We start from the raw sequence: 144,179 nt of genomic DNA, 5'->3' as shown, positions 1-144,179 counted from the left end.
ACACCAGCACATTCTCAATGTTGCAAGAGCTCTCCGGTTCCAAGCTCATCTTCCACTTGAGTTTTGGGGGCATTGTGTCATGCACGCTGTCTATATAATCAACAGGCTCCCCTCTCCTATTATTGAAGGATCAAGTCCGTTTCAAAAACTTTATGGGGCAGATCCGAATCTGAGTAGGCTCAATGTATTTGGGTGCATCTGCTATGCAGCCACTCTATCGACTGCTAGACATAAAATGGCTCCACGAGGAAGGAAGTGTGTGTTCATTGGTTTACCGGCAGATGTGAAAGGGTATTTACTGTACGACATTGGTGAGAAATTCACTTTTATATCCCATGATGTCAGTTTCTATGAAAATGAGTTTCCCTTTGCAGATAACAGTGAAGGTTTGAGTATATCACAACCAAGTCAATTCCAGCTAACTCTTCCTCTTGTTCCAGTGAATAGTGGCATGCAGAATGACCAGGAACAATACCTTATGGATAATGGAGTTCCTTTGTAGACTCATATGGATAATAGTTCCTCTTGGCAGCAAAACCCTGTGGATAATAGAACTTCTTTGCAGCAAAGTCATATGGATAATAGTTCTCCCTTGCAGCAGAACTCACTGGATCATGGCTCCCCTTGGCAACAGAACCTTGCGGATCATACACTGCCACTATCTCTGGACACCATTTCACATATAGAATGCAACAATGATGATGCCCACACACAAGAGGTACCTGTTGATACTGATGTTCCCACACATCCTCTTATGCGGTCATCTAGAAACAGACATGTGCCAAGCAAACTCCAAGATTATTATTGCCAAGCTGCCATGACCAAAGGTTCTTCTCCTCACCACAAGATCTTCTCCATGGCTGTAACTTCTGTTGATGAGCCACAAAACTACAAACAAGCCATACATCATGATTGTTTGAAGGATGCCATGAACGCTGAAATAAAAGCCTTGCAAAAAAATCACACATGGAAACTTACAGATTTGCCTCCCGGGAAGAAACCTATAGGGTGCAAGTGGGTATACAAGGTTAAACTCAAAGCGGATGGATCTGTAGAATGCTACAAGGCAAGATTGGTGGCCAAAGGTTTCACCCAACAACTAGGAGTTGATTACTTGGAAACCTTTTCCCCTGTAGCAAGGCTAACTACAATTCGTTCTTTTCTGGTTGTTGCTGCATCTCGAGATTGGCATATTCACCAACTTGATATCAACAATGTGTTTTTGCATGGCGATTTGGACGAGGAAGTTTATATGGTGTTGCCTCCTGGATTTCAAGGAGACAAACCAAATCAATTCTGCAAGCTCCTTCGATATCTCTACGGGCTCAAGCAGGCCAGCCATCAATGGAATGCAAAGCTCAACGCTGCTTTGTTGAAGGTGGGATTCCAGCGGTCTAAATCGGATCCATCTCTATTTACAAGAGGTCATGACACTACTTTCATTGCTCTCCTAGTTTACGTGGATGACATCCTTGTTACCAGCGCTAGCATATCTCTAATCCATGAGCTCAAAGCTTTTCTTCACAGTGCCTTCAAGATCAAAGATTTAGGCAACCTGGGCGATTTATAAAGCCGGATTCACTCACAGCAAGCCCGTGAGCACACCAATGGTGCCGAGCCAACATCTCACTCGTGATGGCAGTCCTGTCCTTAATGATATTAGCAGTTACAGACGCTTGGTAGGCAGACTTCTATATCTAATCGCAACACGACCGGACATTGCCTATATAGTTCAGCAGCTAAGCCAATTTGTTGATGCTCCTACTGAGGCACATATGTCCGCTGCTCATCGTCTTCTACGTTACATCAAGAGTGCCCCGGGCCAGGGATTACACTATCCAAAGAATGGAAACATGAAGCTTACAGTTTTCTCCGACTCGGATTGGGGAACTTGTACTGATACAAGAAAATCTATCACTGGTTTTTGTGTGTTCCTTGGATCAGCACCCATTTCCTGGAAATCTAAGAAACAGGCTACGATTTCTAGGTCTTCTTCCGAGGCAGAGTATCGTGCCCTTGCCACGACCGTTTGTGAAATACAATGGATTACCTCTCTTCTCCGTGATCTCCAAGTAGAACTAAGCAAACCGGCAGCCCTTTTCTGCGACAACAAATCAGCCATTGCTATCTCCGAGAATCATGTGTTTCACGAGAGAACTAAACACATAGAAATCGACTGTCATGTTGTCCGAGAGAGAGTAACGCAAGGCCTAGTCAAGATCCTTATGTTCCATCCTCAGGCCAAATAGCGGACAGTTTTACGAAGCCTTTGCCTACTGTTCAGTATCAACTCTTTACTTCTAAGCTGGGCACAAAGGACTTGCATACTCCAGCTTACGGGGGGGGGGGGGGGTGTTGAAGGATGATGCTCCAAGTCAACATACAGCTGCCAGCTAGGGATGGTTAGGGGTGCTTTAGTCTTTCTTCCTTTCCATAAACGGTTGTAACCGTAGGTCCATCCCCTTCCCGCTTTTATCCAATGTATATAAACTCTTCTTGTTGTATGTTCTGGTTAAGATTTTTAACCATCAGTATCAATGAAAGTAAAACTCCATTTTTCTCTGCTTCGATCGTGAACTCCAACAATAGCAGAAACATAGAAGTTTGCAAATAGCAATCCACAATACCACTTTTGCAATAATTCATGTCTAGTACGTAGCCCTCGATCTCATTGACAGAGACTGCGCAACAAGTCAATTTCAATAGCAACAACCCAATCAACGGGTTATTACTCTTCTAGGTTGTAGCAGCAAAATTTAGATGCACTGCATGCGCATGTTGGTAGCGATGATAACCCCATAAATCCTCCTTGTAGTGACAACGTCTTTTCGGCATAAATCTGTGACAGAAACATCTTCCACCTTTCCCGAATTTTTTTCTCTCTTTGTCATTCACTATTATCAACATGAGTTCGCTTCTATTTGTTGGAAAATGTAAGCTGATAATGTGAAAATAAGAAATGTTGTGTCGTGGTATAACCACTGCCATAGAAGCGAATTCGTCGCTACCGGTGCAGGCTCATGTCGCCCCCGAAGGTTAACACAACAATCCCCGTCTCCGTGCACCCGGAGCAGGGATTGGAACATATACAACATTCTCAGAGTAAAAAGGGGACACAAGAGTTAATAAGACAATTTTTGTCTGTGTGTTCTAACTCAATAACACCCCACTTTAAATAGTAAAAGGCAAAATAATTAGGACCATAACTACCTAACAAATCTTAGCCATTCACCACCTTGTGGTGAGTAGTGGACCAAGACTAAGTTATCAGTAAAATACTGGCCAAACACTTGCATTTTTCCAACACTAGAAACACACTCAATCAATGAAAATCTTTTTTTTTTTAATCTAGAAATCCATTTTTACATGCATTTGACGTGCAACAAATGTGCTTCCGATGCCATCTTCCTCCGGCAATTTTGACCGCCGCAACTATGGGTGGCTTCGACGATGATGGCGAGTCGCCCTTCTTCTGCCATCATAACCGGTACAACCTCAACAATAAGATCATGCTCACCGCCGCCATAATTTCTATTCAGGTTGTCCAGTTAGACAACACGCAATACATCTTGACTTGATGCCTTTCTCCCTCACTTCACTCTCTGGTCGAGTTGAACCGCAGTTGTCCGGCCAGACACTTGGCCGTACGACCTGGGCAACTTCTTTCCCTTGTGCATTTGTCCTTCTTTTGCTCCAAAGTGTCTAGAAATCTCTCATTTTTTACTTGGATCACCAAATTGGTCCCTACATGTGTAAACCAAGCAAATAAGATGCTTTTGGAACAAAATAACTACCATTGATGCACAATTTGAGTGTGAAAATGGAGGTAAAATGTGGTCAAATATGCATTTATCAATTACGAACCATCTATGGAAATATAGATATAAATTGAATGTTTACCCATTTGCAAAATGTTATTTATTTTGGCAAAGAATTCACAGAACTTAATGCAATTGAACCTTGAACTCTATGTGTTTCTTATAGTATAGGGTTAGGTAGTTATGTTGCCTATCAATTAGGTGTGGTGTTTGTCATCACTCTTAAGATTGGTTTTATAATTTAATTATAATTTTTAATAGAGTCTAAGATTGGTTTTATAATTGAATTATAATTTTTAAATTTTCTACATTTAGCGTATATAAGGTTTTAGGTGTCTCTTTCTTAAATGTCGTTTTCAACTTTCCACCTTCTTCATTCTTCAAATCAAATTTATTCTTCTTCTTGGCATCACATCACAGATTCAACATTGCGGTGAAGATGAATGAAGACTAGTAATTTAAATTTTTCTGAAATTTAAATTAATTATTTGTATTTTTATAAAATGTGATATTTTGTTGTTTTATTTAATGGGATTCTTAAAAATTTGTGATTATGATTTTTGAATTCTTGAAAAATTGTATTATACTTTATTTTATTTTTAAAACTTCAAATCTGTCGTCCTATATATCCACATCCAATCCGTCAAATCCGTCATTAGCATATCGGATTCGATTAGACCCAATTAAACTCCTATTAGATGATATGGTTCAAATTCACCTTTAACGGATTAATTGGATGCGGGTTCATTCCAAATCTGCTCCAATCCCTTTGGCGCTCACCCCTAAGCTGTAGTTAGTAGTAAGGATGCTAGACTCTACTCTCCAGGTCACTACACATTTAAAAATATGTATAAATACTAATACATAAAATATTAAAAATTTTTGTTGTAAATTGTCAGGATGGCCGAGTGGTCTAAGACGCTAGACTCAAGTTTTGGTCCTTGTAAAAGGGCGTGGGTTCAAATCCCACTTCTGACAACCATTTAATGTTACTCTTTAAAATGTAATAGTTCCAAAAATGAATGGAATTCTCAAGAAAAAAAATACTTCACTTTTGGTATTATTTAATACATTATAAACAATCTATATAAAAAGTCTTCAAATAAATTAAAAATTTGTAATCATATGTCACACTTATAGAATGTATTAGTCTTTATATATAGGTCCGTGACATAGCAACAAAAATTGGTTTTACATGGAGTTAACATATATTTTCATAATTAAATTATAAATTACATAAATAAAAATAATATTGTCAAATAACTTGAAATAAAATGCACAAGTTTTTAACAATTTTACATACATAATAATTATCGTGAAAAAAAAAAGTGTTAGGTACTTTTCTAAATGTAAAATAATCAATAACCGCATCAATTGTCTAGGTATGATATGCTATATGTACGTGTCGAGAACAAAGTAACCGTATAAGCATAATAAATGGAATTTAATACGGAGTATATCAAGAAACCATAGTGTATATAAAATTCTTATAATAGAGTCTAAGATTGGTTTTATAATTTAATTATAATTTTTAAATTTTCTACATTTAGCATATATAAGGTTTTAGGTGTCTCTTTCTTAAATGCCGTTTTCAACTTTCCACCTTCTTCATTCTTCAAATCAAATTTATTCTTCTTCATGGCATCACATCACAGATTCAACATTGCGGTGAAGATGAATGAAGACTAGTAATTTAAATTTTTTTGAAATTTAAATTAATTATTTGTATTTTTATAAAATGTGATATTTTGTTGTTTTATTTAATGGGATTCTAAAAAATTTGTGATTATGATTTTTGAATTCTTGAAAAATTGTATTATACTTTATTTTATTTTTAAAACTTCAAATCTGTCGTCCTATATATCCACATCCAATCCGTCTGTTAGTAATATTGTTAGTTTATTATTATAATTATTATTGAGCTTAGTAATTATGTAATAGTTGGCTTAGTCTTCTAAGGCTAACCACTTAGATAGGAGTTCTTTACGTTTGTTATTTCCTTTAGTATTGTAACATCTTATCCTATCAGAATTGAATTTGATTTTCCCTATCTCATCTGGTATCAGCTAGGTACGTTCCTAACCAACCTATTCTTTCTCCCCAAACGCCGATCATGTCAACCAACTCTTCTGAGCGAACTGTGACGGCAACCCCTGTTACCTCTCCGGCCTCCACCCAAAACCCGCTCTCCGGAGCTCACCATTTTGTTTCCATCAAGCTCACCTCCCGAAATTTCCTCTTCTGGCGAACACAGTTAGTCCCTTTTCTCCGCGGGCAAGGCCTCCTGGGCTTTGTGGACGGCAGTACTCCATGTCCTCCGCCCATGGTTGAGACTGCCGCAACTGGCGACTCGGGCTCCGGTGTCGCGACCGCGGTCTCCACCCCAAATCCGGCACATGCCGCATGGTTGCAACAAGACCAATCTATACTGTCACTACTTATCTCCTCTCTTTCAGATGAGGTAATGTACTTGGCAGTGGGGCGTTCGTCTTCTCGGGAGGTCTGGGAATCGGTGACGGCGGCTCTTGGTTCCTCCACACGGGCGCGATGCCTAAATCTCTTAGGCCAATTCCAGACTCTCCGCCAAGGAAACAGCACTCCGGCCGAGTATCTCGGTCGTGCCCAGCTCATCGTGGAAGCCCTTGCACTCGCCGGCCGGCCACTCTCCCTCGATGAACAAAATATGTACATGTTCAGAGGCCTTCGACCGGAGTTCCGTGCGATGGCTGCTTCCCTCACGGTTACAGGTACTCCGGTGTCCATACCCCAGTTATCCGATTATTTACAGGCGCAAGAGTTTATCTTCGCCGATGATTTTGCGGTGGGCAACGACGTGGGAGGCTCTGCAACAGCCATGTACGCCGGACAGAGTCACGGCCGCCAGTCGCATACGAACGGTGGCTCCGGCGGCAATTCCAGAGGCGGACAGGGTCGCGGCAGGCAAGGCCGTGGCCGAGGTGGATCCGGTCGTGGTCGCGGTGGTGGTCCGAGATGCCGAATATGCCAGGCTCAAGGGCTTACTGCTGTATACTGTTTCAAAAGATACACCACACAGCCGCCCAACCAACCGGCGCAAGCCAATCTTGTGGTAGCCGGCGACGAGGCGGCATCGGCGCATTCAGCGTGGTTTCCCGACACCGGAGCAACAGCCCACGCGACGCCGGATCAATCCATGATGACGCAGTCCGATGACTATGCTGGAAGCGACGTTCTTCGGGTTGGTAATGGCGCAGGTTTGACAATCTCACGAGTTGGTCATGCACTTATTCCTGTTAATTCTGGTTCAAAGTCTCTTTCTCTGTCCAATATTTTGCACGTCCCTAATTTATTTGTTCCTCTATTATCAGTACATCGGTTCACTAATGAAAACGATGTATATTTTGAATTTCACAAAAATTATTTTGTTGTGAAGGACTCCGTAACCAGGGCGACACTGCTTAAGGGTCCCGCCACGGGTGGCCTATATCAACTTCCGGTGGCTCGGTCACATTTTGCTTTCATTTCCTCCCGGGCCACTCCCGTGGTGTGGCATCGCAGGTTGGGTCATCCACACGAACAAGTTCAAAATCGAGTCTTACAAAATTGCCCAGTCACAACAAATAAATCCAAATCTATGGGGTCGTGCACGGCGTGTCAGCTTGGGAAATCCTCGCGTTTTGCTTTAGAACAAGTAGTTTCATCTAGCAATAATGTCTTAGATTTATTGTACACAGATATATGGGGCTCATCACCTGAAATATCTTCTAGTGGTTTTCGCTATTTTATATTGTTTGTAGATGACTACTCGAGATTTTGCTGGTTTTATCCCTTACGGGTAAAATCAGACGTTTATAAAATTTTTGACTCTTTTCGCGTGATGGTAGAACGCCAATTTTCGCGTTCTATCAAATCCATCCAATCAAATTTAGGGGGTGAATATAGAGCCCTACATAATACTTTTCAAAAACTTGGCATTATTCACCGGCAATCATGTGCCTACACCCACGAACAGAACGGTAGGGTTGAGCGCCGGAATCGACACATTGTTGAAACCGGATTGACCCTACTTGCAGAAGGTTCAGTACCCCTTCAATATTGGGACTATGCCTTCGAAACAGCCACTTGTTTAATCAACTATCTACCCTCGTCAGCACTACAGTTTGAAAGCCCGTATCACCGATTACATAAAACCCTACCACCTTACAACTTCCTACGTGTCTTTGGGTGCCGATGTTATCCTTATCTAAGGCCATATAACAGGCACAAGATAGAGTATCGGTCTGCACCCTGTGTCTTCTTAGGTTACCCCCCGTCTTTTAGGGGATATAGGTGCATGGATCTAACAAGTGGGAAAGTTTTTATCTGTCGTCATGTCCGATTTGACGAATCGGTCTTTCCTTTTGCTGACTCACATTCACAGGTTGCTACGGAGCCACATGAGTCCACCATGCCATGGGCAGCCGGGGCTATTGTCCCATATGACCCGCCAGCTGCAACACCGCCTGAGTCCACCATCGTGGTCCATGGCACGGCACCGTCAGATCCGGAGCCAGTACCGCTAGCCATTGCACGCCCACCTCGGAGGCGTAAACGGCAGGTCCCACAAGACAGGCAACATGTCATGAGACTACGTCACATGACACGTGGCACAAGTGAGCCCTTACAGGCATTAAATATCAGTACTGACCCAACATGTTATTCACAGGCTGTGGGGCATCCACAGTGGCGTGATGCGATGGACCAAGAGTTCAATGCTCTTCTTCATAACAGTACTTGGAAACTTGTACCACCGCACCCGAGTATGAACATCATTGGATGTAAATGGGTGTTTCGTACAAAACGCACAGCAGATGGCACCGTAGAGCGCTACAAGGCGCGTCTCGTGGCAAAAGGATTTAATCAAGTGGTCGGGGAAGATTTTTTTGATACTTTTAGTCCCGTAGTCAAACCGACTACGGTACGCATGTTGTTCTCGATTGCCGTGTCGAGAGGATGGACTCTACGCCAGTTAGATGTCCACAATGCCTTCCTCAACGGTCACTTAGCAGAAACTGTTTATATGAAGCAACCGCCTGGCTACGAGGATCCAACACATCCAGAATATGTGTGTCATCTTCAGCGCTCCCTGTATGGCCTGAAGCAGGCCCCACGGGCTTGGTTCAAAAGGCTCCATGACTTTTTAGTTTCTGCAGGTTTCTCCCCATCGAAAACGGATGTCTCCCTCTTTCATTATTCCGCGGGGGCGTCACGTGTATTCCTGCTGGTCTACGTGGATGGCATTATTATGATGGGCGATGATGCTACTTTGATTGACAAGCTGTTACACCGGTTATCTACTACTTTTAAAATCCGTGACCTGGGTACTCCGAGTTTTTTCTTAGGGATCGAGACACTCAACCAGGATGGTAGCTTAATGTTGTCACAACGCCGCTACATGATGGACCTATTGAACCGAGCCGGTATGACATACTGTAAACCACTAGCTACTCCGACGTCAGTCACTCAAAGTGTCACACCCTCCACGCAGCCAAATGAAAATCCAACACAGTACAGGCGGCTAGTCGGGGCCTTACAATATCTGACTATCACCAGGCCTGACTTATCCTTTGCAGTCAACCGTCTCTGCCAGTTCATGCACTCCCCTACTGATGATCATTGGGTTTTGCTTAAACGTGTCCTACGGTACATCAAAGGGACACTCAACTACGGGTTACGATTATCACCTTATGTCGACTTCGGTACATGCCTTCTCCGACTCCGATTGGGCAGGATGTCCGGTAGACAGGAAGAGCACTAGCGGGTATGCCGTTTTTCTAGGCTCTAACCTAATTTCGTGGCTTTCCAGGAAACAACGAACTGTTGCGCGCTCTTCGACTGAAGCCGAATATAAGACTCTTGCAGATGTCTCGGCGGAAGTTACGTGGATTGTTTCTTTACTCCGTGAACTTGGTTTACATTCAGGGGATCCTGCAACGCTATGGTGTGATAACTTAGGAGCAACATATCTATGCGCCAACCCAGTTTTTCATGCCAGAACCAAACACGTCGAAATCGATTTCCACTTCGTCCGGGACAAAGTTGCATCCGGAGAATTTATTGTCAACTTTGTGTCTACCAAGGATCAGCTGGCAGATATTCTCACCAAACCGCTACCGGGGCCCAGATTTGCAGCTCTTCGAGACAAGCTCAACGTTGTTTCACATCCTTGTGCTTGAGGGGGTGTGTTAGTAATATTGTTAGTTTATTATTATAATTATTATTGAGCTTAGTAATTATGTAATAGTTGGCTTAGTCTTCTATGGCTAACCACTTAGATAGGAGTTCTTTACGTTTGTTATTTCCTTTAGTATTGTAACATCTTATCCTATCAGAATTGAATTTGATTTTCCCTATCTCATCCCGTCAAATCCGTCATTAACATATCGGATTCGATTAGACCCAATTAAACTCCTATTAGATGATATGGTTCAAATTCACCTTTATCAGATTAATTGGATGCAGGTTCATTCCAAATCTGCTCCAAACCCTTTGGCGCTCACCCCTAAGCTGTAGTTAGTAGTAAGGATGCTAGACTCTACTCTCCAGGTCACTACACATTTAAAAATATGTATAAATACTAATACATAAAATATTAAAAATTTTTGTTGTAAATTGTCAGGATGGCCGAGTGGTCTAAGGTACTAGACTCAAGTTCAGGTCCTTGTAAAAGGGCGTGGGTTCAAATCCCACTTCTGACAACCATTTATTGTTACTCTTTAAAATGTAATAGTACAAAAAATGAAAGGAATTCTCAAGAAAAAAAATACTTCACTTTTACATTATAAACAATCTATATAAAAAGTCTTCAAATAAATTAAAAATTTGTAATCATATGTCACACTTATAGAATGTATTAGTCTTTATATATAGGTCCGTGACATAGCAACAAAAATTGGTTTTACATGGAGTTAACATATATTTTCATAATTAAATTATAAGTTACATTAATAAAACTAACATTGTCAAATAACTTGAAATAAAATGCACAAGTTTTTAACAATTTTACATACATAATAATTATCGTGAAAAAAAAGTGTTAGGTACTTTTCTAAATGTAAAATAATCAATAACCGCATCAATTATCTAGGTATGATATGCTATAAGTACGTGTCGAGAACAAAGTAACCGTATAAGCATAATAAATGGAATTTAATACGAAGTATATCAAGAAACCATAGTGTATATAAAATTCTTATAATAGAGTCTAAGATTGGGTTTTATAATTTAATTATAATTTTTAAATCTTCTACATTTAGCATATATAAGGTTTTCGGTGTCTCATTCTTAAATGCCGTTTTCAACTTTCCACCTTCTACATTCATCAAATCAAATTTATTCTTCTTCATGGCATCACATCACAGATTCAACATTGCGATGAAGATGAATGATGACTAGTAATTTAAATTTTTCTGAAATTTAAATTAATTATTTGTATTTTTTAAAATGTGATATTTTGTTGTTTTATTTAATGGGATTCTTAAAAATTTGTGATTATGATTTTTGAATTCTTGAAAAATTGTATTATACTTTATTTTATTTTAAAGCTTCAAATCTGTCGTCCTATATATCCACATCCAATCCGTCAAATCCGTCATTAGCATATCGGATTCGATTAGACCCAATTAAACTACTATTAGATGATATGGTTCAAATTTTGGTCTAAGGCTGAGGACCAAAGTCAAGTTCTGGTCCTTGTAAAAGGGCGTGGGTTCAAATCCCACTTCTGACAACCATTTAATGCTACTCTTTAAAATGAAAGGAATTCTTAAGAAAAAAATACTTCACTTTTAGTATTATATAATACATTATAAACAATCTATATAAAAAGTCTTCAAATAAATTAAAAATTTGTAATCATATGTCACACTTATAGAATGTATTAGTCTTTATATATAGGTCCGTGACATAGCAACAAAAATTGGTTTTACATGGAGTTAACATATATTTTCATAATTAAATTATAAGTTACATTAATAAAACTAACATTGTCAAATAACTTGAAATAAAATGCACAAGTTTTTAACAATTTTACATACATAATAATTATCGTGAAAAAAAAGTGTTAGGTACTTTTCTAAATGTAAAATAATCAATAACCGCATCAATTATCTAGGTATGATATGCTATAAGTACGTGTCGAGAACAAAGTAACCGTATAAGCATAATAAATGGAATTTAATACGAAGTATATCAAGAAACCATAGTGTATATAAAATTCTTATAATAGAGTCTAAGATTGGGTTTTATAATTTAATTATAATTTTTAAATCTTCTACATTTAGCATATATAAGGTTTTCGGTGTCTCATTCTTAAATGCCGTTTTCAACTTTCCACCTTCTACATTCATCAAATCAAATTTATTCTTCTTCATGGCATCACATCACAGATTCAACATTGCGATGAAGATGAATGAAGACTTGTAATTTAAATTTTTCTGAATTTTAAATTATTTATTTGTATTTTTTAAAATGTGATATTTTGTTGTTTTATTTAATGGGATTCTTAAAAATTTGTGATTATGATTTTTGAATTCTTGAAAAATTGTATTATACTTTATTTTATTTTTAAAGCTTCAAATCTGTCGTCCTATATATCCACATCCAATCCGTCAAATCCGTCATTAGCATATCGGATTCGATTAGACCCAATTAAACTACTATTAGATGATATGGTTCAAATTCTGGTCTAAGGCTGAGGACCAAAGTCAAGTTCTGGTCCTTGTAAAAGGGCGTGGGTTCAAATCCCACTTCTGACAACCATTTAATGCTACTCTTTAAAATGAAAGGAATTCTTAAGAAAAAAAATACTTCACTTTTAGTATTATATAATACATTATAAACAATCTATATAAAAAGTCTTCAAATAAATTAAAAATTTGTAATCATATGTCACACTTATAGAATGTATTAGTCTTTATATATAGGTCCGTGACATAGCAACAAAAATTGGTTTTACATGGAGTTAACATATATTTTCATAATTAAATTATAAATTACATAAATAAAAATAATATTGTCAAATAACTTGAAATAAAATGCACAAGTTTTTAACAATTTTACATACATAATAATTATCGTGAAAAAAAAGTGTTAGATACTTTTCTAAATGTAAACTAATCAATAACCGCATTAATTGTCTAGGTATGATATGCTATATGTACGTGTCGAGAACAAAGTAACCGTATAAGCATAATAAATGGAATTTAATACGGAGTATATCAAGAAACCATAGTGTATATAAAATTCTTATAATAGAGTCTAAGATTGGGTTTTATAATTTAATTATAATTTTTAAATCTTCTACATTTAGCATATATAAGGTTTTACGTCTCTCTTTCTTAAATGCCGTTTTCAACTTTCCACCTTCATCATTCTTCAAATCAAATTTATTCTTCTTCATGGCATCACATCACAGATTCAACATTGCGATGAAGATGAATGAAGACTTGTAATTTAAATTTTTCTGAATTTTAAATTATTTATTAGTATTTTTTAAAATGTGATATTTTGTTGTTTTATTTAATGGGATTCTTAAAAATTTGTGATTATGATTTTTGAAATCTTAAAAAATTGTATTATACTTTATTTTATTTTTAAAGCTTCAAATCTATCGTCCTATATATCCACATCCAATCCGTCAAATCCGTCATTAGCATATCGGATTCGATTAGACCCAATTAAACTCCTATTAGATGATATGGTTCAAATTCACCTTTAGCGGATTAATTGGATGCGGGTTCATTCCAAATCTGCTCCAATCCCTTTAACGCTCACCACTAAGCTGTAGTTAGTAGTAAGGATGTTAGACTCTACTCTCCAGGTCACTACACACTTAAAAATATGTATAAATATTAATACATAAAATATTAAAAATTTTTGTTGTAAATTGTCAGGATGGCCGAGTGGTCTAAGGCGCCAGACTCAAGTTCTGGTCCTTGTAAAAGGGCGTGGGTTCAAATCCCACTTCTGACAACCATTTAATGTTACTCTTTAAAACGTAATAGTACAAAAAACGAAAGGAATTCTCAAGAAAAAAAATACTTCACTTTTACATTATAAACAATCTATATAAAAAGTCTTCAAATAAATTAAAAATTTGTAATCATATGTCACACTTATAGAATGTATTAGTCTTTATATATAGGTCCGTGACATAGCAACAAAAATTGGTTTTACATGGAGTTAACATATATTTTCATAATTAAATTATAAATTACATAAATAAAAATAATATTGTCAAATAACTTGAAATAAAATGCACAAGTTTTTAACAATTTTACATACATAATAATTATCGTGAAAAAAAAGTGTTAGGTACTTTTCTAAATGTAAACTAATCAATAACCGCATTAATTGTCTAGGTATGATATGCTATATGTACGTGTCGAGAATAAAGTAACCGTATAAGCATAATAAATGGAATTTAATACGGAGTATATCAAGAAACCATAGTGTATATAAAATTCTTATAATAGAGTCAAAGATTGGGTTTTATAATTTAATTATAATTTTTAAATCTTCTACATTTAACATATATAAGGTTTTAGGTCTCTCTTTCTTAAATGCCATTTTCAACTTTCCACCTTCTACATTCTTCAAATCAAATTTATTCTTCTTCATGGCATCACATCACAGATTCAACATTGCGATGAAGATGAATGAAGACTTGTAATTTAAATTTCTCTGAATTTTAAATTATTTATTTGTATTTTTTAAAATGTGATATTTTGTTGTTTTATTTAATGGGATTCTTAAAAATTTGTGATTATGATTTTTGAATTCTTGAAAAATTGTATTATACTTTATTTTATTTTTAAAGCTTCAAATCTGTCGTCCTATATATCCACATCCAATCCGTCAAATCCGTCATTAGCATATCGGATTCGATTAGACCCAATTAAACTACTATTAGATGATATGGTTCAAATTCTGGTCTAAGGCTGAGGACCAAAGTCAAGTTCTGGTCCTTGTAAAAGGGCGTGGGTTCAAATCCCACTTCTGACAACCATTTAATGCTACTCTTTAAAATGAAAGGAATTCTTAAGAAAAAAAATACTTCACTTTTAGTATTATATAATACATTATAAACAATCTATATAAAAAGTCTTCAAATAAATTAAAAATTTGTAATCATATGTCACACTTATAGAATGTATTAGTCTTTATATATAGGTCCGTGACATAGCAACAAAAATTGGTTTTACATGGAGTTAACATATATTTTCATAATTAAATTATAAATTACATAAATAAAAATAATATTGTCAAATAACTTGAAATAAAATGCACAAATTTTTAACAATTTTACATACATAATAATTATCGTGAAAAAAAAGTGTTAGATACTTTTCTAAATGTAAACTAATCAATAACCGCATTAATTGTCTAGGTATGATATGCTATATGTACGTGTCGAGAACAAAGTAACCGTATAAGCATAATAAATGGAATTTAATACGGAGTATATCAAGAAACCATAGTGTATATAAAATTCTTATAATAGAGTCTAAGATTGGGTTTTATAATTTAATTATAATTTTTAAATCTTCTACATTTAGCATATATAAGGTTTTACGTCTCTCTTTCTTAAATGCCGTTTTCAACTTTCCACCTTCATCATTCTTCAAATCAAATTTATTCTTCTTCATGGCATCACATCACAGATTCAACATTGCGATGAAGATGAATGAAGACTTGTAATTTAAATTTTTCTGAATTTTAAATTATTTATTAGTATTTTTTAAAATGTGATATTTTGTTGTTTTATTTAATGGGATTCTTAAAAATTTGTGATTATGATTTTTGAAATCTTAAAAAATTGTATTATACTTTATTTTATTTTTAAAGCTTCAAATCTATCGTCCTATATATCCACATCCAATCCGTCAAATCCGTCATTAGCATATCGGATTCGATTAGACCCAATTAAACTCCTATTAGATGATATGGTTCAAATTCACCTTTAGCGGATTAATTGGATGCGGGTTCATTCCAAATCTGCTCCAATCCCTTTAACGCTCACCACTAAGCTGTAGTTAGTAGTAAGGATGTTAGACTCTACTCTCCAGGTCACTACACACTTAAAAATATGTATAAATATTAATACATAAAATATTAAAAATTTTTGTTGTAAATTGTCAGGATGGCCGAGTGGTCTAAGGCGCTAGACTCAAGTTCTGGTCCTTGTAAAAGGGCGTGGGTTCAAATCCCACTTCTGACAACCATTTAATGTTACTCTTTAAAACGTAATAGTACAAAAAACGAAAGGAATTCTCAAGAAAAAAAATACTTCACTTTTACATTATAAACAATCTATATAAAAAGTCTTCAAATAAATTAAAAATTTGTAATCATATGTCACACTTATAGAATGTATTAGTCTTTATATATAGGTCCGTGACATAGCAACAAAAATTGGTTTTACATGGAGTTAACATATATTTTCATAATTAAATTATAAATTACATAAATAAAAATAATATTGTCAAATAACTTGAAATAAAATGCACAAGTTTTTAACAATTTTACATACATAATAATTATCGTGAAAAAAAAGTGTTAGGTACTTTTCTAAATGTAAACTAATCAATAACCGCATTAATTGTCTAGGTATGATATGCTATATGTACGTGTCGAGAATAAAGTAACCGTATAAGCATAATAAATGGAATTTAATACGGAGTATATCAAGAAACCATAGTGTATATAAAATTCTTATAATAGAGTCAAAGATTGGGTTTTATAATTTAATTATAATTTTTAAATCTTCTACATTTAACATATATAAGGTTTTAGGTCTCTCTTTCTTAAATGCCATTTTCAACTTTCCACCTTCTACATTCTTCAAATCAAATTTATTCTTCTTCATGGCATCACATCACAGATTCAACATTGCGATGAAGATGAATGAAGACTTGTAATTTAAATTTCTCTGAATTTTAAATTATTTATTTGTATTTTTTAAAATGTGATATTTTGTTGTTTTATTTAATGGGATTCTTAAAAATTTGTGATTATGATTTTTGAATTCTTGAAAAATTGTATTATACTTTATTTTATTTTTAAAGCTTCAAATCTGTCGTCCTATATATCCACATCCAATCCGTCAAATCCGTCATTAGCATATCGGATTCGATTAGACCCAATTAAACTACTATTAGATGATATGGTTCAAATTCTGGTCTAAGGCTGAGGACCAAAGTCAAGTTCTGGTCCTTGTAAAAGGGCGTGGGTTCAAATCCCACTTCTGACAACCATTTAATGCTACTCTTTAAAATGAAAGGAATTCTTAAGAAAAAAAATACTTCACTTTTAGTATTATATAATACATTATAAACAATCTATATAAAAAGTCTTCAAATAAATTAAAAATTTGTAATCATATGTCACACTTATAGAATGTATTAGTCTTTATATATAGGTCCGTGACATAGCAACAAAAATTGGTTTTACATGGAGTTAACATATATTTTCATAATTAAATTATAAATTACATAAATAAAAATAATATTGTCAAATAACTTGAAATAAAATGCACAAGTTTTTAACAATTTTACATACATAATAATTATCGTGAAAAAAAAGTGTTAGATACTTTTCTAAATGTAAACTAATCAATAACCGCATTAATTGTCTAGGTATGATATGCTATATGTACGTGTCGAGAACAAAGTAACCGTATAAGCATAATAAATGGAATTTAATACGGAGTATATCAAGAAACCATAGTGTATATAAAATTCTTATAATAGAGTCTAAGATTGGGTTTTATAATTTAATTATAATTTTTAAATCTTCTACATTTAGCATATATAAGGTTTTAGGTCTCTCTTTCTTAAATGCCGTTTTCAACTTTCCACCTTCATCATTCTTCAAATCAAATTTATTCTTCTTCATGGCATCACATCACAGATTGAACATTGCGATGAAGATGAATGAAGACTTGTAATTTAAATTTTTCTGAATTTTAAATTATTTATTTGTATTTTTTAAAATGTGATATTTTGTTGTTTTATTTAATGGGATTCTTAAAAATTTGTGATTATGATTTTTGAAATCTTAAAAAATTGTATTATACTTTTTTTTATTTTTAAAGCTTCAAATCTATCGTCCTATATATCCACATCCAATCCGTCAAATCCGTCATTAGCATATCGGATTCGATTAGACCCAATTAAACTCCTATTAGATGATATGGTTCAAATTCACCTTTAGCGGATTAATTGGATGCGGGTTCATTCCAAATCTGCTCCAATCCCTTTGGCGCTCACCCCTAAGCTGTAGCTAGTAGTAAGGATGCTAGACTCTACTCTCTAGGTCACTACATATTTAAAAATGTATAAATACTAATACATAAAATATTAAAATTTTTTGTTGTAAATTGTTAGGATGGCCAAGTGGTTTAAGGTGCTAGATTCAACTTATTGTCCTTGTAAAAGGGTGTGGGTTCAAATCCTACTTTTGACAACCATTTTAATGCTCTTTAAAATGTAATAGTACCAAAAACGAAAGGAATTCTCAAGAAATAAATACTTCACTTTTGGTATTATATAATACATTATAAACAATCTATATAAAAAGTCTTCAAATAAATTAAAAATTTGTAATCATATGTCTCACTTATAAAATGTATTAGTCTTTATATATAGATCCGTGACATAGCAACAAAAATTGGTTTTACATGGAGTTAACATATATATATATATATATATATATATTTTTTTTTTTTTTTTTTTTTTTTTTTTTTTTGTAGCAACTTTTTTTTTTTTTTTATTTCAACTTCCCTTTTATATTTTCAATTTTCTTTTTGTTCCATTTCAATAAATCATTTTTTTTTTTAAAGCAAAATGGCCATTTGGCCTTACAACAAAATAAAGCTACAGAGGCTACAAGCCAAGACTAGACACAAACCATTTACCAAGGCCGCAACCCTGATCTACTTCCGGATTGCTTACCAAGTATGGCTTCCCCCACCTCCATTCATAGCACCCTCCATTCTTGTCTTTCATGTCTGTGCATCATTGGTTCATCCCTTCCTATCATCTTGCCATTGGTCTAGTGTTTCTTGCCTCATTCCAGCAAACCCATCATGCTTATAAGAAGGTCATGAGCAATGCCCCTAGATGAGTCACCCTATGCGAACCCTACGCCCCCACCCCTAAAGCGCGAGGTCAACCCCCCCGCACGGCAAACCGTGTTTTAGCCGGAGGGGTCACTTATGCCCCCACTAAAGGCAATGGGACCCACCCTTAGTCCACAAGATGATACCCCTTATTGATACCAAAGTACTTGCATAAGGGGATCATTTGACCTTGTGAGCTAAGCAATGGTAGCCTAGAGCCTCTACCCTTAGGGTGCGAGCCAGCTCAACCCCGTACAGATCTCTGCATTTTTACCGGGGCAAGCTTATGTAGTTCAACACCCTAAGCAATAGAGAAGCTCCACCACCAAACCATCAATCCATCACCCTAAGCAAGCACTCATTTTCCTTTTCATTCTCATTTTCATTTTCATTCCAGCAATTCTATGCCTTCTTTTTCCTTTTTCCTGTTTTAAATCCAACCAAACTGCCATACCCAGCATCCACACAGAGATCACATCTATGGGCATTGCAGTCCTCTTATTTTACAATCATAGAACAACCAACAGACTTCAAACCCCCAAAAGACATAGCCAGGAACCCCCATCCTTGGCTCACAAGATGGAACCCCTTGTTGGTACAGCTGCACTTTCACAAGGGGACCATTTAGTCCCATGAACCAAGCAATGGAGCCCAAGGATGAACCAATGATGTCTAGACCTGCAAGCCAAGTAAAACCAACAAACATTCCACAAACCAAAGGGGAAGCCACACTTACCAAGCAAGCCTTGGCAGATCAGGGCTTTAACTTCAGCATCAGGTCAGTCTGTAGCCTTCCTCAAGCTTCTGCAACTCCAGCTCTAGTTCATATCCTGTAGAAACCCTCAGGTCCAGCACTTTAACATATATTTTCATAATTAAATTATAAATTACATAAATAAAAATAATATTGTCAAATAACTTGAAATAAAATTCACAAGTTTTTAACAATTTTACATACATAATAATTATCATGAAAAAAAATGTTAGGTACTTTTCTGATTTTAAATTAATCAATAATTGCATTAGTGTCTTAAAAAATAAACAAATATAATTTATAAAAATGAATAAATAATTTAAAATCGAAATGAATAAACACTCGTAATCAACTTACTAAAAATGATAATCAAGTTACTATAAACATCTCAAAGAATCTTGTGTTTGATGACCGGACTAAGCATATTGAGGTGAATTGTCAGTGTGGGACAATTCCAGATTCAACAAGGTAGGGTTGCTCTCTACGATGTATGTTCGAAGTGGCGATCAACTAGCAGATCTATTTACAAATGAGCTTAGTGGGATCTGAGAGTGGAGTATATTTGTAACAAGTTGGGTATGGTCAATATTTTTTTATGCACCCCTGTGGAGTATATTTAGGAATTGTAATTTCAGTTTTCTAAGTATATTTGCATTTTCTAGTCTAGTCAATAAATGAGTTTTGTTTTCACCAAAGCATACTCTATTGTAGCAAATTAAAGATTCAAGCATATAATGTAGTGTTATCGTTTTACCATCTAATTATGGGTATTTACCAACTTCATGTAACTGATGAACTCATTTTGTACCTTTGCTTGCTTATGAATAATCTTATATATATTGCATTGTTTCTTGATAAAATCAAGGGCTGTTGTGTTGATTTAGGAGTTGTATGTCTTTGTAATAGGAGTTACCTCTCATTACTTATGAAGCATTTACACTTGGCCACTTGCAAACGTAATGGTATAATTTGTTACTTTATTCAGCATTTATGTTCATCTGTTCCACTGTTTTTTCTTTGACATGTAATGCTGTGCAACATGGTGAGAAACTCTGATTATTATGGTTGAATTTTTATATTTTGAGGTCTTATTATTTCTCGAAAAACTATTACTCAAAGGTGTATATATAATAGTTGGATCTGGTTTGGGTTTCTGTTTATTGGTTTCAGTCTTATTACTGCAAACTTGCTGGTAGTTAGTTTCTTTAGTTTATGGGATAACTTGATTAAAATAGACAATGGTGAGTGTTGGTTTCGTGACTTGGGGTAGTACCAACATAACCGATCGAATCGATAAAATATATAAGTAATTTGAGAGAAAAAAGGAAGAGACACAACAATTTGAACGTATAAACCGTATTGTAAAAATCACAGGTGGTCTTTTTGGGCGGTGCCAAACTTGAAATTCATTATTTTGTAGTTGATTTTGTACATGTATCATCGTCTCCAGAGAGATGGAGCCCTCTTCAACTTGTTTTTGACTTCCGCTTTTATAGTAGAAGAAATGGGTAATAAATGGTAATAATGGGCAATAATGGAATTTTATGGGTGATAAATGGGAAATAATGGGGTTTAATGGGTGTAAATGAGAAATAATGGGTAATAATTAGAATAGTTATGAGTAATTAATTGGAGGTTATGAAAGGATAATTAGGGAGCCGCAAATTATGCTTCGCAACCGAATGCACCTTGCAAGGTGCATACGGTTGCAAAACGGCGCCGTTTTGGTTAAAAAAACGCGCGTCCCACTTAAAGAAGAAATCAGGTTCGATTCTCGGCAATAGTATTTTAATATATCCAGAAATTCATAACTATATAACCACAATTTCATAACTATATATCCACAATTTCATAACTATATATCCACAGTGAATGACTGAAGTAAAAATCCACAATGAATTAATGAATGAAGTAAAAATCCACAATGAATGAACTAAATATCCACAATATATGATTGAACTAAATATCCACAATGAATGAACTAAATACCCATAAATTCAAAACTATATAACCACAATTTCATAACTATATATCCACAATTTCATAACTATATATCCACAGTGAATGAATGAAGTAAAAATCCACAATGAATGAACTAAATATCCACAATATATGATTGAACTAAATATCCACAATGAATGAACTAAATATCCATAAATTCATAACTATATAACCACAATTTCTTAACTATATATCCACAATTTCATAATTATATATCCACAATAATGCTATTGCTGAGAATCGAACCTGATTTTTTTTTTTTAAGTGGGACGCGCGTTTTTAATCAAAACGACGTCGTTTTGAACCATATGCACCATGCGCATGGTACATTCGGTTGCACAGCATAACTATTGTTAGGGAGCTAAGGTTGACTGATCATGTCCCGAGATTGTCGAGCTCGACTACTTGCTAGCTAGGTGGTACCGATCGGGTACCCATGCTGGGCATCCATCAGTGAGCTTAAATTTTCTAACCAAGACATGCATGCTGTCATGGTCAAATTTTGGTGATCGAATTTCCAGACTGTAAACTCTTTTGATTGATAGCTTTCTGAATTATTGAAGGTGAAATTGGATCTTTTCCATACAAGAAGCCAATGAAGGGTGGAGAGGTTTATTAGAACCTTAGCTTGCCAATCATAACCCTTTCTGAAGCACCCTGTAATGTTCAATGGAAACAGTGGCGGATCCAGAAATCTTTTTTAGTGGGGGTGAAAGATTAAAGCTAACAATATATTTTGAAAAGAAAATAAAACACTTAAAGACCGAGTCATAAATATTGTTGACTAGAGATGAAAAAATTAAAATACATTAAGATAAAAAAATATTTAAAACAAAATTATTTAGATAAATAGTTTGAATGAAAAACACGTTATAAATCACTCATCTCACTATTAATATTAAAAAATAAAAATAAAAAAAGAAGAAGAAGAAGAAGTCACAATGTTACAAATAAAAAGTCCAATTAGAATTCTCACTATCTAAAAACATAATAAGTCTCAATCAAAGTTATGTCCCTAATTTATGTCCATGTTTTTAATACTAATCATTTTGTACATTGTGTTTTTAGAGTTGTACTATATAATTCTTTGGACAAAAATACCACTACTGTTATAACTTCTCTTATCTTTTTCATTATTGTTACCATGCACATGTATCCACCATATATTTTCTTATATTCTTTATGATAATAATATTTGTAGATATTATTAGGGGTGCGCAAACTTCGGATAATTTTCGGTTAACCAATCGAACTGACAAAGTTTGGTTAACCGTTTTCGAACCAAACTTTTTCGGTTTGGTAAATGGTTAAAGGAATTTTAAAACTTCGGTCAACGGTTAATTCGGTTCGAAAGGTAGGTTAACCGAAGTTTTTGATATATATATATATATATATATATATATATATATATATATATATATATATATATATATATATATATAATATAAATATAAATACTAAATTGAAGTTATGGATGTTTGGAGTTTATAATTCATGTTTTTTTATATTTTGTTATGAATTTATTATGATATGTATTTTATTTTAATTGGATTTATTATTTTAGATGTTATTTTTAGAATTTTAAATTTTAGCTTTAAAAAGTTCGGTTAATCGGTTAACCGAAAAAAAATTCGATTCGGTGAATTCGGTAGAGCAAACTTCGGTTCGGTTAACGGTTAAAGAAAAAAACTTCGGTTAAAATGGTTCGGTTAACCGATTGAACACCCAAAAATATTATATATTGAATTATTATAATAAATAAATTTGATTTCATATAATTTTAATTAGTATTTTTTTTTTTGAAAGGAAACTCGTAAAATTACTCTAAAGCATAACCACAATACAAGGTGGTGGGATAGCCTCCCACACGGCAAGACCAGAGTGTGAACCTGTCGCTCGAGCTAACACATGAGCTACACGGTTCGCTGACCTCCTGACATGGCGAATCCGCACATTCCCAATGTCAGTTGCAATGACTCTACATTGCTTAACTACCATACCAACATAAGACAAATCGAGACAATTTGAACTAAAACTAAGGCACAAATTCAAACAATCTAACTCAACAAAATAGACATTCATGGGACGATTCTTCAACCAAGATAGAGCCTCCTTGAATGCTAGGGCCTCGGCAAGATAAGCTTGTGTCACACCCGGTAACCTCCCGGCATAAGCTGCAATAAAACCACCGTTATGATCTCTTAGCACCACCCTGAACGTCGCAAAACCCCCATGCACTGCAGCATCTATATTACATTTTATTGCACCCTCTGGTGGCGCCACCCAAGCATGAGCAGTAACGTGTTGTTGATTCAAAGAAGAGGTTGCCAAACAATCTCATGCTCCTACCTCACTTGCAACATAATTATGAAGCTGTGACATAGTCCATTGAATCCCGTTCCACACCACATCATTTCTAACCTTCCACATAACCCACAGCCTTGCAGCCATGAGTACTGCCTGCGCTTCATCTTGATCATTCAAAAACAAGTCCACAAACTGTGCCACACTCCTACCATTCAATAAAGTAGTGACACCCCACAGTTGAAGAGCCATAGGACAATCACATAAAATATGAGAAATGGTTTCCTCCCCAGCTGAACACAGCGGACAACCACCCCCAATAAACACCCTTTTCTCTTTCAGAACCTCTTTCACAGGCAAGATCCCCCTTATGCACCGCCACAAGAATACCCTAACCTTCGGTGGCACCTTTAGCCGCCACAACTTATGCCAAGAGACAAGACTAGGCACATGCGTTAACACACTGCTCTCGGTTAGGAGCCTGTACCCATGCTTCACCGTATATTGGCCCCGTAGATCGTTTCTCCAGTACCATACATCACATTGATCCAATGCCACCGGCGTAGCCAAGACCCTATCAACATCTGTTTGCAGCAAAAGATCCCTCAACAAGTCTTGGTCCCATGCACCGTCATTAGACATGAGGTTAGACACCATGGCATATCTCAACTCCTCATAACATTCCGTGTCCAGCTTTGGATTCTCCACATCCGCCAACCAACAATCACCCCAAACGAATGTGTCCCTTCCATTCCCAATCCTTCTACCTACCCCATCCCTCAGCAGATTCTGTGCAGCCACAATGCTTCTCCATAAGTAGCTGGGATTATGACCCAATGAAGCCGAAAGAAAACCCCCATTAAGGAAGTACTTTGCTTTGAAAATCCTGCATACAAGAGAATTTGGAGAGGTGAGAATACGCCAACCCTGCTTAGCCAACAAAGCCACATTAAACTCATGCATTCTCTTGAACCCCATCCCCCCTAAGTGTTTCGGCTTGGCCAACCGTGCCCAACTTAACCAATGAATCCCCCTCCTATCGGACTCCCCATTCCCCCACCAAAAGTTACTCATAGTACTCTCAATAGCATTACATGTCGCTCTGGGCAATAGAAAGACAGACATGGCAAAAAATATAAATATTGGTTTGTTAGTTATTTCAAAAAATATAAATATTGGGCATATGTTTTTGCGCATCGCGCATAGAAAAGACTAGTTAATATTAAAAAATGCCAAAAACAAAATTTCACTCATCTCACTATTAATATTTAAAAATAAATAAATAAAACCACAATGTTAGAAATAAAAAATCCAATTAAAATTCTCACTATTGGTTTTAAAAAAATTCGAAATCAAATTTTTTTGCTAGGATTCAAACTGCGGACCATCTTATCTTCTTATCTCATATTACATATAATTAATAGTTTTACCATCTAAGTCAAATTAACCTTTGCATAAATTTTGATATATTTAATATATATACATAAATATGGGTGGGGGAGTGGGGGGCAGCTGCCCCCATTGTGGCTCCGCCACTAATCGCGATATTGGTCATTTTAAAATATGTTGAGTCAAGACGTACTCATCCTATATTCCTATCAATTTATAGGCCCGGGGTAAAGTAAAACACCATTAATATATGAAATTAACGTATATGAAATGCAGATGAATCATTGAGAGAGATAGAGAGTTGCTAGGAGTTAACCTGCACACATAAGGAAACATGTTGAGCATAGATTAGAATAAATATACATAAATATGTAGTCTCTTTTTCCTCCAAAACATGAAACAAGCACCCGTTATCTATATATTTCCAAAGATGCATTCAACTTGTATTTGGGCATATTTCACCACCACCGTATTCTGGGTATATTTACCCCCTTTTGGATATAAAACTAATTTTATATGAAATGCGTATTCCATTGATTTATATAGAGCCCACAACCGCTATTAATCTAGGTTGTTCATAATATGACATTAGTACAGTCACTTCCAGCATTGAGTCATGAGCAATGATCCGGTGGTTCCACGCTTGCCCTTGCCCATGGTCGAGCATATGTTAAGTGTGCTATGCAACATTATTCACAAGTATTTAATGATTCTTTAAACAATAAATTTTTCTTTTAAGTTTACAACTTTTTAAATTAAATGAACTAAGTTAGTCAAAATCTATATATCTATATCTATATCTATATATATATATATATATATAAAAGTAAAATCCTCCTAACAAATTTTCCCCCCAAAACTTTTGTAGTAAAATTTATTTGGTAAGTAAATGTCAAATGGAAATTAAATAAATAAATAAATAATAATAATAATGTTATTACCTTAAATAAATAAATTATTATACTTTCCCTTAAATAAATAAATTATTATACTTTCCTTTTGAATTATTATTTTTCTACCCATAAATACAAGAGCTTCTTCAACCAAAGAATCTCAGAGTCATCTTTCTGCTTTCTTTTTGTATGAATTCTCTACATTTTTCTAACTATATTCTCACGTACTTCAATATGTTTTGCAGTTTGGACATCATAAATAGCTTCATCAACGATATCTTCTTGAAGCTCGCCCAAGAGGTGACTCGCTTGGCCCACTACAACAAGAAGCCGATAATCACTTCCCGCGAGATCCAGGCCGGCATGAGATTGGTTCTTCCTGGCAAATTGGTAAAGCACGTTGTCTCTCTAAAAACACTAAAGCAGTCACCATATTTACAAGCTCTTAGATGAAATCATTTAAATCTATGTTTCCTTTTTATATAATCTCAATTAGGAATTAATAGATGTAAAGTAACTTGGATTTGAGTTTAATTTCATATTATTCTTCCAAAAGGTTTAATTTCATATTATAAGTATTGTTATCTACCTTCAACTATCAGTGAATCGATTAACATTCTCAAAAAAAAAAAAAAAAATTGAATGTCTATATCTACGTGCATTTAAGATGCGACATGTGTATGATTCATTAGGCTTTGAGGCAGGAGAACACATCTGGGTACATTGCATATTAGTGGATCTGTATCTCACTGCAAAAAAATATCCATACAATTAATTAATTAATATAATTACAATTATCATTATTCTAATTCAAAAAAAAAAAACTAAAGAATTAAGTGTAATAATGAAATTTGTTATTAATATTATGTTACTAATTGACACAGAAATCAGACTAAAAGAAAAACAAAATTAATATTAAAAATGGACTTGAATTAAAAAAATGTGCTTAATAAGTAAATAACTAATTTGCTAGACAGAAAATTAGGGTAAAGGAAAAAGAAAATGATTATTAAACATTGTACCAGATTGTTTTTATGATTGAAAATGAATATTACAAACGTGCCAGATTGTTTTTATGACCAGAAATAAGAATGAATTTTACACACGAGAATCTATTATTAATATTCTGTTATACTAATAGGCATGGGAATCATGTCAAATGAAAAAAGGATTTAATATTAAAAATTTATTGGAAATATAACACAGTTTTCCCTACGAAAAAATTAGTAACCACCAAATGAAATATTAGGAAAATATTATGAAGAAAAAAGAAATGGAAACAAATATTAACTCTTTCTATGAATGAAAAAATGAAACGAATATATCCATATTTCACTTAAAATATAATCAGTAATTATATTATTATAATTATATTAATTATTTATGAAGAAAAAAGGAAATGAATATGAAAGGATAAAAATAAAATTTAGACACGAAAATCTATTATTAATATTCTGTTATACTAATAGACACGAGAATTAGGCCAAATGAAAAAAAAAAAAGATTTAATATTAAAAATTTATTGAAAATATAACACCGCTTTCCCTACGAAAAAATTAGTAACCACCACGTGAAATATTAGAAAAAATTATGAGGGAAAAAAAAAAATGGAAATGAATATTAACTCTTTCTATGAGTGAAAAAGGAAATGAATATATTCATATTTCACTTAAAATATAATCAGTAATTATATGATTATAATTATTATAATTATATTAATATTAATTATTTATGAAGAAAAAATGAAATGAATATATTAATAGTTTACTGGAAATATAATTAGTAATTATATTTTTTTTTAATTATATTACTTTTTAATTATGTGGAAATGAATATTAATTCTTTTTATGAACCAGAAAGGAAATGAATATTTCACAAAGAAATCTGTTATTAATATCATGTTACTAATCGACATGGAAATCATGTCAATTAATCGACAATTATTAGAAAAATGAATAAAAATCAATATTAATTCTTTTTATGAAGGAAAAAAAAAGAAATATATATATATATATATATATATATATATATATATATATATATATATATATATATATATATATATATATATATATATTCAAAAGGAAATGAAATATGAAGAAAAACGAATGAATATGTTTATATTTCACTAAAAATATAACATAGCTTTTGGCACAGAAATCAGACCAAAAGAAAAAAGAAATTAATATTAAAAATGGACTCGAATTAAAAAAAAATGTGCTTAATAAGTAAATAACTAATTTGCTACACAGAAAATTAGGGTAAAGGAAAAAGAAAATGATTATTAAACACGTACCAAATTATTTTTGTGATTGAAAATGAATATTACAAACGTACCAGATTGTTTTTATTACCAGAAATAGGAATGAATTTTACACACGAAAATCTATTATTAATATTATGTTACTAATAGGCATGGGAATCATGCCAAATCAAAAAAGGATTTAATATTAAAAATTTATTGGAAATATAACACAATTTTCCCTACAAAAAAAAATTAGTAACCACCAAATGTAATATTAGGAAAAAATTATGAAGGAAAAAGAAATGGAAACAAATGTTAACTCTTTCTATGAATGAAAAAGGAAATGAATATATCCATATTTCACTTAAAATATAATCAGTAATTATATTATTATAATTATATTAATTATTTATGAAGGAAAAAGGAAATGAATATGAACAGAAAAAAATGAATTTTACACACGAGAATCTATTATTAATATTTTGTTACTAATAGACACAGGAATCAGGCCAAATGAAAAAAAGATTTAATATTAAAAATTTATTGAAACTATAACACCGCTTTCCCTACGAAAAAATTAGTAACCACCACATGAAATATTAAGAAAAAATTACTAAGTAAAAAGAAATGAAAATGAATATTAACTCTTTCTATGAGTGAAGAAGGAAATGAATATACTCATATTTCATTTAAAATATAATCAGTAATTATATGATTATAATTATTATACTTATATTAATTATTTATGAAGGAAAAATGAAATGAATATATTAATATTTTATTGGAAATATAATCAGTAATTATATTTTTATAATTATATTATTTTTTAATCATAAAGGAAATAAATATTTCACACAGAAATCCGTTATTAATATCCTAATGACATGGAAATCAGGCCAATTAATCGATAATTATTAGGAAAAATGAATCGAAATCAATATTAATTCTTTTTATGAAGGAAAAAAAAAAGAAATGAATATATTCGAAAGGAAATGAAATATTAAGAAAAACGAATGAATATGTTTATATTTTACTGAAGATTGTGAAGATGCGATCGAGGATATAACGATGGTAAATTTGATAATTTTGTAAGATTTTCTTAAACTTAGAGTTAGTATGTTGACTTCGAGATTTGTACATGTTATATCAAGTTTACCAGTATGTAATATATACAGATCAAAGACAACATGTGTCCAATACTGTTTACAATCAAGAAAATGTAATTTTCTTTAAAAAGAATAAGCAAGGTCTCTAACTTGCATACAATCTTACAAAGCTAACAGATGTGATTCACTCAGCAGAATATCTACTAATCAACTGAATTACAAAAAATGCACATATCATATTTATATGGGAAAAAAATACTGTAGCTCCCAAACATTGTGCTATGTGTTCAAACTGCAATGCTCCTCATATTTCAGACTATCTATTATCAAGCCACGTGATGATGATGATAAGAGCATTACCTTTTTAGCCCAATCAACCAATGCTTCTTTGACCTTTTCAATTGAGAGTGACTTTCCAGTCCCTCGACACCCAAAAACATACAAACTTCCCGCCTTCCCCTGCTCAACACATTGTTTGCAAAATTCCAGAGCACGATTTTGCTCAGCATCTCAACACATTATGGTTGATGGAGCAATAGATACATGCAATGCCTCCTTCATAGCATTTAATTGCTCGGGATCTATTTTTACAGAAGATAAAAATAGTAAATCACACATCACTAGAGAGCTACAGTGATATTATATCCTTCAGAACACATAACTAAACAAAATTCAAACTAAATTTTTTTTAAAAAAAAAACCCTGTATACGCAGATTCGGGTCCGATTCTTCTATAACGAATGGTCTGGTTTCTTCAACTCCTCTGTCGGTGGAAAGGTCTCCGGCGAAATTGAAGTCGCCTCGGCAATGCCTTATTGACAGTCCGGCGATGCCTCATTCCATAGTAATATTATACCTTAATTATAAAAATTCTACCTAATAATTTTAGTATTAAATGTCATACAATAATTACCATAAACAATGTTTAATAATTGACAAATTCAATTAGGCAATAAAAATTACTATTATAAAATCTTTGGTAATATGTACACATTATTTTTTTTATTTCGGTTTAATAATATTATATCTTATTTATAAAAATTCAAAATAATACATTTAGTACTATTGAATATTGATTGACTAAAAATTATCTTAATTATTAAAGCAATTAATATGTATTTAACTTTAAAAAGTTTTCAAATATATGAATTATTATACATAGCAGCATGGAATTAATTAGTAGGACAATTATAAGGTAATCTAATTAATAATTTACTTTTTAAATTATATTCCCTTTTTAATAATGAATATTTTCTTAAAGTATATACACAGATTATGCTTATCAATATAGAATTAAAAGTGTATAGATGTATAATATTATTAGTACAAAATCAATTATACTTGCCTTAATAATTAATTAATAATATTATTGCCTAATAATTATGTGTTGTCACCTTTTTTGGAGTAATTATTATGGTAATTTATATACATATATATTTTTATACTTAATGTATAATATTATTGGGCACAAAATAAATATACGTACCTTAATATATATAGATTATTTTTAATATAATTTCCTAATTTATTAAAGGTAATTATTCTCATAATTTTTCTTTCCTTCTTTTGTGTAATTATTATGGTAATGTATTTAAATATTGGAAGAGAAAAAATGTTATAATTAATATAATTAATGAAATTATTATTGTAATTGTCACAATGTTTGGTAATTATAAATAATATAATTAAGAAATTTGAGAAATATAAGATTTCTTCCGTAGAAATATTTGTGACAATTTCATTAAACTATAATTAATAAAATATAAAATATAATTAAAGAAATGAAATTATAAAATTAACAAAACATGAATATTTATAATTTTTTTTAAATATACATACATACACTTTTTAAATTTCTAAATATAATTTTTTTAAGTATAAATCTATCAATATAAATTAAAATTAATGAAATTATATTATAATTTTCCTATATACATATTAATAAATATTATGTGTATATACAATGTATTATACAATCATATAAGGATATGCGTCCGATTAGAGTTTATATTTATTCATACAAAATTTAGAATTTACATTTTTATTGATTTCTAAATACAATTCTCTTAGTTATTATTATTCATATTTTTAGATATAATATATATATATATATATATATATATATATATATATATATATATATATATATATATATATATATATATATATATAATACAATTTGGAATAAATCAACTTAATTATATGAATTTTTTCTATAAATTTATCTAAATATGTACATGATTAGAGATTTTCCAGATTATATTAACCATACAAAATTTAAATTTAAATTTTGTATGTTATGAAAATAGATACTTGACCAAATATATAAAAGTCCAACTATATTATTATATTGTATATTTTAACATTTTTTTATTTTTTATTTTAATTTTAAATTCATAAAAACAAAAAAAAAAAAAACAAAAAAAAAAAAACAAAAAAAAATCCGTGCAACACACAGGTAAAACACTACATTTAAAAAAAAATACAATTTCATAAATATCATAAATTAATTGGTACAATATCATTTATATTTATAACAATTAAAGAAAAAAATAAATAATTTCAAATATATGAACCAATGATTTCAAAATGAAACTAATATACAGTTACAAATAAATATAGCATGATTAGATTTACTTTAATTAGTTTTAATTTCCTTAATGATATGACTTTTCTTTATCAGCTTTTTGTGGGAGACTAACAGGGCGTTTGGTTGGAGGGGAAATTATGTGGGAAAGGAATTGTAATTCCATGGGAGTTGAATTACTGGGAATAAAGTGGGAATATAAATTCCAGTGTTTGGTTGACAGGAATAGAATTACTTGGAATTTTCATTCCAATGTTTGGTATACATGGGAATTGAAAGGGAATAAGTAGTATAAAGTCAAAAATGTCCATTATTATTGTTAGACATTAATTTTAGGTTAAAAAATGAATGGGTAATTTTGACTCATCACTATCTTTTTTTTTCCCGGGAATTAAAATCCCAGGGGGGACATGGGATTTTAATTCCATGAAAATGGGAGAATTGCAATTCCCTCAAACCAAACTACGGAATTTAATGACATTTGGAATTAGGTGGGAATTAAGTGGGAAGGAAATATAAAATCCCTCCAACCAAACGCCCTGTAAGGGAGTGTTTGAGTTGCTGGAAATTATTATTATTTTTTGAATACTTACTAATAAAAAAATTAAAATATGTTTTACCCCCCCCCCCCCCCCCCCCCCCCAATAACATGTGTAAATCTTATATTTTTTAAAATTACAATTTGATAAATATTATAAATTAATTAGTAGAATATCATTTCTGTTTATAAATTATAATAATTAAAAAAAATTCATATATGTGAACCAATGATTTCAAAATGAAATTAATATACAGTTACAAATAAATATAGCATGATTTGATTTACTTTAATTAATTTTAATTTCCTTAATGAAATGGCTTTTCTTTTATCAGTTTTTTTATCGGAGACTAATGTAGTGTTTGGATTGCTATAAATATTTTAAAATAAAAATTCATACTAATAAAAAATCATTTTAAAATATTTTTTTAACCCCTCATAACATGTGTAAATCTTATATTTTTAAAAAATATAATTTGATAAATATCATAAATTAATTAGTACAATATCATTTCTGTTTATAATAATTAAAGAAAAAATAAATAATTGAAATATGTGAACCAATTATATCACAATAAATCTTTTAAAATTTAAAACAAAAGAACGGAAATTAAAAATAGAACGAAAATATTTCAATAATAATATTCTACATCATCAAGTAAAAGTAAATTAAAAATGAAAAGATAATATTTCAATAATAATATTCTACATCATCAATAGTAAAGGCATATTTTAAACAATAGTAAAAGTAAATTAAAAATGGAACGGAAATATTTCAATAATAATATTCTACATCACCAATTAAAAATAAAACTGAAATTAGGTAAAAATACCATTGCATATGATATTCTAATTGATTAATTGACGGAAAATAAAAAGAATAATTGGTTGAAAATGAATATGATATTACTAATTGACTGATATTTTACGATGATATATTTTCACCCGAGTCACCCATTCTAATGGACTGAAGATGTTAGCTATAAACGAGGACGGACAAGATTATGTTGTTACTACCAATGTCGTCTACCGTATGAGGTTTTAATAATGTGTAAATACAATTGGTGATATTATGTTTTTTTTTTAATGACAAAATTGCTATATATCTACACACAAAAAAAAAATTAAAAAAATTTTAAAGCAATTTAGTCAAAAAATATATATATATTTTTCATACAAATGAATTAGGATAGCAATTCATTCCTATAACTGAGTTGCTAAAGAATGAGCACGTTTGCCTAATTTATAAAAATACTAAACAATGATAAATAAAAGCTTCAAAGTTACAACACTGCATGCGTATATCTACACATTAGCTATTAATTTGAGCAATTATTTGTTTAAATTCAAGCAACGATAACATCAAAACATATAAACGATCCAAACTATATCTTCAATTGCACTATATAATATTTAATGGTCTAATTTAAATAATTATATATCAATCCAGATATTCTTAATATATTACAACAAATTCACGGGCGAAATCATATCTTTAATTGCACTATATAATATTTGAGTTATTACTGAAAAAATCAGTCTTTAATCACGGTTAATTGTATGTCACTTTTTTCCGAGTCACCCATCCTGATAGTCTGATAGTTTTAACTTTAGACGATGATGGATAAAATTCCGTTACTACTACCAATGTCGTCTAGCTATAAAGAGATTTTCAATAATGTATAATTTAAGCCATTGATATTATGTTTTTTTTTATATACGAAAATGACAAAATTGCTATATATATAGCTGATCTACATAGAAAATATATCTTCCGTATAAATAATTTATATAACTGAGTTGCTAGACAACGAGCTAATTAGCCCAATTAATACAAATTATAAACACTGATATATAAAATCTCTAAAGTTGCAACACCGAATGCGTATATCTACACGTTAGCTATTAATTGGGCAATTATTTATTCGAATTCAAGCATTGATAACATCAGAAAACATAATCGGTGCAACTCAATTCTTCAATTATATTATATAATATTCGATTTTATAATTTATACAATTGTATATCGATATAAATATTTTTAAAATTTTATAACAAATTCATTCCGTGCAACGCACGGGCGCAAATACTAGTTGAAATAGAATACTAAACTTACCAAAATGATATAATATAATAATTTTTACCACAAAAAAATGGTATTTTTCAAGTTCTTTCATACATATTCATATACAAATTATTCACCAAATTTTTAATATCAATTTCTTTCAAAAGTTTATTATCAATGGCAATTAAAACTAATACATAAACTCTAAAAACATAATTATCAAGTATAAAAATAATAGATTTATATTATACAAGTATATAAGTATAGATCTCATCCATCTACTATTTTGCAATGGATGAATGAGATTATTCTAAGTTTTTAAAGAATCAATTATTTTTACACAAACATTCAAGTATATATATGATTTTAACATTTAATATCAATACGGAATGAAAATTTTTGGTTTTAGCAAATTTTAGCAACAAATTAAAAAATTGGGAAAAGAAACACATATTTTTGTTTTATAATTTCTAGAAAGAATTAATACTGTCGACATGCGTTTAATTTGTTCATTCTGCCACAGAGGGGCAATAGGCAGGCTTTGGAAAACAACTACCAACAGAACACCGCAGTTGCAATCATCTTTCTGATTCGGAGAAAATGTCAAGAATGGGATTCGAACCCATGCCCTTTCGGACCAGTACCTGAAACTGGCGCCTTAGACCAACTCGGCCATCTTGACATTGTTGTTAAGTTGATTATTTATTAGTATTTATTTATTATTGTTTAGTTATGACTTCTTAATTCATTGTCTTGAAATAAATTAATTATCTCTACTCGCATGGACAACTCAGTTGGTCACAAGGGTGAAGTTTGGGAACAATGACTCGAGATTGAGTCTCACGTTTAATTGAGTTACCATGTCGGGTTGGGGTGTGGGGGCCCTTAGGGTTGGAATTCAGCCTTTTGGAAGAATGATTTACATCATCTCAGATTCAACCTTTTGAGAACAATAAATTAAATAAATTTTTAGATGAACACTTAAATTGTGATAAATTAATTACTCCATTTTGTGTGATTTGGTTGCAATATGGGATCTAAATAAAAATATCTTTCTTTCAATTTTTATCATAATTACTAATTAAAATCTATCTACATCTTACAATGGTTAAAAAAAAATGTGTGCATAGCATTGGATGATGTGTTTTTTAATTTCACAAGTCAGGTATGTAAGTCAATTGGGGTTTTTAACCTTATTTTCTTTGTTGATGGTGGTAGTGCATAATATGAATGTGTCAATTTCAATGTGAACGTGAGTGTTTTAGCTCAAGTATATTGAATACTTTCAATAATATTATCAATATGATTATATATGCTTATTCAATTAGTTTGGATATTTGGTGGACACGACCTTGTTATCCATACCCGACCTAAAACATGAACTGGCTGAAATTTTATTATAAATATAATATAAACTATATATTTAGTTTTAAATGTATTTCATAATTAATAATATATTAATTTTCAAAAATCTCTTAGTTAATTATTAAGTTTGTCTTATTTTATATGAAAAAAAAGTATATACAAAATAATAAAATCATTATAAAACTCAAATTAAAATTGATAAAAATAAATTTTTGAATATATCTAAACTAAACCGAAATAAATTCAAAATATTTTCACCCGAACATATCCAAATTAAATTTGTCCTTACTTGGATCTTCACGCCTCTTTATATAGTAGAATAATAGGACTCTTGAAGTCTGAAAGTAAGTTGCGTGAAAACTCCTTGAATTAAGGTGAGACACTCAATTCAAATTGGCTGCTTGAAGACTTTGTACGCTAAAAAAATTCTGTTAGAAGATCCGCCCAAACTGAGGAAACTACGGAAGGTAGACTAGAAAAAACAAAACACAATTATATTAACTGATCTAATATTGTTTGTCAAATAATTAGTCAATTAAAGGTGTATAAAATGTGTAAAATTTATACACTTATGGTACAGTATTCAAAAATTTTTGAAGAGTTGTCTCTCAAATTATCGCCCGTTGTCCTTAACCAAGTAGGCTAAGACACCAAACCTTGTGGCTGTGTTTCTCGATACAAAACATCCACATTGTTGGTGATGTAGATTAAGAGTGTCTAAGTGAAATATCATTCTCAATGATTTTGATTTATGATATGAATATCATGCAATTACAAGTTTCTAGGCACTAAGATAGATAAATCCACTAGAAACTAAGCTCATGAATTGGGGTGAGATACTAGCAATTCGATTAACGAATGAAAGTGATTGGAATACTACACTTGATGCAATTATGGTAAATGAGGGCTTTGGCTAAGGGAATTGATCCTCTAGATGCCTTGTTCTTTAGAATTAGAAGAATAAGAGTCTAGAATAGGGCAATGATGTACATAAGAATCACAAGTTAGATGGCACTCTCGCGACATATCTCTTGTGATTAGGCCTAGGAGTGTCCCATTTTTATGGCGTGCCATTCCTAGGCCTAGAAACTCACCAAACAATGAATTCCCTCAAATGTCTTCTACCCTCATGGTAAAAACAATAGAAAATGTATAAGTGTTGCTTAGATCTCCAAATCAATTCTACTTGCAATTGAATATCCTCCTAAACATGTTAATGAATGTGGCCATCAAGCATCATCAAGAAAATTCAAGAAAGCTTGTACAAACATCAATTTTGACCGCCGCAACTATGGGCGGCTTCGACGATGATGGCGAGTCGACCTTCTTCCGCCGTCATAACCGGTACGACCTCAACAATAAGATCATGCTCACCGCCGCCATAATTTCTGTTCAGGTTGTCCGGCTAGACAACACGCCGTACATCTTGACTTGATGCCTTTCTCCCTCACTTTACTCTCTGGTCGAGTTGAACCGCAGTTGTCCGGCCAGACACTTGGCCGTACGACCTGGGCAACTTCTTTCCCTTGTGCATTTGTCCTTCTTTTGCTCCAAAGTGTCTAGAAATCTCTCATTTTTTACTTGGATCACCAAATTGGTCCCTACATGTGTAAACCAAGCAAATAAGATGCCTTTGGAACAAAATAACTACCAGTATTCTTAACAACTCATCCTTCAATCTTTAGATGGTTCAGATGGAAACTGAAATCTTATGCCCATTCAGATCAGTCCCACATATGACAATATTGATAGCGTCAATTATCAAAGTATGATATGCTATACGAGAACAAAGTAACCGTATAAGCATAAAAAATAGAATTTAATACGGAGTATAAAGAGAAAACAAAGTATATAAAATTCTTATAATAGAGTCTAAGATTGGGTTTTATAATTTAATTATAATTTTTAAATTTTCTACATTTAGCATATCTAAGGTTTTAGGTCTCTCTTTCTTAAATGTCGTTTTCAACTTTCCACCTTCTTCATTCTTCAAACCAAATTTATTCTTCATCATGGCATTACATCACAGATTCAACATTGCATTGAAAATGAATGAAGACTTGTAATTTAAATTTTTATGAATTTTAAATTAATTATTTGTATTTTTTAAAAATGTGATATCTTGTTGTTTTATTTAATGAGATTATTAAAAATTGTTGATTATGATTTTTGAATTCTTGAAAAATTGTATTATAATTTATTATATTTTTAAAACTTCAAATCTGTCATCCTATATATCCACATCAAATCCGTCATTAGCATATCGGATTCGAATAGACCCAATTAAACTCCTATTAGATGATATGGTTCAAATTCACCTTTAGTGGATTAATTGGATGCGGGTTCATTTCAAATCTGCTCCAATCCCTTTGGCGCTCACCCCTAAGCTGTAGCTAGTAGTAAGGATGCTAGACTCTACTCTTCAGGCCACTACATATTAAAAAATATGTATAATACTAATACATAAAATATTTAAAATTTATATTATAAATTGTCAGGATGGCCGAGTGGTCTAAGGCGCCAGACTCAAGTTCTGGTCCTTGTAAAAGGGCGTGAGTTCAAATCCCACTTCTGACAACCATTTAATAATGCTCTCCTTAAAATGTAAAAGTACCAAAAACGAAAGTAATTCTCAAGAAATAAATACTTCACTTTTTAGATTATATACTACATTATAAACAATTTATATAAAAAGTCTTCAAATAAATTAAAAATTTGTAATCATATGTCACACTTATAAAATGTATTAGTCTTTATAGGTCCGTGACATAGCAACAAAAATTGGTTTTACATGGAGTTAACATATATTTTCATAATTAAATTATAAATTACATAAATAAAAATAATATTGTCAAATAACTTGAAATAAAATTCACAAGTTTTTAACAATTTTACATACATAATAATTATCAAGAAAAAAAAGTTTTAGGTACTTTTTTGAATGTAAAATAAACAATAACCGCATCAATTATCAAGGAATGATATGCTATACGTACGTGTCGAAAACAAAGTAACCGTATAAGCATAAAAAATGGAATTTAATACGGAGTATATCAAGAAACCAAAGTGTATAAATTTCTTATAATAGAGTCTAAGATTGGATTTTATAATTTTAAAATTTTCTACATTTAGCATAGAGTCAATTCCTTTTTTGGTCCTAGACTTATTGGAGCATGGACAATTTTCATCCTTCATAATAAAAATTACCAATTTGTAGCCACGCTTATTAATCGTTGGACAGTTTTAATTCTCCGTTAATAAATCTGTCAGTTGACCGTGAAATAGAAGGGCAAAGCTATCTTTTTATGCGTTTTTCTTCTTTGTCGTATTAGTCTAATGTTTTTTACTTCTAAACAACCCACACGAAGCTCAACCATTGTAAATTGTATTCTTCTTCGCAAGCTTGCAACTGTGGGTTTCTTCCTCCAGAAGTAGTCGTAGGTGTTGACGGCGGTGGCGGCGGCGTGTGGCGGTGGAAGTGGAGTAATAATGAGATCCTCAATGTATTTTTCTTGAATTGCTTCCACAGTGTGTTTTCCTTGAATTGCTTCCCAATTGGGTCCTCTTGAAAGCTAGTAAAATTACTGCTTCCCCTACTAGCAGTAACACTAGTAGCATTGAATTCCTCGACAAACCTCTTAATCACAATATTCCTGGCACCATTGCGATCCGAACCCGAAAGCTCCTAGCTGAAATTATGGTGGTTGCCGCCGCTATTAACGCAAGCCCGAAGGAACACCCATTTGTTCCCCTGATTCGGATTCCATTTCCGCCCCGGAACATGGGCAAAGAGGCGAAAAAACCAAGAAATTCCTTGAAAAATCGCAACCGCCTTTCGACGAACACCCCGACTGCAAAATCATTTACCTATGCGCAACTCAACATCAACAACAAAACGACAAGGAAAAAGAGAAGCAATCTAGTAACCAGGTTCTGAACAAGTTGCAGTAAACATGAATCCAGAGCTATAGTTTAAAGACAACACCATTAAGCAACGAAACACAGTGTTTTGAGACGCTAAAATTGAGCTCCAAAACTCGCATGACCTTAATGCTGGCTGTACACCATCGTTTTGAGGAATTGGAAGCTGCTTCTGTGCGGCTTGGATTGCTCTTCAAACCTCATCATGCCCTGGCCTGCTGAGGTCATCCTCTTGATCGACGGCGAACTCGCCGGAGGAACCAACTTTCTTCATGGCCGCCGGGAAGGCCGAGAAGCCATGCTACGACAACCATTTTTTGGATGACATATCAGCTGAGAGAGTTCTTCTTATGGACTGTTGAGACTAATACGACAAAGAAGAAAAACGCATAAAAAGACAATTTTGCCCTTCTATTTCACGGTCAACTGACAGATTCATTAACGGACGATTAAAACTGTCCAACGATTAATAAGTGTGGCTACAAATTGACAATTTTTATTATGAAGGATGAAAATTGTACATGCCTCAATAAGTCTAGGACCAAAAAAGGAATTGACTCTTTAGCATATATAAGGTTTTAGGTCTCTCTTTCTTAAATGTTGTTTTCAACTTTCCACCTTCTTCATTCTTCAAATCAAATTTATTCTTCATCATGGCATTACATCACAGATTCAACATTGCGTTGAAGATGAATGAAGACTTGTAATTTAAATTTTTCTGAATTTTAAATTAATTATTTGTATTTTTTTATAATGTGATATTTTGTTGTTTTATTTAATGGGATTCTTAAAAATTTGTGATTATGATTTTTGAATTCTTGAAAATTTGTATTATACTTTATTTTATTTTTAAAACTTCAAATCTGTCGTCTTATATATCCACATCCAATCCGTCAAATCCGTCATTAGCATATCGGATTCGATTAGACCCAATTAAACTCCTATTAGATGATATGGTTCAAATTCACCTTTATAATTAGCGGATTAATTGGATGCGGGTTCATTTCAAATCTGCTCCAATCCCTTTGGCGCTCACCCCTAAGCTGTAGCTAGTAGTAAGGATGCTAGACTCTACTCTCCAGGCCACTACATATTAAAAAATATGTATTAATACTAATACATAAAATATTTAAATTTTATATTATAAATTGTCAGGATGGTCGAGTGGTCTAAGGTGTTAGACTCAAGTTTTGGTCCTTGTAAAAGGGTGTGGGTTCAAATCCCACTTCTGACAACCATTTAATGCTCTCCTTAAAATGTAAGAGTACCAAAAACGAAAGTAATTCTCAAGAAATAAATACTTCACTTTTTAGATTATATACTACATTATAAACAATTTATATAAAAAGTCTTCAAATAAATTAAAAATTTGTAATCATATGTCACACTTATAAAATGTATTAGTCTTTATAGGTCCGTGACATAACAACAAAAATTGGTTTTACATGGAGTTAACATATATTTTCATAATTAAATTATAAATTTCATAAATAAAAATAATATTGTCAAATAACTTGAAATAAAATTCACAAGTTTTTAACAATTTTACATACATAATAATTATCAAGAAAAAAAGTGTTAGGTATTTTTCTAAATGTAAAATAATCAATAACCGCATCAATTATCAAGGTATGATATGCTATACGTACGTGTCGAAAACAAAGTAACCGTATATCTCAGGAGATAAGAATGACAGCTCAACATCAAGTGCAGCAACAGAATGAAGAAGACGCGCTTGGTAGACGTCTTTGGTAGACGCCTTTGGTAGACGCGTTTGATAGACGTCTTTGGTAGACACCTTTCGTAGACGCGCTTGGTAGACGTCTTTAGTAGACGCTTTTGGCAGTTATAACTGCTTCTTTCTTATCTCTATACTCTGTATATAAGCTCATGTTGAGCTTCCTTTTTGGCAGTTAATCAATTCCCTTTTTTTTTTAAGAGGAAGATGATTGGAAAAGCTGAACTTCATAATGGGCTGTACTATTTGGTTTTTCCTGCTAGTTCCATTTCTGTACACACTGTTAGTTCAAGTATGAATAAATGTGCTTTGTGGCATGATAGATTAGGGCATGCTTCCTATTCTAAGCTACAATGTTTGAATAAGGTGGATCCCACAATTTACATGAATAAAGATCTGGTTTGTGAGTCTTGTCATTTTGCTAAGCAAAAGAGAATGCCTTTCTGTTCTAGTGACTCTATTTCCGCTGCCTGCTTTGACTTGTTACATATGGATATTTGGGGACCCTACAGAGTTGCTTCTCTTCAGGGGCATCAATACTTTCTTACTATACTAGATGATCATAGTAGGGCAGTATGGGTCTACTTGATGAAGAGAAAGTCTGAAACTAGAGATCTGATTAGAAGTTTCTGCAGTATGGTTGAGATCCAGTTTGAGTCACATGTTAAGTGCATTAGAACAGACAATGGATTAGAATTTGATATGGCTGAGTTCTTTAACCAAAAAGGGAATTGATTAACTGCCAAAAAGGAAGCTCAACATGAGCTTATATACAGAGTACAGAGATAAGAAAGAAGCAGTTATAACTGCCAAAAGCGTCTACTAAAGACGTCTACCAAGCGCGTCTACGAAAGGTGTCTACCAAAGACGTCTATCAAACGCGTCTACCAAAGGCGTCTACCAAAGACGTCTACCAAGCGCGTCTTCTTCATTCTGTTGCTGCACTTGATGTTGAGCTGTCATTCTTATCTCCTGAGAGTATAAGCATAAAAAAATGGAATTTAATACGGAGTATATCAAGAAACCATAGTGTATAAATTTCTTATAATAGAGTCTAAGATTGGGTTTTATAATTTTTTTAATTTTCTACATTTAGCATATATAAGGTTTTAGGTCTCTCTTTCTTAAATGTCGTTTTCAACTTTCCACCTTCTTCATTCTTCAAATCAAATTTATTCTTCATCATGGCATTACATCACAGATTCAACATTGCGTTGAAGATGAATGAAGACTTGTAATTTAAATTTTTATGAATTTTAAATTAATTATTTGTATTTTTTTATAATGTGATATTTTGTTGTTTTATTTAATGGGATTCTTAAAAATTTGTGATTATGATTTTTGAATTCTTGAAAAATTGTATTATACTTTATTTTATTTTTAAAACTTCAAATCTTCCGTCTTATATATCCACATCCAATCCGTCAAATCCGTCATTAGCATATCGGATTCGATTAGACCCAATTAAACTCCTATTAGATGATATGGTTCAAATTCACCTTTATAATTAGCGGATTAATTGGATGCGGGTTCATTTCAAATCTGCTCCAATCCCTTTGGCGCTCACCCCTAAGCTGTAGCTAGTAGTAAGGATGCTAGACTCTACTCTCCAGGCCACTACATATTAAAAAATATGTATAAATACTAATACATAAAATATTTAAAATTTATATTATAAATTGTCAGGATGGCCGAGTGGTTTAAGGCGCCAGACTCAAGTTTTGGTCCTTGTAAAAGGGCGTGGGTTCAAATCCCATTTTTGACAACCATTTAATAATGCTCTCCTTAAAATGTAAAAGTACCAAAAAGGAAAGTAATTCTCAAGAAATAAATACTTCACTTTTATAAACAATTTATATAAAAAGTCTTCAAATAAATTAAAAATTTGTAATCATATGTCACACTTATAAAGTGTATTAGTCTTTATAGGTCTGTGACATAGCAACAAAAATTGGTTTTACATGGAGTTAACATATATTTTCATAATTAAATTATAAATTACATAAATAAAAATAATATTGTCAAATAACTTGAAATAAAATTCACAAGTTTTTAACAATTTTACATACATAATAATTATCAAGAAAAAAAGTGTTAGGTACTTTTCTGAATGTAAAATAATCAATAACCGCATCAATTATCAAGGTATGATATGCTATACGTACGTGTCGAAAACAAAGTAACCGTATAAGCATAAAAAAATGGAATTTAATACGGAGTATATCAAGAAACCATAGTGTATAAATTTCTTATAATAGAGTCTAAGATTGGGTTTTATAATTTTTTAATTTTCTACATTTAGCATATATAAGGTTTTAGGTCTCTCTTTCTTAAATGTCGTTTTCAACTTTCCACCTTCTTCATTCTTCAAATCAAATTTATTCTTCATCATGGCATTACATCAACGTTCCACGCTTGCCCTTACCCATGGTCGGACATATGTTAAGGGTGCTATGCAACATTAGCTTTTAATATTTTAAATACTTTTAAAAAATAAACATATTAACAAGTATTTAATGATTCTTTAAACAATAAATTTTTCTCTTAAGTTTACAACTTTTTAAATTAAACTAGTAATTCACCCGCGTGATGCACGGGGAAAAAATTATGTTATTATAAATATAAATAAAAAATATAGAAAAAATAAAAATAATTTAAATTGTTTAATATAATAATATTTTTGAGCTTCCATTGGTCAAGTATTTATTATTTTATAGAATACAAAATTACAATTAAAATTAAAATTAAAATTAAAATTAAAATTTTGTATGGTTTATATAATCTCTAATTATGTACATATTCAAATAAACTTATAGAGAGAATTTACATAATTACATTGATTTATTCTTAATTGTATTTCATCTATATTATAATTTTCACAATACGAATAATAACTAAGATAATTACATTTAGAAAACAAATTTCAAATTTTGTATGAGTAAATTTAAACTCTAATTGAACACATTTTTTTATATGATTATATAATATATTCTTTATGCACATGTCATTCCATAAACTCAAATGTCATTCTATAAGCCCAAGACCACTTTTTGTGGAGATAATTCAAATGTATTTTTTTTTCTTTTAAAAGTCCTAAGTTTAGAAATCCAGAAAAATATTAAAGACTCATACGATATATACATTTATATATATTTAAATTTTTATTTATGGCTCAAATGATTTTTTTTTAAGTCCAATAATTGACCCACGGCCCGCAACATTTGTTTTCTTCATCCCTTCTCGCTTCAGCCATTTCTTTGAAGCATTTGAGAGGGATTAAAATTATATGTAGAGGCTTGCATTAATTGAACTGTTTCAGAAATCGAATAGGCTTTCATCAAAAATTTAATTAATATTGCAATCCCAAGAAGCACCATAAATAACAAAAGCATATCAAACAGACTTTCATTGTAAAGCCAGAGATTTAATTAATATTGCATCGTTTCAGATTTTCTATTAATCGGGAATCGGAATCCTCAATCATAATATCATAACATTTAATAACTTCATTAATTCAATAAATGTAATCATTTGTTATGGGTTAGAAAAAAATAGCTATTTTATTTTTCAAATGTTGTGGTTTTTTTTTTTATAGTAAAAGATGTTGTGGCTATTTTATATTAATAAGGATAAGGATAGAGACAATAATTATAACAATAATTACTCACCAAAATAATAATTGTAATATTAATTACTTCCCAAACCATATATCTTTATTATAGTTAAGATGAACTAAGTTAGTCAAAATTGAAATAGAATGACTAAATTGACCAAAATGATATAATATAATAATTTTACCACAAAAAATGGTATTTTTCAATTTCTTTCATACATATTCATATACGAATTATTCACCAAATTTTTAATATCAATTTCTTTCAAAAGTTTATTATCAATGGCAATTAAAACTAATACATACTCTAAAAACATAATTATCAAGTATAAAAATAATAAATTTATATTATACAAGTATATAAGTATAGATCTCACCTATCTACTATTTTGCAATGGATGAATGAGATTATTCTAAGTTTTTAAAGAATTAATTATTTTTACACAAACATTCAAGTATATATGAGATTTTAACATTTGATATCTATACGGAATGAAAATTTTTGATTTTTTAGCAAATTTTAGCAATAAATTAAAAATTGGGAAAAGAAACACATACTTTTGTTTTATAATTTCTAGAAAGAGTTATTCTGGGAACTACCAACTGAAGACCGCAGTTGGAGAAAATGTCAAGAATGGGATCACTGAAGACCGCCGCAGCTGCAATCATCTTTCTGTTTTGGTTGGAGAAAATGTCAAAGAATGAGATTTAAACCCATATCCTTTCAAACCAGTACCTGAAATTGGCACCTTAAACCAACTCAGCCATCTTGACATTAATGTTAATTTGATTATTTATCAGTATTTATTTATTACTGTTTAGTTATGACTTCTTAATTCATTGTATTGACATAAATTAATTATCTCTACCCGCATGCACAGCTCAGTTGGTCACAAGGGTGAAGTTTGGGAACAATGATTCGAGATTGAGTTTCACGTTCATTTGAATTACCATAATTTACATCATCTCAGATTCAACCTTTTGAGAACAATAAATTAAATAAATTTTTAGATGAACACTTAAATTGTGATAAATTAAGAGTTAATACCTAAAATGGTCCCTCGACTATGCCATAATTACCAATTTGGTCCTCAACTACCATTCTTACCAAATTAAGTCATCAACTATGTAACTTTTACTCAATTAAGTCCTCAACTATACAATTCTTACCCAATTTAGTCCTCAACTATACAATTCTTACCCAATTTAGTCCTCTGTATTAATTTGACTGTTTGTTGACTGTCAAAAGTCGGGATAAAATTATAATTTTACAAGATTTCTCCTTCCTCTCCATTTAGCAACGCCAAACCATGCAGCAATACACTCCGATCAGATTTTGATCGTCAAAAAATCGTTGAAAATCAAATTCATGGGCTATCCGATGCACAACCACTACTTCGATACTGACAGGTTTAGAACCCAACCGGAGCTTATTGCTACATGGTTTAGAGCTGCTAAATGCGGAGGAAGAAGAAAACTTGTAAAATTACAACTTTATTTCCACTTTTGACAGTCAACAAACAATCAAATTGACAAAGGACTAAATTGGGTAAAAATTGTATAGTTGAGGACTTAATTGGGTAAGAATGATAGTCGAGGACCAAATTGATAATTACGACATAGTCGAGGGACTATTTTGGGTATTAACTCATAAATTAATTACTCCATTTTGTGTGATTTGGTTGGAATATGGGATCTAAATAAAGAAATCTTTCTTTCAATTTCTATCATAATTACTAATTAAAATCTATCTACATCTTACTATGGTAAAAAAAAAAAATGATGTGTGCATAACATTAGATTATGTGTTTTTGCACAAATCAAGTATGTAAGTCAATTGGATTTTTTAATCTTATTTTCTTTGTTGATGGTGGTAGTGCATGATATGAATGTGTTCATTTCAATGTGAACGTGAGTGTTTTAGCTCAAGTATATTAAATACTTTTAATAATATTATCAATATATATATATGATTATATATATATATATATATATATATATATATATATATATATATATATGTGTGTGTGTGTGTGTGTGTGTGTGTGTGTGTGCTCATTCAATTAGTTTGGAAATTTGATGGACACGACCTTGTTATCCATACCCGACCTAAAACATGAACTGGCCAAAATTTTATTATAAATATAATATAAATTATATATTTAGTTTTAAATGTATCTCATAATTAATAATATATTAATTTTCAAAAATCCCGATCTTAGTTAATTATTAAGTTTTTGTCTTATTTTTAATTTGATATATATGAAAAAATATACATATATATATATATATATATATATATATATATATATATATACACACACACACACACACAAAATAATAAAATCATTAAAAAACTCAAAATTGATAAAAATAAATTTTTGGGTATATCCAAACTAACCCGAAATAAATTCGAAATATTTTCACATGAACCGAACATATACGAATTAAATTTGGTTTGGTTATCGGTTGCCAAAAATATCACTCAAAATTTTTGAATATTTGAAATAAAGTTTGGGTATAACTCGAATCGAGCCGACGCCCACCTTTACTTCCAAGTCATTTTCCATATTTTCAAGTTTCGTACTTTGATTTATCCAAACCCATTAATACTTTATCTATATATAAATCAACTTGATTGTGTGACAAAGAGTTGAGGTCATTCACAATATTTTAGCTCATACCATCATAGGGCTTATGGAAGTTCACAAGGGAAAAATTCATTATACAATACAAAGGCTAAATTATACAAAATTAAGATACAAAGCCCAACTAAATTATACAAAAGCATATATATACTACACAGACCTCACAGATTTGCTGATCAGAACAACAAGTTTTTGCTGCAAATTAAAGATTTAGAATAGCCATTGGAGGCATACAGCATACTAACAGCCATAGCCATAGGACCCTGTGGCCTCTGTTATGTGCTCACTTCATGGGCAAAATAGCAAGCATTAAGGGCATGTTTGTTTCATGAAAAATGTTTTTCAAGGAAAATATTTTCCTTAAACTTGAAGAAAACTTTAGATTTTTTTTTTTTTGTTTGGTTTCTTTTACATGAAAAATGTTTTTCATTCCTATAGTTTGCCTCCACTAAGGCTTGATCTCATGACCTTTCATATAGGAGAGTTACTACATGTCATCTAAGCACAAGATGCTTGACAATTACCATTATTATTGTTGTTGTTATTATTATGTAGGGGTATAATTGTCTTTATACTCATTATTCCTTACAATTCCAAACTCAACCAAACAATGAAATTGATATTCCCAGTAATTTATTTTCCACCAACCAAACAATGTAATTAATCTTTTCGTAATTTCCTTTTCATGGAATTTCAATTCCGTTTCTCCTCAAATATTTCCCGCGCGCGAACCAAACGGGGCCTAATAGTTGGAAAAGGAAAAGAAGAAAACACTGGGTTTACTTTGTTCAAACACAAAACTCCCTTAGGGCCTTAGACCATTTCTTTTTGGATTTGAATTTCTGCTTCCCTTTATTCTAAATAACACACTTTTTTATAGGGTTGATTATAATTATAAAAGTTCCTAAACTAAGAATGATTGATTATTTGGTAGTTTTTAAATAATTAATGTACCTAAACTAATTCGATCGAAGACTAAGAATAATAAGTTAAATCGCAAATTATGCCGTGCAACCGTGTGCACCATGCATGGTGCACACGGTTGCAAAAAATAACGTCGTTTTGATTAAAAACCACGCGTCCAACTAAAAAAAAAATCAGTTTTGATTGCCGTTAACGGCGTTATGTTGTGCATAATTTGAACTATATATCCAGAATGAATGAACTATATAGTTCAAATTATGCACAACATAACGACGTTAACGGTAATCGAAACTGAATTTTTTTTAAGTCGGACGTCAAAACGACGTCGTTTTTGCAACAGTGTGCACCATGCATGGTGCACACGGTTGCATAGCATAATGCTTCAAGTTAAATAACTATTTAGTACGGAATAGTTTCTAAATAACTATTTAAAAGTTTCTTAATATCTAAACTATAAACTATGTAATATAATGGTAATAACATAAGACTTCCTAATTAAATAATAATGGCACATGTATCATTACACCCCTTCGGAACACCAGGCTTGAAAACCTCGAGCATCGTGAAACCCACACTTCCCACGATGAAATGGCCTCAAAAAAGAATTGCAAAGTAGTAAATCACAATTGGCATTCTATGAATCATTTGATCGATGACCCAACAGTTATGAGGAGGCTCCCAATCTTGGATATCCTTTGAGTGAGTTAGTTGGAACCACCATGTCATGATGAGTGAGATAACAAAGATGAAGATTGACCAATATCATATGACACAACCATGAAATGAGATGGGGTTGTACAAAATTGAAGAAAAAAATCAAGTTTGCAAAGTGAAGTTGTTAATAATGATAAAAATACTAGTATGTCAGTGCATTTTTTTAAAAATATCATCTGATCCATCTGATTTTTACATATATAAAGTTGAGATTAGTTCGTTTTATCCTGTGTCTTCATGGGATCATGCCCCCCTCCCCCCCTCCCCTCCCCTCTCTCTCTCTCTCTCTCTCTCTATATATATATATATATATATATATATATATATATATATATATATATATATATATATATAGTGAAAGGTTCCCGTGCGGTTGAATGCTTCCCGTGCGGATGTGCGGTGGATTAATGTGCGTGAGATTTGTACTCAATGTGCGTTGAGTGTTGTGCTTAATGTGCCTGAGATTTGTACTTAATGTGCGTGAATGTGTAAAATGCAGCAGAAAATATTGATGTCAGCTTCTTCCCCATCCCCAGTAGCCATTTGCCCCCTCCCTGATGATGATGATGCGGAGGCGAGCTATGGTGGTTAAGAATTATGGGAATAATACAACAGAAATCCACACTTAGCTGCTGTGCAAATTTTACTGTGCGTGCGTCATTTATATAAACATTCAACTGCATTGAAGGTAGCTGATAATCCAGAATTCATGGCCAAATTGAAGGAAGAAGTAACAAGAAGCTTGGGCGTTAATGTGCTTGAGTTTCTGTTCTGCTTCCTTCTGAGCTCGTAATTCTGAAATACTCACGCACATTAAGCACAAATCTCACGCACATTAAACACAATACTCAGGCACATTAAGTACAAAACTCACGCATATTAACATGACGCACATTAAGTACAAATCTCAGGCACATTGAGTACAAATCTCACGCACATTAAGTATAAACCTCACGCACATTAAGTATAAACCACACGCACATTAATCCACCACACATCCGCACGGGAAGCCACAAATGCACCTGATCCCTTCCCCCCACACACACACACACACACACACACACACACACACACACACACACACACACACACACACACACACACACACATATATATATATATATATATATATATATATATATATATATATATATAAGGGATTAGGTGCAAAAGCTCTCCAGGTGAAACATGCGGATTAATCATAGCCATTGATCTTCCCAAAATCAACAATGCAGAATGAAGATAAATTTAAAAAAATGCGGTGCCATTATGGTAATTTTGCATATTATTGAAAGCTTATAATGGTGCGTAATTGTAAAGTTTAAGGTGCATATTTTCAAAATTTAAGGTGCGTCACTTTAACACTTAAGGTTCATCAGTTCTACACTTAAGGTGCGTTATTTTAACACTTAATGTGTGTCATTTTAACATTTAAGGTGCATCAATTCTAAACATAAAGGTGCGTTATTTTAACACTTAAGGTGTGTCATTTTAACACTTGTACGTTATTTTAACACTTAGGGGGCGTTTGGTTCAGGTTATATTATATAACCAAGGGAATGTGACATTCCCGAGCTTACATTCCTATGTTTGGTTCATTTTCTCTGAGGGAATATAACATTCCCAGGGAATGCAACATTCCCTCCACATAGGATTTTGAAGGGAATGTGATTCCCTTCATTTTGTTAGGTAATGTAAGATAACCTTGCATATTTATGAATTTTGTCATTTTAATTCTAATTATTTAAAGATATATATTTTATGTTAGCTTATTATTATAATATTATTATTATTATTAAATAAATAAAAGATAACCCTAAACCAAACATGATTATATTACATACCTCAATTTTAAGTTTTTAACCAAACACAGGAAACTAACATTCCTAGTAATCTAACATTCCCAGCAATATAACATTCCCTAAGGTAATCTAACATTCCCTAAGGTAATCTAACATTCCGTGAACCAAACGGCCCCTTAAGGTATGTCATTTTAACATTTAAGGTGCATCAATTCTACACATAAAAGTGTGTTATTTTAACACTTAAGGTGTGCCATTTTAACACTTGTACGTTATTTTAACACTTAAGGTATGTCATTTTAATGCTTAAGGTGCATCATTTTTATATAATTTTCAAAATGTTGTTTTTGGAAGGTTGATTTCCGAAACGTTGTTTCCAAAAGGTTAAAATCAACCTTCCGGATAGTGCCTTAGCTTATGCTTACCTTTCGAATGAACGGTTTTGCGTAACGTTTCGGAAGGACGTCTCTTTGAATGGTTAATAAAAAAAACGCGGTGACATTATGGTAACACTTAACGTGCATTATTTTAACACTTGAGATGCATCATTTTAATACTTAAAGTGCGGCATTTTAACATTTAAGGTGCAGCATTTTAACACTTAAGGTGCGTCATTTTAACACTTAAGGTGCGCCAATTCAACACTTAAGGTGCGTTAGTTCAATAATGGTAGGAGGAGAATGCATCCAGTTCCCAGGAAACACTTTTTTTTTTTTTTTTTTTTTAATTTTTCTTGATTTGAGCCGTTGATCTATAAAATATTTTCGTTAAAAATACTCCTACCGTTATAATGTTATCTTTTCCAATTATTGTTGTCATGCATATGAATCCACCATATATTTTCTTATCTTCTTCAATAAACAATAATATATAGACATTATATATTGGAGTACTATATAAGTTATTTCCTAAAATATAAATATCACATTTATACAAATGATTATTATTATTATTATTATTATTATTATTATTATTATTATTATTATTATCATTGCGCATTGTGCATAGAAAATACTAGTATATATCTAGGGTTCAATATTATATATCTATGGGCTCATGCATTTTTTATGAGTTCTACTACATGAACTCTCAAATTCTACTCCATCATTTCTACTCCCTGAGATGGCAAACCAGGATTAATTATTTTCATGAGTTCTATTACATAGACTCCCAAAATTCTACTCCTTCATTTATACTCCCTGAGGTGACAAATCAAGATTGGTTATTTTCATCATGTGGGTCCACAGAAAAATGTCTACATCAAAAACATGTGAGAGGGAGTACAAGTTGGGAGTTTAAAATGGGAGTATACCAAATATTTTCCTATTTTCATCATGTAGGTCCGTAAAAAAGTGTCTACATCAAGAACATGTAAGAGGAAGTACAAGTTAAGAGTATAAAATGAGAGTACATTAAGTATTTTTTTATTTTTTATATGTATATAAATGGCCTCGACCTTAAAAATATTAATTTTGCTTATTTAACTAAACGAGCCTTACCAGGACTATGTGGTCTAATGGTATCCGGGTTGGACTTCCATTTGGAAGGTTGTGAGTTCAAGCCTCAGTGGAGGCGTTATTGGCTCTTTGTGTATTGAACAGATACTACAATGTAATAGAGCTAGTAGCATTCAAAAAAAAAAAAAAAAAACTAAACGAGCCTTAATATAGACTCAAGCATTACTTTTTTATTAAAAGATTAGGTCGAATCGAGTCAAAACTAAGTTGAATCGTAGGTCCCAATTTGAAACCCGACCCATTTCGGGCTCTAATCAGGATGGTCGCCATCTTGGAAAATGGAAACGACATCGGATGGGTGATTCTCAGCAACTCGACCGGCTTGCGCCTGAGGAGTGAGTATGATAATGAAGGGAATTGATGATGAAAGGAACAAAATTTATGATGAAAGGAGAATGAAAATGAAATATGATTCAAGACAGATACTTACAAAATATGGCAATATAATATAATATGATGACAATTGTAAAATTTAATTAGCAAGTCTTTGACATAATGAATAATGTTGATGTATCTATCCAATGTTTTACCTTTAATTATTTTTCACTTTGAAAACTATTTCACTCTCAAAAAATTTTTTAAAAAATATTAACTCATGTTCTTATTTGTAATTTTTTTTTAATCTTAATAATTATTGTATTGTTGAAATGTTGAGTTCACATTTATCTCTCTTTCAAATTTGAGGTTTGAAGTGGTAAAGAATTCTTTTATTTTATTTATAAAAAAAAAAAAAAATGAAAGTCCACTGATTTTTAGCAATAGAAAACAGAGGAGTACTATATGCATTGCTCCTAGTACTACTACTATAGAGTACTAAAACAGACTGTGATCTGCTTTGGATGTATAAATGCAAATGCCTGCCACTACCGCACTCAGCATAGAAACTTGTACTGAGAGATGGGCAAGTGTCATATCGGAAACGACGTCGGATCGGTGGTCCTTGACCGCCCCGCCTCCGCCGCCGCCTCCCACGGCGGTTACAGTCATCTCAAGCTCTGGTCAACCTCATTCCGCCGCCTGATCCTCGACGCCGTACGTTGCGGCGGCGGCGGCGGCGGCGGAGGAGCTGCGCGGCACAAGCATGGCGATGCTGCTTCCAAATCCACTATGGAGCGGAAGCCTAGCCGCCGCCATCAGAGTCAAAGATCTGAATGCGGATCAAAATTTTCCGGATCCGACAAGCTCTCGGACCTTCTCCGGCTGTCGGAGAACTCGGAGCAGGAGGAGGAAACGGAGGAGGTGCGGCGGAAGGTGGAGGCGCTGGAGCGGTTGAAGGGCGTGACGAAGCGGCTGCAGAGCAGCGAGGCCGACGGCGTATTGGAGGGAGCCAAGGAGGTCCGAATGCTGACCAAGGACGATTCTCAGGCCCGAGCAACGCTCGCTCTGCTCGGAGCCATTCCGCCGCTGGTGGCGCTGCTCGACGCCGGCGACCCCGCCTCCCACATTGCCGCCCTCTACGCTCTGCTCAATCTCGCCATCGGCAATGACGCGTGAGCTTCTTTCACGATTTTTTTCTTCCGCCTTCTCTGCTGCATATTTTTCAGTGGCATAATTGTCGTTTTGCTTGTTCCTTTACTCTTTCTTTCTTGTCAGTATTTCCTTCTTTTGTTTGTTTCTCAAATTCTCTTCCAGTCTAATTGAGAGAAATGCGGATTAGGGTTCAAATCTATGCAAGTTTTGCTTTAATTTTATGAAAAAGAACACTCTTAAAATTCTGTAGTTCAACACATCAAATTATCAATCAGTAAAATCTGTAATCTTGCCAATGACTTCTTCTTTCTTGTAATGGAAGTATGGAACCTTCTAGTCTATATAATCTACTTTAGTTGGAACTTATCCTTGGGCTATCTCTGATTCTCTGACCTTTGTCCTCTGTTTTAAGCTTCAAACTGCTCATAATTTTTTAGGAGATTCATTAAATTTTTGCCACATGAGGTTGATAGTTTATCTTGCTTGATGTGCTTGTTTTATATTGTAGTTATAAATCAAACTGCTACTGTTGACTCATTGCAGAAACAAAGCCGCAATCGTGAAGGCGGGGGCTGTTCATAAGATGCTAATGTTAATTGAATCTCCAAATGGTTTCCCAGAACCAGCTGTGGTTGAAGCCATTGTTGCCAATTTTCTTGGTCTGAGTGCTCTGGATGCAAACAAACCCATCATCGGTTCCTCGGGTGCGATTTCCTTCTTGTTGAAAATTCTCAAAGATTTGGACGAATCACATGGTTATCAAGCCAGACTGGACTCACTCCGAGCACTGTACAATCTTTCAATCTCACCTTCGAACATTTTCCAAATCCTGGAGACTGATCTGGTGCCGTTTCTCATGAGCAAGTTGGGAGACATGGAAGTAAGCGATAGGATCCTTTCTATTCTTAGCAATATAGTGCCCATCGGAGAAGGGCGAAAGGCGATTCGTGTAGTTCCTGATGCATTTCCGATGCTGGTTGATGTGTTGAACTGGACGGATTCACCAGGGTGCCAAGAGAAGGCATCTTACATTTTAATGGTAATGGCGCACAAGTCATATGCAGATCGACAAGCCATGCTCGAAACAGGAATCGTTTCCTCCTTGCTTGAATTAACGCTTCTAGGCAGCACATTGGCGCAGAAAAGGGCTTCGAGGTTGTTGGAATGCTTGAGGGTTGACAAAGGAAAGCAAGTATCGGAAAGCTTTGGAGACGTGAGTGCAACGTTATCTGCCCCGCAATCATCCGCGTGTTCAAGTCGTCAACTAAGGGACACGTTAGAGGAGGAAAACAGTATGATGAGCGAAGAGAAAAAAGCGGTGAAGCAATTAGTTCAACAGAGCTTGCAGCATAACATGAAGAAAATGGTGAAGAGGGCTAATCTGCCACAGGACTTTGTTCCTTCTGATCATTTCAAGACCCTCACTTCAAGCTCAACATCAAAGAGCTTGCCGTTTTGATAGAGTTTGAGGCGTTTTCGGAGTGCATTGCTCCCTAGTGTAGATGTCTAGTGGATCAAAGGTATGTTTTGTCTTTGTCTGCCTGGAACCATATAGTCATTTGTGCAAACTAGGCATGGCTATATATATATATGTATATTGTAAAGTTTAAGCTAATAATGATATTTCTTAGTTTGTTTTTGTCTTCCCATTTATCTTTGCAATGTTTTATGCCTGCATATAGCTTGTGGATGATTGGACATCCATGGTTTCATGCATAGATGCTTTTGCCTCTGAAATTGCTTGTCAAAACATGCTTTTGTGGTAATTAAACATAAGAAAATTTTCAAAACATTGTCACTTCCATTGGTTTCCTCTGTAGCCCTCCTCGTTTGAGCGGTTGTTTCCATACTGCTGTTGCTGGTGCTTGGTGGGACTTGATCTTTGGTCTCTTGTGATAAATTTTACCATTGTGACCAGTTTAAGTTGCTCATGACGGTTTTAATTGTTTAAAAACCGTATTTAAAGTATGAATGTTCATGACAATTTCTGTGTAGTTAATTTTTCTTTATTTTTTAGTTTTCAAACCTGAATCTATTAAAAATTATCACATTAGTGAGTGATAAGAATAAGAATGTGATTATTTTTGTAAAGACCTTTAGCATGGTTGAATGAGTAAAATAAGATATTTAATAAATTCGATTTCAGTAAACGAAAATTAAAATGATAACAAAAATAATTCTCCATTCGTACCAAGTGGGGGCCACCAATGGCATGCAACAGTGTGGGAAAGCGGAATAATTGGGAATCAAAATTTAGGCCATCGCTATCACTTCTCTTTAAATCATTTTTTAGTTTTCACCTTCCAAAGTACGGATCTCATTATTTTATTATTATTTTTTTATATTTATTAGTTAATTCATATATAATCATTGAATATAATTTTTTTAAAAAAATATAATGTCACGTTAAAAAATGAAATATTAAAAATAAAACCTGGAAGGAAAATATTATTTTTCATCTTAAAAAAAAAGTATTAATAGAACTGAATTTCCTTGAATTAGGTAAATTCGAGAATTAGCTCAAAATACAGGGACTAAATTGTGATTAAGAATCAACAATATGATAAATTCTATAGAACAGGAGTACGAGTTAATACCCAATTTAGTTCTTGATTATAGTGGATTTTCTGAATTTAATCCTAAACGACTTTTTGTACTTAATTAAGTTCTCGACTTTGATGGTTTTATTCAATTGAGTCATCTATTAAGACCCAATTTAATCATTGACTGTACTATAGTAGTTTTATCCAAGTTAGTCTTCGACTCTAGTAGTTTTACCCAATTTAGTTCTCGACTATAAAAATGAAAATAATACGGAGTATGTATTACATGAAGACATAATTTCTTACCCACAAAAGGCGAATTCCCTCGTCCCAAGGGTTTTCACACTTTGGCCTAACAAGATTATGAAGGATTAAATCAGGTGACTCAATAACCTATTAGGTTAAAAATGTAATTTTTTATGACAAATTTCACCCTTGTGACCACTTGAAGTGTCCATATAGGTTAAAGACATGATTTCTAATTATATGAGAGGAAATGGTCTATCCTTCTCCCTAGTGATACCATGATTACTCTTAATTACACTTCCTACTTATTTGAACATATATTCCGTAATATATATATATATATATATATATATATATATATATATATATCAAGGTTGCAAAACTCGGCCGCCTAGCCGCCTAGGCGCTAGGCGGCCCCGAGCCTTGGAGTTTTGGCCAAAACTCGGCCGGCCGCCTAGGCGGCTGCTAGGCGGCCTGGGCAGCCAAACTCGGCCAACTCGGTCGAGTCGACCGATTTTGTCTGATTTTGATCGTTTTTGACCGATTTTGTTTGATTTTGACCGATGTCGTCTTTCATTAATTATTGATTTTAATATTATTATGACATTATGACTTATAAATTATCATTATTTCATTTATTTAGATGTGTTATTTGAGTGAACGTTGAAAACAACCTCATTAAAATTGTCGAACTACAAGTCTGTTACTATTTTTTTTAATTTTTTTGGTGCCCGCCTAGCGCCGCCTAGAATCCGCCTAGGCGCTAGGCGCTGCCCGGCCGCCCGACTAGCGCCTAGCGCCTATTGCAACCATGATATATATATATATAGTCTAACTATCAAGTTAAAATTTTAGTTAAAAAGTAATATATTTTTCAATTCTAATAAACTTATAACACCACAACTATACCATCCTTTATAATATGGACCATGATCCATATTACTATAATTTACACTCTCCTACCAACACGTACGGCTGAACCTTATAATATCTAACTCATCAAGCCTCCTACTCTCATAAGACCATTTCAGTATTTCACCTACCAAACTTAACAATCCAGAATATTCATAACCATCAAGCATAATATTAAAAAGCAAAAAATAGATCTCTTTATTTTTTTAAAACAATAAGGCACAGTTTCAACTTGGAATATAATTTTATGGAATTAAGGCATTGTGAAAATTGTTAATAAATTATTTTCACCTGTGGTTTGGTTTGAGAAAATGACATTAAAAAAAAAAAAGAAAAAAGGCAGGGGATAAGAAGTCAACAGTACTAATTACTACAATGCATCTGGAGAGTATTATTGGCAACAGCAAAGCACACAGCGTCGGTGGAAATCTTTGTCTGCGTAGTAGTTGACTTGTAGGACCACTCGCCTTTACTCATCTCTCAAATCTGAATCCATAAAAAAAAATCGAAATTGTTATAAGAGATCAATGATCAAGTCTTACTAGCGAGCATCAATTTGTAGAAGCAATATGGTCCTATTAGTAGCTTATAGCTTATTAGTAGCTTAAAATAAGCCATAAGCTCCTAAATAAGCTCTGCCAAACAGAGCCTTTGTGGTCTAGTGGCACCAAGGTTACACTTCCATATGTGAGATTGTGGGTTTGCCTCTCAGTGGAGGCGAGAGTCGGGTTCGAGTCTCAGTGGAGGCGAGGCGATATTGACTCTTTGTGCTTCAATAGGTTGGGAATATGAACAGATACTACATTGTAATAGAATCAGTAGCATTTGTACCGTGAGTAAAAATTAACCACTCGTTACAATTTTGTTGGATTTCTGTGTGCAGTGAACAAAAGTCTAACCTTTGTTGATCAATTGGGTCACCATGATTAACTCCTCCACAATCTTGTTCGGTCAAGTGAGCAATTCCAATTTTTTTTTTTTTTTTTTTTTTTTTTTTTTTTTTTTTTGTGACAAGTTGTGTAGCAGTTCCTGATTAGATCTGGCATCAGGCATCGGCCATGCACCACATCACAATAGAAGAAGAATATTAATTCCTGTTTGGATCTGGAATCTAGGGTTTACAAAGTTGAAATTTGAACTACCCCATAAACAAATGTATATGCAACTGTTTTTACCAATTTTTTAAACCCAACTCCATCTGTCAAATTCTTCAATTCAAACTGCATTCACATTGCTATATATTTTCTTTTTGTGCACAAATATTTTTTTAAAAATAATAATAAGGTTTCTCTTCATGGTACGTTCTATTTAATAAAAAAATTGCATCACAAGTTTTTCTTTTTCCTAATAGAATTAAAATGTGTGCTGAGAATATTATGAGAAAATGACACTTTTGTCTTCTAAATTAAATATATGCTTATAGTGTTTTTTTTCTCTGAATTATTAATGTATTCACATTATTCCTTTAATTATTTTAAAAGTAACAATTTTTATCCCTCTTTGTTAAATAGACGTTTAGATTGTTAAAAATGAGGACATATATATATATATATATATATATATATATATATATATATATATATATATATATATACATATCGAAGGATTCAGGTGTGGGTATAACTTCCCGTGCAGTTAGATCTGAGCCGTTGATCAAATTTAGATCAACGGCTCAAATCAATGAAAATTTAAAAAAGAAAAAAAAACGTGTCTGGAAGAAAGAAGCATAAGCTAAAAATGCACCTTAAGTGATAGAAACACGTACCTTAAGTATTAGATCTTAAGCACAAACTCACGCACATTAAGTACAAAACCCACACACATTAAGCACAACCTCACGCACATTAAGCACAAAACTCACGCACTTTAAATATTAACTCACAGACTTTAATTTCAACAACTACGGACATTAAGCACAAACTCACGCACATTAAGTACAAAACCCATGCACATTAAACACAACCTCACGCACATTAAGCACAAAACCCACGCACTTTAATTATAACTCACAGACTTTAAGTTTTAACAACTACTCACATTAAGCACAACCCTACGCACATTAAGCACAAACCTCATGCACCTTATGCACAAACCTCACACATCTTATATACAAAACTCACGCATATTAATCACAGATCTGCTCACCTTAATTTTGACCTAAATGCAAAAATTACAAATTTTCCACCACATTTTGTTTTAAATTTTGATAATCCTGAACGTTGATTTAAGCGAGATGAATGGCCCAGATTAAACCGCACAACCGCACCTGGGCACCTTAACCGCTCCAGAACCTAATATATATATATATATATATATATATATATATATATATATATATAACTTAGACCATTTATGGTCCATGGAACTAACTTGCAAGTTGCAAAACCTTGGAAAAAAAAGTCTCTAGGATAACCATAATAATGCATCTTGATCCCACGCCCCGATCCTCCCATGCATGCATTGACATTTGTCACGTTTTTAGGTGAAGATATTCTTTTATTTATTTTGGAGCGAGGATGATTAAAATTATGAAATCATGACTAAGTGGGCACAAAGTTGAATGGTTAGAATATGACTCTTGTACACATAAAGATTATGAACTTGATTATATCAATTGTCTCTCAATCGAGCTTGTTACAAGATCTCTTTGATTTTATTTGTCACCCACAAATAATAAAGAATCATAAATTTGTTATTAATTGTATCAAACATCTATCACACTTCTAAAATCAAAAATTAAATATTTACCAATATATTGACTATACATTATTCTAAACTCAAAAAATTTACTCCTAATGAATGATGAATCAACAATATGTGTTTTACGGGAATGGAGTTTGCTTCCCTCTAAACAAGATTATATTTCAATTTTAAATATTACAAATGAAGTCATAACTGTTGGGAATATAATGTTCTCCACAAGGGGTCACAACTAACATACTAACATATATCGTAAAATATACACAAATAAATTTCCTAAGCAATGTATAACACTATAATGATGATTTTAAAACCCTAAAAGAATATTAAAAAACTTCAAGAAATATTAAATAATTTTCTCGAGACATAAATAAATTTTCTACTTAAAGAGAAAAAAAAAAAAAAACTAAGCCATCAAAACTGAGATCTTGAATCTAGGGTTTCCTAAGTAGACACTAGAAAGCCAGCGAATAAATGAGTTTTCAAAAAAATTTTATTAAGCCATCAAACAGCAAACAAGTAAAGTAACATACTAATCCTATATAGTAAAATACACAAATAAAATTTTCTGAGGCAATTATCCACGGATAGTCAAAGCAGAGAGGTGGTCGCCGGTCGGGGTTGAGAAGGGGAGAGGCGATCAGTGAGAAGTGGAGAGGCGGTCGTCTGGTGGGTTTGGTCTGGGTAAAGTACCAGGCCCAGATTTTGGGCTGTGCAAGATGGGTTACCGCACAGGACCCCAAATTTTAGAAGCTCAATATTTTATTTTTACCTAGTTAGTTTAGAAATAAAAATTAAAAGTTTTTAATTAAACTTAAAAGGTTTTATAAAGAAATTGTAGGAACATGTAATTATTGTATTTTAACTTTGAGGTCTAAGGTTCAAAACTTGTGTACACTATTATAGTATTATTATTATTCCATAATATGTCTATTTTTACCTGTTCGTTGCACGGAAAAAATTTGTTATAATCTTTAAATTATGTGTGCGTGCGATGCACGAATAATTTTTTTGTTATATATTTAGATAATAAAATTACGGTATTAATTTTATAGATTTTAATTTTGATAGAGCCTTATTTATTTATTCGAATAGATTCACAAAAATCTAAAAACTGGCCCTGTAAAGTAGAGAGGGAGGCTCTGTAAAGTAGAGAGGGAGAGGGAGAGGGAGGTCTGAGGAGACTGGAGAGAGCATGGGCTATATATAAGACTGCACGGTCAATTCAAGTTCTCAACTTAAAATTTTTTTATTTAAAAAAAAAAAAAATAGCGTAGATGTGAGAGGATCAATCTACATTAATTATCACTTTACATTAATGGGGTGTTTGGTTGGCATGAATGGCAATTCAATGCTAATACAATTAAAAAAAAAATGATAAATTATACTGTTTGGATGGAGGGAATTGCAATTCCCTCAATTCATTGAATTGCAATTCATAGGTCCCCTATGAATTGCAATTTATCCCTACAAAGAAAAGGGAAAATGAAGGAAATGACATATTTGTCTTTGAATGGTATTATTAATATTATTACGCAAGGGTATTTTAGTCTTTATATCACTTCTCTCATTTTCATTTTTAATAATTTTATTCCTCTCTACCAAACAATGTAATTTTAATTCCTACTTTATTCTCACCTTATTCTTTTCCCACCAAATTACAATTCCTTTCCCTCTTGATTCCTTCATTCCAACCAAACGCCATGTTGGGCAGGAAATCTTAAAATGTCTGATGTAAGACAATTGTTATGCTGTGGAACTGTGTCCACCTTGCAAGATGGACACGAATTTATTTTCATTATTACTGAACTATATGTTCATAATTATAAAGCTATATATTCATAATTATTAATGTGTAAATTTAGTGTAGAGTGCAAAAAGGTTCCCACTATTATTATTATTATTATTATTATTATTATTATTATTATTATAAATCGTTGAAATGTTGTTAATTTTAATTTTTTGAGGTGTAATAATAATGAAATTTTGGTAACAAGATTAATCAATATTTATTTAATTACGTAATATGTTTCGTTTGACACAATAAATGCCTTATATGATTTACGTTTCTCCCTATATCATATGATTAATCAAATATAAACAATGTCAAACAATGCATTACTTAGTGATGAATTCATGTGTAGATAAAATAAAATCTGAAATTTAATAGTAATCCATTTGTGCATCATAGCATAGGCATTACAAATTTATAGTAGGCTTTAAAACGATTAAAGATTGAAAGTCATTAGCTAATAAACAAATTTGTACAAATTACCATTTTGGGGAGGATGATTTGTGACATGAAACGATGCTTGCATTCAAAAGACAAAAGCCAAGGGAAATGTCAGAGTTAAAAATGGACCGGTCTAGGGCTGATTTTTAGATTTTTGTGGTCCTGTTCGGGTAAATAAATAAGGCCCTTCCAAAATTAAAATCTATAAAACTAATACCGTAATTTTATTATCTAAATATATAACAACAAAAAAAATTATCTGTGCATCGCACGCACACTGCACGGATAATTGGGCAATTATTTGCTCGAATTCAAGCAAGGATAATATGAAAAAACATAATCGATACAACTCATTTCATCAATTGCACTATATAATATTCGCACAGGTAACGCACAGGTAAAAATAGACATATTATGAAATAATAATAATAATAATAATAGTGTGCACAAGTTTTGAACCTTAGACCTCAAAGTTAAAATACAATAAATATATATTCATACCATTTTTTTATAAAGCCTTTTAAATTTAATTAAAAACTTTTAATTTTTATTTCTAAACTAACTAGGTAAAAATAAAATATTGAGTTTCTAAAATTTGGGACCCTGTGCAGTAGCCCAGTTTGTACAGCCCAAAATCCGGGCCTGGACCGGTCGAAGGAGTTTGGGGGTTGGTTTGTGGATGGAAACTTGGAAAGGGCATCACATAGGGCTTGTTTGGCCATATGTATGTCAGTTTGGAATCTTTTCTCCCACTTCCACTTTAATGAAGAAGATGAAAAATTCTCATCTTGCCATCTACTCTCACAAATCCAAACCCAACCCAAAAAAAAATTTGGAAAAAGGGTCAAATAGGCCCTCGAACTTTAGCTTAAAAGTCAATTAGGCCCCTAAATTTTTTAAAAGTTCGATTACACCCATCAACAATTCATTTAGGTGCAATGAAACCCAAAAACAAGTTAATGACCTGCTATCACAGGTCATTAGGGTTCAGGCCACCTTCCGGCGAATTTTACGACAAAAAAAAGGTGACCAGTAACCTACCCAGATTTGTCGAAAATTTCGCCGGTCACTTCTTTTGTCGAAAATTTCGCCGGTCATTTTTTTTTCTTTTGCCGAAAAATTTGCTAGAAGGTGGTCTGAACCCTAATGACTTGTGATAGCAGGTCATTAATTTGTTTTTGGGTTTCATTGCACTTAAATGAATTGTTGATGGGTGTAATTGCACCTTTAAAAAGTTTAGGGGCCTAATTGACTTTTAAGCTAAAGTTTGATGGCTTATTTGACCCTTTTTTCAAAAAAATTAAAAAAAAAAAAGTCCAGCACATTAAACAACCCTAACCCTAATTAAAAATTAAAATTTTAAAATAATAATAATAATAATAATAATAATAATAATAGTCAGGGACGGAGCCAAAGCGGCGCAGGGGGTCAGCTGCCCCCCTCACCCCACCCCCACCCCACCCCCACCCTACCCCATATATAATCTTTGTATGTATGTATGACTGTATGTATATATAGTATAGGTTTTAGTATTAGTATAAAAAAACTAGTAAATGTCAACATGTAAGGAGTTAGATTAGTTGGTAAGGCCTATGTTTGTTAATGGGAAAGGTCTTGGGTTTAAATGCTAACTTTACACATTTTTGAGTCCTTCTCCTATGGCTTCAATACAGTCATTTTTTTTTAAATATTTAATATGTGTAATTTATAATGTGTTTTCTATTCAAATTATTTTATCAAACCCTAATATTTAATATGTGTAATTTATAATGTGTTTTCTATTCAAATTATTTTATCAAATTAATTATGTTTCATATTTTGTTATGAATATTTTTATAAAGTTTCGATGTATTTTATTTTTCGCACATATCCAACAATATTTACAACTATATTTCTTAAGTAATGGTTATAAAAAAAAAATTCTTAGGTAATTTATTTATTTTTTTAAAATTATCTCTTTTGTTTTAATATTTTACTTTTACTGAAAAAAATTTTTGAATCTGTCCTACTTCTTCGCCCCCTCAATTCAATTTCAGGCTCCGTCCTGGTCACAACCTCTCAACCAGATTATTCAGACCAATAATGCAACTATCAAATATATCGAATTTTATTTGAAAAGTTTGAAACGTTCTTTGATACCGACATGTATCACACAAATCCTCTTAAATCAACAAAATTTAAAATACTATACTCCATGTGTCGTCTATTTTTAAATTGTACATTTGTACCAGAGGCAAATATGTAGATATGTATGGTTGTATCAGGTGCTGGCATCATTACTGATAATAAATGGTAAAATTATAAGGCAACTTCTGTTAGGTTGGTCAATCTCAAGTTTGAGTCATTCAGTTATGCACAACATAAGCTGGTTTACCTCATTGTTCATCTTTATCGGCTGCAATCACAAGGTGAGGTACGTTTACTTAGTGCACATCCTCGAATAGTGACTGCATATTTCCCTCGTCACTAATTAAAAAAAAAAAGAAGCTAAAATCAACATTGTTAGTTGGACCAAATATAATTCAACACTTTTGAGAAAATCATATTTATATAATTTTGAAAACAATAAAAAGGTAATTACTTTGAATTAAAAAATATATTTTTTCATTTGAACTTTCACATTTAATGTATTGTATATGACAAAAATGGTTCCTATTTTTAATTTTAGGGGGAACATCGAGCCCATATGTGCCATGACTTTTTCACCGACCATTAAATTCAAACGGCCATGAAATAAAGGATGGTGGAGTCCATCTATGATACGATGCTGGATATCTGTGATATGAGAATATTCATCAATATAATTGGGAGAAGAAGAATATTCAATATAATTCATGAAATGTTAATATCATAAAATGTTTGCTAATATTAAATGCACTTAGGTGTAAAATTTAATAAATAAATAAATAGCTTATCAATAAATAATAAAAAAACTTAAACAAATTATATTATAATAATAGTTATAATATTCAAACCTTCAAAATTTGATGATTTAATACCAGACATTCATACGTTGTGATAATTATATTATTTAACCCGAAAAACTAAAACCTTACAATTGAAAATTATATTGTTTCAACTTGATTTTAGGTATGTGGAGTGTTTTTTTTCTTTTTAGGGATAAAGTACAAATAAGCCACTGTACTATTTGGGAAAAAGTAATTAAGCCATCGAACTCAAATAACCCCCAAATAAGCCATTGAACCCGGAAAAAAAGAGCAATTATCATTTTTAACAGGTTAACTCCAAGTTTTTGCTGATTGGATTGACAAATGTTTATTTTATTTACGTTTTTTTTTTATTATTATAATCCACCTACATAGTAAAATATTTTAAAGTAATTATAATCAAAGTAGTTTTGTTTTGTCTAGATCTAAATTATTTATTTATTATTATTTTTTAAACAAAAGATCCCAAAGTGAAAAAATAATAATAATAAATAAATCAAATCTCGACAAGACAAAACTATTTTGATTATAATTACTTTAAAATATAATACTATCCAAGTGGATAATATTAATACTATCCAATGATTCTTATTCGTGAAATGGATTAAGTCAAGATGGAATGTAATACTTATATTAATCAGGTTTGTTACTTATAGAGAAAGTGTAATACTTTTGAGTTTTGAATAAAAATGTAATACTTTTAAATAAAATACAAAAGTATCACATTTTTCTTCGAAAATATTACACTTTCCCTTATAAGTAACAAACACTTTTATTTCTAATTGTTTGATTAGTATTATATTTTTCAATATAAGTATTATATTTTTATATTGACTCGACCCGTCTCACGGATAAGGATACGTAAGACGGTCTCACACAAGTTTTTACAAAAAATTAATAATAAAAATAAAAACACAAAAAATTATTAAAATATATTTAGTACCTACAGTTTAATTTTTTAATCGTTATATATATATATATATATATATATATATATATATATGAGTTAATACCCAAAATCGTCCTCGACTATAGTGGTTTTTCTCAATTTCGTCCTAAACGACTTTGGTGACCTAATATCGTCCCAGACTTTTGTGTTTCGCTCAATTTAGTCCTCCATTTGTTATTCCGTCAAATTGGTGTTAAATAAAGGGACAATTCAGTAATGTCAATATTGATCTCTCTTTACTTTCAACTTGTGAAGTGCGAAATTCATCTTTCTTGTACGAATTACACCCAGAATTACTCCCGGACCTGCAAATCAAATTTTATATTCGCAGTTTTAGGAGTAATTCTGGGAGTAATTCGTAAAAAAAAAAAAAGATTTTGCAGTTCACATGTCTATGAGTAAATTGGGTAAAAATTGTATAGTTGAGGACTTAATTGGGTAAGAATGATAGTCGAGGACCAAATTGGTAATTACGACATAGTCGAGGGACTATTTTGGGTATTAACTCTATATTCAATAAGGAACAAAATTGGGGTGTTTGAATTGAATAAATATCAAGGGTGTGTTTGAAAATCAGGAAAATGACTTTTGGAAAATGTATTTTAAAAAATAAATCATTTTCTAGAAAATATTTTCCTTTTCCGTGTTTGGTTGCATTCCAGAAAACTGTTTGGTTATTTTTTGAAAAATGAGCATAATTAATTTTAATTTTAAATATACAATGGTGGTGGTTAGGGGTAGTGGTGGTGAGTGGGTGGGTGGCTGTTCCACTGCTGCAAACAGAAAATGACTTCCCCCCAAAAAAAGGAAAGTCATTTTCCAAAAAAATTTCTCTACTGAAGATTCATACTGAAGACGAAACAATGCGATTGCGAAGAGAAAAACGCCGTTAACGACAAGTGAAAAATAATTTTTTTTTTCTAATTAGAAAAATTATGAATATACAGTATAGAAATTATGAATCTGGAATCGTGCCCACCTTTCTAGGTGGGCACGTTTCCACAACATAATTTGCCCAATGTTAATGCATGGGGGGCAAATTTTGACTAGACCATAGTTTAAAACGGTGCGATTTCTTTTAATTAAAAAAAAATGCCACTTGTTTTGCCCAATTAATTCTGTTTGTATGACGTATTTAGTTTCATTTTATATACATTATAATTTAATTTCAACACAATTAAAGTATCATTTTGTTTCAACTACAATTTTTCATTTGACATTATACACTCAATATAAATGTGATACCTGTTATTGAATTTCATTTTAGACACACTATAGTTTTATTACAACACCACTAAAGTATAATTTTAATTTAACTACGGTTTCATTGGACAATATACACTCAAATATGTGAAACTTGTTATTCAATTTCATTTATATACACTATAGTTTCTGATAGTGCTAATACACGTGGACTAAACAACCGAACTGATCAACCTATCTCTACGCTCGACCATGTGATGATCGGGGGCCTCTCAATAGGCGCCTCTCTCCTCCAGTCAAAAAGTCCTCCAGCTACCATAAATGCGAGTATTTATAAGCATTAAAGCGAGAGACACGGCCCGGGCTATCGGCTTGGTAGGCACGTGGCCCTTACGTGTCTGTTGCTTAACATTGGTGTTCTGGCACCGCCCGCTACTGACACGTAAGGTCTTACGAGAAGGGTACGGGTGGTAATCGGTCTGCACGAGGGGCGGTAGGAGAATCACATCGGTCGGAATCGCTCGGGACACATGGGGTGCGGGTCGGAGTTTAGGAGCCGGTCGGGTGTATAACGTATCAGTTTCATTGCAGCATAAGTAAAGTATCATTTTGATATAACTACAGTTTCATTTGATAATATATACTCAATATGTAAGAACTGTTATTCAATTTCATTTTATACATTTTATACATACTGTAATTTCATCGCAACTAAAATATCATTTTAATTCAACTATAGTTTCATTTGAGAATATACAGTCTATATATAAGACATTATTCAGTTTCATATTAGATACACTATAGTCTCATTACAGCACAACTAATGTATCATTCGAATTCAACTTTCATTTGATAATATACACTCAATATATGTGACATGTTAATCAATTTCATTTTAAATATACTGTAGTTTCACTTTATTCTGAACACATCATAAATACAAATTTTGTTAAATATAACGACCATCATTTCTTTACTTAAAAAAAAGGGTACTATTTTGGACCTTGGTCTACCGTATAACAATTGGTTAATGGGGCCACTACGTTTTGTCGTGTGAAATTGGTGGGCTGCAGGAGGGCTTCAAGGGGCAAGGCCAGTTAGGGGTGAAGATAGTTTGAGCCTGCCATTGAAGACTATTAGACTAATGTCATAATTGTGAGTCCGAGAATGTAAGTAGGTTTTTATATAATTTCAGTCCAAGTCTACAAAAAGTCTGATATAGCCTGAAACTATTTTAAAAACTTAATATATAGGTTATTAAAAAGGTTTTGAAGTTTACAATAAGCTTTGAGCTTATTTAAGACTTACATATTTTAAATTTTATAGAAGTTTTGATCCTATTTAAAGTCTATATATTTGTAAAAAAAAAATTTAATTTTATGAAATATCACAACCTTTCGATTACTTGATAATCACATTTGTTATATCTATTAATCATCTTGACTTCTACATATATGTTGTAAGGACATTTGTTATATCTATTAATCATCTTGACTTCTACATATATGTTGTAATGCTAACCTTGCTCACATTTTTCAAAATATTTTTCTAGGCATTCTTCTTAGCTTCATACAATTGCAAACCATCACTTCTTCTTATCTTACTATACGAATTTGTATATGCAAAGGTGCACATCAAAAACTCATTTTCTACGATGCTAAATGGTTACTCATCCTTGATGATTGCGGGCACTAACAATGGTGTCTCTCATCTTTTCATTAAAGTATAGTATTTAGTGTTAGCAACAACAAACGAATTATGGAGTATTTCATAATTCACTAGGTGGGCAAAATGATACCAAGGTTTGCTTATTTTATCGAGAGATATGTAACTTTTAATACAAGAAAATCTCTAAGTGTCTTTTAATAAGATAGCTCATGTTAGCACCTCTTCCACTAGTAGATAGTTTTTGCTTATAGTACGCAAAGCAAGATGGAAAAAGAGTTAGAGCTAGGCTATGTTTGGTAAACCTAGTTGAAAATGTAGCTGAAAGCTGAAAAGTAGCTGAGAGCTGAAAAAACTATAAGCTAAAAGTTGAAAATGGAAGAGTTGTTACTAGTTAAGTGTTTGGTAAAATTAGCTTTTTGGTAAGGTAATAAATGTAAAAAGACTAAAAAGGACATTTTCATAAAATTTAAATGATGTGGTTATTATATTATTTTTATATTATTAAATATATGAGATATATTTAATTTATAAAAAAAGTTTTTTTTTTATAATATATATGAGATACATATTAAATTAAAACAAAAGAAAAAAGTTTTTACTTGATAAGGGTAAATGATGTCATTTATTTATGAACGGAAGATTGGAGTTGGAACTTTAAGGAGTTGCTGGACGGTGAAGAGTTGGAAAGAGGATGAATAAAAATACAGGAGAAGATGAAATGCCAAAAGGGTTTTAATATAGAAGGGTAAAAGATGTCATTTATTTAAAATAATAAAGATAAAGATGGAAAAAAGTTAAGAAAGCTCCTAGGTTATTTTAAAAATGCTATTAGATTTTCAAAATAAACTTTTATTTTAAGGTATTAACTTATTTTGATAACAATACCAAACAGAGTTTATACCTTATTAGTATATTAAAATAAGCTATAAGCTCATAAATAAGCTCTGTCAAACAAGTCCTACCCAAAAGAGGGAGTACAACAACAAGGGAATCAAAATTTACTATAAATTAGGCCCCTAAAAGAGAAAATTACATTTTTGGTCCTATGACTATAGGAGGCATGTTAATTTCAGTCCGTGACTTTTAAAACTAACACTTTAGTCCTTTAACTACACTTTTTTTAGCAGATTTGGTCCTCCCGGCCAAATCGCCAGCCAAATGTTGCCGGAAAAACATAATTCCTTTTTAAAAAATTATTCATAGGGGCAAAATGGTCATTTAAACCATTTTTTTAATTAAAAAAAAAAAGTCATTTCTTCTTCTTGCTGCGCTTGCGGAAACGGAAACATGGATACCAACAGCGGCGACAATATCCAACAAAACGGATGGCTTCAATTCACAGCACATCTAAATAAAGTTAATAAACACAGCAAAATGAAGAAAAAATAGTTACAATTTCATAGCACCTGCAAGATAGCAGCATGGCACCTGCAAGATAGCAGCCATGAAATTGTAACTTCATTTTGCCTGGTGCAAAAACGTTGGCGACAATATCCGCCGCTTCAAGTCCTGCTGCGCCACCATCTTAATCTCCATCACCGCCGCCTTCTTCTCTGCTCCCGAGCTCTGCCATGGATTTGCTTTGTTGGATAATGTCGCCGGGCCACCAGCAAGTGAAGGAAGGAGAAGAAATGACCAATTTGCCCCCATTATTAAATAATTAAAAATATTTTGTGTTTTTCCGGCAACTTTTCCCCGGCGATTTGGCCGGGAGGACCAAATCTGCTAAAAAAAGCATAGTTAAAGGACTAAATTGTTAGTTTTAAAAGTTATGGACCGAAATTAACAAACTCCCTATAGTCATAGGACCAAAAGTGTAATTTTCTCGCCCCTAAAATCATATCCAGCATTCAAAACACGCTTAGTCACAAACATGTGTGGTGGTGATAATAATAATAAAGTAGCTTGAAGAGAAATGAGAGAGAAGAGAGAGGCGGGAAAATAAAGAATCAAGAAAATATCTTTCAACTAAAAATCTAAAAAGATATTTTTCGCTAAATTGATTTTTTTTCCATTGACGAGAATGAATAATATTTTCGTTTGACTTTGTTTTCTTTGAACACTCAAACATGGCAAAATATGAAAAATAACTTTCAGAAGCTAGTCATTTTCTAGGTTTTCAAACCCACCTTTAATTAAGTATTATGTATGCCACCAAATATATGAAAAGTTCAACCATATTATTATTGTACATTTTATATCTGTTCATTACTTTTAATTTATTATTCAAATTCAAAATAATATTACTTTTTCTGTAGATTACAAGTGTAAAATAATAGTAATAATAAAACTACAAGGGCTATAAAAATTAGAGAAGTCAATGTTACCTCGAAATCAATGGGCTAATCCGATAAGCACGGATTAGGACTAATAAATTTTAGCCTAAGGCTATTCTTTGTATAGGGTTCGGACCAATAAATTTTAGCTTGATAAGTACAGAATTGATAAGTCCAATGGTCCAAAGTGGCTAACCCGATAATTCAAGTTACTTAAGGCTATTATTTGTTTCACAAGTTATATGACACAAAATATATACAAAATTTATATGTAAGCTCATTTTTAGTCATTTTTATTAAATGTATAAATAAAATTTTTGACATATTTATTTCAACATAAAACATATTCTATGAAAGCAAAAAACTTATTATAATTATTATATTATAGTGTAAATATGTATTTTTTTTAGTTGGAATTTAGAAATGGGGGTTTATATTGATTGGGTGATATATAATTAAGTTTATATTTATTACTATATACATGAACTAGTTTATTTAAATTGAAAGTTTTGAATATTAATTAATTTGAAACCATTAAAAGTTTTAGTTGAGTCTGCGAATAATATATAGTATTATTATTGAGTATGGTATACATTTTTGTACGTAGTAAGGCCAAATGAGGCTAACACAGACGCCAACATACAGCTTCAAGTAGACAAATTATACTAATTACTTCAATTCAATCATCAGAAAATTAAATTTAAAGCATGTATATTTTGAACAGCTTAGAGGCAGCTCGCCCGGGTAACTAAACCGAAAGACGTCCCTCTGGTGTTAGAGCAGGAGGCTTGAGCCGGGTGATCTTTGTATGTCAAGTTTACATCGTCTAACGTTATGCCACGGCATGGTTTTGTCTTGCTGCACTCGAATGTCATCGCCACTTTCGTGGCTGATGTACCATGTATGTCTTTATACTTTATGTTGCTTATCTTCACACCTGAGCCCTGTCATGATTAATCATATATAAAACATGTTTAATTAGCATCATATGGGATGGAATTCAGAATCATATATATATATATATATATATATATATATATATATATATATATATATATATATATATATATATATAATCAGCAACGTTGTTAACTATATATGGAAAAAAATTAAAGAGATTTCATTTTCTGTTTTTGATGTTTTTATGGTAATTTTGAGGGTACTGGTGGAACAAGCTAAGGAATATGCATGATTGATCGTATTACCTGATGAGGACACTTTTGATTGTTAGGACAGTAATTCTGGTCGATAATGATGGGGTTTTTAACATTAGACATGACTGCATGTTGAAAAACAACATTTTTCACAAATCCATTGCTTGGCCTTGCCCACGTTTTGATACTCAATCCATTTTAAGTGTCGGTAAAAGTAGCGGTTTTAACCGTCACATTTTGTACTCCACCCTCCTGCTCTTTCCAACCTAAACTCCCAATGCTGCACACAAACATATATATATAAAACAAAGATTCTTTAATTAAGATTCTTATTCATTTGTAAAGTAAATTAAAGGACGCAATGGAATCAAATTGTTTGTTTAAGAATGTTTTTATTAATTAGACCGACCTGATTCCGTGGCCGGGGCCACACATGATGTTTTCAATCCACAAGTTTGGAATTCCCCGGGCCGATGGAGATACAGTCGTCACCGGTGCCGATGTGGGAATTCAAGATTGTTACACCTGTTGATGACTGCACGTGGATTCCGTCGGTGTTGGGGCTGTTTCCGGGAGCCGATACCTTCACTCCTTGTAACTTGGCGTTATGGCAGCTTTCAATGCGAATGTGAAACTTTTGACTGTTTTGTGAACTTAGTCCGTCGATAACAATGTTGTTTGAGTTGTAAAACGCCAATGTCTATACGTAAAATACATATATATTTACGAAAAGTTAGAAAAAAAAAATAAAACCAAACCTAAAATAGTACTCCGTATAAATCATTATATATATATATGCAGGTTGATCGAAGAATATTATATTGCGTACATACCCCAGCTCCATTAGGGCAATTCTTGCCGGAGTTTTTGCAAGACCAAAGAGCAGCGCCCTTGGCGTCTAGGGTTCCGCCGACAATGGAAACTCCGGTCACCCTTACAAATTTGATCCAATTATCAGCCTTTCCAATTACATTGTAGTCAGATGGGGCCACAATTGTTCCATCTATTTGAAACCTTATGGACTTGCTCTTGCATGTTTGGCCTCCAAATGTGGTCGCACTGCCAAGCAGGAACCTTCCCGGTGGGATGTAAACGGTGGCCGGGGAAGTGGAGGCACAAGCCGCCTCCCATGCCGCCAGAAAGGCCTTGTTGGAGTCACTCTTACCATCGGCTTTTGCTCCATAGCTTTGAACATTGTAATTAGCATTAGCTGCTAGTGTACATGTTATGTACAAAAAGGTGAAGACAAGTGAGAAACAATATTTGCACACAGCCATGTTTGTATGTATATGATAATGGATTGTATGTATTGTAGAGAGATAGAGAGAGAGCAGTGGTGAGATGTTGAAGAAGAGAAGGGGGTATTTATATATAGGCAACGGGGTTAATGGTTGGTCTAATAATATAAGAAATAGAACTATATATGCATGGTTGGTCTAATAATATAAGAAATAGAACTAGGCATCCATGCAAAGATATAAGTATTATTAGAACTTGGGAGAAGTATTATTAGAACTCGTTTGGGAAGAAGTATTATTAGAACTCTGTATTCTAGATATACTAGAATTTATTTTCTCTCTCCCAATATTATTAGGATTACCATTTATGATTTATTCATGTATAGTGTATAATTTCAGGGTGCTCAATAACAATTTACTCTTCCAGAATTATTATTCTCCTCAGATTTATTGTTATCATCAGCATATGTGTATCGTTTATCATTTGTCAATGTTTAACTAACAATTGATCATTATCCGTCATTCCATGCTGCACCTTCATTTCTTTATGTAGTTAATAGTTATGTATGAATCACCTTAGGGTATAATATCATATATATATCCTTTGCAGCTTTGCTTATTATATTATTTAATTCTCCTCAGATTTATTGTTATCATCAGCATATGTGTATCGTTTATCATTTGTCAATGTTTAACTAACAATTGATCATTATCCGTCATTCCATGCTGCACCTTCATTTCTTTATGTAGTTAATAGTTATGTATGAATCACCTTAGGGTATAATATCATATATATATCCTTTGCAGCTTTGCTTATTATATTATTATATAAGTTATAACTTAACGGGACAAGATTAACCGCTTAACACGGACTACATCAAAATTATAACATCAAAGACACAAGTACAATATTACTTCTTTATACTTGCATTGTATATTATATTCAATCCTCCGCCTAACAATTTCATCATAGCATTGGCGCGGCTACCATAACCCGCTCTAATTTGTTGAACTCAGAATTAGAACATTGATACAACCGGCCACTGTATCCCTGACCTGTCATTAAAAAAATTAGTAAAAAAAAAAAAAAGAAGAAGAAATTAATAACAATAAGAATAATAAGAGATTCAGGCTTTGAAGTATATATTTTGCTTGTTTTTTCCTTTCAGAATTTATGCTTTCAAGGTTAGTAAAATATAATTTTTTTAATCTTTCAACATGAAATTTATCCATATAAAAAATTCATTCAAAAATAAATTTATTAGTTTGTTAAAAAAAAAAAAAAAACTGGCCTAGTGTTAGACTGTTAGTTGTTTCGCCATGTCCCTCGACCCTCGCCATGTCTGGGGAGCTCTTCAGGTTCAACTTCACCATCAAAATTTCTCCTTTTTAGCTCCCTTTTTCAGCTTCGATTTTCGATTCCCAAACGCCAATAATCTAATTAAAAAAAAAAACACTTACCTTGTTAGTTCGGTGGCGGCAGTGGCAGGAGCTGGCGGTGGCGGCCGCAGAAGCTGGCGGCGGTTGCGGTCGCGGAAGCTGAGCAACACAGTGGCGGTGGTGGCAGGGGTCGGGACTGGCGGAGGCATCGTCGTTGGTGGCTGAGAGTGGCGATGGAGTTGGTGGTGACGACGGAGATGAGAGGTGCGTGAAAATTAGGGTTTTTGCGATTCAGATTTTAGATCTGGTGCAGACTAAGTTCTACTTCGTATTAAAAAAAAGTTATATTAATTTTAAATTAATATAACTATCCGCTGTTCTTTCTACGAGGAAGGGTAGCAGAAAGTTATACGGAGTATTAATTTTTAATTATAGAATCAAAAAGTTCGGTTAATTTAGTTAACAGAAACTTTCGAACCAAATTAACCGTTAACCGAACTTTGGAAAAACCTTTAATCATTAAGCGAACCGAAAAAGTTTGGTTAAAAAACGGTTAACCGAACTTTGTCGATTCGGTCGGTTAACTGAAAATTATCCGAAGTTTGCACACCCCTAATTGCGCTGTTCATACGAACAACAATTTGATTTCTTCAATTGCTGAATACTATAGCCTTTGAATTACAGCAAAATCACATTGAGGGGGAAATACAAATTAACCAAGCTAAGAGCTAAAAATAATAGCACATGAATTAAGTAAGGTACTAGTTTAGGTCAAAAGTTTGATTCACTTATCTATTTTAGTCCCTTCTATATTTGCGTAGTTTTTGTTATTAGCAAAGTAATACATACTATAAAGTCAAGTAAAGAAAGGTTTGAGTCATTTAAGAGTTTAGATGCTTAAAATTATATATGCATATGGAACAATGTTTTAAGAGAGGTGGAGAGTCGTCTCAAATGGTCAGAGACTATCTGAGGTTCACCTTGATTAGTTGTATCTTGCAGATTATAAATCCCAATGCAACACACTAGAAAAAAAAAAAAAAAAGTAACACTATACACATTACACGAGTAAAAATCTAACTTTATATATTGTCTTATATATCGTGTTGTAATTGATGACTAATTATCATTAAGGTGCCTTGATAGTACGAGCTATTAGATCTGCAATCCGATGTATTACATAGAGTATGTAAAAAGTAGTGTATGTGCAGTGATAGAATGTAAAGTGATATGTTTAATATTAATAGAGTTAATACCCAAAATCGTCCTCGACTATAATGGTTTTTCTCAATTTCGTCCTAAACGACTTTGGTGACCTAATATCGTCCCAGACTTTTGTGTTTCGCTCAATTTAGTCCTCCATTTGTTATTCCGTCAAATTGGTGTTAAAGAAAGGGACAATTCAGTAATGTCAATATTGATCTCTCTTTACTTTCAACTTGTGAAGTGCGAAATTCCTCTTTCTTGTACGAATTACACCCAGAATTACTCCCGGACCTGCAAATCAAATTTTATATTCGCAATTTTAGGAGTAATTCTGGGAGTAATTCGTAAAAAAAAAAAGGATTTCGCAGTTCACATGTCTATGAGTAAAGAGATGTCAATACTAAAATTACTGAATTGTCTATTTATTTAACACCAAATGGACAGAATAACAAATGAGGGACTAAATTGAGAAAAACACAAAAGTCTAGGACTAAATTGAGCGAAACACAAAAGTCTGGGACGATATTAGGTCACCAAAGTCGTTTAGGACGATATTGAGAAAAACCACTATAGTTGAGGACGATTTTGGGTATTAACTCAATATTAATATCAATAAGTTCAAATATGAATTTTTTGATTTCTTAATTACAAAATGGGCTCGAAAGGCTATGTTAGGTCAAAAAGAGTACAATAAGCGAAGATTCAAATCAGTAGTTTAGGATTTGAGTCAAGAATTTAAATTCAACCAAACCAAAAAATAAAAAATAAAAATTAAAGAATCAGTGAAGCCATATTGGAATGGAAATCCGTGCGACATACGTGCGTGCTGCGTGCCACCTTCAAACTCCTCCCAGCAGCGGAATAAAAAGAAGGATGTGAGAATAGACAGTAAAGATGAGTGCAAGAACGAAAGCAAAGTTTTGGGATTTCATAGTTACGTTACTGGGATTTTATGGATTAACAAGTTGACTGGCTGGCTTAATTTGTATGTATTCTTGCTCATAATTAGCTAGTATTTATTCGTTACTTTACAACTCTCAAGGTAGAATGAGCACAATTTAATGCTCATAGACTTTGGTAAGTTACAGCATGATAAATTTCACACCAAATTCTACAGCAATGTTATCTTATATTATGTGCTGTATACAGGTATATATAATGATTTTTGAGTCATTTTTGTTTTATCTCATGGGTATTTTAAAACTATTTTTGATCAAATTGCTTTCAAAGTTATTGCTATACTTGAATATTACGAGAAACTGTTTAACTAAATATAGTTCGCTCCCTTATTTTTATTTTAATTTTATGTTTACAAAAAGATCTTAGAAACTATTTTTATTAGATTTTGATGATATTATACCTGCTAGGAGCAAAGTTTAGGTTCCAAAATCTTTTACAATTTTAAACTTAAGATTTTATTTACGGTATCATCTGCAAAGTCTTATTTAGACGCGAACTATACCACCTAAAAAGTAAAATAACTATAAAGTAATTCAATCCCTAAAGTAGACTAATCGGACAGTTCATTATAAGACCAGGTAGTTCAAATGGTCAAAGATCTAAGAGGTCAAGAAGTGAGATGGTCAATAGTCAAAGTGTACAAAAACATAAGAGTTTAAGACCAAAGAGTTGAAGACCCAGAAATGCTTAGATCGAATAATGGAAGGACATAATAGTCTAAGAATTAGATGGTTCAAAGGTTTCGTAGAGTAAAGGCGGCTCAACTAAGGTAATATCAACCTAGTAATTGATATAAGAGCAACTACAATAGTGATTTTTACTCAGTTTTTTAGGAAATCATACCTTATGTGGAGGAGAGAGAGGGAGGAGAGAGAAGGTTTGTGGACTGCCTCCAAGAGATTGATTTTTTGTGAGGCCCGTATGAGAGAGAAAGTAAAGAAGAGAGACACAATTCCGTGCGTGAACTGCATAGACCACGCCCAGTCGGGCGCGTTAACTGCCCTATTTTTTGGTGTGCTCCTTGTTCTTAGAACAACTTGTTCCTAGGATGATTCATCAGCTGAGACATAGACAACATTCTCCTTGAATTATGAGAATATGGATTGCCTTGGCTGTCTGATCATAGACTTAACGTCTTTTCACGAATGATTGCTTTCGTCCTGTAAAGGAGCATCTCTTCATTTAGGGGTGTGCAAACTTCGGATAATTTTCGGTTAACCGACCGAACCGACAAAGTTCGGTTAACCGTTTTCGAACCGAACTTTTTCGGTTCGGTTAATGGTTAAAGGAATTTTAAAATTTCGGTTAACGGTTAATTCGGTTCGAAAGGTCGGTTAACCGAATTAACCGAACGGTTAACCGAAGTTTTTAATATATATATAAAAATAATAATATAAATATAAATACTAATTTGAAATTATGGATGTTTGGAGTTTATAATTCATGTTATTTATATTTTGTTATGAATGTATTATGATATGTATTTTATTTTAATGCGATTTATTATTTTAAGTGTTATTTTTAGAATTTTAAATTTTAGCTTTAAAAAGTTCGGTTAATCGGTTAACCGACCGATTAACCGAAAAAAATTTCGGTTCGGTGAATTCGGTAGAGCAAACTTCGGTTCGGTTAACGGTTAAAGGAAAAAAAACTTCGGTTAATTCGGTTCGGTTAAAACGGTTAACCGATTGAACACCCCTATCTTCATTTGTTGAAAAGCCGAGAGTTGGGTTCTCTTGCTGATGTAGCTTCTGCTTCAATAATTCGATCTTCTTTCGTTTAAGAAGTCCTAACTAACAGATCATAACTCGGTTTCGTGTGTTTGACTATCTTAACACGAATTACATGGAGAGTTATGGTACCTTCCGTCTAGAACGAAGGTAACAAAAGAATTGACAAAAAGTTAGGGGTCTACAAACTAAGTTACATTGATATCATCAAAATCTTAATACATATGTTCCTAACAATTTCCCCCTTTTTGATAATGTCAAAACCTATACTCTGCTTATAAGGCTGACAAATATCCCATAAAGGATTGTTCATTTCAAAACAGCCATTTAGAAGAGCTTACATTCAGTTTCTAAGAGATTATTAAAAATACAAGTAATTGAAACATGTAACTTAGATAGAGACATGATAGATTTGACAAAGAGTGACTTTCATATAAGGATTGAAACACTTACAAAAAAAATTAAAGGCATAGATGAAGAACATTTACATATCTAAAAGTTTCACCTTTTGTAACTGAGCCTCCTTTCGTTCTTTGTCATCTCTTTCCTACTATTGCTTGAGCATCCTATCCATGTCAATGTCTCGGTTGATGTGTTCTCTGAATTTTCGGATAGGGTTTTCTTTCACGAGATCTTCATATTTTCCTTTGATGTTGCAACTCACATATAATTGTTGTATGCTTCAAGGATGTTTTCTCCTTCAACAATGCCAAGATTCCACCAGGCAGTGAGCTCAAACGAGTGCATTCCTTCAGTGTAATTCTTTCCTGATTCTGTGTGGATTTTGAAGGCGGCATTGTATTTGACTCCTGGTTCAGCATCTTTCTTCACTTTCCTCACATCCTTTATTTTCTCTTCTATCCTTTCGCGTTCAATCAGTTCTTGCTTTCTAACACGTCTCGCCTCTTCTTGTTTGTTCCACAACACTCCAGATTTGCTTTCTTGATAAAGTCTTATTTAGGCGTGAACTATACCATCCAAAAAGTAAAATAACTATAAAGTAATTCAATCCCTAAAGTAGACTAACCGGACAGTTCATCATAAGTCCAGGTAGTTCAAATGGTCATAGATATAAGAGGTCAAGAAGTCAGATGGTCAATAGTCAAAGTGTACAAAAACATAAGAGTTTAAGACCAAAGAGTTGAAGACCCAGAAATGCTTAGATCGAATAATGGAAGGACATAATAGTCTAAGAATTAGATGGTTCAAAGATTTCGTAGAGAAAGGCGGCTCAACTAAGGTAATATCAGCTAGTAATTGATATAAGAGCAACTACAATAGTGATTTTTACTCAGTTTTTTAGGAAATCATACCTTATGTGGAGGAGAGAGAGGGAGGAGAGAGAAGGTTTGTGGATTGCCTGCAAGAGATTGATTTTTTTGTGAGGCCCGTATGAGAGAGAAAGTAAAGAAGAGAGACGGAATTCCGTGCGTGAACTGAATAGACCACGCCCAGCCGGGCGCGTTAACTGCCCTGTTTTTTCTTCTTCTTTTGTTTTTTTTTTTTGTTTTTTTTTTTTTTTTTGCATCAGACATAATGCTCTTTAGTTTTTTTTTTTTTTTTTTTTTTTTCCTTCTTCTCTTTCTCCTAGTAGGCATCTAAAATACCACCCAAAAAAATCATTGCTATTGAGGTTGCGTTAAGTCGAATGATAATTGGGTTGACTTTAGGTCAAATACCGGATTAACAGGGCCGTTCCAATAAAAATGGGGGCCTTGTGTAATATATTAATTTATGACTCATTTTTCAAGTAATTTCTATATATAAATAATAGTTGTTCAAAAAATTATATCAAAATATAAATATTATATAAAAAATACATCTAAAATTTCATTTAAAAAGTGTTCAAAAAATTATATCAAAATATAAATATTATATAAAAAATACATCTAAAATTTCATTTAAAAAGTGACGTGCATCATGCACATTTAGACGCAAAATCATTTACCAAACTTTTGATATCTACTTCTTCCAAAAGCTTATTTTCAATGGAGATTAAAGCTAATCCATTGAGTCTCTCTTGCAACATACTTGATCGTAAATAAGATTTCAACAATTTCAACTTTAAAAAACTCATTTTTGTAGAGACAACTGTAATTGGAATAGTCAATAATATTCGATATACAATAGTAGCATTTGGAAAACAACCTATCTGTTTCAATGAATACAATATACAGTATTCAGTGCCCCTATCTTTTTTTTTTTTTTTCAATAAAATCTCTTTAAGCAATTTTACATCAATATACAATTCATTTCCATCAATATCATCACACGTACTGTTCATCTCTTTTAAGAGCTGCTTCTAAACAAATGTAACAAGACTTCAAATCCATATCAGCACCAATGGTAATTTGTCAGAACTAAACAAAAAAAACCAAAAGTTCCTTCATATATTTCATATTGCTCAAATCTCTGGGTCAATGAAATAATAGTTTGATCTACAATATATAAAAAATAATGAACCCTATCACAAATTGGCCCAATCTCCACACACTTAGCCTGAAATCATGTATATTGTATATACAGCAATTTATATCGTGCACCAGGGCGCACAATGCAAAACGACGTCGTTTCAAAAAATTTTTTTTTTTGAAATTTCGCTACCCTGTGTTGGCGGTTAATTTTCTTTAAAAAAAATCTCATGTTAAAAAAATGTACATAATTTTATACTAGAATACACATAATTGTATACATGAATGTACATAATTGTATAACAAAATACACATACTTTTTTTTTTAAAGATAATACACATAATCTAACATAATACATAATACTCATAAACTTTTAACATAATACACATAAATTTTCTGTTTCGGATGTATATAATTGTATAAAAAAAATGTACATAATTGTATAAACAAATACACATAATCACGTCAACTCCCTACATAACTTACCAAAATGACGTCGTTTTGGGAGGCATGGGGCGCACAATGCTATATGCACCGTGGTGCAGGGTATAACGATTGTGTATATACATATAATTTTTTTTAAACATAGAAGTTCAAAAAATTGGGGGCCCGTGTGGTCGCCCTTGTTAAACACTTAAACATGCTCAGTCCTGCGGATTAGTAAGATTGTATCGGATGTGAATTGTATTCAATATAAAAGGACTTCACGGAGTTCAAAGTTACAAGAAGTGACTTAATCTCCATCAGGACAGGCCAAACTACAATCCACGCACAATCACGTTGTTAGTAAAATGATTAAGCATATATATTTCAACCGCACAGGAGAACGTTGCAAATTTCCACTAATTTGATAGTCTTTGTCAAGAACATCCAATTCAACGTAACTTAGCTTATTACTTTTTCGAGTAGATAAGCCTCAAGAAATTAAAAATATATAGAACTAAACATGCACGTACTGTTTTTAATGAGATGTAAATTTTCACTAATTTGTCTTTCTGTGTCAAAAACTAACGTAGAGTCCAACTACAAGAAACAATTCTCAGCAACCATTTGAGTAAGAGTGAGTTAGTTTCTCTATTTTTGAATAATTTTTTGAGGGAAAGAGAAAGAGGCAAAGAGAGCTATGATAATAGAACATTCGTGCAGTGCACATTATTTCGCAACAGCACTAGTGATCTCTTCATCTCTGGCAGGATAGACGAAGAGTTCTTCTTCTGTCTCCGGTTGGATATGTAGATTTGATCTCTTCATTTCTAGAGTCGTAGATGGAGAGAGATGTCCTGAGTCGAATATTTTTATTTTATTTTTGTTTTTGACCAGAGATGAAGGCATGTTTGGTAAAATGATTATTAGCTGATTGTGTTAATTAGAGGGTATAAATAGTTGATAACATTAGTTGATTGTAGAAAAATATTTGGTAAATTAGTTGTTAGTTGATAGCTGTTTGGTATAATTTCTTTTCTCAAAAAGCTAATTGAAAAAATTGTTTGGAGTTGTTTTTTGAATTTTAGCCTTTTGGAATTGCAAAAAACTAATTAACCAAACATTTATATTGATATTTTAATTAAATCAAACAATTAATAGGATCAAATAAGCCAAAATTGACCAAAAAGGGCCGAAGAGTCTTTTTTAATTTTGTACTGATTGAAGAGTAGTTTTACGGGTGAGTATTGTCGTTCTCTTGAGGATTGCACAAGGTACTAAATCCTCTCATAAAAATCTAACGATGGTTTAAAGTATAATGAATTACAATAATAGGAAAGGATGAGGGGAAACCAAACTGGGAATAAGAGAAAGAGCCTTTAATTCATCTGAGAAAGGTCCTAATTCGATCGACGATCTCCACATAGTATTGTTGTTAAATTGCTTAAGAAATAGTCATGGCATATTGGAAAGGAAATTCGTGCGACATACGTGCACACAAGTGACAAGAAAATATATGGAATAAGGGTCAAATAGGCCATCGAACTGCACACAATACAACAATTAGGCCACTGAACCTAAAAAACCAACAATTAGGTCCCTAAACTAATCAATTTCAAACAATTCTTTCCATTGGAAGGTTTCCAACAGGTCATCTCCCAAATTAATAATTTTTTTAAAAAAATTAAAAATTAATTATTTTTAAATTTAAAAAAAAAAAAAAAAAAACTGGAATCCTGCCGGAGACGGTCGTCTCCGGCAGGAACTAGTTTTTTTTTTTTTTTTTTTTTTTTTTTTTTTTTTTTTTTTTTTTTTAATAATTAATTTTTAAAATTTAAAATTTAAAAAATAATTAATTTGAAAGGATGACCTGTTGACCTGTTGGAAACCTTCAAATTGGAAGAATTGTTTGAATTTGATTAGTTCAGGGACCTAATTGTTGGTTTTTAAAGTTCAGTGGCCTAATTGTTTTATTGTGTGCAGTTCGATGGCCTATTTGACCCTTATTCCAAAATATATTTATGTTCTAGAATTCAAACTTTTTTAAAAAGAAATTATATTTATACTAGTCAAACCTATATTTATTTTTTTCGTTAGGCGAACTGACCGTAACAAAATCATGGAACGCTGATCGATTCATCAATTCGATATCGGGTTGGGTCCGCTAGGAACTTCATGCTTATTGCGGCCTTCAAAATCATGGAACGCTTTTTCTTCAATTCCCTAGGATTTGATCAAAGATGAGTGCAAGAACGAAAGCAATGGTTTGGGATTTCATGGGTGCCATGTAATTTGCCAAGAGTTACGAGATGAGGAATATTAAGACGTAATAATACTGCATGTACCCTCATGTCAGACGGGTAGTTTAACGTTTATATAGAGTGAAGTGACACATTTTATTTGGTTTTGTGCATTTAATGTTACTTTAAATGGCATTGTTAATGGTATTTTAATGGGGAATTCTATTTGCACCACCCTAATTGCTATTTACACCACCTATTTAATAAGTGTGATAACTTTATAGGTGGTGTAAATAGAAAATTGCTATTTGCACCACCTTCATTAATTTTAGTCAAACATTATTTGTTTAACAAATATTTATTATAAATGACACTTTTTCCCCTTAGGTATATGCTTTTAACACTTTTTCCCTCTTAGTTATTCATGTATCCACATTTGCCTTCTAGTTATATTAAAAGTGACATGTTTTCTTCCTTTTATGTTTGATAGACATTTTTACCCTTAAAACTAAATATTTCATTTATTTTCTTCTCCGACAAATTATTGTTTATTTTTTCCATTTATGTTTGATAGACATTTTTACCCTTAAAACTAAATTATTTATTTCATTTATTTTATTTTTTCGGTTCTGAATCGTAAGCAAAGTCAAAGGGAGTTTGTTTTAATTTGCAATCACACGTGTTATATGTTACTCTTCCAAACTTCATTCCCGTTAAAAAGGGGAAAAAAGTATTGATTTCTTAGGCTTTCGCTGTCATATTGAAGTTGACAATCCATTACGTTCCAATGACATTTTGGAGTGTGATTTTATATCTAAGATTATATTTGATTTCTCTCTTTTTGAGGAATGCACACATTCATTAGAGGACATATATACTAGTAATCTAAAATTACTTTGATTTGACAGTAATTGGTTTTTATATGATTATTATATATAACTAGTATTTTCACCCGTGCGATGCACGGAATAGATTTGTTGTAATATATTAAAAATATTTGGATCGATATATAATTATTTAAATTAGAACATCAAATATTATATAGTCCAATTGAAGATACGGTTGGGATCATTTATGTGTTTTGATGTTATCATTGCTGGAATTTAAGTAAATAATTGCTCAAATTAATAGCTAATGTGTAGATGTACGCATGCGGTGCTGTAACTTTGGAAATTTTATTTATCATTGTTTAGTATTTTTTTTATAAATTAGGCAAATGTGCTCGTTCTCTAGCAACTCAGTTATATGAATTAATTTATATCTTAATTCATTTGTATGGAAGATATATATATATATATATATATTGACAGGATAATGATGCTGGCACCCGACCCGGATCATAAGCAGCATCTGACCCGACACCACATGGAATGGTGCTAGCACGTGACCCGGATCATAAGCAGCATCTGACCCGACACCACATGAAAACCCAATGGGCAAAACTCCAACGGGCAGAATTCCAGCGGCTGTCACCTTTACTGCCACTGAAGCCACCATTGATGTCACCATTGATGAGAGAGAATTAAAGGCTTAGCTCCTCATTTATGCTTCATGTTGTTACCGTTAGCAGCTTTTGTATAAGTTGGGGCTCCCCTCAGCTTGGAGGAGGACGTTCAATACTCTGGACAAAGACACTGTATTTTCTATACTGAGACAAAAGCAATACAACTATTATTACTCTCTCTCATAGCGTTATTATAATATTATTATTACCGGTAACATTATTACCGTCATATATATACACACACACACACACATATATTTGTTTATATATATATAGCAATTTTGTCATTTAAAAAAACATAATTTCAACGATTTTATTTACACATTATTGAAACCTCTTTGTGGACGACATTGGTAGTAGCAACACAATCTTGTCCATCATCGTCTAGAGCTAACACCTTCAATCGATTAGGATGGGTGACTCGTGTGAAAATATATAATTGTAGAATATTAGTTAATTAGCGATCCTTTTTATATTTTAAGTGAATTAGTACTATCAGATTAATTTTCAGCCAATTATTCTTTTTTATTTTTAGTCAATTAGAATATCATATGCAGTGATATTTTTACCTAATTTTTGTTCCATTTTTAATTGATCGATGATGATTTCCAAAACAGAAAGAAGAGGGAAACAGTGCAAAAGGAAAAATTATGATTTCCAAACTCACCAATCCATTGTATTTATAGGTAGAAAATATGAGAATTATAAACTTGTATAGTTTTTCAAAAATGAAAGGTGTAATTATGTAATATTACCAATTAATAAATTTTAATTAATTTTCATTTTACATTTGCTTACCAAATAAGTTTTACTACAAAAGTTTGAGCGCGAAAATGAAATAGGAGGATTTTGTTTATATATATATATATATATATATATATATATATATATATATATATATGATTAAGCCAACTATCATGTAATATGATGACATTTCAATTACCATTTCAAATAAATGGTCATAGGTCCGAACCTTTGGAGTGAAGCTTAGATTCTTAGGGTTAAAAATGTTTAAGAAAATATAAATCAAATATAACTAATTGTGAAGGCACAATACAACTTTATTTTCTTATACTTACGATTCAGAACTGAAAAAATGAAATAAAATAAAATAAAATAATTATTAAATTTATATTATTTTAAAAATAAGAAATAGAATTTATAATAAATAAATAAATAAATAAATAAATTTTGAATTGCAATAAAATAAAAAATTGTTCGAACTGAACCATAATCATCCGTACATATAAACAATAATTTGTTGGAGAAGAAAAAATAAATGAAATATTTAGTTTTAAGGGTAAAAATGTTCACCTAACATAAAATGGAGAAAACATGCCACTTTTAATATAATTGAGGGAGCAAATGTGGAGAAACAAATAACTGAGAGAAAAAAGTGATATAATCATATAACTCAGAGGGAAAAAATGTACAATTTTCCCTTAACCAGAAACTTTTAATTCGATTGCTATAGTGTCCGGTTCAGTTAGAACCGAACCTTGGTCATCCCTACGTATACGCAATAATTTGTTAGAGAAGAAAAATAAATAAAATATTTACTTTAAGGGTAGAAATGTCAATTAAATATATCAGGGAGGAAAATCGTCCCTTTTAGAATAATTGAGGGGCTAATATGCTAACATGAATAATTCAAGGAAAAAAAGTGCTATAAGTATATAACTTAGGGAGAAAAAGTACCATTTTCTCTTAATTAAATTTTGAATTAAAAAATTATTAATTACACCTCATAAATGAGGTTTGACCAAGGTGGTGCAAATAGCAAAATGTATCCCCATTTGGCTATTTACACCACCTATTAATTATTAAAAGTTTTCACCTTTTTACAATTTCAAGATACTTTATACCAACTTTTAGTCAAAGGGTGGTGCAAATAGCAAACACCCATTTTAATTTATGGGTTAACGCATTGACTAGTTGAATTAGCGTGCATTTATTTTGATCTTTACAATCAGCATTCATATATATGGTCTTTACATGTAATATCATCAAAATTAAGTATAAGGTTCTTAAAGGCATCCACAATAGTGGAGTTAAGAGATTTTTTAGGAGCCTTAAGCTTATGGGGAAGAGAGAGGAAGAGGAGAGAGAAGAAAAAAATGAATTGCAGGAGATGGTGGTTTTTGTCTCGTATTGTAGAACGCACTAAAAAATATATGTATAATGCACAGCAGCAGTACCCATTGGGTGCATTGAGGGTGGTCACCAACTCGCAACCACCCTCATTTAATTATTTTCTTTTGCTTTTTTCATTTTTTTCCCTTCCACCCTTCTCTATTAGTTGACACTTAAAAATCTATGCAAAAACCAGACTAATGCAGATGTTCTAACAAATAATAATATTTATATCCTAAAAATTAAAATTCAATCGTCTAATATTTATAAGATTTATGTGTTCCATTATTTATTTCAATCATTTAATTTTACTAACTTTTTGTTCTTTATTGGACATTATCCAATTGCACATAGTGCACATTTACAACTGCGTACTATATATGAGTAATCACTACACACCAAAAATGTCATTTAGCGAAGGTTATGTTGTTGCTTAGCAATGGTTTATTTTTTTTTTCTTAATCTCATGGGTATTTTAAAACTATTTTTGATCAAATTGCTTCCAAAGTAATTGCCATTCAAAAATAGTTTTAAATTCCCATGAGATAAAATTGGATCTTGAATGCAAGTCAATTCCCAATCCAAACACTCTATACCTCATTGCCACTCAAAAATAGTTGGACCTCCCATTCGTTTTTAATTTGTACTCAGGGATATGCCCCGGTGTTAGATGTATTTGAATTTTTGATTTAATTTACATTCCCGATTGAAGGAAGAAGGAAAAAAGGTGTTGTCATTTATCTCGACAAATTTCTCGAGGTCTATTGATCGAATTGGTGTAAATGTTTACCTTAAAATTTAAAGGTATAGTGGCGAGATTTAAATTGAATTGGTGTAAATGCTTCCGTTAAAGTTTAATGAAAATAATGAAGAGAGGAGTGTGCAAAGGTGTAAAGAAGGGAGTCAGATGCTGCACCCACCCCACCAAAACGGATACAACTAAACTCCAATGTAGTCATGCACACAAAGTGCACACAACCCCTCATCATCCCCTGAGACCCCGTAACCACCCGCAACAGTGCCCGCCACCCTTCTGAAACAAAGCCCATAATGGCAAAAAACTATGCTCAGCTCCCCATTGACAAAAAATAAATTGCTCAATTTTTTCATGTTCCAAAAATCAACAAAAAAATCCATATTGGGAATGCCTTAAGACAAGCTTTTAATTGGTTGATCTAATTGAAGGGAACGTAACCAACTGCTATGAAGGATACCTTTTTAAATAGTGAATTACAAATAAAATGATATTTTACTTGAAGAAATTTACATAGAGCAATCGTTATACCGTACACCACGACGTGCGTAGCACTGTGCGTCGTGCGCCTCCCAAAACGACGTCATTTTGGGTCGTTTTGGGAGGTACGGTAGGAAGTTGCTGTGATTATGTATATTTGTTCACGCAATTATGTATATTTCTTTATACAATTATGTATATTTGTTCATACAGTTATGTACATTTTTTATACACTTATGTACATTCTTTTTATACAATTATGTACATCCGAATCAGAAAATTTGTGTGTATTATGTTAAAAGTTGATGTGTATTATGTTAAAAGTTGATGTTTATTATGTATTATGTTAGATTATGTGTATTATCTTTTAAAAAGAGTATGTATATTTTGTTATATAATTATGTACATTCATGTATACAATTATGTGTATTCTAGTATAACATTATGTACATTTTTGAACATGGGTTTTTTTAAAAGAAAAATTAACTGCCATACACTGGGGTGAGAAATTTCAAAAAAAATAAAAAAATAAAAAATTAAAACGACGTCGTTTTGCATCTGGGCGCACAGTGCAACGCGCGCCGTGGTGTAGGATATAAATTGCCTACATAGAGTTGAATACAAAGGTGGAGAGAGAAAGAAAAATTGAAAGTAGACTTAGAGTTCTAAAACGAAAATTATTTTATTGAGTTAGAATTACGCACAAGTCAATCTTCTTTGGTATTTTAATTGGAAACTTATGATCTACATTGACTACCATTTATATAAGCATTTGGACAAGTCGGGCAAGGGATTTGAGAACCTTAAAGATGTATGAGAGATTTCTATAAATTCCATTACCGAATTCCTACATTTTTTTTGATTTTATGCTTATGCTGTTCTTGTTGTTTCACATTATTGTCACAACTCACAATACGTGTTATAACAGCACGTGGTTTCATAAATCTTTAAACTTATTAATTTGGAAATAATCTGAAAATTTGGTTTGCGTTATTCTCGAAGAAACTCAAAATTTTTGGATACTAAATTAAGGCTGTGTTTGGAAACCCGAAAAATGACTTCTGAAAGTCATTTTCCGGGTTTTTGGTGTTTGGCTACACCTGGAAAATCCAATCAACGGAATCCATTTTCCGTTGACTGGGGAAAATGAGGCCAATTTGGCGGAAAACGACTTCCGCCAAATTTGGGCGGAAGTCGTTTTCCGCCTCTTCTCTTTTATTTTATTTTATTTTTTTAAATTCTATGGTTTCTGGCGGAACTGGGTTCCGCCAGAAACCACCCTTAGTTTCCGGCGGAAGCCATAATTTTTTTTTTTTTTTTTTTTTTGTTTTAAAGATTTAAAATAAATTTTTAATTTAGAATAAAATAATTAAAATATTTAATTATACCATTCTACTCTCATTTTCCAGAAAATGAACCAAACACACCAAAACAGTTTTCCAAATGCAACCAAACACTGGAAAAGGAAAATGTTTTCCGGAAAATGACTCATTTTCCAGAAACCATTTTCTAGAAGTCATTTTCCTGCTTTCCAAACGGACCCTAAAATATGTCGAAAGTTTTAAACTATTACAATGTTAAGTTTAAAACGTAAAAAGAAAAGAAAAAGAAAAAGTAGTATTGGCATATTGCATTTAGGGTGGCTCTACATGAGTAACATGATTGTAAGTATACAAATGATACACGTTTAACCTTATCAAAATTGGTTAATTTATTTAACAAAGGTTAAAATTTAATTAGCTATAAGTGTTGGACCGTCTCCTATCAGGATCTGTCTCAGTCTCGGTCTACGCTGCATCAGGGTCAGAGTGTGTATTCCAACGGTCTTCTAACATTTTTCAATTGAATTGGACTGTTATTCAATCTTATTTGAATTATGTGGATGTTATTTATCAGTGGGTTGTTGTCATCATTTATTTGGGAAAGTTGGTTTCATGAAAACAAGTATAAAATGATGGGTTTCGTTATCATTCCACTTCACGGATTTCAGAGGGATATTCTATTTATATTAAATCAATTTAGCAGATTATAATTTTGGATTAAAGAGATGATCTCGACGGATCACTCTACCTGAAGCTGGTTCAACAGTTTCTGCGCCTGAAGAAGAAATAGGCATGCACGCTCCTCTCCTAAGTTAGAATTAGGTCCTGGTGCGCCCAAGTGCAGTTGTGCGGTTAAATTTGAGCCAATGATCTTGCTTAAATCAACATCCAGGATTATCAAAATTTAAATAAAAGAAAAAAAAATGCGGTGACAATTTGATAATTTTTGCATCTATGTCAAATTTAAGGTGCGTGTGTTTTGTGTTTAAGGTGCATGGGGTTTGTGCTTAAGGTGTGTGAGTTGTGTGCTTAATGTGAGTAGTTGTTGAAACTTAAGGTGCGTGAGTTTTGTGTTTAAGGTGCCTGAGTGTTGTGCTTAAGGTGCATGGGTTCTATGCTTAAGGTGCGTGCAATGGGGTATGTGCTTCAGGTGCGTGGGTTCTGTGCTTAATGTGAGTAGTTGTTGAAACTTAAGGTGCGCGATTTTTCTTCTTAAAGTGTGTTGTTTCTTTCTTAAGCTGTGTGAAACTTAAAGTGAGCAATTTTAGAACTTTAGGTGCGTGGTTTGTGTTCTTAAGGTGCTTTGTTGTGTGCTTAAGGTGCGTGGTTTAATTTGTGTACTTAAGGTGAGTGGTTTGTGTTCTTAAGGTGCTTTGTTTGTGTGTTTAAGGTGTGTGAGTTGCATGTGTACTTAAGGTGCGCCATTAGACCTGGCAATTCGTGTATACGGGTTTCGTTAACGGGTTGATAACGACACGAACACGATAAGGCTAAACACGGACACAACATGTTAAGATTAACAGGTTCAAATTTTTAACACGAACACGATTTGTTAACGGGTTGACACGATAGATACGCTTTAATTTGTTAACAGATTTCAGGCCATGTTGACACGAAACCTGTTTAAACCCGCTAAACCTATTAATATATATATATATATATATATATATATATATATATATATATATATATATATATATATATATATATATATATATATATATATATTTTTAAAAACTAAAATTTAAAGTTAAGTTATATATAAAAGAAATAAAGCATACAATTCAATCCATCAAACAAACTAAAAAAAATATTCAATTTATAACATTCATAAAATGATAAAATAACATCCAAAAATCATAATTGAAGAAGTCCATGCTAGTTTTTAGAATAAAATTAAACACAATAAAAATTCAAATTTCAGATTGTTGAACATCAATAATTGGTGTCGGATTTTAGCCTAATGTAGTAAGTTCATTCTTAGTGATGTATTCATCTTCATGATATCTTTTATGATCTCATTAATGACAATGGTTCATACCTAAATGATGGTGTATGAACCTTTAGTTGGTATATATATTGGAAGATATACAACCGTCTTCCCTAAAATAGTGTTTTTAACACGTCACAGAATCCATCTCTTCTGTTGTCCAGAGCTTAAAGCCTACACCAAATTTCTGCATAAACCAATGCAACATTGCTTCTTTCCAGTATCATTACCCAACAGCTACAACTATAATCTAGAGAAAAAAAATGTACAGATAAAAATTTAGCTTAATGGTTTTAGGGTCATCTTGTAAGTAGTCTGGCTCTTGATTCTCCCTGAAGACATGAGGATCAATGGGAAATCCAAAGCCCAAAAAAATAATTAGAAGGGTTTGTAAATTGTAACCCCTGCCCCTACCTCCCTTCAAATAAATTAAGGATAATTCTTCAATTGAGTTCCAAAGCATGGGTTATTTTCTTAGTAATGAAATTTGCTTGTCCTTTTGAGTTAAACATGCTCCAATGGGCAAGCAACGCTTTTCCCAGGTTATTATTGCTTGTCCTTATGCCTCTCAGCTTGTTTAGCCACCCTTTTCCCAGGTTTAATTTTAATCTGATAACGCAAGAAACATATGTTGTGGCTTCTTGTAATAAAAAATGGGTTAGAGAAGTTGACCATGAAAAGGAAATTAATTATTTGGTTTAATAGATCAAACACCGCAAATTATGTTGTGCATTGTGGACACGAGTCCAAAACGACGTCGTTGGAAAACACGATCTTTCAGTTAAAAAAAAAAAAAAATTTTGTCTCGCCGTTAACGACGTTATTCGTTTGTGTTATTATGAATGTACAATTATGAAATTATGAATGTACAGTTATGCAATTATGAATGTACAGTTATGCAATTATGAATGTACAGTTATGGAATTATGAATGTAAGTTATGGAATTATGAACACAGAGCTCTGACATTATGAGCTTACAATTATGAACATATAGTGATAAAATTATGAACATAGAGCTCTAAAATTGTGAACATAGAGTTTCGAAAATTATGAATTTACAGTTATCGAATTATGAATGTACCGTTACGGAATTATGAATGTACAGTTATGCAATTATGAACACAGAGCTCTGACATTATGAACTTACAATTATGAATATATAATGATAAAATTATGAACATATACTTCTATAACAAAGTGGTCTGAACTTAAAAAAAAAAAAAAATGATAGAGAACGATGCCACTAATGACACTGTTACCATGCATGCTGGACACGGATCCATAGCACAACGATTGATCAAACACACTACTACGTACGCAGAAATTGAATCTGTTATTATATTGAGTTGACATTTAGGAATTCAGTTGGGTTAGGCACTTTTGGAATAAGGGAGATCAACGTGTCACAATCGTTATGCGTTGGACCCGTGTCCAGTATGCACAGTGCCGTTAGGCATTGTTATCGTTTTTTTTTTTTTTTTTTTTTTTTTTTTTTTCTTTAAATTTCAGACCGCTTCGTTATAGGAGTATATGTTCATAATTTTATTACTATATGTTAATAACTATACATTCATAACTCCATAACTGTACGTTCATAACTCTATAACTGTACATTCATAACTCCATAACTGTACATTCATAACTCCATAACTGTAGATTCATAACTCCATAATTGTACATTCATAATTTTCGAAGCTCTATGTTCACAATTTTAGAGCTCTATGTTCATAATTTTATCACTATATGTTCATAATTGTAAGTTCATAATGTCAGAGCTCTTTGTTCATAATTCGATCAATAATTGTACATTCATAATTCCATAACTGTAGATTCATAATCTCATAACTGTAGATTCATAACTCCATAACTGTAGATTCATAACTCTATAACTGTACATTCATAACTCAATAACTGTACATTCATAATCTTCGAAGCTCTATATTCACAATTTTAAAGTTCCATGGTCATAATTTTATCACTATATGTTCATAATTGTAAGTTCATAATGTTAGAGCTCTATATTCATAATTTCATAATTGCATAACTGTACATTCATAACGGCATAACTGTACATTCATAACGACATAACTGTACATTCATAATCTAAAAAAAATAACGCCGTGGCGTTAACGGCAAAACGCGCGCGATTTTTTTTTTTTTTTTTTTTTTTATAACTAAATGACGCGTTTTTTTTGAAAAACGACGTCGTTTTGGATCCGTGTCGACAATTCATTGTGGACACGGGTCCAGGGCATAATTTGCCAACGTGTCATTACAACCAGCAGGCAATTTGCCATCCTCAAAAAATTCCCTGGCGAACTTCCATAGGCTTTGACCAACTATGCTCCATGTTTTTTGATAGAATCCCGTGTTGTAGCCACGATTATTACATAGTCAAGTTTGAATCCCTAAGAGACTACGATGTAGCAAACTATGAAGGTCCATGGATGATCTTGGACCACTATGTAGTGGTTCAAGAATGGGAGCCAAATTTCGATACTAGAAATAGCAAAACGAAGAAACTCTTTCTGTGGGTTCGATTTCCTTCCTTACCTATAGAGTATTTTGAGGAGGATTTTCTCAAGAAAATAGGGAAACAGATAGACCGCCCAGTCAAGATCGACACCGCTACTAGTCTGGCCTCCAAAGGGAAGTTTGCTAGAGTTTGTATCGAGGTAGATATTACCAAACCATTGCTGTCTATGTTCGTCTTGAATAATGTCGAGTGGCCTGTGGAGTACAAGGGAATACACTTGGTATGTTTCATCAAGTGTGGCATCTATGGCCATCGGGCAGAACATTGTGGGCAAATCAATGAAGCTGAAGTTAATGCTGCTGCTAGGGATGTTAATGCTGCAGAGGCTGGCTCAGAATGTGGTTAACCAAGTGCAGGACAGTGTTTCAGGCCCTTGGGTTTTAAGGATTGTTTATGGCAGCCCAAATAATAGTCTGAGAAGAAGGCTTTTTTCTGAGCTTTCGAGCCACAATATGTTTCTGCAGGGACCTTGGTTGATAGTGGGCGACTATAATGCGGTAACTTGCCAGGTGCTCGGAGTTCAATGATTGGATTTTTAGAGAGGGTCTTATTGATTTAGGCTTTACCGGGTCAAAGTTTACTTGGATGAGGGGTATTAGTACTACGACATTCAAGGGTGCCCGACTTGATCGAGCGCTTGGAAACATGGATTGGAAAATCAGATTTTCGGAAGCTAGGGTGGAGCATCTTCCAATGTTTGCTTTAGATCATTGCCCACTCCCGATGACAAGCAAGCAGGAGCAGAAGTCATCACTGGGTAAAAATTTCAGATTCAATCAATGGGGGTTTATATTGATTGTGTGATGTATAATTAAATTTATATTTATTAGTATAAATGAACTAGTTTATTTGAATTGAAAGTTTTGAATATTAATTAATTTGAAACCATTAAAAGTTTTAGTTGAGTCAGCGAATAATATATAGTATTATTGAGTATGGTATATATTTTTGTACGTAGTAAGGCCAAATGAGGCTAACGCAGACGCCAACATGAACATACAACTTCAACTATAAGTAGTGACAAATTATATTAATTACTTCAATTCAATCATCAGAAAATTTAATTTAAAGCATGTATATTTTGAACTGCTTAGAGGCAGCTCGCCGGCATAACTAAACCGGAAGACGTCCCTCTGGCGTTAGAGCAGGAGGCTTGAGCCGGATGATCTTTATATGTCAAGTTTACATCGTCCATCGTTATGCCACGGCACGGTTTTGTCTTGCTGCACTCGAATGTCATCGCCACTTTCGTTGCTGATGTACCATGTATGTCTTTATACTTTATGTTGCTTATCTTCACGCCCGATCCCTGTCGTAATTAATCATATATAAAACATGTTTAATTAGCATGGGATGGAATTCAGAATCATATATATATAATCAGCAACGTTGTTAACTATATATGGAAAAAAATTAAATAGATTTCATTTTCTGTTTTGATGTTTTTATGGTAATTTTGAGGGTAGTGGTGGAACAAGCTAAGGAATATGCATGATTGATCGTATTACCTGATGAGGACAATTTTGGTAGTTAGGACAGTAATTCTGGTCGATGATGATGGGGTTTTTAACATTAGACATGACTGCGTGTTGGAAAACAACATTTTTCACAAATCCATTGCTTGGCCTTGCCCACGTTTTGATCCTCAATCCATTTTGAGTGCCGATAAAAGTAGCGGTTTTAACGGTCACATTTTGTACTCCACCCTCCTGCTCTTTCCAACCTAAACTCCCAATGCTGCACAGAAACATATATATATAACAAAGATTCCTTAATTAAGATTCTTATTCATTTGTGAAGTAAATTAAAAGGACGCAATGGAATCAAATTGTTTGTTTAAGAATGTTTTTATTAATTTGACTGACCTGATTCCGTGGCCGGGGCCACACACGATGTTTTCAATCCACAAGTTGGAATTCCCCGGGCCGATAGAGATACAGTCGTCACCGGTGCCGATGTGGGAATTCAAGATTGTTACACTTGTTGATGACTGCACATGGATTCCGTCGGTGTTGGGGCTATTTCCGGGAGCCGATACCTTCACTCCTTATAACTTGGCGTTATGGCAGCTTTCAATGCGAATGTGAAACTTTTGACTGTTTTGTGAACTTAGTCCGTCGATAACAACGTTGTTTGAGTTGTAAAACGCCAATGTCTGTAAAATAAGTATATATTTACGAAAAGTTAGAAAAAAAAAAAAAAAAACCAAACCTAAAATAGTACTCCGTATAAATCATTATATATATGCAGGTTGAAGAATATTATATTGTGTACGTACCCCAGCTCCATTAGGTCAATTCTTGCCCGAGTTTTTGCAAGACCAAAGAGCAGCGCCCTTGGCGTCTAGGGTTCCGCCGACAATGGAAACTCCGGTCACCCTTACAAATTTGATCCAATTATCAGCCTTTCCAATTACATTGTAGTCAGATGGGGCCACAATTGTTCCATCTATTTGAAACTTTATGGACTTGCTCTTGCATGTTTGGCCTCCAAATGTGGTCGCACCGCCAAGCAGGAACCTTCCCGGTGGGACGTAAACAGTGGCCGGGGAAGTGGAGGCACAAGCCGCCGCCCATGCCGCCAGAAAGGCCTTGCTGGAGTCCCTCTTAGCATCGGCTTTTGCTCCATAGCTTTGAACATTGTAATTAGCATTAGCTGCTAGTGTACATGTTACGTACAAAAAGGTGAAGACAAGTGAGAAACAATATTTGCACACAGCCATGTTTGTATGTATATGATAATGGATTGTATGTATTGTAGAGAGATAGAGAGAGAGAGAGAGCAGTGGTGAGATGTTGAAGAAGAGGATCGGAGGGGGTATTTATATATAGGCAACGGGGTTAGTGGTTGGTCTAATAATATAAGAAATAGAACTATGCATGGTTGGTCTAATAATATAAGAAATAGAACTAGGCATCCATGCAAAAATATAAGTATTACTAGAACTTGGGAGAAGTATTATTAGAACTCGTTTGGGAAGAAGTATTATTAGAACTCGTTTGGGAAGAAGTATTATTAGAACTCTGTATTCTAGATATACTAAAATTTATTTTCCCTCTTCTAACATTATTAGGAATAGGAATAAGGGTCAAATAGGCCATCTAACTGCACACAAGAATGCAATTAGGCCACTGAACCTAAAAAATCAACAATTAAGTCCCTAAACTAACCAATTTCATTCAATTTGTCCATTTTGCAGGTTTCTTAAGTTTCTAAAAGGTTAATTACCCCTCCACCTAGGATGCATATGTGGCATTTTTTAAAAATTATTTAGTTTTAAATTAGTTTTTTAATATTTAATAAATAAAAACTAAAATAATTTGTTTTTTCTTTTTTAAATAAAATAATTTGTTAATTTTTTTAAAATTCGCAAATCACCGATATAAATTAATTATTTTAAAATTCGAAAATCACCAATCACGATAGTTTTTATTAAATAATTTGTTGATTTTTTTTTTTATTTCTATACTGATTATTCTTTGTTGCTAATAATACTAATACTGCTTCTTTTAAAAAAAAAACAATAAATTATATTACTGCTAATAATAATACTAAAACTATTAAGGGAAAATTGTAAAAAATGCCCCTCTATAATATGTCAATTATCAATGTCACCCATAAATTATGAGTGGTGTAAATATTGCCCCTCAATTATCAAAACGGTGCACATATAGCCCCTCTCGTAACGAAAATGTGGTTCCCTATTAGTGTAGGACACTATTAAGTCGGAGTAAATATGTAATTTAGTTGTTTTTTCTCTCCCTCGATTCGAAGTACCAGCGATGGACAGCGACGGGGAACTACAAGTCCGTTACGGGAGGGGCTATATGTGCACCATTTTAATAATTGAGGGGCAACATTTACACCACTCATAATTCAGGGGTGACATTGATAATTGACATATTATAGAGGGGTATTTTTTACAATTTTCCCAACTATTAATAATGGTTTTGTTTAATAATATGATACATTTAGTAATAGTATTACTGCTTTCTAATATATTGCTTTTACTGCTTTATTTCCCTTTGTAATATGCTTTGGCCAGGAACAAATAAAAAATCAACAAATTATTTAATAAGAAACTATCGTGATTTGGTGATTTTTGAATTTTAAAATAATTAGTTTGTATTGGTCATTTGCGAATTTTAAACAAATTAAAAAAATATTTTATTTTAAAAAATAAAATTATTTTAGTTTTTATATATTAAACATTAAAAAACTAATTTAAAAATAAATAATTTTTTTAAAATGCCACATATGCATCCTCGGTGGAGGAGTAACCTGTTAGAAACCTGTAAAATGGACAAATTGAATGAAATTGGTTAGTTTAGGGATCTAATTGTAGGTTTTTTAAGTTCGGTGGCCTAATTGCATTCTCGTGTGCAGTTCGATGGCCTATTTGACCCTTATTCCTTAGGAATATTATTATCATTTATGATTTATCATTCCTAAGAGTCATTGTATTCTCTCTTCATGTATACTGTATAATTTCAGGGTGCTCAATAACAATTTACTCTTCCAGAATTACTATTCTCCTCAAATTTATTGTTATAATCAGCATATGTGTATCGTTTATCATTTGTCAATGTTTAACTAACAGTTGATCATTATCCGTCATTCCATGCTGCACCTTCATTTCTTTTATGTACTTAATAGTTATGTATGAATCACGTTAGGGTATAATATCGAGTGAATTTCATTTTTGGTCCTACTGTTATAGGGGTTATTTCAATTTTAGTCCACCATAATCATTTTTGCCACATTGAATCCATTATTATTAAAAGTGTTCCAATTTTATTCCACGAAAAATCTTAACGGGACAACACGGACTACGTCAAAATTATAACAGCAAAGACACAAATACAATATTACTTCTTTATACTTGCATTGTATATTATATTCAATCCTCTGCCTAACAATTCCATCATAGCATTGGCGCGGCTACTATAACCCGCTCTAATTTGATGAACTCAGAATTGGAACATTAATACAACCGGCCACTGTATCCCTGACCCTGTCATTAAAAAAATTAGTAAAAAAAAAAAGATGAAATTAATAACAATTAAGAATAATAAGAGATTCAGGCTTTGAAATATATATTTTGCTTGTTTTTTCCTTTCAGAATTTATGCTTTCAAGGTTAGTAAAATATAATTTTTTTTAATCTTTCAACATGAAATTTATCCATATAAAAACTTCATTCAAAATTTGTTCAAAAATAAATTTATTAGTTTGTTAGAAAAAAGCACTGGACTAGTGTTAGACTCTCAGTTGTTTCGCCATGTCTGGGGAGCTCTTCAGGTTCAGCTTCACCATCAAAATTTTCTCCTTTTTAGCTCCCTTTTTCAGCTTTGATTTTCGATTCCGAAACGCCAATAATCTAATTAAAACAAATATTTTTAACAAAAAAACAAAAAAAAACACTTACCGCGTTAGTTCGGTGGCGGCAGTGGCAGGAACTGGCGGTGGCGGTCGCGGCCGCAGAAGCTGTCGTCGGTTGCGGTCGCGCAAGCTAACCAACACGGTGGCTACGGTGGTGGCAGGTGTCGGGACTGGCGGAGGCATCGTCGTTGGTGGCTGAGAGTGGCGATGGAGCTGGTGGTGACGACGGAGAGGAGAGGTGCGCGAAAACAAGGGTTTTTGCGATTCAGATTTTAGATTGGTGCAGACTAAGTTATACTCCTTATTAATTTTGTTTTAAAAAAAGTTATATTAATTTTAAATTAATGGAATAAGGGTCAAATATGACATCACACGATAATGTAATTAGGTCAGAACCCAGATCGCTAAATAAAAAAAAAATCAACAATTGGATCGCTAAATTAACTAATTTTAAATAATTCTTTCAATTTAAAAGTTTCTAACAGGTCAACAGGTTATCCTCTCAAATTAATTATTTTTAAAAAAATAAAGTTTAAAAGTTAATTATTAAAAAAAAAAAACAGAATCCAGCCAGAAACAAAGATACCTTCTTCGTCTCCGGCAGGATTCTCTGTTTTTTTTTTTTTAAATTTATTTTTAAAAAAATAATTAAATTGGGAGGATGACATGTTCACCTGTTGGAAACCTCTAAATTAAGAGAATTGTTTGAAATTTGTTAGTTTAGGGATCTAATTGTTATTTTTTTTTTGGTTAGTGGCCTAATTGCATTATCGTGTACAGTTCGGTGGCCTATTTGACTCTTATTTCTAAATTAATATAACTATCCGATGTTCTTTCTACGAGGAAGGGTAGCAGAAAGTTATACGGAGTATTAATTTTTAATTAATAAATTTTTGCACTACCATTCTACGAGGAAGGGTAGCCGAAAATATATACTAATTTTTTTTAAAGAAATCACTACCTTTTTGTTTAAAAGGGTAGCGGTTTCTTGTTTATTTATTTACCGTTACGGTACTGTTCCTTTTTTTTTTTTTTTTTTTTGTTTTTTAAAAAACAATATACTATCCTTGTTTGAAGAATGGTAGCCTAAAGTTATATTTCTTTGTCCCTTTTTGTACTAGTGATGAATGGTCAATGTTAAATATTAAGTCATTAGCATTATGTCAAAAATTATATAGCTACTAGTAAAAACACAACTTTATTCTCTTATACTTGCATAGCAATCAACAACTTTATTCTCTTAAATACTCAACTTCACTTTCCTTAAACCATACTAAATTCAAAACGTATTGTATTGTTAAATGTAACTTTATGAGAAAATATCACAATAACTAAACTAAATTGCATGTGTATTGTCCTTTTTTTTTTTCTTATTATTACTAACCTTTTCAAATCTCGTTGTTCTTCTCAAACATTCCCTGTAGTCTTGATTAAGTAGTTAATTGTTTACGTTTCAAAATGAAATTGTTGAAAACCATTGAGGTTTGGATACTAAGCATGTTACTAGCACCCTATGCATGCTTTATGCCACCGCTGTAAGTCAAAGAATTTCCAACCACCTTCTTAAATTCAGTTGAAAACCCTTGTTGTGACCATTTTTGGTATTCAGAAAAACCTCCGACGCTATTTCCGACCACAAGACAAGGTGGTCGGAAATAGCATCAATTTTGTAAAGTGGTCGAAAAAATCCGCTACTTAAGTGAAAGGATCATTGCATGGTGCTCACAATGAGCTCACCACATTAAATGTAACTCCTACACTTCAGCAGCTGTCAAGTCTCGATCTTTCATCTTTACTTACAATTTATTATCTAAGTAACAACTGTGCTTAGGGGTGTTCAATCGGTAAACGGAACCATTTTAACCGAACTGAAATTTTTTGCGGTTAATCGGTCGGTTAACAGATTAACCGAACTTTTTTAAGTTAAAATTTAAAATCCTAAAAATAACAGCTAAAATAATAAATGCAATTAAAATAATACATATCATAATAAATTCATAACAAAATATACAAAAACAATACCGTAACAACACTATAAACAGATTACATTACATATGACATTTAAATATTTAATACATTATATATATATATATATATATATATATATATATATATATATATATATATATATATATATATATATATATATATATTAAAAAGTTCGGTTAATTCGGTTAACAGACACTTTCGAACCAAATTAACCGTTAATCGAACTTTGGAAAAACCTTTAACCATTAACGAAACCGAAAAAGTTCAGTTAAAATACAATTAACCGAACTTTGTCCATTTGGTCGATTAACCAAAAATTATCCGAAGATTGCACACTCCTAACTTCGCTGTCCATACGAACAACAATTTGATTTCTTCAATTGCTGAATACTATAGCCTTTGAATTAGGCAAAATCACATTGAGGGGGAAATAAAATAACCAAGCTAAGAGCTAAAAATAATAGCACATGAATTAAGTAAGGTACTAGTTTGGTCAAAAGTTTGATTCACTTATCTATTTTAGTCCCTTCTATATTTGCGTAGTTTTTGTTATTAGCAAAGTAATACATACTATAAAGTTAAGTAAAGAAAGGTTTGAGTCATTTAAGAGTACTGTGGATGCTTACAATTATATATGCATATGCAACAATGTTTTAAGAGAGGTGGAGAGTCGTCTCAAATGGTCAGAGACTATCTGAGTTCAGCTTGATTAGTTGTATTTCGCAGGCTATAGATTCCAGTACAACACACTAGAAAAAAAAAAAAAAAGAAGTAATACTATACACATTACACGAGTAAAAATCTAACCTTATATACTGTTTTATATATCATGTTGTAATTGATGATTAACTATCATTAAGGTGCCTTGATAGTGCTATTAGATCTGCAATCCGATGTGTTACATAGTGTATGTAAAAACTAGTGTATGTGCAGTGATAGAATGTAAAGTGATATGTTTAATATTAATATCAATAAGTTCAAATATGAATTTAATTTCTTAATTACAAAATGGGCTCGAAAGGCTATGTTAGGTCAAAAAGAGTACAATAAGTGAAGATTCAAATCAATAGTTTAGGATTTGAGTCAAGAATTTTAAATTCAACCAAACCAAAAAAAAAAAAACAAAAAAACAAAAAAACAAAAAAACAAAATTAAAGAATTAGTGAAGCCATATTGGAAAGGAAATCCGTGCGACATACGTGCGTGCTGCGTGCCACCTTCAAACTCCTCCCAGCAGCGGAATAAAAAGAAGGATGTGAGAATAGACAGTAAAGATGAGTGCAAGAACGAAAGCAAAGGTTTGGGATTTCATAGTTACGTTACTGGGATTTTATGGATTAACAAGTTGACTTGCTGGATTAATTTGTATGTATTCTTGCCCATAATTAGCTAGTATTTATTCTTTACTTTACAACTCTCAAGGTAGAATGAGCACAATTTAATGCTCATAGACTTTGGTAAGTTACAACATGATAGATTTCACACCAAATTCTACAGCAATTTTATCTTATGTGCTGTATACAGGTATATATAATGATTTTTGTGTCATTTTTGTTTTATCTCATGGGTATTTTAAAACTATTTTTGATTAAAATTGCTTTCAAAGTTATTGCTATAATTGAATATTATGAGAAAGTGTTTAACTAAATATAGTTTGCTCGCTTAATTTTTTTTTTTCTTCTTAATTTTATGCTTGCAAAAAGATCTTAGAAACTATTTTTATTAGATTTTAATGATATTATACATGCTAGGAGCTAAGTTTAGGTTCCAAACTCTTTTACAATTTTAAACTTAGGATTTTATTTACGGTATCATCTGCAAAGTCTTATTTAGGCGCGAACTATACCACCCAAAAAGTAAAATAATTATAATGTAATTCAATCCCTAAAGTAGACTAATCGGACAGTTCATAAGACCAGGTAATTCAAATGGTCAAAAATCTAAGAGGCCAGGAAGTCAGATGGTCAATAGTCAAGTGTACAAAAGCATAAGAGTTTAAGACCAAAGAGTTGAAGACCCAGCTAGAAATGCAAAGATGGAATAATGGAAGGACGGAATAGTCTAAGAATTAGATGGTTCAAAGGTTTCGTAGAGTAAAGGCGGCTCAACTAAGACCATTCTTATCAGTTAGGGATATTAGGGGGAAATGTAAGAGTGATATATTAGGAAAGCGAATGTGGGAGTGAAGACAAAAAAAAAATCAAAACTGATTTTTTTAAAAAAAATAATAATAATAATAATAATAAGCATGTCACGCGCACAGCAACTGCTCTATCTTCATTAATTCCTCTTTCTTGGGCAGAGTAATATCCCAACCATAGCAGATGCTCCCCACATCTTCTCTCTCTTAGTTCTCTCTCTGCCACCATGGCATTTTGGCTTCAAAAGAAGTGAATTCTCCCCCATTTCTACTCTAGTGTAGATGCTCTAAGGTAATATCAACCTAGTAATTGATATAAGAGCAACTACAATAGTGATTTTTGCTCAGTTTTTTAAGAAATCATACCTTATGTGGAGGAGAGAGAAGGTTTGTGGACGGCCGGCAAGAGATTGTTTTTTTTGTGAGGCCCGTATGAGAGAGAAAGTAAAGAAGAGAGACGCAATTCCGTGCATGAACTGCACAGACCATGCCTAGCCGGGCGCGTTAACTGCTCTGTTGTTTTTGTTTGTTTGTTTTTTTTTTTAAATTTTTTTTATTTGCTTCAGACATAATGCTCTTTAGTTTTTTTATTTTCCCTCTTTTTCCTTTTTCTCTTTCTCTCCTCTTTCTCCTAGTAAGCATCTAAAATAACACCCAAAAAATAAAAATCAATGCTATTGAGGTTGCCCTAAGTCGAATGATAATTGGGTTGACTTTAGGTCAAATACCGAATTAGCAGGGCCATTCCAATAAAAATTAGGACCATGTGCAATATCTTAATTTAGGACCCCTTTTTCCAGTAATTTATATATATAAATAATAGTTGTTCAAAAAATTATATCAAAATATAAATATTATATAAAAAATACATCTAAAATTTCATTTAAAAAGTGACGTGCGTCGTGCACATTTAGACGCAAAATCATCTACCAAACTTTTGATATCTACTTCTTCCAAAAGCTTATTTTCAATGGAGATTAAAGCTAATTCATTGGATGAAGTAAGATTTCAACAATTTCAACTTTGAAAAACTTCTTTCTGCAGAGGCAACTGTTGGTCCCGGTAGGGTTATAACGAGAGTCTAGAGGGGGGGGGGGGGGGGGGGTGTGAATAGAATCTTTTCAGATTTTGGGAAATAACAACCTTTCAGCGTTACAGCGCAGCGGAAATATTAAGTTCGTTTTAATTACTTTGCACAGTTTGATGTTTTAATGAAACTTTCGGTTTGGGCGCGAATGATGATATGATGCAGAAAGTAAATCGCGAAAATAAAGAGATAAGGAGACGAGAGTTTTTATAGTGGTTCGGCCAACTTTGCCTACTTCCACTCTTCTTCCACAACTTATGGAAGGTTTGCACTATCACTCGTTAGTACAAATACACGAAAGCTTCCTTGATCACTAAGCCGGACAGCTTCCTGTAGGTTTTTCAACTCCGCAAGTTTACTCCGCCTCTATCAACGTCTTCTTCAGAGTTGAGGTTGGTAGAAAATGATTTCTGATTTCTCCAACGTGATGAAGTCTTGACTAAATGAAGGATGATCGCTTCTTATAAGATGCAAGACTTGTTCAAGGTGGAAGATAAGAAATAATGAGCTTCTTCAAATATCTTCACGCCTTGACACTGGTTCGCAAAAGCTTGGTGAGAACTTGAGATTGTTTAAGAGCTTTTGCTTGATAGTATTATCGAGTGAAAGAACCAGCACCTTCTTAGTTGATGAAGGTGGGTTTATATAGGTGAGGGAAATTTCATCCGTTGGAGGGAGATGAAATTTCAAACCTATTATCCAGTGGGTAAGGACCGGGGAGCTTGCTGCATTAAATGCTCCATTAATGTGGTTTGTACCATGTATCCGTTGAGGGCATGGATAGCCTTAGGGTTTTGTCCTTTAGCTTCAGAAGGATGGTACAACTTCATTTAATGCTCCTTGGTATGCGTGTCCCACATGTTGAGGTCCTTTTGTTCCTAGGATGGTTAGTCAACTCAGACAGTAGTGACATTCTTGTTGTTGTTGAAGAGAATGAATGTCTTGATGAATCGTCATAATGATAGTTGTCTCTACGAGGTGGTTGATAACCTTTGATGAACTTTCGTTGTTGACGCTTCAGTCTTCGTGCTTTGTGTCTCTTTTCATCTTGATAGCCCTAACAAAGGAACATAACTCGTTTTCGTGTGTTTGTCTAGCTTAACATGAATTACAATGTGAGTTATGGCAACTTTCGTCTAGAACGAAAGCAGCGATTAAAAATAACGAAGGTTAGGGGTCTACATTCTAGGTTACATTGGTATCATCAAAATCCTAATACAAGTGTTCCTAACATATTTGATCAATTATTTTATTATAAATTTTATTGTTCAATATTGTTATGAATTTCTAATGAAATAGTTTTTTTTTTTTTTTTTTTTTTATTTTTTTTTTTTTGTGTGTGTGTGTTGATGTTTATTAATAATATATATAAGTAATTAGCATATAAGTCTCAGCATACTATGGATAAAAATAATAATGTTGAGAATGTTGTTGTGAGTGAAGAACTATATAATAAGAAGAATTTTATGATATATTATAAATATTTTGTAAGAAAATTATAAATGATAAGAATCAAAATTATTGAAAGTTTGTAAGGATGTATTCAATTTAGAATTTCAATGACTTTTGTAGACTTTTTAAAATAAAAAGTTGATAAAAGTCTATGAATGTTTTTTATATAGACTTTTATAGAGTCTTATAAAGTTTTAAAAAGTTTTGAAACGACTCTATGAAAGTCAATTAAAATTTATAAAAATCTATCATTTTAAAAGTTTTTAAAACTCTACAAAAGTCATGATTGAATACACCCCATCAACCAAACCAAAATAAAAAAATTTAAAGAATTAGTGAAGCCATATTGGAAAGGAAAACCGTGCCACATACGTGCGTGCTGCGTGCCACCTTCAAACTCCTCCCATGCCAGACGGGTGGTTTTAAGTTTATATATAGTGATAGTGAAGTGACACATTCTATATGGTTTTGTGTATTTAATGTTACTTTTGATGGTATTGTTACGTTACAGGGATTTTATGGATTAACACGTTGACTGACTGGCTTAATTTGTATGTATTCTTGCCCATAATAGCTAGTATTTATTCTTTACTTTACAACTCTCAAGGTAGAATGAGCACAATTTAACGCTCATGGACTTTGGTAAGTTACAGACTTACAGCTAATAGATTTCACACCAAATTCTACAGCAATGTTATCTTATGTGCTGAATACAGGTATATATAATGACTTTGTGTCATTTTTGTTTTATCTCATGGGTATTTTAAAACTATTTTTGATCAAATTGCTTTCAAAGTTATTGCTATAATTGAATATTATGCGAAAGTGTTTAACTAAATATAGTTCGCTCGCTTAATTTTTATTATTATTATTATTATTATTATTTTAATTTTATGTTTGTAAAAAGATCTTAGAAACTATTTTTATTAGATTTTGATGCTATTATATATGCTAGGAGCTAAGTTTAGGTTCCAAACTCGTTTACAATTTTAAACTTAGGATTTTATTTACGGTACCATCCGCAACGTCTTATTTAGGTGCGAACTATACCACTCAAAAAGTAAAATAACTATAAAGTAATTCAATCCCTAAAGTAGACTAAGTGGGCAGTTCATAATAGTACAAGACCAGGTAGTTCAAATGGTCAAAGATCTAAGAGGTCAAGAAGTCAGATGGTCAATAGTCAAAGTGTACAAAAGCATAAGAGTTTACCAAAGAGTTGAAGACCCAGAAATGCAAAATCGAATAATGGAAGGACAGAATAGTCTAAGAATTAGATGGTTCAAAGGTTTCGTAGAGTAAAGCCAACCGGGCGTTTGGTTGGAAGGAAGGAATTAAGGGGGAAAAGAATTGTAATTCTGTAGGAAAAGAATAAGGTATGAATAAAGTAGGAATTACAGTTACCTTGTTTGGTAGGGAGAAATAATGGAAATGGGAGGAGTGATATAAAGACTAAAATACTCTTATGTAATAATATTAATAATAACATTCAAAGGGCAAATATGTCATTTCCTTCCTTTTCCCTTTTCATTGTATGGATGAATTCATTGAATTGCAATCCCTATGAATTGCAATTCAATGAATTGAGGGACCAACCAAACAATGTAGTTTATCATTTCATTGAATTGCAATTCAATGCCAATGCAATTCATTACATCCAAACACCCCATAAGGTAATATCAACCTAGTAATTGATATAAGAGCAACTACAATAGTGATTTTTGCTCAGTTTTTTAGGAAATTATACCTTATGTGGAGGAGAGAGAGGGAGGAGAGAGAAGGTTTGTGTACTGCCGGCAAGAGATTGATTTTTTGTGAGGCCTGTATGAGAGAGAAAGTAAAGGAGAGAGACGTAATTCCGTGCGTGAACTGCATAGACCATGCCCAGTTGAGCGCGTTCACTGTTCTTTTTTTTTTTTTTTTTTTTGCATCAGACATAATGATCTTTAGGTTTTTTTTTTTTTTTTAAAAAAAAAAAAAATTATTTTCCCTCTTTTTCCTTCTTCTCTTTATCCTAGTAGGCATCTAAAATACCACCCAAAAAAAATCATTGCTATTGAGGTTTCCATAAATCGAATGATAATTGGGTTGACTTTAGGTCAAATACCGGATTAGCAGGGCCGTTCCAATAAAAATTGGGGCCTTGTGCAATATCTTAATTTAGAACCCATTTTTCAAGTGATTTCTATATATAAATAATAGTTGTTCAAAAAATTATATCAAAATATAAATATTATATAAAAAATACAACTAAAATTTCATTTAAAAAGTGAAGTGCGTCGTGCACATTTAGACGCAAAATCATTTATCTACCAAACTTTTGATATCTACTCCTTCCAAAAGCTTATTTTCAATGGAGATTAAAGCTAATCCATTGAGTCTCTCTTGCAACATACTTGATCGTAAGTAAGATTTCAACTTTGAAAAACTCCTTTCTGCAGAGGCAACAGTAATTGGAATCGCCAACAGTAATTGGAATAGCCAATAATATTCGATATACAATAGTAGCATTTGGAAAACAACCTATCTGTTTCAATGAATTCAATATACTGTACTCACTGCCCCTATCTTTTTTTTTTTTTTTTTTTCAATAAAATATCTCTAAGCAATTTTAGTTCAATATACAATTCATTTTCATCAATATCATCGCACTGTTCATCTCTTTTAAGAGCTGCTTCTAAACAAATGTAACAAGACTTCAAATTCATTTCAGCCACCAATGGTAATTTTTCAGAACTAAACAAAAAATCAAAAGTTCCTTCATATATTTCATATTGCTCAAACCTCTGGGTCAATGAAATAATAGTTTGATCTACAATGTATAAAAAATAATGAACACTATCACAAATTGGCACAATTTGAATACACTTAGCCTGAAATCATGTATATTGTATATACATATATTTTTTTTTTAAATATGGAACCCCCAAAAATTGAGGACCCTGTGCGATCGTCCATGTTAAACATGCTCAGAATCGGTCCAGGATTCTATCGCACGTGAATTGTATTCAATATAAAAGGACTTCACGGAGTTCAAAGTTACAAGAAGTGACTTGATCACCATCAGGACAGGCCAAACTACAATCCACGCACAATCATGCTGTTAGTAAAATGATTAAGCATATATATTTCAACCGCACAGGAGAATGTTGCAAATTTCCACTAATTTGATAGTCTTTGTCAAGAACATCCAATTCAACTTAGCTTATTACCTTTTCGAGTAGGTAAGCCTCAAGAAATTAAAAATATATAGAACTAAAAATGCACGTACTGTTTTTAATGAGATGTAAATTTTCACTAATTTGTCTTTCTGTGTCAAAAACTAACGTAGAGTCCAACTACAAGAAACAATTCTCAGCAACCATTTGAGTAAGAGTGAGTTAGTTTCTCTATTTTTGCATAATTTTTTGAGGGAAAGAAAAAGATCGAGGCAATGAGAGCTAAGAGCCTAAGATAATAGAACATTCATACAGTGCACGTACATTTAATAGTTTTTTTTATACTAATACTAAATCATGTACTATATAATATATATACATATACATACAAATATTATATATGGCATGAGGGGGACAGCTGCCCCCTGCACCTTTGGCTCCGTCCTTGCACATAGTGTTGTTGTTAAATTGCTTAAAAGAATTAGTCATGGCATATTGAAAAGTATTAGAATAAATGCCTAGCAGTTAGTTAGTAAAATGGCAGTTAGTTTCTGTTAGTAGAAGGCAGTTAGTGAAGGCTGTTAGTGAAGACAGTTAATTTCTGTTATTACTGTTGCATTGCTTACTGTTACATACATAGCTACATATATCTCATATGTAATCCAGTTGATGATGAATACAATAAGTCTTTTTTCTTCTTCTAAAACCTCTGCTCCAAGTCCTTAATTGTGATATGGTATCAGAGCAGTAAACTGCGCTCATGGCTTGGAACGGTACAACAATCAGACCGACGGCGACCACGACAGCTCCGGCACCTGCTGCGACGCATTCCGGTCCAGTACAGGCGAATTCCGATGCTGCCGGAGCTAACTTCGATCCAAACGATGCTGCTAGCCCTTTCTTCCTTCATCCAAATGAGAACCCCTCACTGATTCTGGTTTCTACGCTGCTGGATGGCCGGAATTACCACCCCTGGGCCAGGGCGATGGAGATGTCTCTGCTATCGAAAAACAAATTAGGGTTTGTTGATGGCACAATTCCGATGCCGAACGTGGGGGAAGTTAAGTATCCCTATTGGAGAAGGTGTAACAATATGGTGGCTACATGGATCATGCGCTCGGTTTCACCAGAAATTGCTCAGACGATTCTTTGGGGAGGAACGACTGAGAGAGTTTGGAACACATTGAAGGCAAGGTTCAGTGAGGCTGATGTTTTCAGAATCTCTGATCTTCACGCTGAGATACATCAGACAAGGCAAGGAGATCTGAGTGTAAGCACTTACTTTGCCAAATTAAAGGTTCTTTGGGATGAACTCCAGGTTATAAGACCTTTGCCTACCTGCAAATGTGAGAGGAGATGCGACTGTGGATTATTGCAAACCCTTGAACAGCAGTTAGAGAGTGACAATCTCTCTGTTTTTCTGCGAGGACTCAATGACACTTATGCCTCCGTTCAGTCTCAAATTATGATGACAAAACCTCTTCCTACTGTGGACGAAGCTTTCTTGATGATCCAACAACAAGAGAGGAGGTTTATAATGCAGGAGGAGGTCTACAAGTGCAAGAAGCAGGCAACATCTTCTTCACTAAGGGGAATAATGGTGGTAAGAAGTTTCAGTCCAACAATAATAAGAAACCAGTTTGTTCTCACTGTGGATACACTGGTCACACTGCAGAAAAGTGCTATAAGATACATGGTTATCCACCAGGGTGGAAACCTAGAAATAAGAATGTTGGATCTGCTAATCAGGTGCAATTCACCTCTAATGAACAACAAGTCGATGAAAACACTGGTTCTATAACCTTAAGCCAAGGGGAGTACAGGTTACTCAAGCAGATTTTGCAGAGAGATGGCATGGTTCATGACCCTTCATCACTGAGTCCATCACCCCTAAGTGACCTCGGAGGGGTGACACCTCAAGCCAATTTAATAGCTGCTAATTTTGCCCCCAATTCACAACTTGAAGGTAACCATCTCAAACTCTTTTTTGATAACAAGGCTAGTTGGATATTAGACAGTGGGGCTACTCACCATGTTGTGTGTCATCATGGCTTGTTGACAAATGCAAGAAGAGTTTAGGGAATGTTTGTTGAACTACCAAATGGTGATAAAGCTGACATTACACACATAGGATCTATATATGCTGATAGATTAACTCTGCAGAATGTGTTTTGTGTTCCTGCTTTTCACTATAATCTAATCTCTGTCAGTGAACTGATTAAGACATCTAAATGCAAGCTGCTATTGTATTCTGATCTGTGCATCATACAGGATCAGGAATGTGGGAAGATGATTGGCTTGGCTAGCTTGCAGAAGGGACTATATCACCTAGTGAAACCTGAATTTTCTGCCTTGGATAAGATAGAACATGTTAGAGCTAATGCTTGTAATGCTGGTAGCACATGGCATGCTAGATTAGGCCATTGTTCATATGGAAAACTTAAACAATTGTCCTTGTTTGACATGAGTTCCAGAATGAATAAAAGTGATGCTTGCACTGTTTGTCATTTAGCCAAGCAAAAGAAATTGCCCTTTAATACTAGCTCTACTGTTTCTACTGATATCTTTCAACTTGTACACATTGATATTTGGGGGCCATATTATATACACACCATCTATGGACACAGGTATTTTTTAACCATTGTGGATGACTATAGCAGGGCCACATGGGTTTATCTAATGAGAAGCAAAAGTGAAGTCAGGCCATTGATAAAGTTTTTTTGTGCCTTCACTGTCACACAGTTTGAAAAAAGGGTCAAATGCATAAGAACAGACAATGGTCAAGAATTTAAGATGGGAAGCTTCTTTCAAGAAAGTGGAATCATACATCAGACAACCTGCACCTATACACCTCAGCAGAATGGTGTGGTTGAGAGAGAACATGGACATATCTTGGCAGTTGCTAGGGCTCTAAAATTTCAAGCTGGCTTATCAGATGGTTTCTGGGGAGATTGTGTACTCCATGCAGTTTATATCATCAACAAGTTGCCATCAACAGCCTTGCAAGGCAAGATCCCTCATCAAGTGATGTTTAATAAGGTACCACAATATTCCCATCTTAAGATATTTGGGTGCCTAGCTTATGCTGTAGTGAACAAGGGACACCAAAGGAAGTTCTCACCCAGGGCCAGGAAATGTTTGTTTCTGGGATATCCCAATGGGGTAAAGGGGTATAAGTTGTTTGATCTGACTTCCAGAGAAGTGTTTATATCAAGAGATGTGGTGTTCTATGAGGGCATTTTTCCCTACAAGGCAGACTATCAACCATGCAGACAAGGTTCAGTTCAGGATCCCATCTTACCAAGGGACAATAGCAATGTGGAGGATGTTGAATATCATAAGCATATCCAAAGGGAACAAATAAGTGAATCTAGTAGCCATGCAGAACCAATAATTCCCCTTTCTGATCCTATTCAGAACTCACATGATGAAGAACAGACTCAGCATGCTCATGCTCCCATACACCATGTTCCAGTGCAGCCTAGAAAGTCCAGCAGGCAGACATCAAGGCCTGCATATCTCAGGGACTATGACTGTAATCTGCCCAGTGGAAGGACCTCCCCTCATACTCTTTCAACTGTTTTGTCCTATGATAAGCTATCACCTGGTTTCAAAGCCTTCACCACCAACATTCTCAGCATTCAAGAGCCTAAGTCCTACAATGAGGCCATCAAACATGAGTGTTGGAAGGCTGCTATGCAAGCAGAGGTGGATGCTTTACAAGCCAATAACACATGGGACCTCACTACTCTCCCACCCTCTAAACAACCAATAGGGTGCAGATGGGTGTATAAGGTGAAACATAAAGCTGATGGGACAGTGGAAAGGTGCAAAGCCAGACTAGTTGCAAAAGGGTACACTCAAACTTGTGGGATAGACTATGTTGATACCTTCAGCCCAGTTGCTAAGGTCACTACCATCAGAACTTTACTCTCTGTAGCAGCTGCAAGAGGATGGGAATTATACCAACTTGATGTCAACAATGCTTTCCTACATGGAGACCTTAAAGAGGAGGTTTACATGACTCTCCCACCAGGGTTTATTCCTACACAGCCTGGGCAAGTATGCAGGTTGAAAAGGTCCCTTTATGGTTTAAAGCAGGCAAGTAGGCAATGGAATGCAAGATTAACCTCTGAGTTATCCAGTATGGGATTCAAGCAAGCCACCTGCGATAATTCCTTGTTTACTAGAGGGACTGGGGATAATTTCATTGCTCTTCTTGTGTATGTTGATGACATAGTATTGTCTAGCAGTGATAGCAATCAGATACAACAAGTCAAGGATCATTTGCATTCAGTATTTCAAATCAAAGACCTGGGAAAGTTGAGGTTTTTCTTGGGACTTGAAATTGCTAGAAATCACACTGGCATATCTGTGACACAAAGGAAATATGCCCTTGATCTTCTACATGATACAAAGTTCCTTGAAAGTAAACCAGCCAAATGTCCTATGGTTCAAACAAGTAAACTTTCCAAGGATGATAGTGCACCACTGGAAGACAACACTGTGTACAGGAGGCTGATAGGAAAACTCCTATATCTAACAATTACCAGGCCTGATATTTGCTTTGCTGTTCAGCAACTTTCACAATTTTTGGACTGCCCTACTATCACTCATTTGCAAGCAGCCCACAGAGTGCTTAGATATATCAAAGGCAATCCTGGACAAGGTCTATTTTTCTCTACAAATTCAACATTGAAGATAAGTGGCTTTGCTGATTCAGACTGGGCAGCTTGTCCTGACACAAGAAAGTCTGTGACTGGCTTTTGCATTTTCTTAGGGAATGCTCTAATATCCTGGAAATCAAAGAAGCAAAACACAGTTTCTAGGTCATCATCTGAAGCTGAGTATAGAGCTATTGCCCTTGCAACATGTGAAATACAATGGTTATTCTATTTGCTTCAAACTCTTGAGGTTCATTCAGGTGAGGCAGGTGTTTTATTCTCTTATAGTAAATCTGCAATTGCTATAGCAGAGAATCCCGTGTTTCATGAGAGAACTAAGCATATAGAGATTGATTGTCACTTGATAAGAGAGAAAGTTCAGAAAGGCATCATCAGGCTTCTACATGTTTCTACTGAAAACCAGACAACAGACATCCTAACTAAGCCTCTACAACCAATGCTGTTTCAAAAGTTTGTCTCCAAGCTGGGGCTCCATTCCATGTACACTCCAGCTTGCGGGGGGATATTAGAATAAATGCCTAGCAGTTAGTTAGAAAAATGGCAGTTAGTTTCTGTTAGTAGAAGGCAGTTAGTGAAGGCTGTTAGTGAAGGCAGTTAATTTCTGTTATTACTGTTGCATTGCTTACTGTTACATACATAGCTACATATATCTCAGATGTAATCCAGTTGATGATGAATACAATAAGTCTTTTTTCTTCTTCTAAAACCTCTGCTCCAAGTCCTTAATTGTGATAAAAAGGAAATCCGTGCGACATACGTGCACACAAGTGACAAGAAAAAATATTTATGTTCTAGAATTCAAGATTTTCTAAAAAGAAATTATATGTATACTAGTCAAATCTATATTTATTTTTTAGTGTGAGACAAATACTTCTTGTATAGTTTGAAACTCAATTTTTTATTCACCCATTATTCATTCTGAGTATATAATATATCAATTTTTTCGTTAGGCGAACCTGACTGTAACAAAATCATGAAACGCTGATTGATTCATCAATTCGATATCGGGTTGGGTTCGCTAGGAACTTCATGCTTATTGCGGCCTTCAAAATCATGGAACGCTTTTTCTTCGCTAGGATATGATCGAAGATGAGTGCAAGAACGAAAGCAAAGGTTTGGGATTTCATGGGTGCCGTGTAATTTGCCTAGAGTTACGAGATGAGAATATTAAGACGTAATAATACTGCATGTACCCTCGTGTCAGACTGGTAGTTTAATGTTTATATAGAGTGAAGTCACACATTTTATTTGGTTTTGTGCATTTAATGTTACTTTAAATGGCATCGTTAATGGTATTTTATGGGTTAACGCAGCGCGCATTTATTTTGATCTTTACAATAAGCATTCATATATATGGTCTTTACATCTAAGTTCTAATACAATCATAATATCATCAAAATCTAAGTACAAATTCTTAAGACATCCACAATGATAAATTTTAAGAGATTTTTTAGGAGGCTTAAGCTTATGTGGAAAAGAGATGAAGATGAGAGAAAAAAAAAAAAAAAAACAAGTTGTAGGAGATATTGGTTTGTCTAGTATTGTAGAACCCACGAAAAGATATATGTATAAAGCGCAACAACAACGCCCACTGGGTGCATTGAGAGGGTGGTCACCAACTTGCGACCACCCTCATTTAATTATTTTCTTTTGTTTTTTTTTTTTTTCATTTTTTCTCTTCCACTCTTCTCTCCTAGTTACACTTAAAAATCTGTGCAAAAATCAGATTAATGGAGATGCTCTAACAAATAATAATATTTATTATCCTAAAAATTAAAATTCAGTTGTCTAATATTTATAAGATTTATGTGTTCATTATTTATTTCACTCATTTAATTTTACTAACTTTTTATTTTTTATTAGACATTGTTAGGAACACTTGTATTAGGATTTTGAGGATACCAATGTAACCTAGAAAGTAGACCCCTAACCGTTATTATTTTTTTATTGCTGCTTTCGTCCTAGACGAAAGTTGCCATAACTCACATGTAATTCGTGTTAAGCTAGTCAACACACGAAGACGAGTTATGTTTAGTTGTTAGGGTTATCAAGACGAAAGAAGACACGAAGCATGAAGCAACTGCAACGAGAGTTAACCAGGAGTTGTCATTAAACACGAAAGGAAAGTCTTATTGACGATAATCCTTCAAAGACATTTCTTCTCACCAATAGCAAGAAGAATGTCTCCACTGTCTGACTTGACAACATCCTAGGAACAAAAGGACCTCAACTTGTGGGACACGCATACCAAGGAGCATTAAATGAAGATGTAGTATTTTCTGAAGCTAAAGGACAAAACCCTAAGGCTCTCCATGCCATCAACGGCTACAAGGTACAACCTCATTAATGGAGCATTTAATGCGGGAAGCTCCCTGGTCCTTATCCACTGGACAATAGGTTTAAAAATTCATCTCCCTCCAACGGATGAATTTTTACTCACCTATATAAACCCACCTTCATCAACTAAGAAGGTGCTGGTTCTTATCACTCGATCTATCTATGCGCAAAAGCTCTTAAATGCTCTCAGCTCTCTCAAGCTTTTGTGAACCAGTGTTAAGGTGCAAAGATACTTGAAGAAGGTCATTGATACTCATCTTACACCTTAAAGAAGTCTTGTAACTTGTACGAAGCAATCATTCGTCATCAGTCAAGATTTCATCACGTTGGAGAAATCAGAAATCATTTTCTACCAACCTCAACTCTGAAGAAGACGTTGATAGAGGCGGAGTAAACTCGAGGAGTTGAAAAACCTACGAAGGCTGTCCGGCTTAGTGATCAAGGAAATCTTTGTGTAATTGTACTAACGAGTGATAGTGCAATCCTTCCATAAGTTGTGGAAGAAGAGTGGAGTAGGCAAAGTTGGCTGAACCACTATAAAACTCTCATCTCCCTATCTCTTTACTTACGCTTTTCATTTCTGCATCATATTATCTTTCACGTCATTACCGAAAGCTCTCTTTTTTTAACGAAAACCCGTGCAAAGCAAATAAACGAACTTAACATTTCCGCTGCGCCAAAACACCGAAAGGTTGTTTTTAGGGCAAAACACGAAAAGAGTCTATTCACCCCCCCCCCCCCCCTCTAGACTCTCGCTACAACTCTATCGGGACCAACAGACATTATATATCCAATTGCACATAATGCACATTTACAACTACGTACTATATATGAGTAATCACTACACACCAAAATTGTCATTTAGCGATGGTTCTGTTGTTGTTTAGCAGTGGTTTATAACGGCCATGATACTAGCTACCTACCGATTTGACGGTTCTCCATTCATGACTAAATATAGCTAGTATGTTGCAAAGGATTTAGCGGCGATTTTTTACAACCACGAAAATTATCGACTAGTGTTGATTTTAGCAACATTTTTATAACCATCCCTAAATATATGTAATTAATTTATTCATTTAAATAATAGCGACATTTATAACCACCGCTAAATATATTCATTTATTTCTTTATTTCTTAAGTTAATTCTATTTTTTGTCATAGATTTATAAATAACAATTCACTTTAAGTCCTTTTTTATTAGAACATCCACTATTGGTCCTAGTATTATTGTGGCATGACCATTTTTGGTCCTGTATCAACATAATAATTTAAATATTGTTAAATACAAGGGCATTTTGGTCTTCAATTATGATTTTTTTTTCAAAAAAATAAACATAAAAAATATAGCGGTTCAACCTACTTTGTATAAAAAAGATTGAAATGTCTTTGTATTTAACGACATTTCAACGATTTTTTGAAGGAGGACTAAAAATGGTAATGCCACAATAATACAAAGACTAAATGAGGATGTTCTAATAAAAAAGGACTAAAAGTGGACTGACACCTATAAATCTAGGACCAAAAATAGAATTAACTCTTTAAGTTAATTCTTTAAAATATTAATGACAGTTATTAAGTGTCGTTAGCAATTTTTTTTTTCATAATTAAGTCTAGTCTTTTTGTTATAGTTTCAAAACCACCATTAAAAAAATATTTATTTATAATTACAGAGTTATATTTTTATAATTATCATTTAGTTATATTTTTCTCATAAAATTCTATATCCAAATGTGTATTACAATCACAAATAAACTCTATATACACTGCAATGGGAGTGCCCAATCTTCTTTTAACTTTCAATTTTTTATTCTTCACAATGCATTCTTCTCCCATTCACAATGCATTCTTAACTACATACATGATTTAGAAATGGGAAGATCAAATGTTAACACTAATAAAATATGCATTCTTAATTCATGTGAGAAAATTAAAGGTCCTAATAATTCTCCACATAGTATTGTTGTTAAATTGCTTAAGAATTGAAAAATTAGTCATGCCCTATTGGAAAGGAAATTCGTGCGACGTGCGTGCACACAAGTGACGAGATAGTCTGAAATTATATTTATACTTTTTCCCAGCCTTCTCATATATATTTTCTCACCTAAAATTTTCAACTGTTAGACCGTAAATGAAGAACACAACACACACACAAAAAAGTCGAGGTTGTTAAGTTATGCCTGCCATTTTAATGCTCATAGACTTTGTTAAGTTACAGCATGATAGATTTCACACCAAATTCTACAACAAAGTCAACAATATAATGTTATCTTATGCATGTTCTGTATACAAATATAATGCTTTCGTCGTATTTTTTTTTTAATTTATTTATCTCATGGGTATTTTAAAACTATTTTTGATCAAATTGCTTCCAAACTAATTGCTATAATTCGATATTCTGAGAAAGTCTTTAGCTAAATATATTTCGATTTCTTAAATTTTTTAATTTTATGTTTGCAACAAGATTTATTGTGTTATAAACTGTTTGTATAGTATTAGATTTTGGTGATACCAAACAGGTGCACCCTCTTTTAAATTTTTAGATTTAGGATTTTATTTGTGGAATCATCCGCAAAGTCTTACTTAGGGGTGAACTATACCACCGGAAAGTAAAATAAGCATATAGGGCAATTTATATCGTGTAGCACGGCACACATAGCAATGTACGCACAGGCATAAAACGCGCGCGTTTCATGTTGACGTCATACTGACATCACTCCGTCCATCTGAACAGACTAAACCTCATTATGTGTATTCAGTTAAAATTTTATGTGTATTGTGTTATGAGTTTATGTGTATTCAGTTAAGAGTTTATGAGTATTATGTTAACCAGACCCATTATGTGTATTCAGTTAAAAGTTTATGTGTATTGTGTTATGAGTTTATGTGTATTATGTATTATGTTAGATTATGTGTATTCTGTTATGAGTTTATGTGTATTCTGTTATGAGTTTATGTGCATTCGAAACAGGGGATTTTTTTTAACAACTTAACAAAACGACGTCGTTTAGGGAGGCGCGGGGCGCACATTGCTATGTGCGTCCTCGTGCACGGTATAACGATTGAGCATATAGTAGTGTTGGAAAAATAGCAAAAATGGCATTATAAGTGATTATTTTGTGATACAAATATATGTTTGGTCAACTTCTTATTTGGGTCGGGTCAAAGTGGATTCAGGTTCTTCTTAGTGAGACGAAAGAGATTGATATGTTTTAACTCAAAATCGATAATGGGTGAATAAGATATTAATTCTCCTAGTAGATCCATTTAAGTTAGAAAATAGAGGTGGGAAGACTTGAAACAAGCACTTTTCCCATATTGGAAAAGCAAGAGATTTGCACCACTATATATACAAGAGCATTTTAGAAGATGTTTGAATTGTATGTATAGCATAGAGGCTCTCTCTTGCACGTTCAAAGCAACACCACCAACTCTACAGAGCCGCTTTCAAAATCCATCACCGTGCTACAATGCACACTTTACACCCCCCCCCCCCTCCCCTGACGAAAATACTAATACCGGACCCATAGAACAACGTAACCAATCAACCCATCCATGGTGACATTGATCCAGTAAATGATAAGCCTCACTTTACACCCCCCCCCCCCTCCCCTGACAAAAATACTAATACCGGACCCATAGAACAACGTAACCAACCAACCCATCCATGGTGACATTGATCCAGTAAATGATAAGCCTCACTTAAGACTTGCTTCTAGCAATAGGGTGGAGGTTCTATTTTTGCCACAAATTAGTGTAAATGTTTACCTTAAAGTTTAAGGGTATAGTGACGAGATTTAAATTGAATTGGTATAAGCGATAGGGTGGAGGTTCTATTTTTGCCACAAATTAGTGTAAATGTTTACCTTAAAGTTTAAGGGTATAGTGACGAGATTTAAATTGAATTGGTATAAATGCTTCTGTTAAAGTTTGATGAAAACATCTGTCACGAATTAGTGTAAATGTTTACCTTAAAGTTTAAGGGTATAGTGGCGAGAATTAAATTGAATTGGTGTAAATGCTTCCGTTAAAGTTTGATGAAAATAATGAAGAGAGGAATGTGCAAAGGTGTAAGGAAGGGATACCCCCCACCCTACCAAAATGGATACCGTCCAACTCCAATGTAGTCTCATGCACACAAAGTGCACACAACCCTAGCTTCATCATCCCTTGACACCCCGTAACCACCCGCAACAGTGGTCGCCACCCCGCCACCACCCTTCTGAAACAAATCCCATAACCCCAACAAATTCTCTAATGAAACCCAATAAACCCAAACGGAGAAACAAAAACAGCACACAACACAAAAAACACATAACAACATTGCACAAAAGAGAGAGATAGAAAAAAAAAAAAAAGGATGCTTACCGAAAATCAATGAACGAGAACAGCCCGTGTCTACAAGAATGAGAAGCCAACAACGTGAAAGAGAGACAAAGGAAACAATAATAATCTATATAAAAGTAAAATTCTCCTCCATCATTTTTCCGTCGAATTTTTTTTACTCAATTAATTAAATATTTTATTTATTGATCAAATAATTAATAAAACCTATTTGGTAATCAAATATTTAACGAAAATTAATAAAAATATATTAATTCGTAATAATATTGCATATTTATGGCATATATTGCATATGTGAATACTTTGCAATGCCATAATTATGAAATACCATAATTAAGACAGAGTATATATATATATATTGTTAGGAACCTTGTATTAGGATTTTGATGATACCAATGTAATGTAGAAAGTAGACCCCTAACTCTTACGTTTTTATTGTATCGCTACTTTCGTTCTAGACGAAAGTTGCCATAACTCATATGTAATTCGTGTTAAGCTAGAACAAACACACGAAAAGAGTTATGAATAGAAGATAGGCTGATCAAGGCGAAAGAAGACTCCACAGCAACGAAAGAAGGAGTTGTCATTAAAAAGACAGTTCTTTTCAAGACTATCTCAACAAGTATTCTTCTTCTCATCAACAAGAAGAATGTTCTACCTGTCTGATTTGACAACACCCTAGGACAATAAGGACCTCAACTCATGGGACACGCTATCCAAAGAGCATTTAATGAAGTTGTACTATCTCTGGAGCTAAAAGACAAAAGTCATCAGATCCTCCATACCTTCAACGGCTACATAGTACAAACCCATTAATGGAGCATTAAATGCATGAGGCTCCATGGTCCTTGTCCAACAGATAAAAGATTTGAAAAATTCATCTCCCTCCAACGGATGAATTTTCATCACCTATATAAACCAACCTTCATCAACTAAGAAGGTGCTGGTTCATTATCACTCTACTCACTCTCTTGCAAAAAGTTCTTAAAAAGTGAACAATCTCAAAGCTTTTTGCGAACCAGTTATTTAAGGTGTTAAGGCATTTGAAGTAGATCACCCATCACTGCCCTACATCTTGTAAGAAGTCTTGCACTCTTGAAGCAATCATCCCACACCAACAAGACTTCACAGTTGGAGGAATCAAGAAATACTTTCTCACCAACCTCAACTTAGAAGAAGAAGTTGATAGAGGCGGAGTAAACTCTCGGAGTTGAAAAACCTTCAAAGGCTGTCCGGCTTAGTGATCAAGGAAGTCTTTGTGTAATTGTACTAAAGAGTGATAGTGCAATCCTTCCAGCAGTTGTGGAAGAAGAGTGGAAGTAGGCAAAGTTTGGCCGAACCACTATAAAATCTCGTCTCGCTCTTCTCTTTACTTACTGCTTTATTTTACTGCTTGCATATCATCTTTTTCATCACTCATCTTATCCTTTTATCAAACTCGTGCAACTCTCTCTTTATAACCTTTCCGCTGTGCTTATCTTACTCAAAAGTGTTGTCAGGGTTTTTCTTTTAAAAATCTAAAGAAAAACGAGAGTCTATTCACCCCCCCCCCCCTCTAGACTCACCACACAATCTATCGGGACCAATATATATATATATATATATATATATATATATATATATATATATATATATATATATATATATATAGAATCAGTAGGATCCGTTTATTATTTTTTTCCTATTATATATTTAATTAATTTTAATTATAAAAATATTTACAGAATATTAATTTCATGTAGGGTCAACTTTTTGTGGCTATAAAATGATAGGATTTGCCTCTCCCGGCACTACTCGATCAGAGATTCAAGTATCAGATTCTCTCTCTAAGGTTTTTTCAAGAATGGTGGATTGCCGTCATCGTTCCCGGTCCCCACACAAGAGAGTGTCCCGGTCCTGGTCGACATTAACATTTCCTTTCGTATGTAATCTCTCTCGATTTTCTTTTCAATTTATGAGTTTTTCAGCTGTACTGTATGTGTATGTTTATCAGCACGTCTTCCGTGTGTAGGCATTTCAAAAATGAATAGAAATTGTGTCATAACGTTGGACAAAGTTTTATGTATCCAACTTGGGGGTGGAGTTTCGAACAACGATATTTTGGTAAATTCTCTCCCGTGTATTTTTTAAATTTTTATTTCAAATTTATTCATACACATAGATAATCTGGTTGTGTGTGTGCAGGAACTGTTTTCATATATTGATTCTTTGAATTCATCCACACTCCAGTATGAACGGATTGGCAGACCAACGGTATTATATATATATATATATATATATATATATATATATATATATATATATATATATATATATATATAATTTTATTATTTGAAGGTAAGTTGTTCAATTGGTCTATGATGAATATGTACGTGTAATTTTGGTAGTGTTTTGCAGAAGTGATTTTTTTATAACCACTCAGATGCTATGAGAGTTTTAATTAGAAAATACCAGAATCTAACATTGGAAGGGAGACTAATGAAGATTAAAGTTGTAGATGACTTTTTTGTATGTAGGAGATAACAATTCAATATTCGGGAGGAATGTTAGGGATCGTTTACTTCGTTTCTCTGTTTTTTCATTTCCAGTTTTCCATTTCTCCATTTCTCCAGTTTTCTTTCTCCATTCTTCCAGTTTTCTATTTCTCCAATTTTTCAATTTTCATTCCCCAGTCCTCTAATTCTTCATTTCTCTAATTTTCTGATTTTATTAAATACAATCATTCCATATAGCATTTTTACATTTCTACAACAAAGATAATAATAATAATAATAATAACAATAATAATAATAATAATAAATATGTGTGCATAAGGATGGACTCCATTTCTCCAGTTTTCTTTCTCCATTCTTCCAGTTTTCTATTTCTCCAATTTTTCAATTTTCATTCCCCATTCCTCTAATTCTTCATTTCTCTAATTTTCTGATTTTATTGAATACAATCATTCCATATAGCATTTTTATATTTCTACAATAAAGATAATAATAACAATAATAATAATAATAATAATAATAATAATAATAATAATAATAATAATAATAATAATAATAAATATGTGTGCATAAGGATGGAGTAAAGGGAAAATTAAAAAAAAAAAGAAGATAATAATAATAATAATAATAATAATAATAATAATAATATTATTATTATTATTATTATTATTATTATTATTATTATTATTATTATGTGTGCATAAGGATGAAGAAAGGGGAAAATTAAAAACAGAAAAAAGAAAAAAGAATAATAATAATAATGCAAAGGCAGAGCAAAACTGACGTGCAAAGCAACAATTCGAATTCGAACCCGCGACGTGAAGCAAAGGCGCAGTACAGGACGTGCAAAGCAACAATTGAAGCAAATGTGCAGTACAGGATTTTTGCTATATATATATATATATATATATATATATATATATATATATATATATATATATATATATATATATATATATATATATATATATATATAGGGACGCACTCAGGTGCGAATAAGTGCCCAGGAGGGAAATGCGAACGAATCAGCGCGCGACACGTGTCCAGATCTAATAACTTAAAAAAAAACGCGGTGACATTTTCGTAAATAATTGAACATCGAAGTGCAAGTAAAATCACTTACAAGTGCACCTATTTTTACCTATAAGTGCATGTAATTTTGCCTTGTTAGCATTCACTTTCCGCAACCATTCATGCACCTGGGTGTGCTTATAACTATATGTGCAACTATTTATAACTATAGGTGCAACTACTTATAACTATAGGTGCAACTACTTTCACCTATAAGTGCATGTAATTTTGTCTTGTTAACATTCATTGATCTGAGTTCAGCGGGTAGTAATACTCCTGAAAACCACTCGCAAACATTCATACACCTAGATGCAACTACTTATACCTATGTGTGCAACTACTTAGAACTATAGGTGCAACTACTTAGAACTATAAGTGCAACTAAGTATTGATGCTCAGTGTAAATTTTTACTTGCACCTATAATACATTTTACATGCACTTGTAATATATTTTACTTGCACTTCGATGTTCAATTATTTACGAAAATGCCACCGCGTTTTTTAAAAAAATCAGTGTTTCTCATCCATTAGATCTGGACACGTGGACGAACAGAATCCATTCCTATTTCGTGCCTGGGCGAGCCGTTCGCACCCGAGTGCAAGTCTATATATATATATATATATATATATATATATATATATATATATATATATATTCAATAAAGGTTTATATATAAGTAAATAATCCGTAATATTTTTTTTAGTACTGTTAACTCTATTACATTGTAGTATATGTTAATAGCTACTTTCTCAACCTGCTAAAGCACGAAAAGTCAATAGCCTCCACCGATATATAAGCAAATAATCTGTAAAATTTACCGAAAGTATAATTTATCAATTTAATCATATTTTATTTGATAAAGATTATTTTCTAACCAAACAATATATCGTACCTATGATCAAAATATTGCATAATGTAGTAGAATATAGAATAATTAATTGTGGTAATATTATTATGGTACCTCACGGTCAAAATATTGCGTAATGTAGTAGAATATAAACTAATTAATTAGGAAAATATTATTATCGTAATGTTACAAAAGATTTAAAATTAAAAATGAACAAAAGAATTGAAATTAGATTAATTGGAAAAGGAAATGAATATTAATAATTGACTGAAAATAAAAAATTATTTATAATTGACTAAAATGGAAAAGAAAATGGGCAAATACTAATTTTGGTCCCACGAGTATTAACAAAATGACAGTCTTGGTCCACATGTTTAATTTCTACCAATTTTCATCCACGACTATCATTTTAGTATCGATTTTCGTCCACAACTATTGTTTTAGTGCCAAAATTCATCACGTTAGTCACCCTTTCGTTTAAGACATGCTGATATATGAAATTATTAAGGGTATTAAGGATAATATTTTTGGAATCTTAATCTACTAATCTACTCGGATTTAGGATTAATAAAAATGAAAATCAACCTGCAATAAATACAAGACCAAACCCATCAGTTTTTTACACTTTCAGATTTAATTGGATTGATCATATATTCGAATGTATCGATATTATTATTATTTAAAAAAAAAAAAAATCTCGGCAGTGACAGTGTGGAGTTATGCTCAAAGTGGGCAGATCCCACACCAATATTTGACCATATCTGCTGAGTCATTAACTCACCGTGATTTACATTCTCTCAAATGCTCTGTTGAACCGGCACTACTGGAAATTATGAAATTTCCGACCACCTAAAAATTATCTTAAATCAAGTCGAAAGTCTTGTTCCGACCACTTTTGGTATCCGGAAAAATATTTATTGCTATTTCCGACCACTTTTTGGTATTAACTTGATTTAAGATCACTTTCAGGTGGTCGGAAATTTCATAATTTCCAGTAGTGCGGGGTGTGGGAGACCTTTGGAGTTGGAGATTCAACCTTTTGGAAGAAGGGTATTTCCCAAGATAACATTATTATTTATATATATTTGTTTTATGATGATAAAAGAGTTACCACTTACATTGATTCATTTAATATCTAACTTTCACCATATTCTACAAAAGTACATGCTCGCGAATTGAAGTTAGCAATTTAATAGTATCTATCTATTGAAACTTCCATACACAAATTATTATTTAATTTGAAACTTGTTTTGTAGTCTATTAATGAATTTCCTTTTCAATATGGCATGACTGATTCTTTAAATTCTCAAGTAATTTAACAAAGGGAATAGAAATTGATATTATTTTATTAAGGCAGTAGAGCAGTTAATCTTCTGTTGCGAAATAGTGTGCATTGCATGAATGTTCTACTGTCTTAGCTCTCTTTGCCTCTTTTGCTTTCCCTCCAAACATTAAAAAAAAAAAAAAAAAAAAGAATTTTGCAATATAATAGAAATATACTTGTTGACTAATAGAAATATTATAGAAGTATACATGTTGACTTTAATAGTTGGATAATAGAAGTATAATTATTAAAGGATTTGAATTTAATAGTTGGATAATACAAATATACATGTTGACTCAAAGTATTTTGTCAAAGTTATGTGCAAAAAGAATTCCAGTTCTATAAAGGAATATCAGTCCTAAGAGGAATAATTATTGAAGAATACTAGTTCTAAGGGGATTTTTTGTTGAAGATTTTCTAGTTCTATTTTGATTAGGAATAGTTTGTTATTCACGAATCTGTTAGGAATAGCTACTATAAATAGGGGATGTCCTTTATTGAAGATCTCAAGCATTCAACATTAATCTTGTGAGGTACGAGAGTCTTTGAGAATAGGATACTAAATTCCCCTAGAAAGTAGTACATGTGTTTAGGTTTCAATGGTTTGGTAGGAAAGATCATTCTATTGTGTAATCTCAGGTTCCAAACAGTGTACTTTAAAGGGAAAATTGTAAAAAATGCCCCTTTATAATATGTCAATTATCAATGTCACCCCTGAATTACGAGTGGTTTAAATGTTGCCCCTCAATTATCAAAACGGTGCATATATAGCCCCTCCCGTAACGGACATGTGGATCCCCGTTAGTGTACAACATCGTTAAGTCGGAGTAAATATGTAATTTAGTTGTTTTTTCCTTCCCTTGATTCGAAGTACCAGTGATGGATAGCGGTGGGGAACCACAGGTTCGTTACGGGAGGGGCTATATGTGCACCGTTTTGATAATTGAGGGGCAATATTTACACCACTCATAATTCAGGGGTGAGATTGATAATTGGCATATTATAGAGGGACATTTTTTACAATTTTCTCTACTTTAAATATTGAGCTTTTAGTGGATTTAGGCAAGTTCTCAAATTGAGAAGTGCCTCGCAGATTAGGGTTGTTTGCCCGAACTGCATTACAGATTGTTTGTGTTAAAACTTCAGTTTCGGTGCTACGTTTTACAAATTTTCAATACAAACAAGCATAGTTATGGATATCAAATCCCAACCAAACACAACCTTAAATCTTCTCGCAAACATAAAATTAAAAAATTTAAGCAAGAGAAATATATTTAGCAAAACACTTTTTCAGTGCCCATTCTACCTGTTAGGAACAAGTGTAATTAGATTTTGATGATACCAAACTGTCTAGGACTATAAGCCCCTATTTTTCCTTTCATAGATAAGTCTCGTGTAACAAACAAAAGTTACTGTAACTCAACGAACAATTCACACCATGAGGTGTACGAATCTTACTCGAGATGTGACACCCCGAAATCCAAATTCGACTAAGGGATTAATTAAGTAATTAATCCTATTTCAATTGGTAATTTAATTCTTAAAATCCTGAAAATTCAATAGTTGGGGACTAAAAATTGACTAGTCAACCCCAAAGTCAAGGTTGTACCTTAAGCTTTGTAAGGAGTTCCCTTGTTCCTTACACCTCTTCATGTTAGTAAGGGTATTCATGACTTTTCACCTTGTGTTAGTATTGTAAGTTAACCTAGTAGAACACCCTCATTTCTCTCCTTACACTTTCCAAATTCTAGCTCCACCTTCTCTCTAAAAAGGTAGATAGCTTTTCTTCCAAGCCAAGTTGAAGCTTTGTCAAAACTTCAAGAGTTGTCTCCAAGATTCTACCTTTCATACATTTGGGCATCTATGAGGGTAAGATCCATGTTCATCTTGTGTTTTTAGTGTTTTCTAAGGTGTCTTTTCTTAAAGATAGAATCTTTATGATCTTTTGGTGTGTTCTTGAAGTGGGTTTGGAAGTTGAGCTTTGTTAGGAGCTTGGTGAGGTGTTAAGTGAAGGTTTTTGTCTACAAGAGGTAACCCATGCTCTACAAAATCTATTTTTCTTACCTATATGATGATTTCTTGGATTCTACATGTGATTTTGCTATGAAATGTGAGTGTTTATGCATTGTCTTGTGAAAATGCATATCTAGAGCTTGTGTTTAGGGTTCTTGTATGCCATTGCTTGGCTATTCCTTTGATTCAAGTCATTTTATTGTATTTGGTGAGATTTGTCATGTTTTGGACTTGAATTTGAGTTTGGAGTTGAAAATCCCCGAAGGGATTATTTGGTACAGGGTTACGTACCCGCGGGCGGAACGGCGGGTAGGCGTCCACCCATCGCCCACCCGCGGGGTACAAGAGACTAGTGGGTATGTACCCGCGGGCGGAACCGCGGGTAGGGGCCTACCCGTGGGTCCACCCGCGGGGTATACTTCGATGTATGTTCGGGATTTGTTCCCCGTGATTTTTTTGACTCGGTATTTGGTCTTTTGACTTCCCAATATTCTTTTGTGGAACTATTTGAGTGTCTTCTTGATGTTTCGTATGTCTAAAACTATATGGTAGGAATCCATGTAGGTTTTGGTGTCTTGAATCGTGCTAAGTGTTCAACATTGTGTTTCGTTGAACCGTGATGAGTCTTGTGTGTTCTTCAGAACTACGTTTGGTTTACCCGTTTGATAAGCATGCTAGTTCGGTGTTTAAATACTAGCATGTGTGTTGTTTGTACCTTCCTATTGTTGATGATAACTTGTGTTATTCATCGTTGTTGTTGGACGGTGTTCTATTCCTTGATTGAGTATGGTTTCATATCTTCGTTGTGATCCGTTGATTGATTCCTGTTGAGGTGTGATGTGTGTGTGACTTTACCTGGATTTCACGATTAGTGGTATGGGACACTAGTCACCAAGGTATTGCAGTGGTCCTCGTGGTGGCCTTGACGTGATTATGGAGTTGTGACCTTTGTGTAAGGTTCACGTATTTCTTGGGAGGCATGTGTTGCCATGTGTGTGATCGGTACCCTTGTGTACTATGAAATCGGTGGTTTTGTTGGCGGTTTGTCGGTGGATGGGGACGACGGTCCTCGGAGGGAAAAGGTTGGACTTGGTTGTACAGGGGTCCTGGAGGTAAAGGTTGGAACTAGACATAAGGTTGGGGGTAGCCATAAGGTTGGAACCGGCCATAAGGAAGGCATATCAACTCGTGATGGGTGATGTCACGAAGGCTTGTGTAGCCGTTGTTGTGAGTTCTCTTCTTGTGACGTGTGTAGTCACAAAGGCATGTGTTGCCTTGGCATGTGTTGCCGTTTGATGTGTCCTTATTCCTTTGAGTTATGCATGTCGAGTGTTAATCTATTGTGCGATGATATATTATACCTTGAGACTTCTTGTGAGTCGTTGTTGTTCCTTGTAGTCTTGGGATGTGTTCCCGTGTTCTTGTTGAGAGTGTTTGAGTCTTGTGTTGACTATTGCTCTTGGTTTTGGACTTATATATATATATATATATATATATATATATATATATATACATATATATATACATATATATATATATATATACATATATATATATATACATATATATATATATATATACATATATATATGTGTGTGTGTGTGTGTGTGTGTGTGTGTGTATATATATATATATGTGTATGTATATATATATATGTATATATATATATATACATACACATATATATATATATACACACACACACACACACACACACACACACACATATATATATATATATATATATATATATATATATATATATATATATATATATATATATATATGTATTCCGTTTCGCAAATGACTTTACAAACATATATCTTATCTATGTATGATATTTCACATGTATTGGTGGGTTACCAGCATTATTCGCTGACCGGGCGTCGTCCCATGCTTTATATGTTTCTTTCAGGTGATGCTTAGACGAGTGCGCGGTTTAGTGCCAGCTAGTGTAGCTCCTCCCTTATGTTTTGTGGCCTGTGAGCCAATTTAGACTTAGTACTTTGTTATGTTGGTTTTTAGATGTTGAACAATGCAGATGTTAGCCTGTGCGTTCACCCTGGGTGAGTGTGGCATAGCACCCCTTTACTTCCAGTTTATATATTTCCTCTTTCAGTCTTCCGCTGTGTTTGATGTTTTGGTTTAGATATCTGCATGTTTAAGGCTTTAAATAGCATGGAATTTAGGGGGTGTTACACGAGACTAGCATAATAGGTCTACACGAAGACTTGAAGATGACAAGATGATCGAAAGATGCTTCCAGGCGAAAGATGGACTGAGCAAGTCTCGGATATACTTCTTTTGATAAAAAAGGACCTCTCGTCAAAAAGAAAGGACGAAAGGTAAAGTCAATCTTTCGACCAAAGTCTCTGAGTGAACAAGTCAAAGACAGACTTGTAAAAGACAACATTCATTTAAGTAAAGCAATGAGAATGTTGTCTATGACTTAGATGGGCAAATCATTCGGACAAAAAGTGTCATAGGAATGATCTTCACAAAAGACAAGGAGCATTAAAAGACTTGTACCATCTTGTCAGAGAACAAAGACAAAAGCCATAATGTTTTTGGCTCCAACAGCTATACAATACAAGTGCATTAAATGCTCAATGCCCACTGGTTATTAGGTTTGAAATTATCATCTCCCTCCAACGGATGAATTTTTCCACCTATAAATACCTCTCTTCACCATTGAAGAAGGTGCTGGTTATTTCACTCTTGCTATCCAACGAAAAGCTCTTCAAACAGTTCCATCTCTTAAAGCTTTTCATAACCAGTGATCTTGTGAAGTTTTTCAAAGGCTCATCCATTTCCATACTTCACATTCGAAGAAGTCTTGCATATTTTCAAATGAAGATCCATCCAGTTATCAAGACAAGACTTCAACCAATTGGAGAAACATCAGATTACCTTTCCAACATCTCAACTTAGGAAGAAGTTGATAGAGGTGGAGTAAACTCGAGGAGTTGAAAAACCTGTCAAGTGGCTGTTCGGCTTAGTGATCAAGGAAGCCAGCTTGAAGTAGTTTGTACTAGGAGTGATAGTGCAAACCCTTTCACGAGTTGTGAAAGAAGAGTGAAGTAGGCCCCGTTAACAGCCGAACCACTATAAAAACCTCTCTTTCCATATCTCTTTACATTATGTCATATCGACCAAATGCTAGATCTTTACAATGAAAGTGTGCGAAGAGTATCTAAGACGAAACGTTATTTCCGCTATGCATAACTTCGAAAGGAGGTGCTTTGAAAAATTGATTAGAGTATATTCACCCCCCCCCCCTCTAGACCCTCTTTCGACCCTACCAGGACCAACAAGTGGTATCAGAGTGGTTACCTTGTACGGTAAACGTTTTGCTTTACTGCCTGGTAGATCCCTTTTGCAAAATCTATATAGATCAAACTGCTTTTTCGTCTTTGCACGTATTTTGTTAAAAGAAAAATGGAAAGAGCCATGCTAAACGTTCAAGGCCTCTTGCCTTTAATCTCTCAAAATTTGATGATTGGAAAGTCAGGATGCAGGCTCATCTCTCGGCTATTCATGAAAATGTGGGACGTGATAAAAGAAGGCCCTATCGTCATCATGATGGCAAATATACAAGCGGCTGCTCAAGGAGCAGATCCAGAAGTCTTGGTTCCTAAACCAAAGTCTCAACTTACCTCAGAAGAGAAGAAAAGAGCAAATCTTGATAACGTTGCACAAGACATTCTCTATAAGTCTCTAGATGACTCGTTGTTTCAGAGAGTACGGAAATGCACTACAGCAAAGCAAATCTGGGATACTCTCATGAGTCTAGGTGAAGGAGACGAACAAGAAAAAGATAACAAGTTCACCGTCGCCATGAAGAAGCTAAGTTTGAAGACTTCAAAAATGATGCCAAACGAAGCCATCACCGACATGGAGCTCAGGTTCATGAAGCTTATGGGTGATCTTTCTGATCTCGGAAAGGAGCTGATTGAAAAAGAGAAGACCCTAAAGATACTCCGAGGGCTTCCAAAATCATGGGAGATGAAAGTAACAGCCATGAGAGATCACAGAGACATGAAGACAACCAGCACGAGCAAAATCTTTAGTGATCTCAAGGCCTATGAGTTTGAGCATGAGCCCAAGGAAATTGAGGAATCTGAAATAAGGAATATCGCTTTGGTTGCTAGTCAACAAACGTCAACATCAAACAGGTCAAATTCTAACCCTAGTGAATTTTTATCTGATGAACAATATGCTTTGTTTGTATGAAAGATGAAAAGGTTCACGAGGAAGAACAACTTCCAAGATCATATAAGATCATCAAACCGAAGGCAATACGAAAGATCTCCTCAATCATCAAAGCAAGAGACGGTGGATGCACAAGTGCTATGCTATAATTGTCGAAAACCAGGACATTTCAAGGCAAATTGTCCTCATCCCATAGTCCGCAAATATCAGGACCATGATACAAGCACAAGCTCACCAAAAGAAGCTATTGAATCTAGTAAGAGAAGTGGAAAACAAGAGTTAACAAACTCTCAACACGAGAGAAGAAGAAATGCAATGGTGGTAAATGAACCAGCTGGAGAAGAACTACCCGAAACAAGCACTTCAAGCTCAAGTTCAGAGAGCGAAAGTTCGGGGGATGAGAAAGGTCTTCTATGTCTATTCAGTAAGGAAGAAGAAGCAGACGATTTGTGCTTAATGGCGAATGATGATGAGGTAAACTCTCAAACCTCCTCATCTACTCAAATAGAGATTAGTTCTGAAAATGAAAGAAATCCAAATGAAACTATCTTTGAGATGATGATGGATTTCAAGGTAATTAAAAACACATACTCCAAATTAAAAGAAGAGAACTCTCGACTATTGACCAGCGACGATGAGCTAAGGCGAGTTAAAATTGACAACATTAAGCTAGCCATCGCAAAAGATCAGCTCGAGAAGCAAGTTCTTCTTTTCAAGGAGCAGTGTACAGAAAGAGAGTTGCGCGAGCAACATCTATGTGAGGTTCTTGATTCGTTTAACAAATCATCCAATCTAATGGATCAACTAGTAAATGGATTGAAACCGCCAGGGGAAAGAACCGGAATTGGTTATGACCTCAGCTCCCCTTCACATATCTTGTTGAACAAATCCACAGACATTTACTCACATGAAAGTTTTAAGTCTGCATTTGTTCAAGGCCCTACCCAAATGTATGAGCCAATGATAAAGATTAAAAATCGTGATCAACCACAATCAACAAGCCAATCGAAAGGAAATGTTGTACAACGGATTGTGGAACCTCGGAATGGAAATTACTTGAAAGGTAATCCTAGGCATAATACTAATGTTAAAAGGAATGGACCGAAAGGAAATAGACCCAGTCTATACTATCAAAAAGGTCAGCCTACAAGAAAGGATCCACGAACGTAAATCAGAGGCAAAATCGTTCTAAGTATCCACGAAAGGATCCTTTACGAGGAAATCCGAACGATGAACGAAACAGACATGCCAAGAGGTCACATAGAAGACCAATGACGGGCAACGGATGGAGTGGACCATCTTAAGAGGATTGACTTGTTTATCCCGAACCTTTATCAAAAGCAGAATTTGAAAACGTTCATAGGCATAAACAAACCAATTATTCAAAGCAGTATCGCAATCCACCTGGTGATTATTTTCAAAGTCGATACAAAGCCAAAAGTTTCACCTAAATTTATTATGCTTATCAAGTTTTTAATGGGTACAAAGGACCAAGGATGAGTTATGCTAACTCTAGGTTCATGTGGACCCCAAAATTGACTACTAACCCTCAAGGACCCGAAACCGAAGGGGTACCTTGTAACAACCCGTGTTACGGCCCTTAATCCCAAATTAATTATTTAATTAATTCCATTAATAATAATTAAAAAGGATTTAATTTGATTAGAAATCCCTTTAATTAATTAACGTGGTCCACCACGGATCATGGACCCTTGCCTAAACTAGAGTCATAAGCCTATTAGGAATAAAGAAAGTATACCTTTACTATTCAGATTATGGTTAGGATTCTCTTTAATTAATTAATATGGTCCACCATGGTCCATGGGCCCTTATCCCTAAAGCCAACCCCTTAGTCCTATAAGGAATAGAATTAGTAAACCCATGCCACTTAGACCATAATTAGGACTCTTAATTATATAAATAGGGACATAGAAGGCACCTAGAACACACACCACAAATAATCCCTCACCACACAAGAAAGTTCCAAGAACTCCCGTAGTAGAAATCAAGAAAGGAGAAATCTTAAAGAAAGACCCTTCATAGCCAAGGAAATTAATTAAGGCTAAGAGGTAACCCATGTCTCAACAAAACCTATTTTCTTCGCTATAATCTCTTTCCTTGGCCTCCCTCTATATTGTTGTGTCTTAATGATTTCTTCTATGATAATTATGTTATGTTCTTGATGATTGATAAGATGATTTATATGCTTTCTTGGGAATCTTGATGACCTTGATGTTAAAAAGAAGTTCTTGATTATGATATGATGATTCTTGACGAATCTTGATATTTTCTTGATGTTAAGAATAAAATATGTTCTTGATGATTTGGGTAGGATTAGAGCCCTAGGTTGGATTGGGAATTTGTATTGAGGATGTTCTTGATTTATATTTGGGTGGGAATTCGCATGTTCGGGTGTTGTTTATATTTAGAAGTCATAATAGGATAAGTCCTACATGAGTATTGCTTTTGATTCGTTAATTGCTTATGTGATGTCGTTATTTGCATTTAAAAGTGTCTAAGCATGGTTTCGGGTTCCACAAAGGATCCTGGGACGAATTTGTGATGAATGAGTCAGTGGAGGGTAGGTGGGGGTGGGGGAACCCACCACCTACCCGCTGCCCAAAGAGGCGCTGCCAGGCAGCGGGCAGCCACCGGGCAGCCGGCTACCCGCTGCCCGAAACATCGCCCACCGGCGGGCAGCCGGCGGGTGACCCCCACCCACTGGCTACCCGCTGGTCCTCACCCCACCCCGGGTCCCCGGCTTCCCCGTTTGATGTTCCCCGTTCCCCATGGTGTCCCAATGGACCCTGTTTGTCGTGCCTGAGTCTAGTCTGGAATTTCGGGTACCATTCGTAGGTTAAACGAGTCTTAGGAATTGCATGCTAGTTGAATTGTTAACCCGTGGACCTAGGTGGAAGTTATATGAGCCCTTAGGAACTATTCTTAGAATGTGAATTATCACATGTAAGCTTAATTATATGTTCCCCCTTCCCTATGTGAACAATGTGTCATTATGTGCTATTGTGTGTTATGTGATGCATGACCCCAACTTGGTTAAGACCAATTGGGCTATACAGGCAATTGAATGGGCTGAGAACCATCCCAACTGTTAACTAGGTCGGTTAAGATCGGTTATGGATATTGATATGATATAGGACTGAGGTCCACTATACGGGCAGTTGAATGGGTTGAGAACCATCCCAACTGTTAACCAGGCTGGTAGAGACCGGTCAGGTATATAAAGATTATGTATAGGACTGAAGGTCTACATGGGCCTCGGTGATATGACCCACCGACCGGGATGCGCCAGGCGGTATGGGGCCAACAAGCCGAGGAAGGTTGTAGTCCACCGACTTGAGTAATCAGGCGGTGTGTAGGGCTACGACTGGCTGCGATCCACCGAGTGGTGAGACATCGGTATGCAGGACCGTAGTCTCCGAGGATCTTTGCCCACCGACTGAGTTTAGCTCAGCGGTGTGTCGGGCTTGATCCACTACGGCTCGCCGATTGTGCGCACCAACAGTGTGTAGGATCGTAAGTCCCCCCTTGTAAAGGGGATCACGGTCCACCGACTGGGCGCGTCAGTGGTGTGTCGGATCGTGGTCCGACGTTGAGTTCGTCAGCGGTTCTCCAAGGGTTGGTTGTGATCAACTCCCCTCGTACTGCGGTACTGAGGTAGGGTGCTGCGGGGCCGTGTTAATGCTATAGGCATTAACCCTCATGTTCGGGGCATGCGATTGGTCCCGTGGCGCCATCGATGATTATGTGATATGAATGATGATTGGATGACGATGTGGATTGGAATTGAGAAGTGGCTTGTGACCGTAAATGCATATTCCTTATGATGTTGTTATTATTGTCTGATATGGTTATCCCTATCTGTCGAGTTTATTCCGGTTTTGAAACTAGAGTTTCCTAGGATATCTCTTCCTGCTTCAAAATGGTTTTTCCTATATCTATATCTATACATATACCTATATTGTATTTTAACGCGTTGGAGTGAGTTACCAGCATCTCTCGCTGAACAGATATATTTGGCTTTCAGGCACAGAGGAGTAGGTACTGGAGCGCGCTAGAGACTTGGAGCGTAGAGTAGATAGTTTCCCTTTCGGCCTGCGTGCCATGCTTATGTATATACATTATTGAGGATATTAGTTAGTTAGCCTGTGCACCTGAGTTCTCTAACTCAGGTGTGGCATAGCACCCCGTACTCCTTCATATTATGTTTTGGGATTTAATGAGAATCTACCTTTATTATATAAGTCTTAAAAATTGAAAAATTTCGGGGTGTTACAGTTTGTATCAGAGCCTAAGTTTGACCCTAGGATATGACTCTTAAGACCAGACTTTATGACATTAGGCTTGAACTCTAGGTGTTTAGGCACATAGGATTCAGGAATCTTAGGACGCGCGGTGAGATTGTGAACCTACCTATCATCATATAACCTCCACTCACTTTACCCCACATTAATTTAAAGAATTTCCCCCTTCGCTTATCACATCAAGGTAAGGGTACAACACACTAACTCTTCATTCCACATACTGGCCCTAGAAATTTGAGATGTCATTGCATGCTTTTACTTGCTTTGTTGCTTATCACTCTTTGATTATCATACTTGTTTATTTGCTTAAACATATGTTCCTAATTAACTTTAGACCGTGTTACGAACTGCATATTATTACTTAACTATTTTATCAAACATGCATTATTTGGATATCTGTTACTTGATAAAGTATTTTGGAACTTGTAATTAGTAATTTTATTCAGCTTATAAGGGCTCACTTGTCCTTATCATAATTAACCAATATAGTTAACTCACTAAATAGCCCGATAAGTACTTACATGAGTTGCATGAAGGGAAACTTTGGAGAACATAGCTTTAATTGAGAAGGGGAAGAATGGGGTGTGAGATCCTTATGATAATTAGTTGAAGTCTCCCATATTCCTTATTAATAACGTGATCCCTTGAGTTTTTCCATGTATTCAAACCCCTTTCGTTGTTCACATAAGTATGAAATTCCTTCAACTTAAAATTGTGCATTCTCGAGGCTTTTCCCGAAGTGATTCCTCCTTCACAGTCACGTTCCAGTGGGGCCTTGGCAGGAGGTCGACCACCCACCACGTGCCCACTGCCACATTCCAGTGGGGACTTGACAGGCGGTCGACCGCCCACCTCGCGCCCACTGGTCCGGTATGTTTTCTTGACTTCTCATTTTTATTGATCCATTGTGCCTGTGTGTGCCTCCCTTGATACTTCCTATGTATTTAAACATATAAATAACAATCTAATGCTTGAACATGAAAATCAAATTATCTTCCTAATTGATTTGTTTATATGTTACATAGAAATTATAGGGACTAATCCTATTTCTAGAAATCTAAACCCTCGGATACATTGCGTATTAAGTTTCGACCCGAAATTCAATCTAAGTGAAACCGGTAGAAACCTAAAACAAGTGGTCATCTAGAAATTATCCGTGGGAAAATATATTGCGCCTCCAAACTATCTTAAAACTATCCCTCTAGACCTTGGTCCATGTTGCATAATAGACCACAAGCTTCTCATACCTTGTTTAGGACCCTTACCACTAAGATAAGGACCCCCCTAAAACAAACATTTATACATAAATAGGTACATTACTACTATCCTAGATATATTCCCCTAAAACTCCTATCATATATATATATATATATATATATATATATATATATATATATATATATATATATATATATATAAGATATGTAGTAAACCCCAATTACGTTCATATGCTACACTTACACCGAATTATTATTATTATTATTATTATTATTATTATTATTATTATTATTATTATTATTATTATTATTATTATTATTATTATTTTCATGTTTATTACACCCTAATCCTAAATCACTTGCCTAATCTTAAAAATGGTTGCGCCACGTACGGTACGTCCCTATACGCTTAAATCTCTATATATGTGTATAAACTTGTAAACCTATAGAACATCCTCCCCTATTCATACGTATCCATATAAATTGTTACATTATATACAATAAATCCCTAGCCCCCAAACCATACACATGCACCCTAGCTACAATAATCTTACGCACACCTATAAGCTTGACCTTAGCATATCCTAACCCTGAAATATCATTTCGTACAAACTACATCACTAAAAAAATATATACATATATATACACATACCCTGGAATAGCCCTATTTCTACTTTCCCCCTCGCATGACCTCCCTGTTACCACTCCTACCTTCCCTAAATAATTAAAAACTTTAGCCCCATCATCAGGTCATCAATTAAGTTAGGAATTAGCAACCAAGGGTCTTCAACTCTAAAGTTGCTTGGGTATCCCGGGCTTCTAGAGGTAAGATTTATGCCTACCTAAAATCTAATTACCACCAAGATAAAACTAATTTTCCTAAGTGCTTGTATGATTAAATTCTCAAGATAGAACTTCTAGTACCTGTGAACCTAGGCTATCTTACTCGTAACTACTAAAATATTTGTATGCAAATTGCATGGTCCAAACTATAGGTCGGAATTTATATTTTTCATGTGCATTACATGTCAAATCACATAGCTCACATGTTTACGTTAAAATACACACTTACCCGCATTTATGTATATATACAAAGCATGTTAGACAAAAACTGTATGTTATAGGACATCCCACTATACATATATGCAATATTATTAATTACAAACAACCTGCATATAAGTGCCAATACTTGTTATGTGATCACCCACCGTAATCCATGGTATACAAAATAAAGATCCTAATTCTATTGTCTCCCCAGAATTTATTTACCCCATAAAAAGCAAGAACCTTCCTCCTAATTACTTATAATCATTTCCTCAGAACCTGATTTCCGCTATTTGAATAATTGTTATATGATTTATGACCTTCCTGAATTTATATGACAAAAGTTGGTTAGGCCACGATACTAAGTACGTGAATTTAATTGTTAATCATGCACTAGAATAACGTGTGGAATAATACGTATGTGTGTTTTATGATTCCATAGGACTAGTTGTTATTTAAATACTTGAAATAAATCCACATACCTTCACACTCTATACCTATAGACTTAAGGAAATCGCATATATAGCATGATTACAATTGAACACATATAGGCATGCCAACTTGCAGGTTTTGCATATAACATAAATAGTTAATTATCATACATGTTAGGCTTGTTATTTTGTAACTGTGAATATTTGGTATAATCTGCTAAGCACAAAGAATAGACATAGATCCTACATAAACGGCACCTAGGCTCACAACATGCTACACTACGAATTAAACGTCAGCATCCATTAGTAAATGAGGTTCGCCTGTGTCGATATATGTGCATATACACTTTATAATGATTATGTGGCTATCCGAATCTGCACCCGCGTGACATTTGCCTCTCATTTAGGTACATAAATAATTATATGATCGGTACAACTCGTGATCCTATATGATGAATCATTATAAAATAATTAAATGAGGGACATGCCACATGTAAGACTTCTATGTTATATATCAGTCACCCGTAGAACTTACATATTATGTGTTGCATATTCGTGACCTTGTTATTCGGTACATTTTGCAAGCACAATAGTTAGGCTCAAACCCAGTAAATTTATATGTGTATGTGTATATATTTCCCAAATAATACTTTCCTTATGAACTACTATACTAATTCGGGCTCTTTACCCCAAAATGATTTCAAAGCTTTAGGGACGAAGCTTCTTGTAAGGGGGGGGGGGGGGGGGGGGAGAGTGTAACACCCCGTGTTACGGCCCTTAATCCCGAATTAATTATTTAATTAATTCCATTAATAATAATTAAAAAGGATTTAATTTGATTAGAAATCCCTTTAATTAATTAACGTGGTCCACCACGGATCATGGACCCTTGCCTAAACTAGAGTCATAAGCCTATTAAGAATAAAGAAAGTATACCTTTACTATTCAGATTATGGTTAGGATTCTCTTTAATTAATTAATATGGTCCACCATGGTCCATGGGCCCTTATCCCTAAAGCCAACCCCTTAGTCCTATAAGGAATAAAATTAGTAAACCCATGCCACTTAGACCATAATTAGGACTCTTAATTATATAAATAGGGACATAGAAGGCACCTAGAACACACACCACAAATAATCCCTCACCACACAAGAAAGTTCCAAGAACTCCCGTAGTAGAAATCAAGAAAGGAGAAATCTTAAAGAAAGACCCTTCATAGCCAAGGAAATTAATTAAGTCTAAGAGGTAACCCATGTCTCAACAAAACCTATTTTCTTCGCTATAATCTCTTTCATTGGCCTCCCTCTATATTCTTGTGTCGTGATTCATTTCTTCTATGATAATTATGTTATGTTCATGATGATTGATAAGATGATTTATATGCTATTGTGTGTTACGTGATGCATGACCCCAACTTGGTTAAGACCAATTGGGCTATACAGGCAGTTGAATGGGCTGAGAACCATCCCAACTGTTAAATAGGCCGGTAAAGATCGGTCAGGGATATTGATATGATATAGGACTGAGGTCCACTATACGGGCAGTTGAATGGGTTGAGAACCATCCCAACTGTTAACCAGGTTGGTAGAGACCGGTCAGGTATATAAAGATTATGTATAGGACTGAAGGTCTACATGGGCCTCGGTGATATGACCCACCGACCGGGATGCGCCAGGCGGTATGTGGCCAACAAGCCGAGGAAGGTTGTAGTCCACCGACCTGAGTAATCAGGCGGTGTGTAGGGCTACGACTGGCTGCGATCCACCGAGTGGTAGGACATTGGTATGCAGGACCGTAGTCTCCGAGGATCTTTGCCCACCGACTGAGTTTAGCTCAGCGGTGTGTCGGGCTTGATCCGCTAAGGCCCGCCGATTGTGCGCACCAACGGTGTGTAGGATCGTAAGTCCCCCCTTGTAATGGGGATCACGGTCCACCGATTGGGCGCGTCAGCGGTGTGTCGGATCGTGGTCCGACGTTGAGTTCGTCAGCGGTTCTCCAAGGGTTGGTTGTGATCAACTCCCCTCGTACTGCGGTACTTAGGTAAGGTGCTGCGGGGCCGTGTTAATGCTATAGGCATTAACCCTCATGTTCGGGGCATGCGATTGGTCCCGTGGCGCCATCGATGATTATGTGATATGAATGATGATTGGATGACGATGTGGATTGGAATTGAGAAGTGGCTTGTGGCCGTAAATGCGTATTCCTTATGATGTTGTTATTATTGTCTGATATGCTTATCCCTATCTGTCGAGTCTATTCCGGTTTTGAAACTAGAGTTTCCTAGGATATCTCTTCCTACTTCAAAATGGTTTTTCCTATATCTATATCTATACATATACCTATATTGTATTTTATCGCGTTGGAGTGGGTTACCAGCATCTCTCGCTGAACAGATATATTTGGCTTTCAGGCACAGAGGAGTAGGTACTGGAGCGCGCTAGAGACTTGGAGCGTAGAGTAGATAGTTTCCCTTTCGGCCTGCGTGTCATGCTTATGTATATACATTATTGAGGATATTAGTTAGTTAGCCTGTGCACCTGAGTTCTCTAACTCAGGTGTGGCATAGCACCCCGTACTCCTTCATATTATGTTTTGGGATTTAATGAGAATCTACCTTTATTATATAAGTCTTAAAAATTGAAAAATTTCGGGGTGTTACATACCTAAAGTCACATAATTTTTTATTTCAGGGAAAACAGGTCATATGGTATGTCGATAGTGGATGCTCAAGTCATATGACCGGAGATAGATCAAACTTGAGAAATTACAAAGAAGTTAATGGACCAAAAGTTGTATTCGGAAGAGAATCAAGTGGAAAAACGAAAGGAATGGGAGACATCATCAGAAATGGAATAACTATTCAAGGTGTCTCACATGTTGAAGGACTCAAGTTCAATCTGCTAAGCACTTCTCAATTTTGTGACAAGGGCTATAAAGTAGAA

General features: G+C 33.5%; 3 protein-coding genes, 1 long non-coding RNA gene, 7 other non-coding genes and 2 pseudogenes across 11 annotated transcripts; 9 read left to right on the top strand and 4 right to left on the bottom strand.

Annotated features, from left to right (window-relative positions):
* The first annotated feature begins 4,712 nt into the window (after positions 1–4,712).
* TRNAL-CAA lies at positions 4,713–4,796 on the top strand. The gene has a single exon. It is a non-coding gene; the product is annotated as a tRNA-Leu (tRNA).
* A 5,654-nt stretch (positions 4,797–10,450) lies between these two features.
* Positions 10,451–10,534, top strand: TRNAL-CAA. The gene has a single exon. It is a non-coding gene; the product is annotated as a tRNA-Leu (tRNA).
* A 3,190-nt stretch (positions 10,535–13,724) lies between these two features.
* TRNAL-CAA lies at positions 13,725–13,808 on the top strand. Its single transcript has one exon. It is a non-coding gene; the product is annotated as a tRNA-Leu (tRNA).
* Positions 13,809–15,972: 2,164 nt separating this feature from the next.
* Positions 15,973–16,056, top strand: TRNAL-CAA. The gene has a single exon. It is a non-coding gene; the product is annotated as a tRNA-Leu (tRNA).
* Positions 16,057–35,440: 19,384 nt separating this feature from the next.
* TRNAL-CAG lies at positions 35,441–35,521 on the bottom strand. The gene has a single exon. It is a non-coding gene; the product is annotated as a tRNA-Leu (tRNA).
* Positions 35,522–38,123: 2,602 nt separating this feature from the next.
* LOC109159366 lies at positions 38,124–57,256 on the bottom strand. Its single transcript, XR_002050547.1, has 3 exons — positions 57,139–57,256; positions 53,742–53,747; positions 38,124–38,133 (listed from the first exon to the last, which is right to left on the bottom strand). It is a non-coding gene; the product is annotated as an uncharacterized LOC109159366 (long non-coding RNA).
* TRNAL-CAA lies at positions 38,698–38,781 on the top strand. Its single transcript has one exon. It is a non-coding gene; the product is annotated as a tRNA-Leu (tRNA).
* TRNAL-CAA lies at positions 43,545–43,628 on the top strand. Its single transcript has one exon. It is a non-coding gene; the product is annotated as a tRNA-Leu (tRNA).
* LOC109159365 (U-box domain-containing protein 12) lies at positions 53,926–56,194 on the top strand. Its single transcript, XM_019307478.1, has 2 exons — positions 53,926–54,571; positions 55,095–56,194. Exons 1-2 carry the CDS (start codon positions 53,979–53,981, stop codon positions 56,008–56,010), a joined length of 1,509 nt encoding a protein of 502 aa, XP_019163023.1. The 5' UTR covers positions 53,926–53,978; the 3' UTR covers positions 56,011–56,194.
* Positions 57,257–72,954: 15,698 nt separating the features above from the next.
* On the bottom strand, positions 72,955–86,469 carry LOC109159385 (annotated as a pseudogene).
* Positions 86,470–96,652: 10,183 nt separating this feature from the next.
* On the bottom strand, positions 96,653–106,643 carry LOC109159443 (annotated as a pseudogene).
* Positions 106,644–111,659: 5,016 nt separating this feature from the next.
* On the top strand, positions 111,660–112,700 carry LOC109159384. The gene has a single exon (XM_019307499.1). It carries the CDS (start codon positions 111,660–111,662, stop codon positions 112,698–112,700), a length of 1,041 nt encoding a protein of 346 aa, XP_019163044.1.
* A 21,546-nt stretch (positions 112,701–134,246) lies between these two features.
* On the top strand, positions 134,247–135,392 carry LOC109159382 (lisH domain-containing protein C1711.05-like). Its single transcript, XM_019307498.1, has one exon. The coding sequence runs from the start codon at positions 134,247–134,249 to the stop codon at positions 135,390–135,392; it is 1,146 nt and encodes a 381-aa protein (XP_019163043.1).
* Positions 135,393–144,179: the final 8,787 nt, after the last annotated feature.

Source organism: Ipomoea nil, unplaced genomic scaffold, assembly GCF_001879475.1.
Source record: "Ipomoea nil cultivar Tokyo-kokei standard unplaced genomic scaffold, Asagao_1.1 scaffold2827, whole genome shotgun sequence".
Classification (NCBI taxonomy): domain Eukaryota; kingdom Viridiplantae; phylum Streptophyta; class Magnoliopsida; order Solanales; family Convolvulaceae; genus Ipomoea; species Ipomoea nil.
This window is presented reverse-complemented; position numbering and strand designations above follow the sequence as displayed.

Coding starts and splice junctions, on each gene's coding strand:
- LOC109159365 (XM_019307478.1), top strand. CDS start 53,979: ATGGGCAAGTGTCATATCGGAAACGACGTCGGATCGGTGGTCCTTGAC. Junction 54,572..55,094: donor CTCGCCATCGGCAATGACGC/GTGAGCTTCTTT, acceptor GACTCATTGCAG/AAACAAAGCCGCAATCGTGA.
- LOC109159384 (XM_019307499.1), top strand. CDS start 111,660: ATGGCTTGGAACGGTACAACAATCAGACCGACGGCGACCACGACAGCT.
- LOC109159382 (XM_019307498.1), top strand. CDS start 134,247: ATGAAAAGGTTCACGAGGAAGAACAACTTCCAAGATCATATAAGATCA.